The 102,507-nt window shown below is 43.9% G+C and overlaps 1 protein-coding gene across 12 annotated transcripts; it reads left to right on the plus strand.

Annotated features, from left to right (window-relative positions):
* Positions 1-15,645: 15,645 nt before the first annotated feature.
* On the plus strand, positions 15,646-100,959 carry camk2d1 (calcium/calmodulin-dependent protein kinase (CaM kinase) II delta 1). 12 transcript variants are annotated; one of them, XM_041984540.1, is made up of 20 exons: positions 15,646-16,017; positions 17,701-17,795; positions 45,562-45,621; positions 52,185-52,239; positions 58,205-58,270; positions 61,200-61,272; positions 69,087-69,189; positions 70,936-71,019; positions 74,683-74,777; positions 76,383-76,505; positions 76,586-76,669; positions 76,774-76,816; positions 79,585-79,625; positions 82,612-82,671; positions 84,478-84,522; positions 86,830-86,878; positions 98,559-98,634; positions 98,737-98,831; positions 99,503-99,731; positions 99,808-100,959. In XM_041984540.1, exons 1-20 carry the CDS (start codon positions 15,956-15,958, stop codon positions 99,809-99,811), a joined length of 1,542 nt encoding a protein of 513 aa, XP_041840474.1. In that variant the 5' UTR covers positions 15,646-15,955; the 3' UTR covers positions 99,812-100,959. The 12 variants fall into 12 exon arrangements, with proteins under 12 accessions (XP_041840474.1, XP_041840475.1, XP_041840473.1 ...); XM_041984541.1 differs by having other exon boundaries at positions 79,588-79,625; XM_041984539.1 differs by lacking the exon at positions 61,200-61,272 and adding an exon at positions 62,633-62,705.
* The last annotated feature ends 1,548 nt before the right edge of the window (positions 100,960-102,507 follow it).

Consider the following 102,507-nt stretch of genomic DNA (forward strand, 5'->3'; position numbering starts at 1 on the left):
AAGAGATGGGATGAAGACGACGCAGAATTAGCCGTTGTTAGGGGAGATGTCGGAGAAGAAATGGGACGAAGACGATGCCGGATTAGGGGGCACCACAGTGCGACTGTTAAAGTTCAGTAATGTTGGTTCAAAGCAGCGCTATGTATAACAGAGTAAATGTGAATTATTGTTTCCTAAATCATTTTATTTACATAGAGATGTTGGTTTTCGGTCTGGTCTCTGAGCTGACTAAATATGCATCTTTCCAACCTTAAATCTGCGTTCCTACTCACCTGAAAACACAGTGACATTTTCTATGTGCATTTCTGGAGCCGCTGGCCAGCAGCATCCTGAGGCTGAGAAAACACTTGACTACTTTTTTTTCTGGGATGCTGCAGACGTTGCAGCTGAGTTTTACTTTACGCAATGTGTCACACACTAGCAACACGCTGGCAAGCGGATATAAACACACCGGCTTTGTTTATCATGCACGTTGCCAACTCAAGATTTAAGATGACGTCTACTAGCTGGAGAGATCTCAGAGTACAGGTAGGATAAAGATGGATGCTGGATTAGCCGTCAATGGGGCACATTACTGAGAAAGCCTGCTAAAGCTCCACAGTGCATCTTCGTGACTATGTTATGTAGATGCTGTGTAGTGTTGATCATTAATTTTAGCAGAATGGGTTGCTGTTGAAATGGATGCAATGCTGATTTTCCTGATGGAAGAAGGAACCTGAAGCTGTATACATCTAATTGTCAGAAGTAAAATGTCATATGCCTGATCAGTAGGAGCGTTTTGTGGTACATATACAGTTCCACTAAGATGGGAGAATTCTTTCTGTAGGCAATGTGGATGGCAATAGTGGACAAGTGGTTTAAATTTATTTTTTCTCTGTGTTTTGATCCATACATCCACAACATTTCTTCTTTAACTCATCAAAAATTCATGATCTGACACTTATCCTAACAAATGTCAAAGTAGTGCCTGACGTACTGGCAAAAATCTCTCAAGAATCATAAGAATTTCTCAAAAATCTGCATCATATTGGAAAAACAGTACGCAGAAAATCTGAAGAAAATACAGATAAAAACACAATAGGGCCCAGGTTACTGCAACAGTATGCTACTACTGTGGCACCATTTATCTAGCTCCTCGGCTTATTTATCTGAATTCTAGTTTAAATAAATATGGTCAGCTAAAGACTGTAATGATCCACTATCATCCTCATGGTGGGATCTCAGGTAATCATTCATCACTTCAGCCTGTAAACAAGTTGATGTAGGCACATGGATATGATGTGGTGACTGCACCACAAGTTAGCTTAGCCAGCAAGCTAACCTAAATAGAGATCATGTACGTGTCATTTCTGTTGATCATCATTAAAATCTCAGACTTTCATGGAGGTGGTTTTCAGTTTCTACAAAGAACTTACAGTATCTTTCTCACTCTCCCATTCAAACAAACTTAACACCCTCTACGTATGGAGATGTCACACAGCAATAGATCTGCCTTTAGCTGCAGATCTGACCATGAAGCTGCATTAGTTTCACACTCCAGTCCAAACAGAACCTTGTTTTATCAAATATAAGTCACAGATATTTCACAAATATTTGCATCACAGGCAAGTGCACCTTCCATCAACATCAATATTGCAAAGATAACTCAGCAAGCAAACAACAAAAAGTTGCTTTTTTCTCATCGCAGCTTCATTATGGTTCCAGGTGAAGGACCTGTCTTGGTTTGACAACAAGTTGTGTAGCCAGGTGGTGTAATGTTCAGGGGCCTCATGTCTAAACCTGAGTGTAGTGAAACAGATTACAGGTGGCGTACGCAGGGAAAACAGGAAATGCAGAGCACAAAAACTTCCAGATTTATAAAAGTGTGCCACGTCTGTTTCCTTTTATAAATCAGAATCAACTCTGAAGTTGGTTCACGTGAGGGATCGCCTTGCCCTGCCCACATGGTGGCTATAAAAGGTCAGGTGATCACCTATAATAAATATTCATCATATCATTTACATGATGGCTCAGGAGGGAAAAGAGGGAAGATGAGGATTTCTTCAAAATGTGAGACTGAGATTCTGATGGACCACATTGGAAAACTAGAACAGGTTTTATCTGGTGGGGACGGTGGGGTCATCACCAGGGTCAGAAAGGCAGAGGAGGGCAGCATATGGAGATGCTATCAACACCATGTCAGAGGGAATACACGCCAGAGAGGATGATGTAGCTAATTTATTTCTTTGTTTTCATCTAGAAAATGAACATGTACAGATACATCTGAGACTGGTAGCAGTTTATTTAGTGTTAAATAATATTTCTTTCTAGTTCCTGGTGTTCCAGCTGGGTGGGCGGGGCTGCAGCTGTGGTTGGAGAGGGTGAGGCCAGAGACTCCACCCTAACCGCAGTAGCTTTGTCCTCAGAGGAAGTCCTGCCGGTGCAGAGGGACACCATCATTGCTATTAACCAAGTGAACAAGGAGCTGCAGGTGATAAAGATAGTCTGGAAGGAAACTGGGACAACACTAAAAAAGCTTTGTGGATAAATAAAACCTCCTCCTCTAAGTGTTTCCTAAGCGCTGCATCACTTCTAGATCTCCAGCCTCCAGTCTGGTCCCGCTCTGCTGGGTCTTAGAATGAAGGACTGAAGCTACTTTCCACCTGTTCTTTCACTGGGTGCTGCATGCTGGGACGACTTCTTCAGAAAGACGTCTGCAGACACCAGAACGTAGAGTGGTTCCAATATGTCCATTAGCTGCCTAAAGCCTTGTTTCCAGCAATGGATTATGGAGGAGATCCTGCAAATGAAGCCTATTACGCGAAGGTACTCCCCTGTGATTGGTCTGTTTGGGATCACGTGTTGCCGGATCCATCTGGATCCATCCATCCATTGACTGCCGCTGCCGGAGTACCCCCCACAGGAGTCCCCGGGGGACATGGTCGAACACCTTCTCCAAGTCCACAAGCACATGTAGACTGGTCAAGCAAACTTCCATGCCCCCTCCAAGACCACCCACTGTATGCAGTGTTGATGGAGCACTGCTTTCCCCTCCTGAGCCACCAGATGGTGGACCAGAATCTCCTGGAAGTCATTCCCCATGGCCTCTCCAAACTTCTCCCATGCCCGAGTTTTTGCCATAGTGACCACCGAAGCCACATTCTGCTTAGCCTGCTAATACCCACCAGCTGTCTCCGGAGTCCCACAGGCCAAAAAGGCCCGATAGGACTCCTTCTTCATCTTGACAGCATCCCGTACTGCTGGTTTCCACCAAAGAGTTCAGGGGGTACCGCCACGACAGGCACCAACTACCTTGGGGCCACAGCTGCGGCTGGCCGCCTCAGCAATAGAGGCATGGATCACAGCCCACTCTGACTCAATGTCCCCCGCCTCACCTGGAACATGGTTGAAGCTCTGCTGGAAATGGGAGTTTCTGATAGGGGACTCTGCCAGACGTTCCCAGCAGACCCTCACAACCTGCTTGGGTCTGTCAGGCCTGACCGGCATCCTCCCCCACCACCTCGCTCACCTCCGTGCCCCACCTCCAGGCCTGGCTCCAGAGGGGGTCCCCGGTGACCCATGTCCAGGCAAGGAAAACCTGGGTTCATGGTTTGTCTTCATCATAGGGGTGTTTTGAGCCGCGCTTTGCCTGGTCCCTCCCTTAGACACCTGTTTGCCATGGGTGACCCTAACAGGGACATAAAGCCCCCGACAACATAGCCACCAGGATCGTCAGGACACGCAAACTCCTCCACCACGGTAAGGTGGCGGCTCAGGGATATCTGGATCCTCTTGCTGAATTTGCGTGATAATCACGTGATAATGTTTTTAAAAACAATAGCTAGTGGATTAAGTTGATGAGAGGTTGATTAAATTATTTCTTCGTTATCTTCCACAAGCTAATAAAGACACTGAACCATACTGGACGCCACTGTTGTTTTTAAACAGAAAATACCTACCGAACTGAAGTGATCCATCAAAAGAACTCTGACCTGGTGAGTTTACCAGCCGATACCACCCCCGCTGCCACCTTCAGGTTAGAGAAACTGCAACACCAAAACGACGTGCACCCCCTACGCTCGAGTGTGAGAGCAAACTCACCAGCATCAGCTACGCCACAGCCAAACGCACGAAGACGCCGTGCGAGCATAAATCTGCCTTTACACAAGCACAGACATGTTCGCACAAGCACAAAACAATGGCCACTCACATGCTGATGCTTCATTCCAACTTCTATATATAGAAGTTATAAAAACGTTTTAAAGGGACAAATTAAAAATCAGAAAATTGGAACATCTGTGGTATAAAATCCAGGAAGCTGGATCCGCCGCATCCACCTTCATCCACCAAAAAGCACACCTGAAGAGGTTAGTCACTAATATGAAGCTAATGTTAGCATCTATGTTAGCAGCTATGTTAGCTTAGAGCCACAGCAGCATAAACGTTACTAACGTTTATGTTGCTGTGCAGCAACAAGCTAACATTACGTAAGCTTGTTGCTGACTTTGTGCTAAAATAATGGTAACTCCATCAGACCTGCCCCGGAGAGCGTTAAACAGGGACCAGTAAAGCATCAAACCTACTGGGTGTGTTTATTACAGCTGTTTTTGGAACATCATGTAATATTTACCTGGAAGTTATAGTTCTAATAGAATAAAACAGTATGGACATGTCAACATGGTTTAAATGTAATATTCCTACAATTCCCGCACTATGTCTACTAGGTGACTTGGGTGACATTAATATGGCAATTAACTCTGCACACATGATACGCACAGCATTATGCATTGCAAAGAAAACCATCCTTGTGAACTGGAAAAACAAAAATAATCTGTGTATTCAGCAGTTTAGGAATCTCTTAGTTGACCACATCAGTAGTGAGACAATGTCTGCCTCATCAAAGAACTATTTAGCTGAATCTCATTCCCTCTGGTCCCCTGTGCTTAGTTCCATCACTTAGTGTAGGTGGAGGACTGTGACCTCGTTGCTATGGGGGTTTGGGAAATGGCGGGGAGTGACTGGTGGTTGCGGGTTCTTTGTGGTTGCCCGTGGTGCGGGACCGGGCTGCTCTGCGATGGGGGTGGCTCTGGGTCTGGCCTCGTCGGGGGCTGTGGGGGCCAGCGGTTGGAGTCGCCTCATGGCAGGGGGTAAGGCCACTGGTGGCGCCTGGGTTGGTGGGCGTCGGTCCTGGGCCGGGCGGCAGGGCTTTTCCGGGGCGGGCTGGGCGGGGGTTCTGGGCTCTGGTGCCCGGGGGTGGTCCTGCTCCCTCCGGGCTGGTGGGGTCCGTATGTGCCGGGTGTCTGGGCCTGCCCGGATGTGCTGCCGTGGTGTGGGTTGGTGCATGCCCTGGTGTCTGGTTGACGCCCTGGGACCCAGGGTATGGCCCGGGGGCAGGGAGGGTGTAGGGGTTTGAAGGAGGGCTAAGTGGGATTTGGGGGATTATAAGGGGAGGTGCTGGGGTGTGAGACAGGGATGCTTATATGTTGTGTGTGTGTGTCTGTACTTTGGATGATGTTTGTATGGATGTGGGGGTATGTTTGTGTGCGTGTGTATGCATGTGTTAGGATGAGTGGGGGTGTGTCTGGGGAGTGAGAGTGGGAGGGTTGGATGCTGTGTGAGTGTTTATATTTTGTGGGTGGGGCTGAGAGGACATATATGAGTTAGGATGAGTGGGAGTGTGCAAGGAAATAGGTGTGTGCATGTGTTTCTGTGTGTGGTTGGGACGGGATTAAGTGCACTTGTGGGGGGGTACTGGGCGGGCCTGGGGGTGGTGGGCTGTGGGTCTGCCGCTGTCCCCATCCTCTCATTCCCCTTTAGGGGTGTGGGAGGGTGGGTACTTTCTAGGGTTGGTGACAGCTCACTGGCTGTGGTCCCTGAATGGCCCGGTCGTGGGGGGTGGCCTCTCCTGGCCTGTCTTGCCCTGGGGGGCCTCCTGGGGAGCGGGGGTGACTAATGCCATTAGAGGCTCATCATCCAGAGGGAAGTTTGCTTCCCTCTGGACGTACATCCCCGGACCCCTCTTACTTCCCCCTCTCTCTGTCTCACACACACACACACATACACGTAGGGAGTTGGGAGGCGTGGAGCCATGCGGGGTGGAACGGAGGAGACCATTCAGTGGTCTCCTTGGATGCACCCCCCGGCGAATCGCCTCTCAGTTTTAATTGCATCAAGACACCAAAACACAAGAAACACAACACACAAACAACACCTGGGGGGCATGGCATGCGGTGCATGTCGGGCGGGGCCACTTAGATGGCCCGGCTCCCAGCTCATTGCGGTCACTGCCCCTTAATTTTAATTGCACACAACACACACTACATAAACAGTCAGGAGCGGGGAGGGAGAGGCTATTGGGGATCTCTCACACCCCTGTTCCCCCTGTGTATGGCTGGGGTGGGCAGGGGGAGGTGGTTGCCCCGGGGCCGGGTCCTGGGGAGGCGGCACCGGTGAGCTGCTGGCTCTGTGGGTGTTGGGTCAAGGTGGGGTGCTTGGGGCTCGCTGTGCTGTGGTCCGCCTGGGGTGTCCCCCACGGGGCATGGTGGGTGGGTTGTGTGTGGCGTGACTGTGTGGTGGTGAGTGATTGTGGGTGCGGCGCGGGGGAGGGTGTGATTGGATTGGAGTAGGTGGGGAGTGGGGGGAGGGGGGCCGATAGCACCCTGGTTCCGGGGGTGTGCGGCTGGAACATCGGGGTGTGTGCTGGCCTACGCCGAGTGGCTGTCTGGGGGGGCCTGGTCCTCCTAGGCATTTTGCGGGCCCTCTGCCTTTGGGGGGGGGGGTCGCCTCTGGGCTCCTGGGGCCCTGGGCCCTTCGCTTGGGCTGCCCTGGGTGGCCGGTCCCGCTGATCTTGGCCCACTGGGACCTGTGCCCCGGGACCGTGGGGGGCTCTTGCTGGGGCTCTCCTCTGCCGCCCTTCGGGTGGGGCTGAAGTCGTCTTCGTGGTGGGGTGGCTTGGGTTGGCGCTCCGGGTCTGCTGCTGAGGGCCCGGGCCTCTGGCCCTGGTCTGCCTCTGGCCTCCGTGGAGGCGTGGTCGCATTTGCATGATCTCACTCACCACTCTTCATCACTGATCACTCCTTGTCTCTAATGCTCTGCATGCTGACACAGTCATTGAGTTGTCCAGTGGGTTTTAATACTAAGCGATAATTTTTTTTTTTTTGTTTTTCCTGTGAGTTAGTATCTGGTCGCTGTTATGTCTTTTTGATTTGGTTATTATTTAAAAACTCTTAATGACTAGTCTTTTCTGTGTGTGTGTTTTTGCTTTTGTAAAAGTTGTAGGAAATTTTCTGGTGTGTTCATGTACAGGTGTAACAGTTTGTTGTCTGGTGATGGTGTGGATTGAAGGGTCATGCCTTCTGTCTGTGATCTTTTTGTCTCCTTTCTTCTTTTGCTCTTTTTACTATTTTCCATCTTTTTCTGTCCCCTCCGGTCAGGTCCAGCAAGATTACATAGATTCGGTGATTCAAAGTAAATAAATCAATTAATTAATCACATTATCAAGAGGAGCCTTACCCATAGGCCTCCCCTTGGCACATCAAATTTGTTCAGCATGATACAGCAACCGGATTATCATTTTGCTTGCTATGATGCTGGACAGGACAAGTTAAAAAAAAAAAAAAAAAAAAAAAAAAAGAATAAACCATTATATTTTATTTTGAAAAGTTTAACATTCATCTTTTCTGTATTACAGTTTTTGCCTGTTGCTTGAACCCTTTTTGCAAACCTTCAGCTCATTGTGTCAAAACTTTACACACAAGACACAACATCAGGAAATAAACCATTAACATTTATGCTGAATTGAAACTCTGCTATCAAAACCTAACAATCCTTTAATGTCACTCTGATGGCAAAATAATACAGACTTGTATAATATGAATACAATTTCAGATTAGAAGCAACACACTAGTGTACTTTATATAAAACACTGCAGTCTTTCATTTTCACTGTTTCTATTCAGTTCACCGGCATTCTGTGAAGCTCAATGCAAAACTTCATTTCCAAAAAATGTTTTCACAACAGCCAAAAATGAAAGGGCTGAAAGGTTACAGATGATATCAGCTCCATACTGCACATCACAGTACTATATTTTACAGTACAGTCAATGCAGTAATGCAAAAATAATACAAAAATAAAACACAAAATACACAAATATAAATACAGAAAAACAGGCCAGTAATGCATGGGAGGAATTACAGATCCTGCTGTCTGTTTGGGTCTGGCTACAGGAATCTCATCAACGTCACAAGCAATACTTTCTCCCACTAAGTAACACGGAAAATAACACCTTGTGTGCAGCATCCATCCATTGATTGCCGTTACCTCAGTGCCTGTAGGAGAGGCATGCGGGCATGTGGTTGGCGGTCATATATGCACCATCTTTAGAAATGGTGAGTAAGGGGGCAAGTATATTAATATCAATAAATAAAATATATTAATATTACATATTATAATGTAGTGTTGAAAGTGGACTAAACGCATGGCAGATTACTCATTACAACTAAAACAGACTTGCAAAACACCACTCATGAACATGTGTGAACTCTACAAAATTAAAAAAGGAAGTGAAAACTAACTAGAACATGAAGTAAACCAGAATGAACCAAACGGAACATAAACCACAGTGATGAATATCTTTTAATACACAGAATCCAAATAAGGAAAAACAGACGTGATGTAGAGAAGGCAGCTTTGGCTAACTCGTCAGTACTTACCCCCTGCAGCAAAGTGACCATCTCATTAAACTCAACTCAGACACATTTTCAGTAGCAGCACAAGCACAGTTCTTGGTAAGCCGAGGGTGCGATGGGAAACAGCTTGAGAGCAGATAAAAGAACAAAGGAAGAAGGGAAAGATGGAGGGAAAGAGAGGAAACTATGTGGCAGCCCTCCTAAGCTCCTCACAGAGAGTTCAGAGAGGTCAGACAGGAGAGGAGAAGGAAGGAGCCGCCTCCTCCCAGTTCCTCCCGTGTGGCGTGGTGCCGGACCACTCAGCTGGACTGGCAGAAAGCCAGTCCTCCACTGGCCTAGTCCTTCTTTACCGGAGAGAAAGCCCTCACTCAGCCCTCCACCTGCCTCATACCAGGCTGTGGAGGAAAAATCGCAGGCTGATGGTCTGATGTCAGGAGCTTCTTTTCATTCTTTAGGAATGTGCACGTGGGTTCATGTGAAGGTACAGAATCAGGCTGGAGCTAGGCAGCAGCTTATGAGGTCATACAACATCTGCACAGTTATTATTTTATTTTCTATTCATCTGTATATATATATATATACATTTTCTTTCTTTCTCAACTTGCACTCACCAGCTACCGTTTAGCTCCTTGCTGGTACCAGGTTGGACCAACTTGCTGCCTTCAGAGCTAATTCTTGGTGGAATAGATGAGTCTTGTCTTCTGATGTTGACTAGAGGCCCCTTTACAGGAGGCAGCACGATACAGTCCTGCAGATGTTAGCAGACACCAGGAAGCAACAATGCTAACATGTAGCATAGCAACATGATGGGGAGAAACTCAGCTAAATGACTCTACCAAAGTGGTCAGCAACTGGCGGCGCGCGGGCCAAAACTGACCCACCGCTGGACCAAATTATACTGATTTAAAAAAAACAGAACAACAGATCACAAAAGTTACGCATCAGTGTGCAGACACATGCTGCAGTTAACTTTGATGCATTAAAAGAACAGCATTGCCCCTTCAAGAGCTGGATTGGAGGAGGGTCTCACAGCAGGGGTCAGAACGGGGGGTAAGGGAAGGGGGGTGTCAGAGCAGAGGAAATCACTGTGAAGAACTTCTTGTTTAGCGGTGAATGTTTTGCCACCAGCTTTAGCCATAAACACCACACAGCTCTGCTAGTTCCAGCAGAGTCCCATGTCTGCTTCACCACTCCTGAGTAAAGTGAAGGGAGCTAACCCTGAAGCTAGCTGCTGCTAGCTGCTTGGTAAAGTGAAGGGAGCTAACCCCAATGCTAGCTGCTGGGTAAAGTGAATGGAGCTAACACTGAAGCTAACTGCTGCTAACTGCTGGGTGAAGTGACGGGAGCTAACCCTGAAGCTAGCTACTGCTAGCTGCTGGGTAAATTGAAGAGAGCTAACTCTGAAGCTGGCTACTGTTAGCTGCTGGGTAAAGTAAAGGAAGCTAACTCTGAAGCTAGCTGCTGCTAGCTACTGGGTAAAATTAAGGGAGATAACTCTTAAGCTAGCTGCTGCTAGCTGCTGAGTAAAGTGAAGGGAGCTAACCCTGAAGCTAGCCGCTGCTAGCTGCTGGGTAAAGTGAAGGGAGCTAACTCTGAAGCTAGCTACTGCTAGCTGCTGGGTGAAGTGAAGGGAGCTAACCCTTAAGCTAGCTACTGCTAGTAGCTGGGTAAAGTGAAGGGAGCTAAATCTGAAGCTAGCTACTGCTAGCTGCTGGGTAAAGTGAAGGGAGCTTACTCTGAAGCTAGCTACTGCTAGCTGCTGGGTAAAGTGAAGGGAGCTTACTCTGAAGCTAGTGGAGGCTATCCCTAGATTCTCCTTACTCTACTAGCTATTACACCAGGACACATCCTGATGCATTCAAGGACCAGAGATGCTGGAGGAATTAATGACCCATTGCTACATAACGCTGCTTGTATATGATCTGACTCTCACTGTGTGATTATTTACAACCAAGCTATCACTTTAAAAATGAGGACAAACAGGTTTCAGAGCACTTTTTTTTATCATTTATTTTCATTCATTCTTTTGGCTTTTTCTTTAAATCTTACCTGGTCTCTGTGTCTTTTAGCTCCATGACCCAGAACCAGCTGATCTGTCTGTTCATTTTATACAAAAACCTTCTTAAGAACAAGTTTAAGAAGCTTTATTGGTGAATGAGACCCTTGTCCTGCTGCATGAGACAGTTCCAGCTTCAGCTGTCGGACAGATGGACTCATCTGACTCCAGCAGACTTTGGTATCCACAGGAGTTCATGGTCCATCAATGACTGCAGATAACCAGACCATCATCCCTCCACCACTGTGCTGACAGCTGCTATGAGGCGTAAAGGACCAAACATGTCCACTTTGGGCTTGTACCCTGCACATAATCATTTAGTAATCATATCAGTGTACAAATAATTCCTATAATAGGGACAGTCTGTAGTTTCACTGTCACTGGAAAAGAAAATGAACTTAAATTTCCACCAAAGTAAAGTAACCACTATCAAGCACGTGTGTTATATAACACGGCTCACCAGCCTCCTGAGTCTTCACATGACCTTTCCCTCCATACCTACCCCACCACCAGGTTCATGTCTTTACATGAATGCCACATGCTGTGCATCTATCTATCTATCTATCTATCTATCTATCTATCTATCTATCTATCTATCTATCTATCTATCTATCTATCTATCTATCTATCTATCTATCTATCTATCTGTCTGTCTGTCTGTCTATCTATCCATCTAGCCCAGTGTATTGAACCTGGAACAACACCGCCCTCTACCTGCCTCCCACTGCAAGTGTCTTCAGGGCTATGCTTGTAGTATAAAATGCAGTATATCATGTTCATCTTTTGGACATGTCGGGAAATGTGTTTACCAGGTTATTATTTAGCTCCAGAGTCAGGAGGAAGTCAGTTTATCTGTGCTGGCAGGAGCTGATTCACAAACAACTCATTTCTACTGGAATATGAAGATGTTTGTTACAGTAGGTTTTAGATCTTTAAGTAAAAGAAGAAATCTTTACTTGTTGGTAAATAAATGAAGGAAAACACACAGTACTGAGTTTTCTGCTTTTGACACAAGGAGCAACAGCTAAGTCCAGCATCTGGGGAGTCTGGCTCTGATGACGTCTAAATGTGATGAGTATGATGAAGAGGACAGTTTAGACCCACACTGTTACTGAACCAGAACATTCAGTGGTCACACAGCCAGTCAGCACCGCCCTTCTTCATACATTCATCTTCTTCCAGTACTCACTCAGTGTCTTCCAGTCTGCATACTGGATGCAGGCTGATGCAGGAACAGGGGCTGGACTGAGCTGGAACAGGTCTCTATAGCAGATCCAACTTATAACTAAAAAAGTGTCTCTATACTTAATTTCAGGCCTGAGTAAGAAAAGGAGTCTAGTGATATCAGCTACAGCTTTAACAAACAAAATACGCATGAAGCAAAATAATTAAAAATCCTTTTCTGTGATGTTAAATATCAACATGCTCTTCAGAAAAGCTCCTACCAGCAGGGAAAGCCCTGGGTGGCATTACAACGTCTCACCACTAGAGGGCAGCAGATAGCAGGTGAATCCCTCCTTTGGGGTCTGTTTTACTGCCTCTAAAAATAGCTGATTGTCATGGTGATGGTGCTGATGTAGACAGAAGCAGAAGGCCTGGTAAATATTTTCTTTCCTCTACAGTGAGATGCAGGAAGTTGTCGCTGAGTGAGGAGGAGGATCACGTGAATGCCACTGCTGATGTTACCTCAGCGTGATGGTGAACGCTGAAATCCAGACCAGGAAGCAGCCAGTGGTTTGTTTTACAACATCACTTCTCCACGAGTACATCAGAGCAGATTACAGAATGAAAGGGGGAGTAGTAGAGATCCATCCAGCAGTAGGTGAAGCTGTAGAGGGAGGGTGGAGGATTTCTTCAGGGTTGTTTTAAAACTGGGTTTTAATAAAGATTTGTCTGATTAATTTGTGTTTGCCCAAAGATATAAGAATTAATAGCAGCTTTAGAAATACCATGACCTAATTACTTTAATGAGCCGGTGGCTGCCTGCTAATGACTGACCCAGTACTGAGAAGGATGTCATTAGCCCAGAATGATGGCTCACTTTGCGCTCTGACAGGCCCCGCCCCATCTGATGACAAATACCATCCACGATCTGCAGAGATTTTAATAAACTTCTCACAACATGGCTCAACTCCTTATGTTCAAACTCATGTCAGATAAACTCTTCTCTAAACTCATCAGGGCAGCGGATTAGCTGCTTATAGGAGCAGCAGCGAGACCATGTCTAGTTCTGGTCCTGATCTGGTTCAGATCTAGACCAGGCATGTCCAGTTCTGGTCCTGATCTGGTCCAGATCTAGACCAGGCATGTCCAGTTCTGGTCCTGATCTACACCAGACATGTCCAATTCTGGTCCTGATCTAGACCAGACTGCAGGTTTTACATGTTTTTCCTGCTTCAACCCCCCTGGTCTAAGGAAATAAACACAACTTCTGATGATGCACAGCTTTATGCTACCATGTCTCCTGGTCCAGAATCATTAGGAGACATGGCAACACACACACATACACACACACACGCACACACACGCACACACACCCACAAATAAATATATAAACATGTGTATATATTCTTTTATTCTCTGTACAGCTTCGTCCATTAAAGGTCACAGGGAAGCTGGAGCCTAACCCAGCATTAGGGTTAGGGGTGAAGATCCGTACCTCCATCAGACCTGTTCGGGTCTAGGTTTTGGGGACCATCCATCCCTCTATCAGACTTGTCAAGGTCTGGGTTCTGGGGAGGATCTGTCCCTCTATTGGACCCATAAAGGTCCAGATTCTGGGGAGGGATCCGTCCCTCTATCGGACCTGTGGAGGTCTGGGTTCTGGGAAGTGTCCATCTCTCCATCAGACCCATCAAGGTCTGGGTTCTGGGGAGAATCCGTTCCTCTATCGGACCCGTTAAAGTTTGGGTTCTGGGGGAGGATCTGTCCCTCTATCAGACCTGTCAAAGTCTGGGTTCTGAGGAGGATCCATCACTCCATCGAACCTGTGAAGGTCTGGGTTCTGGGGAGGATCCGCCCCTTCATCTGACCCATCAAGGTTTGTGTTCTGAGGAGGATCCGTCCCTCCATCGGACCTGTGGAGGTCTGGGTTCTGGGGAGGATCCAGTTCTTGTGTCATGTGACATAACTTAGCCTTTTTTCCCCATTTTCCTTCCTGAAGAATGGCTTCCTGACACCCCGTTTCCATGGAGACCATTTCTGATGAGACTTTGACCACCAGTAGATGGATCAACTGAAGGTCCAGGTGCATCTCTCAGGTCCTGGTTCAGGTCTTTGCTGGATTTGATCCTGTTCATCTGCTGTAGACAGTTTTTAGTCCTGACTCTTCTTCTTTTGTCCTCCACGTGTCCAGTTCTAGTAAGCTATACGGTGCAACACTGCCCCTGTGGTTTCTGGTGGTACTGCTTAGTTTGCTGCACCTGCAAGCTCTCTGAAAATGGACATAAATACAAATGTAGGTGAGCAGAAAGCTCTGTATTTAGGTGTAGATCTTTAAAGATGTACTAGTGAACTTTTCCAGATTTTCTATGTGATGTGCTCCCTATCAACAGCTAATCCAGCATCCATCTTGTATCCTGTCTCTCCTCTGAGATCTCTCCAGCCAGTAAAAATCGGTCTAATGTTGACTCCTCTTATCTGTTGCTCTGTCCCTTTTCCTCTTTCGTTTTCTCTCATCTTCCGATGACGTCTTCTTTGCTTAATCAGCATGATGCATGCATGAGGGTAGTTGTTTATAGCTGCTAGCTGCTGCTAGCGTGTGACGTGATGCCTAAAGCAAAACTCAGCTACATCACGCGGTGCCCTGTAAGAAAAAGTAGTGAAGTGGTTTTCAGCCTGAAGGCGCTGCTGGACTGCATTGACTCCAGACATGTAGAAAATAGACGTCACTATGCCATCAAATGACTGAAAATGAGTTTAAAAACGATGGTAAGGACTGTCAGAAAAACTGGAAAATCATCGGTGAAGATCACATTAAAACGTCTGGCTGCTTAGAAGCAGAACATGAAGAAGGAGTCTCAATCAAGACTTTTACCAAGTACTGGAAATGGTGGTTTGATGAGATTCTGGAGCAACACACACACACACACACACACACACACACACACACACACACACACACACACACACACACACACACACACACACACACACACAGCAATAACAACCCTCCTCCGTAAAGCAGGGCTTCCCTCCCGCCTCCAGGTAGAGCCTGCGTGCAGTGGTTTAAACAAGGAAGCGCTGAAAAAAAGCTGCTTAGTCAAGTCAGACCAGGCAACACCGGAAACACAAACACATAGTGAAACGATTCCTGTTAAATCTGATATTTAGGTTATACTGATTTAAATGTATTGAAACACCATGAACTGCAGGTGCGTAATGTTAAAACCAACAGATAAAACTGAGGATATTAACCCTTTAACTTCCTCCTCTGTCGTTTAGAAGAGCTAATTTATCAGTGACCGTGATTAATTTATTAAAAACGTGTGGAACAAACCTTTCTGACCAATCTCTACCACTTGGTTTGGGCATGTCATTCCAAAACTATGTGTTTGTTATTTCATTACTGTTTTAAATTTGGGATATTTCACTTTTGTTACTGAATTATTTTCATTCCAACCATTTTTTTTAAAAAAAATATCTTAAAATCAAACTGTTCAAAGGAAAAGAAAAAGAAATGTAAAGAGGGGTTTCCTCTCGTTTTTTTAATAATTAAAATTTTTAAGAAATTGCTTTTAAAGCTATATAATTAATTTAAATACATACTTCCTAAAAGGCTTTAATGGTTAAAAATGGTTCGTGAATCTTTATTTCTGCGTCAAACTAAGCGTTTTAGTAACTTTTAATTTCGCATTAAGGTGCTTTGATTTTGAAGCGTAATAACCGGAAGTGCAATGCGGTCTGTCAATTTTGACTTGACCACCTTCAACTAATCCAAGTGTCAGCCCGGGGACAGACATAACAGCAGGTCGCGACGTCCGCGTCAAGTCCATTTCGAACTGGGATCCGCAAACCTGTGCGGGAGAGTCGACGCTGCGAATTTTCCGCTTCCAGGACTCATTTAGCGCCAATTCCACACTTTGCATCCCTGTTTTTCTTTACTGCTGCTCACCGAAAGACGACCAGTGAGACTTTGGGACGAGGACCGGGGAAAGGACCGTGGACCGTGATTAAAGCGGCTGAGCTATCAGTCCCCCTCTCCACCTCAGGTCGGACCCGCGCGCACCTGAACATGGCTACAACTACCTGCACCAGGTTCACCGATGAGTACCAGCTGTACGAGGAGCTGGGGAAGTAAGTTGTCTTTGATTTAGACACTTTTTCTTCAAATTCCAGAGAAAACGTGCACGCGGGCTTTCCTGGATTTACACAAACCTCCGCCTACCTGCGCTCACCTTGATGGCGCGTGCGTGCGGGGCGTCAAACGGACATTCCTTTCTCTTGGCCGATAATGAAAAAACAAACAAACAAAACAAACCCAAAACATGAGACTTTCCATTTATCAGGCTGGGTTTGGTTCTTGTAGACGCACGGTGTGAATCAGGAATCTTTTGATTGGCTCTCCCAGCGCATTAACCGCCATTAGCGTCAGTTTGGCGACATTAATACCAGGTACACAGAATGAAAGTAAAAAAAAATCGTAGAGAACAATGTTTAGTTCGTTTAAGTTAGCGCCGAATATTAAAATAGCTCATGATAGTTTAATGAAAGCTTGAAGTTTGACCCCATTTAAACAAACTACCAGCGACATCAGTGAGGAGATTAAAATGAAAGAAATTTGTATTAAGTTCTGTTCGCATGATCAGCTGATTGATGCCGAGAAACCCTGGTGGGAAACCATGTGTCTGTGGCAGAAACTTAGAAGTTTCCCACTAAAAAAGGGTAATTTTTTAGAATATTTTTTAAATTATTGTGATCTTTATTTTTAGGGTAATTTTTTAGCCCCCCCTCCCTGTTTCCTTTAGTTGAATCCAGTCTGCACATGGAAAAGTTTTCAGTTTTCATGCTAAACCAGGATGTTTTTACTAGAGAGCAGAGCAGGGTGTGGCTCCACAAACCTCAGCTTCACTTCTCCAGTTTGTTTTTATATCAAACTAAGATAAATCACCTGGTAAATACAGACTGAACTGTCACGCTGAGCTGAGAAATGATCAAACTGATTGAAGCAGAAACTGATATGAAGTGTTGATCCAGCGGGGCTCCCGTAGTTTCACATAGGAATGATAGATGTGAAGAAGTGAGGCGTTAAAGGACGTTTACTGGTGTTACTGGTGCACTAGAACCAGTTTTTATACTAACACATGTTACTTTTATCCATGACTGGGCTGAAAGAAGTCTCAGAGCTGCTTCACTGACCTCACCTGAGAGGGAGTTTCATCAGGAATGTGGGCTGTCTGACTCGCATGTCCCTCTGTCCCGGTAGTCTGTCTGCACATGTCGGGGGAGGAATGCTTCACTTGGTCCAGGTATATGTGACCTGAAAGCCACCTGTTCACCTGCTTGTTAACTCTGCTGTAGGTTGTTGTTAAATTCAACTTTTCCTCATGTGGATGTTTCCTGATAATTTTCCTGGGTTTTCAGGCCATTTCCGTCCTACCAGACTCAAACAACTCTGTCCAAGCTACACTCCACCTGCCTCATGTTGTTCAACCCCTGGATTCATGTACACTACATAAATACAGGAAAAAATAACTAAAAGAATAAAATGGCATAAAATAAAACAATATAACAAATAATTATATTTTAAATTTATAATAGGTCTATGACAATTAAAAATAAACTAATAATATAGAAATAAGTAACATAAAACGAGAAGTGTCTCTAGTTTGTGACAGCAGACGTTCGGAGGTTAACTGCTGTTTCCAGGTCTGATGGTAAACTCTTCCCCCTTCATGATGGGAAGTCCTATTTATGAACATGCAGCTCAGCCCAGGCCGAACACTTTGAGGCTAACCTGCAACTCTGGCTGTTTTGCAGGGGTGCTTTCTCTGTGGTGAGGAGGTGCATGAAGATTTCCATGGGACAGGAATACGCTGCCAAAATAATCAACACCAAGAAGCTGTCTGCAAGAGGTGAGTCCAGAGCTTAGGCTAGGTGTCTGTGGGAGGGGAGTCCAGAGCTTAGGCTAGGTGTCTGCGGGAGGGGAGTCCAGAGCTTAGGCTAGGTGTCTGCAGGAGGGGAGTCTAGAGCTTAGGCTATGTGTCTGCAGGAGGGGAGTCCAGAGCTTAGGCTAGGTGTCTGCAGGAGGGGAGTGTAGAGCTTAGGCTATGTGTCTGCAGGAGGGGAGTCTAGAGCTTAGGCTAGGTGTCTGCGGGAGGGGAGTCCAGAGCTTAGGCTAGGTGTCTGCGGGAGGGGAGTCCAGAGCTTAGGCTAGGTGTCTGCGGGAGGGGAGTCCAGAGCTTAGGCTAGGTGTCTGCAGGAGGGGAGTTTAGAGCTTAGGCTATGTGTCTGCAGGAGGGGAGTCCAGAGCTTAGGCTAGGTGTCTGCAGGAGAGGAGTCCAGAGCTTAGGCTATGTGTCTGCAGGAGGGGAGTCCAGAGCTTAGGCTATGTGTCTGCAGGAGGGGAGTTTAGAGCTTAGGCTATGTGTCTGCAGGAGGGGAGTCCAGAGCTTAGGCTATGTGTCTGCAGGAGGGGAGTCCAGAGCTTAGGAGTCTAGAGCTTAGGCTATGTGTCTGCAGGAGGGGAGTCCAGAGCTTAGGAGTCTAGAGCTTAGGCTGTGTGTAGCTGTGGTGCAGCCGGGTCTTCATCCAGCATGACAGTGCTTTAGACCGGCTTCCTGTGTGACTGGACTTGGTCCGGGTCTGTCTCTTCCTGGCAACTCATGGTCACCCCAACTCTTCCTGCCTTTTCTGACTCATTCTGGGAAAAGAAGTGCCACATGACTCAGAGCTGTGTTTTCCAGCAGAACAAATGCCAGTGAAGGCAACGTTATGGCAGAATTGCAAAAAAAAAAAAGCTTCTCTTTTTAATCAGAGCTTCTGTCCAGACATGGATTTTGTTATTTCCCTCCCCTGACCTTTTCGCTTGTTCCCTTCATGGTTTTCCATGCAGTGTGGGTTGAGGCTTGGCCGTCTGCGCCGTGCGCTGCTCGATCCCAGCTCCAGATCCCATTGGCTGACAGACCACAAAGAGAAGGAGATGCTTAAGTAGCTGGGGATGGTTGTGTAGTCGGCAGCTGATGCAGGGATTTCCTCCCAGTGTTGGCAGCTGCATGAAGAAAAGCAGAATGGCTAATAGAGGTGGTTGAAAATAAAACTAAGGAGACTTTATTTACTCTGCTGGATTCTTTGGATTATTTGGAGAAGATTCTGAGATGATGGAGGGCCAATGTGTCCTGGAGTCTGAGCCTCCTTCATCTGTTAGTAGAAAGGAAAATAAAGATAATTTACTCGATTTATTGCAGCTTTGCTAGTTGACCTACTGTACTTATTACTCTACTTTTTGATGACTGTGAGGTTGCCAGGCAACCAGCGGAGCTGTGGAGATGTGCAGCAGCATGTCTGACAGCTTTTACAAAAACACAAAGGAGCCTGATCATTGATGCGGTCGTACACCTCCACCTACTCAGAATAAATCAGAGCATGTGTCCTACATCATCACTGGTGGGCCGCCAGCCCCTCAGATAGTCCCCAGTAAAGCCCGGCTTTATTCACACACTGAAAGCTTTAGACCCCAGCTCTCTGCTACCAAAGCTGGACATATGTAGGCGTAAACAGGAGAAAGATGTGCTTTCTGTTCGTTGCTGGCAGCAGACGGATCCTCCTGGGTCTACCACCAAAGCCTCCTTTTCATTCAGACATGATGCATCCAGACTTAAAAACCTGAGTTTGTCATCATCCAGAGAGATTAGCTGCAGTTCCAGACACTGCACAACAACGGTGTGCTTGGTGGACAAGGGGATGGATTTGTTCACCAGAGACCGTCTCTGCTTCTCCACAGTTCTGGTGTCAGATCCTCAGACATGGAGCAAAGCCTCTGAAGTCATTGTGATTAAATCCTTAGAAAATATTCCACAGATAAACAAAAAGAGCAGACACAGATGTGCAGACACGTTGTTCTTCACCTTTTTGATTTCTCTTTTCTTTTTTCTCAATCCCAGTCAGCATCAGACATGATGTTTCCAGCCTCAGCTGTCAGATTATGAGCCTAAAATGATGTAAAATGAATGTATCAATAGATATAGCAGCATAAAGGCCGACCAGAAGAAGAAAGCAGAATTTATTACTAACAGAACTTTGTAGGAATAACACACAGATCAACAGTGACCAAGCCTTTTCTCATCTGCATCATTCTCTCAAGTCTTTGCTTTCAAGAGAAAAGAAATCGGCATTGAAACAAACACACAACAGGAACTATTTCCATGTTTCCACTTTTTCCTCATTTCCAGTTATTCCTGCTACTATTTACCTGCTATCCTCACTAAACCAACTCCAGCTCAGCTGCTTTGTGGTGCCACTGTGCATCAGAAACGTCTTCTTGGCTTTATTCCAGCCATAGAGGAGCTTTATTTTTCTTCTTTTCAGACACACATAGAACTTTCTGCTCACTGATTGATCTTTGGCTGCACCTGATTGGACATTACCGTCAATCTAAGCTCTCTAATTGGTGGAAAGTCTGACAGGAAGTGGCTTCATCATCATGTCCAGGTCTTGAGATCTGCTTAAGGTTTAAGGGTTAAAGTGGTTTCTCATTTTTCCATCATTGACTTTTTAAAAGAATTTCTACAGTTCAGGCTTTCTGAGCGAAACTGAGGGGACTGATTTGAAATCAGCTGATCATCTCTGAACTGTGGTGATTCCAATATTTACTTAAGTTAACAATCGATTGGTTCAGCAGCAGAAAATCAATGAGCTGTGAAATGACTCCTGGTTTGCTAATAATAACCATAACAGTCAGTTTTATCATTAATGCTCCTGCTGGGACTCTGGACGCAGAAGGGACTTTGTTTTCATCAATAACCCTTCAGGTTAAATCAGTACGGTTCACTGAGGCTGAAGCTGCTTGCCTTTTCTGGAAAATTCCCTGAGATTACTTTGGTTGTGAGGAGGAATTAACCTGAATGATGCCGTCCTTCCAAGCTTTATCTCACTAGAACTCTTGTCGCTGTTATTGACTGATGGATTTTGAGGTGAATGGTTCTCTGGCTCTGAAAGGAGGCGAACCAGATACCACCAGCAGACTGCTTATCATAGTTTATCTGTTTTCATCCAGCATGTTCAAGTTCTTAAGAATTCCAGCCTGATTTGACCTACAGAAGCTTCAAGTGATGTTTGAGGTGAAACCTCAGACCCAACAGCACCTCTATGTGATGAGAAATCCTAAACAGGAAGTCCCATCTCAAGGCAAGGCTTTGTTTCCGAAGCCTTTCTCTCCTTTTCCAGGGAATACTTTGTAGTACAATGTCAGGAAGTCACTCTGACCGACTGGCTGTGAACAACACGAGCTGTTGGAAGGAACCGTCAGAGGACTCAGGAAGTGGACCAGCTGGATCCTGGATTGAAACACCTTCGTTTAGGAGTCATTGTTACTGTAGATAAGTGTAGTCGGTAATCTGGGTCTTCCCACTCACCCTGTGTCTCCATTCCACCTCCAACCCAGCAGGCCCTTCCTGCAGGATGATCCATGCTCTGTGGACCTGGAGCCAAGACGGGGAAATGGGACTGTTTAGCAAAAGGAAGTTTCCTTTTTTCATGAGGGGATCAAGTCCCAGTGGTCATTCTTAACATGGGTTAACATGACAGTTTGGATGAGAAGACTTCCACCACGACCCGTCTTCTTAATGGAAGCTAGCCTACCTGCCGTGGCCTAACCCATGGTTTTCGTCAATGGCTCCTTTTTTTTGTTCTGACGAAAGCTGAATAAAAACGAACATACAGGGACCCAAACTATTATGAAATGTGTTGAGACTTTCTTCAAGATCCAACCAGACCGAGGGGAAGGGTTAGGGTTAGCGAGTTGGGAAGACATCCGGTCAGACTTGACCTCCACGTATGGTGGGAGGAAGCTCATGTCCGGCCTGCTAACGGGAGACGGTACCGTTGGCTCTGATGTGTAGTGAAGACAATAAATATGGAGAGCAGATGTAAACTGTGCGGAGCGACTGCTGCTAACGTCTTGTCTACTCGTGCAGAGACCGCAGCTGCCACGCTGGCGTCAATGATCAGAGAAGTAAGTGAACCATTGACCTGAGGGGACGAAGAACCCAGGACCGCCTGCTGGACGGAGTTCAGCCCGTAACGAGCCGATGGATGGCGGATTTCACCTCGATGTTAAAGCTTTTTATAACATCGTCTCTTACTGTCTGTTCTAGTCGAGTAAATCTAAGATTTTTATTTGGTTGACTAAAATCTATAGGTTCAGGTGATTAACTCTTTCAGAATTGGAATTGGACTGTAATGTTTAGTCTATATGTAGGGTGTCCCAGTACGCCCACTGGAGCCTTCACACTGTCTGGTGCTCTGCCTTCCCCGTTCTGGTGGACCCAGAGGTCAGAGCTTAACCATCACAGAGCCGTAAATCTGGGTAATTTATTCCTCTTAGCTCATGCTGAGGAGCTTGTGGCCCAGCTACCTCCATGTTGAACTGGAAACTGTCTGACTCCTCATCGGCCAGAAGGATGCATCTCACGACCCTACCTAACCTGAGATTAAACGAACAACTAAAGGCAAATCAGGCTGACTCGTTTGGCAGGTTTTTCATTTAAATGTCAATTCCTAGTTTGGTTACATGCGGTGTAATGTGAGGCGGTTAACACTGTCATTTCCATCCATATCAAACCACAGAAACAAACTAGAATATTAAAATCTCAGACATTTAAATGAAAACTTTCTGTTCTTGTGTATTTAGCTTCAACATTTCATATGAGGCCTGATTTTGGGACCAATCACAACATTTTCCAGATGTCTTGAAGTGGAGGCACGGGCCGGTGTGAAGGAAAAACTGGGACAGTGGTTAAACTCAGACCTAGTGATGCTTGCAGTCAGCCGAGTGGAAATGATCACTTGACAAACCCACTAGGCTGTGGAAAAGCTAGCTCTAGTTCAGGAGCCAGGCATTCTGGAAAACACCCGAGGCCCCAGCTGTGCTCGCTGAACTCTTCATTCCCATGGAAACAAAAAAGATGGAGAGCTAAAAATAGTCTGTGGGGTGATAATGGAGCTGAAGTATACGGCGTTACAGGCTTTGTGCTGTTCATTGTGCCAGTGAGACACATTCAGAGAATGAAGGTATTATTTAGTTGGGTGAGCTTCATCTGACAGCCCCTGAACGCCCCGTCACAGCGAGCATCCGCACATCTAAACACAGAAAATGAGTGAAGGTAAAGCGCAGCACCCTCATCCCGTTGTGCATGCCAGTGGCTAATGTCAGCGGCTCAACACGCCATTTACACGGTAGCCTGCTCAAACTGGACATGAAAGAGATGTGCTGTGTGTGTGCACGTTTGCGTGTGTTATAAAGGGAAGAAAGACTGTACGCTCTGCTCACAGTCTAAGTGGCGTTTGAGTGTCTGGTCTTTGTATCCACAGCTCATCCCTCAGGTCCCGGCTGACCCATATGCTCTGAGACCTGGATGTCCAGTGAGCTGTTCATGCAGACTCTGGGACACAAGCATAAGTGATGACTGTATCCCTGAAGACATTGTCCCTGTGTCTCTGTCTCCAATTCAGACTCACTTTCAAGCCTAAAGTGTGTCCACTGAGCCTAATCGATCCAGTCAAAGGCCATAAAGTGAATAATCTTCACATTCAACACCGAATTATCCTCATTAGTTCTGGAAGTAAAAGACAGATTCTCGGTTGTCCAGGAATATGTTGGTACTGTTCAGAATGACCAGAATTACACCAGGTTTAGGGTATTTAATGGTTTATAGTGGATTATTTTAAGTTGTAAAACAACTCAGAAAATCCTGCAATAACAGTTGAAATTTTAGATGCGTCCACCCTGGAAAACATGAATTCTAGATTTCACTCAGAGAAACAGATGAAAGGCTACAGGACCTCTACCTGGACTTGGAGGCTTCTTTCTGATACTACATAATAAAAACATTTCTTTAGAAAGCAGGAAAACATCCAGCTAGCTCTGACTTCCAGCTGCTGGAACATTGGAAATAAAGAACCTGGACCACATCTGGAACTAAATACACTACAGACCTGCAACAGAGTCTGCTACAGACCATCAAACCTGACCAGTAAAGACCTCCCGCCCAGTCGCTAATGCTGGAACAGAGAAACTATCTGTCATCTGTAGAATTTAACCTCCAGTAAATGAATCGCTTATGTTACTGGAAGTCTAACCAGAGTCGGTGAGTGAGTTACGGAACGTGTCCTTCACTTTGTGGTACAGGCTGCTGGTTCCCCTGCAAGAGGTGAAACATGCAACACAAGCAGCAACACATTGATGCAACTTTGTTTTCATTCTGTGCATTTCATTCACTGCCCGTGGAGCAATGGTACTGGTGCAGCAACGGAGCAGTCAAAACTCATTTCCTGTCCGCTCTGAAAGGATTTTACAGGGTTGTGAAAGTCTGACACAGAATAGCTGAATGTTTTAATGCACCTGTGTTTGAGTGGTCTTTTCTCTAAGTGAAGACCAACTAAAAATGGTAAAAGGATGGCACTTATACAGCACTTTTCTAGTCATGTTGACCATTCAAAGCTCTTTTACACCACACGTCACATTCACACATTCATACAGCACTTTGTTGTTACATGATAAGTGCTTTCTACAAGCACACATACCCCGATAAGCACATCCTAAGGCAACGTGGGCTTCAGTGTCTAGCCCAAGGAGAATTTGGCATGGAGTCAGGAGAAGCTGGGAATCGATCGACTGACTTTCCAGTTGATATGGCAGCTCTTCTGAGCTACAGCTGTAGTGTGTTTGTATGCTGGCCATAATTTAGCCCAGACTTCTCTTTTTGTAAGAGATGCACAGCTGCTCACAGCCGGCTAGAAATATCTCTAAAGACCTACGCAAGGGAGCATGAAAAGCAGAAATCAGGCTGGTGTGTCGGTTGGAGGGAGGACCCCTCCGTCCATGATGAGGACTACTTTTCATCTGTCTGCCTGCTTCCCATCAGCCAGCTGGCTTGGCTGATGGCTCGTCATTTTAACCTTTAAACTAACAACAACACACTTATTGGCTCGATAAATCTAAAGAAAACGTGATAAGTGGAAAAGCTGCATGAAATATAAGATAAACACGAGCAGTTTTATTGCTGACTTAATAAATTATAAATGAATGTACCAGCAGATGCTAAGCTGGTGTTTTACTCAGAAGCACCTGATCAATACTGATCAGCTTCTTTATCTTTACGCTGGATGGATTTCTGCAGATCAGGGCTGGTCTTTCTGAACATGAACTCAGCCTGGGGAGAGAGAGAAAAAGGTTTTTACTTCTTTCTGTTTGCTGAATAAACAGAGAAAGTAGATGAGATTTTATACTGGGAGGCTGTAACATGTGCTGAGTTTACAACTCGTACAAATATTGATGGATCCTGATCAGACTTTCATTTACTTTGAGTGTGTCGGGTTTGGAGTTTGGACAAAGTGCAGGAGACCGTTTTGAGACTCAATTATTCCATTAAAAAATAAAAGGTAGTTGTTGGACAACATGTCCACCAGAGGGCAGCGTTCACACCTGAGTTCAGATGTCAGTTTCAGACAATGGTAACCATGGCAACGCTGGAGGAGACCATGATGTACCGTCTCAGAAAGCAGAGCAGTAGTTGGTGATGTGTGGCCACTGTTATCACAGCTTCTTCTTCTTTGTTCCTTTCACTGATCATACGTGAGCTATACTGCTCAACACTGCCCCCAATGGTTTCTGCTGGTACTGCCTTGTTTTCCCTGTCTGGATATAGATCTGCAAGCTCTCTGAAAACCGACTGAAAAGCGTTGCAGAGGATGAGCAGAAGGCTCTGTCTGGATGTGGATTTAATGTACAGCATAAATGAGACTTTAATGACCTGCTGTCTAACTCACCAGGTGTGGAGACATTGGACAGATCAGAGAAACCCACTGTCCTCCATGTCTTCCATCTGGATGCTTTCCATTCTTCTGCTGAGATTCTGAGGCTTTCTTTAACCAGATGGAACGGATAATCTCCTCAGTACACAGACCAAATGCTAGGTGGATATCTCAGAATTGCTTTAACAGCAAGGATTCAGGAGACTGTCTGAGCTGCAGCCTTTTGTCTGGTTCTACGTCCCTGTGGACGTCTGAGTTAGTTCTGGGCGGTATGACCAAAGTTACACTACCAGCCAAAAGTTTGGACACACTTTCCCATTAAATCCAGTGGGAATGTATGTATTAGCTTCCTGCTGCAGGGTTACTGGTGTAGTAGTAAAAAAGGTCCCCCTCAGTTTCCTGCTGCAGGGTTACTGGTGCAACAGTAAAAAAAAAAAGGTCCCTTTTAGCTTCCTGCTGCAGGTTTGCCGGTGTAGTAGTAAAAAAGGTCCCCCAGCGCTACGTTCCCGATGTAATTTAGGCTGTTTCAGAATGGTGTTTGTAGTATAAGACAAATTAGTATAACAAAATAAAGAATGAATACCTTCCAGCATTATACTGAGTGCCGCAGCCTGTCTCTAAAGGTTTGTTGACCCACTTTAAAAGTGGAAGTGATCTATATCTGCTCAAGTGTTTAATTTGAAGGTTTTTCTTCATGCTCAGCTGCCTTTTTATTGTGTTTTCTTGCACATCTCTGCAGCTGTCTGTATTTTGTATTGAGCTGAGCCAATTATCAGTGGACTAGTAGAGTTGCTGGTGCAGAATATCTAGTGATGCTTCCCACTCTGTGATTCTGAGGTGTGAAGTGCTTCTGCTTGTGTTGCCTCAGGATTTTGTTTTGGGGATTTTGTCCTGCTGGTGTTAATGGACCGTGATGCATTCTGCAGCTCTGCATGGGAAGCTAGTATTCGTCTGAAACCATTGCTCTCCAGCTTCTGACCCTCCCAACTTCATCCACTCAGGTTCCCTGTCTCACTTCCTCCTCTAGAACAAGGATAAATTAGAGTTTTCCCTGTGGGCTTCATTCTCAGTCCTCATTTAGCCAAGTAGGCCAGTCACTTGAGGGACAGGCCGCCTACTTTAATTAGAGCTTCTGTCTGTCAGACTCTAATCTGGAGACGCCGCCTTTTAGAGGTGTTCTCTTCCGCCTTAATAAACCACTGAGAAGACGAGGTCGGGTCCTCTCTGCTCCTCTGAGGCTCTTTGGAAATGTATTCCTCGACTCATTTTCCCACCACGGTTCTTCCTGGTTCCGTGATCGGGTAGAGGGCACCTCTGGTGCTAACTCCTCGCTGTCTGAGGAGATGGAGGCAGAGTAAATGAGCAGGTCTCCTTGTAGACTTCCTCCTGGTTGTTTAACATGTTTTGTGTTACGTTGCTTCAGGCTATAAGTCTGGGGACTTTGAGTTTCCCTTTTCTGCAGGTTTTGCCCTTGAAAGGAAGTGAAGGGGAGAAAGATGGAAAAGTAGGTCTTTCCTTTATGTTTAGTCCTCATCAGTTTCACAAAGAGAAGAGAAATAAGAGGAACAGCTTGTTAAACGATACACCGATCTCCATTGATTCGATCATAAAATAGCCTGATTACATGGCCATCAACAATATATGGTATTAATCAGATTATTGTAATAATCGAAGCTTCTACACACACACTTCGCTACATTTCTACATTTTCCATTATCAGATTTTTTTTATATTACACATGATGTAACTTCCTGTTGTTTTTAAAACATCCGGTCTTTGTTGACCATAACGGTGTCACGGTGCTAGCTGCTAATTAGCTACAGCATAAACTACAGGTGAATGTTTCACTTCCTTTGTACTCCGTCTTCCTGCTGCTGCACGCCATCGTGTTTCTCTACCACCAAATACTAACATGTGAGTTTAAGGTCTGAACCCTGAACCTTTCAGTCATGACCATATCATTTACACTCACCCACACTTCATCAGCTCCACCTGTTCTACTTCCTGTTACCACTAATATCCAACCAGCCAATCAGATGGCAGCATGTAGTCATGTAGACGTGGTGAAGACGACTTGCTAAAGTTCAAACTGAGCAACAGAATGAGGAAGAAAGCGGATTTAAGAGACTTTGAACGTGGCATGGTTGTTGATCTGAGTATTTATTGGGATTTCCACCCACAACCATCTCTAGGGTTTCCAGAGAATGGTCTGAAGAAGAGAAAATATCCAGCGAGCAGCAGTTGTCTGGACCAGGATGCAGCAGAAGACCACACCGGGTGGCTCTCAGCTAAGAACAGGAAACTGAGGCTACAATTCACACACACTCACCAACACTGGACAATAGAAGATGGAGAAACGTTGCTGGTCTAATGAGTCTCCATTCAGCTTCACATTCAGATGCTAGGCTCAGAATCTGCTGGAAACATCATGAAAACATGGATTCATCTAGCCTTGGATCAACTCTTCAGGCTGCTGTGGGGGTAAAGATTTTCTTGTCTTTGACATCCACTCAGCAGGCTTTTCTTCCTGCATATGTGTGGATCAGAGTGCTGAATCTGAGCCTGATTCTGGTGTATCTGTGTCAACATCAGGTAGCTTTTAGCTTCAGTTCTGTTTCAAATCACCCTTCAAGCCCAAACTGGAGGAACAACAGTCAAAGGACAAAGTCATGGTTTAAAAGCAGCCTCTGGTTCAGAATCCATCTGTGTGTTTAACTGAAGCAGAATGCACTGAGATGCTGACTGCGTTGCTATGGTGAATGATTTTGCCATGACAATGGTAACGTTCAACTTCACCTCTTCATTAAAAGTTCAGAATAACATCAGAGCTTAAATCCTTTCTGGGCAACAGCTCCTTCCATTTGTTTCAGTGTTTCCCAGGTTTCCCATCAGACTGTAGCCATTATATGTTGAAGAAAGAGAGAAGATGTTATAAAATCAAGAGACTCCCTCTTGTAAGGAGGGACGGTTCATTGGGAGCAGAAATGGAGGAGAGTTCATGGCTTAGAGAAGGGAAATGTGGATGTGACCACAGGTTAACCTCAGGTTAGCCACGTCTTTGTGTGGCAGAGTTTCCTGAGATGTGTTAGCAAAGGGCTGAAAGGTTTAAAGAACACAGAGGGAGACAGGAAATCTGGAGAGAGAAAGGGAGGGTGCTGGAGGAGAAGCAGAAATTTTTGTGTAGGCGACATACAGTGGAAGTAAAGTTGCTCTGAATATGTTGCCAGGAGGGAGTCGGTTTACTTGTAGTCGGTTGGTGCGACTGTCTTCAGGAAACTGTGGACTTGATGTTTCTGGACACGAAGCACTGATTGGTTTTTATTGATCCTGGACCTCAGCTTATCTTTAACCTACTTTGGTTCAAACTGGGTCACTTTGAGTTGGGATAGTCTCTCTGGTTCTTTTCTTTCTAACACATCTTATGGATGTTTGCTCACCATGAACATCTGGTCAGGTTTCATCAGACTGCAGGATCACCTGAGCCAGGATTTTTATTCTTACCTTACATCCTAGGGCTGGGCAATATATTGAGATTTTCAAATATATCGAGACTTTATTAGATGCAATATAGAAGGAGGGAATATCGTTTATATCGAGATGGCTTGTTTTGAGTTAAAAGCATTTTTTATTTTGCACAGCTGTATTTTTGTTATGGTCATTGAAAAGTATTTTTAATTTATTTTGTTCTAGGAGCATTTAAGTTAATATAAAGGTACTGTAGTTTCAGTCAGCTGTTTTAATGCACATGTGCTGCTGATCCTTAATAAAAGTATATTTAGCACTGGAGACTGTAAATTAGAACTGTCTCTTTGGTTACTTGACAAAAAAATTAAATATCAAGATATATATCGTATATCGTGATTCAGGTAAAATATATCGAGATATAATATTTGGTTCATATCGCCCAGCCCTATTACATCCGAAGGTTAAACTCTAACACCCGCGGTGGAACTCTGCAGGTCAGATCTGAGTCTGGGAGCGTGCACGGTGGTCTCAGTGAAGGATTATTGAGGTTGTGGCATGTCGCTTTCCATCCAGCGGCTCCACCTGAGGGTGACTCTTAGAAATGAACTCAACAAGCTTCAGGAGGAAGATGAGTATGGATGAGTGTTTTCTGTTTAACCCCATCAAATGAAAATAAGTGAAACGGTTTTAGAACAAGAAGAGCTTCTGTGGAAGAACTGCTGTTCAGCTTGAATATAAATCTTTGTCTCCACATCCAGGAATGAGGAAATAAGTCAGAGATGACAGTCTCAGAATAAATCTGACACCAAACTCTATATTAACTAAGCTCATATAAGACTAACATAGCTCGGCCATTGCTGGCTAATGACATCGTTTCCTAAACAAACACAGTCAGAGGTCCGTACATCATGTCCTTGTTGAGACGGGTCATGATTTTCAACCATTGAAGCACTTCATTTAAGTGTAAGAAGTCAAGTAATATATGTGATGATGGTCGCTAACCAGCACAGGAGGCGTCAGTTTACCGATTAACCTCCTGATTGGCCTCCTTTTCCTCCTCACATCCGTAAAAAAGCAGAGCTAAAAGCCTTTCCCATCGATCAGCAGGCGTGAGGCAGGGTTCAGCCTGGACTGGTCGCCAGTCCAGCTCTGGCCCAGTACAGTAGAGTATTTTATTATATATGACATCTAGTATGTTATAATATATGATATCTAGTATAGTATATCGTATATCTTTTCCTACATGGTAGAGCTTATAAAGGGACTTAAATGGATCTGAGGCCTGAACGGTATCGCTGTGATATGTAATGAAGATCAAGCTGAGCCTCTGAACAGGGATGATTCAGGCCAAAGTGAGTTAAATCAGAACCTGGGCCAAATCCAAAAGAGGATTAGTGTTTTTGTGGACTTGCATGTGTAATCCAGGTTTTATAATCCCAGTCTCGTGCTGCCACAGGGACACACACACCTCCTCCACCGTGAACCTGTGGATTATGTCCTCTCCTGGCTTTGTTGTCCCTCTCAGTCCTACATCTGTCTGAAAGCCCCTGCACCATCAGTAATGGCCTATATTCTCTTTATGTCTGCAGGAAAAGAGGGACTGGTTTTCATGCACATATCCCCATGTTAAAACTCCAGAGTCCTGGGACAACGTACGGTCCCAGTTCAGTCTTTTATTCCCAGTCAGACAGAATCCACTTCCTGGATTTCTCCTCCATATGTCTGCAGCACACTGGAACTTTCTCCCAGGTTAGGGTGTGATGACTTTCCTCCGTAATCCCCCTGAATGGATCAGATTAGAGCAAGTCTGGCTGCAGCGCCACTTTCTGCTTTGTATGCTGTGCAGTCTGCATCAGCCTCTCCAAACGCAGAGCTGCAGCTAAGTCTTTTTGTCTTTGGATTCTTCCTTGAAGGCTTAACTGTAATCCATTGTTGAGGAGTGATGATAGTTTAGAGGATGTGGGTAAATCCCAACAAATGTCTGAGCACCAGGTAAACGAGCTACCTGTAAATACTCCGTAATGACTCGTAAGCTTCAGCATGTCGGCAGGGTTAAACGGTGGTGAAACGGTAGGCTTCGAGCCAAAAATTGAGCTCATTAAATAGAGTTTCCCCAACCGACTGTGACTCATCTGTGGAGAACAACCTCCGGAGCCGATAAGCGAGAACATAGAAAAACATGCTGATCAGAGCCGGTTGAGATCAGTTCTTTTTGCTGCCTTTGAGTCACTTTTTTTACCCTTAGAGATCCATAATAAATGGACATAAATCCTGGATGTACCTCATACTTCATAGCAGATTATAAGTCTTAAAAGTACAAAACATTTGTCCCTCATTTTACATGTTTACTTGAAAACCAATCAGATCTCTAATCGCTATCCAATCAGAATTCTGACCAAAGTTTCGCTGTGTCAGCCTCCATCGGGTCTCCCCGAAGTCTAACTCCTCCACAAGGAGTGGTGGTGTGTAGCTCTGTGGGGTAAACTGTGATGTATAACTACACTTTCACTACTATTCACTATCACTACTATGTTGCTAAGAGACCTCTATTTAGACCTGCACATGATGATGAGGTCACTTCCTGTCAAACTTTCCACCAACCAGAGAACTTAGATTGACAGTAATGTTCAATCAGGAGCAGCCAAAGTGAGCAGAAAGTTCTATGTGTGTCTGAAAAGAAGAAAAATAAAGCTCCTCTATGGCTGGAATAAAGCCAAGAAGACGTTTCTGATGCCGGTGGCGCAACAAAGCAGCTGAGCTGCAGTTGGTTTAGTGAGGAAGTAGCAGAAATAACTGGAAATGAGGAAAAAGTGGAAATATGAAAATAGTTTCTGTTGTTTGTTTCAGTGCCAATATTTTTTCTCCTGAAAGCCAAGACTTGAGAGAATGATGTGCAGATGAGAAAAGGTTTGGTCACTGTTGATCTGTGTGTTGTTTCTACAAAGTTCTGTTAGTAATAAATTCTGCTTTCTTCTTCTAGTCGAACTTTATGCTGCTATATCTATTGATACATTCATTTTAGGCTCATAATCTGACAGCTGAGGCTGGAAACATCATGTCTGATGCTGACTGGTTTATACTGGGATTCAAAGCTCCAGCTTCTACAGACTGGTTTATACTGGGATTCAAAGCTCCAGCTGCTACAGACTGATTTATACTGGGATTCAAAGCTCCAGTTGCTACAGGCTGGTTTATACTGGGATTAAAAGTTTCAGCTGCTACAGACTGGTTTGTACTCGGATTAAAAAATCCAGCTGCTACAGACTGGTTTATACTGGGATTCAAAGCTCCTGCTGCTACAGACTGATTTATACTGGGATTCAAAGCTCCAGCTGCTACAGACTGATTTATACTGGGATTCAAAGCTCCAGTTGCTACAGGCTGGTTTATACTGGGATTAAAAGTTTCAGCTGCTACAGACTGGTTTGTACTCGGATTAAAAAATCCAGCTGCTACAGACTGGTTTATACTGGGATTCAAAGCTCCTGCTGCTACAGACTGATTTATACTGGGATTCAAAGCTCCAGCTTCTACAGGCTGGTTTATACTGGGATTCAATGCTCCAGCTGCTACAGGCTGGTTTATACTGGGATTCAAAGCTCCAGCCACTACAGACTGGTTCATACTGGGATTAAAACATCCAGCTGCTACAGACTGGTTTATCCTGGGATTAAAAAATCCAGCTGCTACAGACTGGTTTATACTGGGATTAAAACCTCCAGACTGGTTTGTAGAAGAAGTGACAAAATGACATAAATACTGGTTTGAATGAACACAGTGGGAACGTGGTGTAGCAGGAAAGTGTTTGAGGGGACCTATTTCACTGCTGCACCACTAAACAGCAGGAGACTGTTTATTTGGAGATGTATCTGTTTTCTGGAGGTTCTTTGGTTTTTTTTTAGACTACTTGTTACTGACCAGACTACTAGTCATCATGACCAGACTCCAAGTTCCTGAGCAGACTACTAGTTATTATTACCAGACTACTTGTTACTGACCAGACTACTAGTCATCGTGACCAGACTACAAGTTCCTGAGCAGACTACTAGTTACCAACTGTACTACTAGTTACTGACTAAACTACAAGTCATCTAGGGCTGCAACTAATGACTATTCTGATGGTCTGTTAGTCACCGACTATTAAAACAACTAGTCGACCAATCGGATTATGTATCTCATGATTATTAAATGGCTCTTATTTCACTTTCAGCTTTTAAATCTTGCATGGGGTTATTGACCAGACTGCTAGTTAGACTAGACTACTAGTCATCATGACCAGACTACAAGTTACTGAGCAGACTACTAGTTATTGTGATCAGAATACTAGTTATTGTGATTAGACTACTAGTTACTGTGACCAGACTACTAGTAACTGAGCAGGGGGAGCAGAAGGATGAAGGAGAGAAGTGAGAGTGTGGGTGGTGTTAAATAAAGGTTGCTGGTGGGGGATGTTCTTAGAGCTCTATGAGTGACAGGTCATGTCCTGTTTTTCAGTATTCAGCTTGTTAGCACTGTATGTGTGCGCGTGTGTGAGTGTGAGCACACAAAACCTCACGTACTGATGGTAGCAGGTAGATGTGATTCCTTCAGATGGATTTCTATACGTGCAGATGTCAACACGTGTTTAAAGCTTCTAGATTCCATTTCTGTTGCAGGACAAGCGGCTTGGGTCCAGCTTTAATCCTTTAAACCCTGTCTGATTGCAGCTGGAGCTCTGATTCCATTATGTTTGTGTGCACAGGCGCATGTTTTCCAGTGAATTTGTTTTCCCTGGAATAACCTGGAATGTGGAGTCACACCCAGTTGTTAGCATTTTTTTTTTAGAAATAATCTTCTTCATACAGGTTTGGGCTTGCAGAGACCCAAGGAAAATATTTGTAGCTGGGGACCAACAGTCCGCTGCACACACTCCTACAGCACATGGAGGAGAGAAAAACCAATCCGAAATCTCTGAAGTGGAACGCACATGCAGCCGGAGTGTGAAGCACTCAGTCTTATGATCTGAGATGCTGTCTGTTTGTTTGGCTCAAGGTGCTAAATTTAGTTAAACCTGCAACATGATAAAAGCCTGTTAGGCTAAAACTTAGATTATTTAGTTGGTTTGCAAACCTGCATCAGATTACCGGCTGGTCTCAAAGTCGGGGAGATGGGCAGCAGCGGCGTCGCAACAAGCTGCAGGAAAACGGTTGAATTGTGATTAAAATGAGAGCCTAGCTTCTCCACTGAAGGGCTTGTTTGTGGTGCGTGGGCACGAAAACCATCGCTGCATGAAGTTTGCATACGAGGCAGGTGCAGGCTCCTCATGCTCTGGGGAAACAGGCTCTGTTCTTGCTTCACGCATGAATTAACCACATGGCCTGAAATTGTAGGCTCTGCGTCATCCTGCTTCATGCTGAGGAACTTGGACTGGATTATTTGGCAAAACTGAATCGGATGCATTGTGTCAATGTGATTAAATAGATTTTCATCCTGTTCACTTTGCTGTCTGTCAGACTTCCTTCTGGGCTTTAGGTGTTGGGTGAGGACCCCTCTTTACAGTTTCTCTCATCTGTTTTATCTCATGGGCGAGGCTTTCATGGCTTCTTCCCCCAGATTAATGAGGGGATTTAAGGGTGGGCCCTTTCAGTAGGCGCTCAGCCGGAGAGGAAGGACAGGGACTTTCATTCTCTGCTCTTACCACATAAGCTGCATTCAGGACTTCAGTGGATTGACCCTCCGCTGCATTTATGTTGCTCCTGAACAGTTAATATTTCTTTGGTGCAGGAGGTCCAGGTTGAGCTTGTTTAAACAGACGTTAGGCTCATTTTAACAAGCTGTCTTAGTTCCCGTAAAGTCAAAAGTATTCAATGAAGCTCATGCTTTAAGTTTGATTTAAACATGTTTTTTCTGCTTAACATTTGTGCTTCAAAGATCATCATGTTCCTAAAGCGGCCCTGCGATGGACTGGCGACCTGTCCAGGTGTACCTTGCCTTTCACCTGTTAAATGCAGGACAGGCTCCAGCCTCCCCGCAGCTGGATGGATGTCCCTAAAACTTGTTACTTCTAAACAACCATCAGTGGGTAGGAGTGATGAACAGCAGTCTGAAAATGAGCGGCTGCCCCCAAGTTAATAGTTAAATGCACCAGTGTAACCAGTCAGAAAGCTAGTCTGAATCCTGCTAGCTGACGATGACATCAGGCTACAGGATTATACTGGGAAAGTGGAAAAGTAAAGATTCTGTCCCTTGTAATGAATGATGGTGAAAGATGGTTATAAGTACATGATAAAATGTATTATAGAAAAATGGACCCTTGTATAAATATTCTTTAAAAAACTGAATTTGGATAACGGTGGAGAACAGTCTGTTCGGTTGACTCATTCTCAGTATGAAAAGATGCTCTTAAAATTTAACGAGATAAATATGAGTGCCAGTAAATGTTTCTGTTTATGGGCTGCATGACGCCGTTGGTTGAGCATTATCTGCTCATTTTTTTTAAGTTTAACAAACTGTAACTGAAGCGAAAGAGTTCTAATTTCCTACTTTCCAGATGCGGTGAATGTAGCATGGAGATGGAGGTGAATATATCTACTGATGCCGCTTCACATCTGAACGGCTCAGTGAACAAGACGTTTTCGAATGTTATCACAGTTTAGACTTGGACATGAAAGACACTGAAATGTATGTTCTGTCAGAATTTTTCCCTCTTCAAGGTTCAGTCTGGAAAATCAAATGATAGAAAAGCTTTAAACAGTTTGTTTTCTCGAGACCTCACATGAATTAGTATGATACCTCTATGAATGTTGTAATGTCAGCTGTTCTGTAGCTGTGACATCTCCATCTTTCTGTACTTTCAACCGTCCATCACAACTTCCACATAAACACGCTGTCTTGTGTTTCACTTCTTTCTGCAGCTAAGCAACATATTTTATGTGTTTTAGTCTCTTTCAGGCTCACTTCGTGTTTGTGACGGTGCAGGCCAGGGCTAATTTGACTGCCTGGTGTTGGCTAAACTAATTTGAATGAGCAGATGAGGGAGAGGGAGACGGCTAAAAATAGATTAACCACAAACCAAAGCCATGCTACATGCTAGCTTTGACACATGCAAGGAAGCAGCCAAGCACAGAAAAATAAAGGATATAGGTCTATCGATATGTTGAAGTTATGTTTAATTTTATTGTATGATTCAAAGATTCTTCAATATTTTGTTTGTATTGACATGACATGAATCCATCTTATTAGTTGCTTCGAGCATGAAGTAGTAGTCATTGTATCTGATGGCAGACCTCCGGATGTGTGGTTAAAGGGTTTCCTGATTGCTAAAGACTCATGTTTGTGTTGTTTGGTTGTTTCAATCATGAAGGCGATCGAAGTGTCTTTCTTCAGGAATTCATCAAATCAGACTTTAAAGCACTTTTTATGCATAGGAGCAGCACAAAGTGCTTTACATGATGAGAACAACTGTTTACATTATAAAAATATAAGTACACCCAAAGTTTATGACAAAACAAGTCAAAGCACATACACTTAATCATCTTCTCTCACACACAAGCTAACGGACATGGAGTTCCTACTCTAAAATAAACTGTCTCTAACTAAAAAATAACTGTATAAACAAACGTCTTGGCACCAGGTGAGGGAACAATATCCTAGGGGTCCATCCACACCAAGAGCCAACCAAGCCCATTACCATGAAGACTATCACCATCAAAACAACCAAGATCAGGGCAGACCGGGCCCACACCACAGCCCATACGGCTGCAGTGCAGGGCCCCGACTACCCCGACAAATACAATCCCCAAGGCAATAACCATGCGGCCAGAGCAGGTATCGCTGCCAGTGCAAAGAAGATGAGGAAACACTGGAGTGGATAAAATAAATAAAGCTCAAATCAATCTAAAACTGTAACAACAAATTATACCAATAAAAGCAGAATTAAAATAAGTAAATAAATAAAATGCAAAGTTTAATAATTAAGTAAAAGGTAAAGATAGATTAATTTAAAAGTAAATAAATAAAAATGAGTTAAAAGCTAAACTTAAATGGTCTAAAGCCTCATTTTAAAATGTCAGTAGTCTCTGCAGCCTTGAGGCCCTCATGCAGGCTTTTCCATTGACAACTGTAATGATGGAACATATATACACATATGTATATATATGTGTGTTGTATATGTATATATATATATATATATATATATATATATATATACACATATATATATATGTGTGTGTGTGTGTGTGTATATATATATATATATATGTGTGTGTATGAAATCTGGCCTTTTGTGTAAACTTTGCCAGCCGGGTGTCAAGAAGCAAGGTACGTGGACTAAATGTCCCTAAAAACAATTCAAAGACGTGGCAATGGCGGCTAAAGCATATCCTCCACCAGCCAGAACTAAATAATGGCGTACAGCAGCAGCACCGTTGGCTTTATCTCCAGCTGCAGCTGGAAAACCTCCTGCAGGATATTGCCAGAGACCTGCAGCCTTGGAGTAAAGAGGAACCCTCAGCTTTCAGAAACGGTCTGCATGTCTTCCTTTGTTTTGTTTTTACTTTTTCATTGGGGTTGAATGTTGCACTTTTATGACCCAAGTTCTAGAACTTTTCTTTGGTCAAACAATTCAGAAAAAATATATTCATATAAAAAAATAAAGTGACTTAATGAAAAGATAAATAATGTTTAAATGTTTTGCACGTTGAGGTCCGTCCTTTGGTTCCTACCTCAGATAGTTTAATAATTCCTCAGTAAAAAAGACCATTCCAGCTAGTTTTCCTCATTTTTTTGTCCTGTAGGAGTGAAAGCTGCAGCTGGCTTCGAGCGTGGACTGAATGGGTGGAACAACCGGAAAAAGCTGTATTCTGAGGGAAATGGCTCGCAGCAACATATCGGCGGAAAAAAGAACTTTGAACTAGTTCATGTAGGAATTGAACTTTCCCAACACTGGATATATATGTATATGTAGCATTTTAGTTAGACCTCTTGGTTCACCTGGCAGACGGACGTACCTGTTAATGAAACCTTTGCATTGTGTCTTAGGGGGAGAAGCATTACAGCTGAACCGCTCACACAGGTTCAGGAACCGGTTCTGCGGCTTATTGATTACATATGAATGTCTTACAGGGAACATCCTGATAACGAAGCCCTGTAGTTTGTCACCACATTAAAACAGCATGAAAAGGCAGAAATCAGGAATAAAATCATGCACAATAACTGAAATTACAACAATTAAAAGCAGCAACAGTCTGGACTCTGGTCTAGACTCTAGCCTGATCTCTGGCCTGGACTCTGATCTAGACTCTGGCCTGGCCTGTGGTCTGGACTCTGGTCTGGACTCTGAAATAGACTCTGGCCTGGGCTGTGGTCTGGACTCTGATCTGATCTCTGGCCTGGACTCTGATCTAGACTCCAACCTGGCCTGTGGTCTGGACTCTGGTTTGGACTCTGAATTAGACTTTGGCCTGGGCTGTGGTCTGGACTCTGGACTCTGATCTGATCTCTGGCCTGGACTCTGATCTAGACTCCAACCTGGCCTGTGGTCTGGACTCTGGTCTGGACTCTAAAATAGACTCTGGCCTGGGCTGTGGTCTGGACTCTGATCTGATCTCTGGCCCGGACTCTGATCTAGACTCCGACCTGGCCTGTGGTCTGGACTCTGAAATAGACTCTGGCTTGGGCTGTGGTCTGGACTCTGTTCTGGACTCTGGACTGAGTTCTGGTCTTGTCTCTGGGCTGGACTGTGATCTGGACCAGCTGATCTGGGTCCTTGGACCTAAGAGCCCTGCCAGGTTTATATTGTATGAAACCGGTCTGAACTGGAAACCGGGATAAACTGGGAACCGCTTTGAACTGGGAACCAGGATAAACTGGAAACCGGTATGAACTGGGAACCAGTATGAAGCAGATTGCTGCGCCCTCTACCTCAGCTGACAGTTTTCCAGCTTTCATGTGAAATGCAGTTTGGTGGAAGAATGAAACTAGACCAAGCTTTATTTAACCGTCTCTGATTTGCATGTTGTTTGGCCAGATAGTTGTCATGGCAACGCTGACGCCCTAATGTTTGACTGGAAGGTTATCCAGGCTTTCTGAAAGTCGATCACAGTTCCCAGAGGCAGATGGTTTAACTCCTGTCCCTTTATCAGCGTGATCAGTGACGGTTATTAATGCTAGTAATGGGTGGGCTGACTGGACAGCAGTCCTCTTGTCATCGTGGATTTACATGATGACGAGCTTCGACGTCTGTGGATGGCTCATGGTTTCAGCTGATGGTAGCTTCTTCTGCCTCTACTCACCACTAAAATGACACACAGAGGTGCGACCATCCAAACTGGATGAAAACTGCATTACAGGTTGTAACAGCTTGTAGCAGATTTAACCATGTCGTGATGGGAGCAGCAGCGTTGGCCATGCAGTGAGAACTCAAGTAAAACCACATGAGCAGGATGCAGTTAGAACAGTGGGGGTGCTTTTAGCCAAATCATTACTTCTGCTCTGCCATGATTGTGTTTTAGACCACCCGCATGCAGAAATGTGTGAAGCTGGTGCAGTGCAGCAGCTGACTGCAGAGCTGTGAAAACAGTTTGCCACCTGGTTTCAGTCAGACCCGCTCTGTTTAAAGCTTAGTCTGAGCAGTTCCTACTGAAACACGCACTTCATTCACTCACTGCTTATTTCACAGGAGGAAAATAATCATCACCCAAGAGGTCGACGGTGCAGTGATGAATATCATTGTGATTGTATTTTGCCAATCACACAGCAGCATGTAGTCATGTAGACGTGGTGAAGACGACTTGCTGAAGTTCAAACTTCATCAGAATGAGGAAGAAAGGGGATTTAAGAGACTCTGAACATGGCATGGTTGTTGGTCTGAGTATTTACTGGGATTTCCACCCACAACCATCTCTAGGGTTTCCAGAGAATGGTCTGAAGAAGAGAAAATATCCAGCGAGCAGCAGTTGTCTGGACCAGGATGCAGCAGAAGACCACACCGGGTGCCTCCTGTCAGCTAAGAACAGGAAACTGAGGCTACAATTCACACACACTCACCAACACTGGACAATAGAAGATGGAGAAATGTTGCTGGTCTGATGAGTCTCCATTTCAGCTCCACATTCAGATGCTAGGCTCAGAATCTGCTGGAAACATCATGAAAACATGGATCCATCCATCTTCTTGGCCCACTTTGTTCCCCTTAGTACCAACATGGCCTGGTTTAACCAGCACAGCCTACCTGAGTATTGTTGCTGACCATGTCCATCCCTTTATGACCACAGTGTAGCATCTTCTGGTGCTACTTCCAGCAGAATAATGCACCATGTCACAAAGCTCAGATCATCTCATGGATGTTGCAGCGACCGTTTATGAAGGTGTCTGAACATCTGGCTGGTGCTGATGGCAGGAAGCAGCCTGGCTGGTTGGTTCTCTGTCATTGCCACATGCTGCCCTGCATCACCTCCCACTGCTAAGCGAGCGGTGGAAATGGTCCCTGCAGTGGCATACATTGGACCATGAAGCTTAGCTTGCTGCAGGATCTGTGTCCACTGATGAAGCCTCTCGCTTCACTGAAGTGCTGTCAGTTTGGAGCTCCCACACAGTAAAAGCAACAGTTGCTATGGTTACATGATGTCTTTATTCTGGAATTACTTATTTGGAATTCAGTCATTCGGAATTAAAGTATTTCCCTTCGCGTTTCCATGGAAATAGTCATTCTGAGTTGAGGTTTACATGGAAAACACATTTAATTGCCTTTATTTAATTTGGCTTTAGATCTGGGGGATGGGAAGGGTTCTGATTGGATGGGTGGACGTGACGTATTTATGTATTCCGGAAGAAAACAAACTCCACTTCTTGCTTCTTTTCTTTTCGTCTACAACATGGAAGATCACATGATAAAATGTTCACTCTGATGGTGATTCTAGTTGTGAAGCAGCAGCTCGACACCAGCATCCTGCTTCACTGTGGTCAGCCGAGGAGGAGGGAGGTAGAGTACCTGCTGCTGCGTGTCTGCTGTGAGTAATGGCGGCTGAGGATGATTGACAGCTGTGGAGCTGAAAGACGGGCTGAGCATCCCTCTGCGAGGCTGCACACTGATGATGGTCTGCCGGTGGAAAGCTGGCTTCTGCTGTCTGCTCATCCGGCTTTTTAAAACAGTTTGAATGAAGCTCGCCTCCATGCAGCTCTGGTTCCTTACCAGGGAAAGAAATCCGTTAGTTAGATGCTGTTATTAGTTATTATAAGACGTCGTTATGTTTACAGGTTAGGGGTCTGTACCGGTATTGTAGAGGAGCTGAAGAAGCCTCTGACTGAACACACTGTTTGATCACAGCGGGATATAAAGTTTACTGCTGGGTGGGAAACTGCTTCATACCCAAAATATGACCAAAATTGGAGGAGACTGGCTAAGAATACTCTGTTATGCTGTCATGAGAATTGTCAATTAGACCATAAATAAGTAAATATATAATGAAAAAAACTTTATTCATCCTCTGAGATATTTTTTTCGCATTTTATTACATAATTATGCAGAAGTCCGTTCATCCTCTCAGCCCAAACATTTCTCACCTTCTCTTCGTTTCTTTCCTGTTTTCACTCTTCTGTCCTTCCCGCTGACGCTCGTCTTCCCCTGTTGGCTGTTAAAGGTGAAATCCAGGAAATTGAAGGAGAGTGTTGCTGGAGGGACAGGAAAAAACTGGGTGGTGTACCAGGGGTGTTAATGTGCTCCATGTTTCAGTCTCTGGGCACCAAACTCCATTACTCACCTGTTAATTTAACAGCAGCAGGTGGAAATGGTGAAGAAATGACAGATCTTTTCATCCTGGCTGCAAAGAACGATGTGAATTAGTCTCATTTCCAGCAGAACAGAGTAGCTGCATGTTGAGGGATTGCTGTACATGACCGAACCTTCAGGCCTCTGATGAGAAGCCAGATGTGCTGCTTCACAGTTCTGGAGGCAGATCATTTGATCAGCATTGAAAATAGCTGCTGCCCTGGTTTCCCACGATGATGACGTTCTGAGCTCATCTGGGTTTTCTAAATGGGCCAGTTCCAGATCGGATCACACCGAGGACCTGGACTCATGAATTAGAGATGAGCAGGAGTTGATGGGATGTCTGTTGTGTCCCTGCGGCGTGGTCTGGGAGCTTTGGCTGCTGTTAAACAACTCAGAGCAAAAATAGAGCAACTGGGTGAAATTTTAATGCTGATGTGTTTTCTGGAGAAAGGAGCAAAATATTCTGTCAACAAGCCTGAGCATCACACTTAAAGGTGAAGGATTTTAACTTATGAGAGCATAAAATGATTTGTCGTAGCAGCAGGAAGTAGACTTTAAAGGATCGAAATAAAACTACAGGTGCTGGTGTCACTGTAAGACCTATTTTATTAAACTTCAGTCAGCTAATACTAAAAGTAATGAGTCCAAATCCAGGCCGCATCACACAACCGTAAACCTCACATTACACATCCAGCTTGCTATACTTTCACAAACATAACATATTACCCTCCTCGCCAGAGGGGGCGCTGCATCAAGAATTACTGGAGAAGAAGAAAAAGAAAACTTGCTATTAGTAACGGGAATCGACTACTGGGATTACGACTACTTTCTGGGTGGAAACGTGGAACTCATATTTGTGGAGACAACCAATGAAGAAGAAAACTGGTTCATCTATTGGCTAATGCAGGACAACTTGTGTTTCCACCAGAGTAAAACTTGGAGCTGCATCAGGTCCAGACCTGGAAGACTGTGTCCCTGGAGGACAGTGGTTTTCCATCCCTGCTCTCACACATTTCCCTAACGCTGATGTGAAAGTTGGATATTCGGCGTTCCTCATGAGGATTAAATGGGTTCAACACGGGTCTGGACATAAAATCTAAAATAGGAATAGGGAATACCTTTCGGGTCATGTGACGTCTCAGAGATGGAAACCATGGCCTGGTTTTGGTTTGTTAAATGGGAAAAGAAGTGGTTTTAGGTCTGAAAGGACAAACCAGAGTGTTTTATGTGTGTGTGTTGGAGCCACCTTTGATCTGCCAGGATGAATAAAAACCACTCATGAAATATTCAGCTGTCTTTGTGGGAACTTGTTCTCCATTAATTCAACATCCTCAAAGCTTTTTTTCATCATCTGAATTGGAATCGACCCTGATGACTCGGTATCCATGCCTCAGCAGCCGAACCGGCTCGGTTTTCCTGGTTTCTCCTGGACAATCAATCATCTGCTCTGCTCATTTGTAAATACCTCATGCTGCCATTCCTTCCTTTCAATCTAAAGAAAACTCAGTTAATTTCATCTGGTGTGAAGCAGCAAACCCTGCAGAGGCACCTCAGAGCGCTGCAGCAGCAGCATCATTGCCTCTGGCCTGCTGTAATCAGCAGCATGTTGATGACATGCTGCCAAAGCAGAGGAAGCAGCTGCAAACCGCCCTGCAGACCGTCCTGCAGCTGCTTCCTCAGCTTCTTCTCTGGTGCCCCACATCTGCAGAGAAAGTAGAGAGTAAAAATCTGACAAATTCTGCCACCACTCCCTTTCATTTAAGATCACTGACAGCACGTCACAGATGGTTTAACTTCCATATCTTTATCAGGTGTGGAACTTTATCACAGCTTTGCTTCCTCTTGTTTATCATCCGATTATCATCAGACATTTAGAAAATACAAATAATTCAACATAAAGAACGTCTGACAGGTGATTCCTGGATCAATGATTTTAGTTTGGATCAATACTTTTCATTCCTATAGATGTGGATCGATCTGTTATTATAGCAATAATAATAACAATAACAGTAATAATTAGGGTTAAAATGATGACTCAAATAATTTGAATCATTCGATAACTAAACTTACTGGAGGCAAATGATCTTCATCAGTGTAGCTTCAGCTTCTAGTGTAGCTTCAGTTTCTAGCGTAGCTAAAATGCTGAAGGATGGCTGATAGAAATGAAAACATTGAGTAACGTAAAGAATGTACCGGCAGAAACGACAAAAACTGCCAAACCTCTGGGACCATTACAAGCTAAAGTGTGTTTATGGTAAAAGTAAATTAGCGTGTAGTACGTCCTTGATGTCGTAGCATCTCAACAGGAAGCATCCACTGTGTTGTAGATTTGATGTTTTAGGTCTTAGAATGAATTTGATCCTTTTTGGTGAAGCACAGTCAGACTTGGTTTCGTACAGAGGACTTCACCATGTTCACAGACTGTCCATGCTGGAAAATGGATTCCACAAAATGATCTTTCAATTTAAAATGTCAGCTTCCTTCCAGGTCCTTCTTCACCAAAAGATGGAAAAAATGTGAGGAAAGCAAATCAAAGTTAAAAACCGTCCTGAAAGCGTTGCTCTGCCAGCAGATGGACAAGCGCGAGATGCCACTCTGTTGGGGAAGTTTGGAAAATGGAGTCTCAGCCTGACAAGCATGCCTCTAGAAGAGACACACAGCTACAATTATGGCAGAGTGGGTTGAAAATGTTCTTGCAAGGTTCCACAGAAGGTCACAGCTGTTGTTCAGCAGTGCAGATGCGGTAGCAGCCATACAGATTTTAGCCCAGAAGCTAACCTGTGGGCATCCGTGAGGCGTTCAAGGCTCACTCTGAACTTAGCTGTCCAGAGTGCTTCAAATAAAATCAGACTCAGAGTCCAGCACCAGGAATGAAGGGGGTCAGAGTCTAGCACCAGGGACGAAGAGGGTCAGAGTCTAGCACCAGGGTCGAAGAGAGTCAGAGTCCAGCACGAGGGACGAAGGGGGTCAGAATCCAGCACCAGGAATGAAGGGGGTCAGTCCAGCACCAGGGACGAAGAGGGTCAGAGTCCAGCACCAGGGATGTGGGGGGTCATACCCGCGAGTAATTAAAACTCCTGCAATCAGAGCAAAGCGCTCTCTCGATTAAGAAACGCTCTGTTGAACTGATAAATACGCTCCTCATGGTATTTGACTGAGATGTGATGCCATAGGTGTGCTCTTCTGATGAGTGCAGGCATTACCTGAGAGGAGGAGTTGATCGCAGCTTCGATCTGCTGAAAACGCTGAGTCATGTTTCTGCAGCCATCCACGCAGATGGAGATCTATGGTGAAAAGGAAGCCATTGCTTCAGTCGCGATTCACGATGTTTTATCTGAATATAGGTGGCTTGAAAAGGTTTAATTAGACATTCAGTGTTGCGTCTCTCCGTGCAGCCTTTTAGAGGAACTGTGCAGATATATTTTCATTTTTACGAATTGCTTGTTCTGCTGTTACTAACATGAGACCATCATTTTTCCCCTCGGGCATCCTTTAAAACAATCCAGTGTTCCTTAGACGAGGAGAAAATGGGGAGTATCCTGTTTAAACTGTTTAAATGAGCAGGAGATGTGGCAGATATTCTGCAGCTCATTTGTTCTCAGCAGGAGGAAACCTGGAAAATCTGTAGAAATATCTGACATGTGCTGTCTCCACAGATCACCAGAAGCTGGAGCGGGAGGCCCGGATCTGCCGTCTGCTCAAACACCCCAACATCGGTGAGTTAGTTTTCTGTGCTAGTAGCTTTATTTATGACCAGGTGAGTCAGCTGACACCTGTTCTCATTCACACTGACGACCCGGCCAAGAGGCCAGAAACAACGGAGACAGGAAAACCAGCAAAACACATTATACGGTAACAAATAATAAATTAACAACTAAAACAAAAGCAAAACATCCAATAACTATAACTATAACAATAACTAATATCCAAGTACTGATTGTTGTCCATCTGATGATGCTTCATCAGAGTTGATGTTCCATGTTCGAAGGTCTGTAGTGAGGAGAGATGAATCCTTTTCTTTGTTGGCTTTTAACAACAAATATCTAATCAGCCAATCACATTTAGTTGTGTAGACATTACATCATCAGATGCTAATTAATACTAAAATGTAGTTTCCAGTGAGAAACTAATGAGCAGACTCTGCTGGTTCACAGGGAGGACCGGCTGTCTCTGCACATTTACAGCAGGCGCTGCAGCTGACAGCCCCACCCTGCAGCAGCTACCTGGAGGACCCACTGTTTAGCAACTTGGTGCTATACTTAGCAAGTTTTCAGACCCTCTAGTGACATTTTCTGGTCATATTGGAAACTTTTGGAGACTGATGTGAAAGAACATATCGTTTACTTCTTCTCAATGAGCAGCTTGTGCTGCTGGAAGCCCCTCCCCATTGAGAGGCCCCGCCCCTGTCCAGAAGCAGAGGGGTTGCACGACGGGCTTGGTCTGTTTTTCAGCCTGACATTTAAAGTTTTTGTGTAGAAAGGAAAGGTATTACTATAACGTGGAACACACGTTAAGGAAATATTGTAAGGAAGGAAATCTGAACTTTAGAGAAAAGAACTGATGCTTCTAGCTGTGCAACACACACTCTCACACACTTAGCATAAAGCTGCACAGCTCCAGAGGCCAAACGTCTGTAATTAACACCTCAGGAAAGACCGAAACTGGCTTTAATTTGCTGTTTGGTCCCTGGCTGCTTCTCGCTCTGCCTCATGGGGAAAATTAGAGACGTGTGAGGGTGCCGGGGTATTTACTCTGTTAATGCAGCGTTATATGACAGGCTGGTTATTTTATGCCCATCACCAGAACTGAAACGAGGCTTGGCTTCAGTGCTACGCGGTGGTTTCATTTCCAGCTCAGGCAGCTTAATTTGTGGTTAGTTACCAGTCAGCATGACAGAGCTCTTTAAACCAGCACTGATGCAGCCCAGCTGTTCATGGCACGTAAACAAGAGCCGCTTGAAAACGTGCTGAAAATCTGGCAGCTTGTTCACTTTTCCGGGCTGGCCTGGAAGGGGAGGTGCAGTGGCTTGTTTAGGAAAGCAGAAATGCACCAACTGAGATGTGACAGGAAACATTTTGTCTCCAGGGGTTACTAACTCATTATATTTAGACTTTTTCTGTTTCTCTTATTTCTGTAAAGCAACTGCACGAAAAGTGCTTTATAAATAACCCTTTGATAACCAGCCCAAAGCTGGCATGATGCTTTCATTTCCAACAGTTTTTCTTAAGTCCCTGAACGATGCATCTCCTCCTCACCACCCCCACAGATCTCAGAATGTCGTCATTTTTTCCCTTTTTCCAGCATGGTAGGAGCAGGAGGATGGTCTGCCATGTGGTGTCCAGCAAAGTTAACTTTACCAACGGGTAGCTAAATGGTGCCCGCAAGTTGCCTCGTAATTCTGAGTGGTTGAGAGTAGGTGACGTCATCAACAGGTAGTTCCCGTTGCACCAACTTGAAAATGATGGATGCCTCCAAAACGTGCCAGTTTGTTTATGTCGTATAAAACTAGAAGATAATGATCAATAAAACCAAATACTATTCTATTCTACAGTCATTTAGCAGACGCTTTTATCCAAAGCAACTTACATTTAAGAGTAAGAACAACACAAGCATGAATTCAAACAAGATGGGACGTCATAATTAAGTGATAGTCAGACTGCTTTTGAGTCCAGTTGGACCCAGGTGCTGTCTATGAGGCCAGATCAGTCTCAATAAGAATGAACTCACGCCAGGTGTTTCACAAATGCACACGCTCTGGTTTGCATTCGTATTTCAGAATCGGAAATGCACACGCTCTGGTTTGCATTCGTATTTCAGAATCGGAAATGCACACAATCTGTTTCACAAATGCACACGCTCTGGTTTGCATTTGTATTTCAGAATCGGAAATGCACACAATCTGTTTCACAAATGCACACGCTGTGGTTCACAAATATAATTTTGAGGCACACTTGTAAGATTATACGAATTGCTGAACGTGCATTTACGAACTGCTTCTCATTTGTGAACATCTCTGCATTCGTGAGAGAATTCTCTGCGGTGGATTTTGAGACTCCCCTGACGCCGCAGTGTAACGAATCTCACCATTGGTTGACTAATCTGTCAATCAAATTTCCGAGTGTGATTGACAGATTCATCAGTCAATCAGGTGTGTTTGCATTCAGCCAATCATACTGCTCCTTACATTTTCTCCACACTTTTAGACCTGTCGCAGAGCTAATACTGCTATTTGAGCATGGTAGTTAAAGTCCAACTAGCGGGCAGACATGGAGGAGACGCAACAATCACAACCTGTAAGTAACGCATTTATCTTACATTCCCTCGTTGTAGATCATGTAATGTTATCGAATTAACTGATTGACTGATGAATCTGTCAATCACACTCGGAAATTTGATTGACAGATTAGTCAACCAATGGTGAGATTCGTTACACTGCGACGTCAGGGGAGTCTCAAAATCCACCGCAGAGAATTCTCTCACGAATGCAGAGATGTTCACAAATGAGAAGCAGTTCGTAAATGCACGTTCAGCAATTCGTATAATCTTACAAGTGTGCCTCAAAATTATATTTGTGAACCACAGCGTGTGCATTTGTGAAACAGATTGTGTGCATTTCCGATTCTGAAATACGAATGCAAACCAGATTGTGTGCATTTCCGATTCTGAAATACGAATGCAAACCAGAGCGTGTGCATTTCCGATTCTGAAATACGAATGCAAACCAGAGCGTGTGCATTTGTGAAACACCTGGCGTGAGTTCATTCTTATTGAGACTGATCTGGCCTCATAGCTGTCATGTAGTGCTAGTGCAATGCATATAATTTTTTTTTTTTTTTTTTTTTTTTTTGTCATTTTATTTAAATACAAGATCACGATTTCATCACACAATATCAACTTGGTCATAAGTGCATGATTTCATCACACAATATCATCTTGGGCATAAGTGCACACAGCTTCTTCAGTACTTGGTTGAGCCAAAAAGCTGGACAAATCTTTCTAACTCATTTAGTTAAGCTAAATGTGGAAATGCTCCTTAAACAACTGAGTCTTTAGCTTGGTCTTAAAAGTGGATACGGACTCTGTGGATCGGACAGAGTTTGGTAGATCGTTCCACCACCGGGGAACCACAGAGGAGAAGAGTCCAGCTACTGATTTTGCGCCACGTTGTGGTGGGAGCACTAGGCGTCTTTCACTGATAGAGCGTAACTGTGAAGAGGGAGTGTAGCTCTGGATTAAGGAGTGAAGGTAGACCGGAGCCGTTTGGGTTATTCTTTTGTAAGCCAGAAGCAGAGCTTTGAATTTGATGCGTGCTGCAACTGGAAGCCAGTGAAGAGCAATTAGCAGCGGAGTGACATGAGCTCTTTTGGGCTGGTTGAAGACCAGACGTGCTGCTGCATTCTGGATCATCTGCAGAGGTTTAACTGAGCATGCAGACAGGCCAGCCAGTAAGGAGTTGCAGTAGTCAATGCGTGAAATGACCAGAGCCTGGACCAGGAGCTGGGTCGTGTGTTCAGTCAGGTAGGGTCTGATCCTCCTGATGTTGTAGAGAGCAAATCGGCAAGACCGGGAAACCGAGGCAACATGGTCCTTAAAGGTCAGCTGGTTGTCTACCATGACACCAAGATTCCTGGTAGAAGATGTAGGCACTAGTGTGATTAAGTCAAGCTGCACACTTATCTGTGGCGGTAAAGAAGGACTGGCTGGAAAGACAATAAGCTCAGTCTTGGACAGATTTAGCTGAAGGTGGCGATCCTTCATCCATGCGGAGATATCAGCAAGGCATGTTGATATTCTCATTGAGACCGTTGTGTTGTCAGGTGGGAAAGAAAGGAAAAGCTGAGTGTCATCTGCGTAGCAGTGGTAGGAGAAACCATGAGAGCTAATGACTGCATCGAGTGTGGAGGTGTATAGTGAAAAGAGAAGAGGGCCGAGCCCTGAGGCACCCCTGTCGTCAGCCCATGTGATCTGGACACGCCCCCTCGCCAAGATACTTTGAATGATCTCCCTGTGAGGTAGGACGTAAACCACGAGAGGACAGATCCTGAGATGCCAAGCTCCAAGAGTTTGGAGAACAGTATATGATGGTTGACCGTGTCAAAGGCAGCCGACAGGTCCAGCAGTATAAGGACTGAGGATTGACCAGTGGATCTGGCAAGCCGTAGGGAATCAGTAACTGACAGGAGAGCAGTTTCAGTAGAGTGACCTTGCCTATATCCAGATTGATATGGATCAAAGAGGTTGTTGTCTTGGAGGAACTGTGAGACCTGACTGAAGACGGCACGCTCTAGTAATTTAGACATGAATGGAAGCAATGAGACCGGCCGGTAGTTTTCAACCTACTGAAACGACTTTTGACAGGCAAGCCCGTCTTAGAACCGTAATTATTGATACTCACTGCTGTTCACACCAAAACGTTTAGAAAGAAATTTAATAAAGATGAGTGGAGTGCAGGAGGCAGCCATCTTTAAATCTGGAATCTCCGGGTTCTCGAGTTCGTGCGAGTTCTCAGTTTGGAAAACTGGAGCTGGACAGCTGGAATGCACAATAAACCACTGGTACCTGCTATCCCGTCAGGGCATGACGAATAAACGTACGTTTTTAATTAAATGCTGTTTCAGAGCTAAAAGATGCTTATGGCCGTGATTCTGCTCAATCTCATCTTTAAATATGTTTACATCAGATCTGTGCTCTTTCATTCCCCAAAGTTGCTTCTCATCATCCACTCTCACAGCTGGGGAGATTCCAGTATGTCCTTATTGATGACGTCACAACCAATCGACTAATCGACTTTGAAAGCTTTGACATAGGGCTGGGCAATATGGCCTAAAAATAAAATCTCAGATTTTTTATAACCAAATCCGATTTCCGATTTTAATAGATTTTTTTTCTTTTCTTTTACAATACATAAACTTATTAAAAACATTTATTTGTCATAATTTTTCCACCATATAAATGACTTCATATCTTACATAGAAATATGCAACACAACTGCATCTGTGATCTCTTTCCATCTGGATCCTTATCATACAGGATCCACTGCAGAAATAATTCCCCTGATGAAGGTTGTCTCTTAATGAGAGTTTGTGGGCTAAAGTTGGCATTTCTTACTGCAGTTATACGCACAGCTAAATCCCAGGCGTGAGTGAAGGGTCCCTTCACTGAAAATCAGTCAGACAAACAACATTCTGGTGTGGAGGGAGGGCTAAGTCTGCTGCTAACTATGGAAAAAAATCCAGATTTTCATAAAAATAAATCGCTAGAAATGGAAAATTCGATTTATCAATTAATCGCCCAGCCCTACTTTGACATGTCCATGGTTCCCAAACTGCACTGCCAGCAAAATATGGAGAAATCTGTGAAAGTACAATGAACAAATGATGGATCAATAACTTGCTCCACCACTGATACGTTTTTAACTGAGAAAGCAAATACCAGACAATTTCTTTGCTAACTCATATCATTGGTTTAACCATGTATTATCCTCACTGTGTCTTCCTATGTTTCACTGTAAGGGTTGGGGTGCATGTGGTAGTGGCCCTTGTCGACCACAAAAATCCCTACAATGCTTCTCCCAACATCTTAGTGTTTCCTTCTGATCACTCCAGCATTTAGCACAAAGAAGTAATGGAGTTTAACTTAGCTGACCTAAAGCAAGAGAATTTTAGTCTGATTTAAAGTTTTCTGCAAAATATGCGCATTTCTGGCTTCAGCTGTTCAGAATTCAGTTTTTAAGCTAAAAATCTCATCAAGCTTCTCCGTTTTTTTTATCTGACTAACATCTGACTGAATGTACAGTCGGGCATAAGGGGGCCATGCAGGTTGTGGTTGGTTACGTGGGAAAACTGTTGGTCTGCATGGAAACTCTGGGAGCTAACTGGGCCTCAGGTGGTCCAGAGGAAGATCAATCATCCATCTATCAGGAGTCTGGTTGGATGGGACAGAACATTGGGGCTCCATTTATATTCTAATGTGGTGGAATGACACTTTATTAGTCAATGAAAGGGAATGGCGTTGAAGGTTTATCGAAGTAGACATGAATACACATATAAACAGCACCTCCTTCTAATCATCAGAATATTTTTAACCATGAAACCATGAAATCTGGAGGGAATTTAAACCAAAGCAAGTGAAGAATCTGTATCCTGTTTGTTAAACGATAAGTGTGTGTTTGCATGAAAAATGTGGGCCATAGTTCAGATGAAGCTGCTGCTATCAGTGTTGTTGCTTGTCTTTATGAATGGAATGAAACCTGAACCTTTTCTGTCCTCTTCCCCCACAGTCCGCCTCCATGACAGCATATCCGAGGAGGGATTCCACTATCTGGTCTTTGACTTGTAAGTGTTGGATTTAGACTGGATTTACATGATGAAGCACGTTTACTTGCTATTTGTCTATCATGTCAGAACAAAGATGACTTACAGCTGAGTTTGATTACATGATGCGGGATCATATACGCACCACGCAGCCCTGTAAACATTAGTTGAACACAGATGGAAGGTTAGATGATTTAATTCATCCATTTCTACTGAAAAGCCATCTGCTGGGTCTGTGTCTGACTCATCTGTTCATTAGAAGCCCAGAAAAAGACTAAATATCACCCTGAATAGGCTGGATAATGGTTACATCACTATCAAATGTTTAATCAGTAATTTACCTGCCGCAGCTGAGTTTTAGCTTAGTCCTTGGTGTGTAAAACTGGAGAAACGACGACCTGAAATCAGAGAAAAGCTTCCAGTACTTTTCCCAGATTCGGCCGTTTTTACAGTTTCTTCCTGCACCGAACATGGGTCACTTGAAAAGTCTGTCGTACATTTTTTATCATAACTCTGGTTATACCGGTCTAGCAACACAATTTAAAACTGGTTTATAGTATCAAGTTTGCAATTTTGACAGTAGTTGAAATGGAGTCTTGTTGCTATCTCCTCTGAAATCGGTCATTTGACTTGGGGGACCTTTTTCACTGCTGCACCACTAAACCTGCAGAAGGAAATGGTTTGAGAGGGGGACCTTTTTCACTGTTGCACCACTAAACCTGTGAAGGACATTGAAGAGCTAACAAAGTCTTTTTCCACATTTGGGTGACCAAAGGTCAAGCAAACACGGTACAGTTTTCTGCAAGTGAATCCACACTGAATGTTAAACATGCTGTTTCCAGTGCAAATAAGCAAGAGTCCTACGTTCGCTGGAATGTGGCATCAAAACCTTAAATCCATGCTGCTATATCAGTGTTTGGAAAGTTGACAAAGTTGGGATGAGGGGATCCTTTTTGTCGTATTTGCTGGTCTTGAAGCCGTTCCAGCCATTCCAGTTCCGAGGACAACTAGAAGGCACAACACGTTTATACCATAAAGTGATACCATAAAAGGCCTCAGAAACTGTGTGTATCTAGTGGCACATACGGTATTAAAGGGTTAAACGTGGCATGGCATGATGTAGCGTGGCATGATGTGGTTTGGCGTGGCATGGTGTAGTGTGACATGATGTGATGTGGTGGGATGTGATGTGATGTTGCGTGACGTGACGTGGCATGATGTGACGTGATGTAGCGTGGCATGATGTGATGTGGTGAGACGTGATGTGTGACGTGACATGATGTGGCGTGGCATGACATGATGTGATGTGGTGGGACGTGATGTGATGTTGCATGACTTTCCAGTACAGGAACTGTGGTGTGTTCAATCTCCATCAATTTCTTGGTTTATTTTCTTTTTAGATTTTACTGAATAGCTGGTATTTCTCTGCCTGGGAAATACTTGCATTCCCAGCAACACATCCCAGCTTGTGACAAATTTATTTAGTTTGTTTTTAACATGATTCATCTGTGAACCTCAACTACCCAGATGACGTCACTATGAGGAGGATTTTCTCAGGCTTTTCCACAGCAGGTTAACAGAGTTTTTCTCCTCATAATGAATAAACTGATTCTTATAAAATGTTGAACATTAATATTGTGTACATGAAGTTTGAAGGCTCATTTGCAGCCTGACGTACACTTTGTTGCTCCATTATTACTGTGCCTCCTTTCCATTATAGATATCCCATCTGTGTTTCTTGGAAAAGCTCTTTGGAATTAAATCATGGAAAGATGCAGAACTCCTTCCAGTTGAATAAATAATGTGCATGTTGAGTATGACCACGTCTGATTGCAGCATTTTCACTATTTAAGCACTAAAGCAAAACATCCGTCTGTTTTATCAGCTGGTCTGAGAGAAAAAGGAAAGAAACAAGCTTCCTCCAGATGTGATTATCTGGCTCTTTTCCTGTGTACACTCAGGAATGGTAATCTGATTTTACAGTTTTCTTCTTTATTATCATTATAAAAGTAACTGAGATTTATATGGTACGCTGTACAACAAGAGCAACATCGAATAAAACTCAAGAGACTCAGAGAAGGTCTTTTTGAAGAGGTGAGTCAGGGCATGGTGGAGCTCAGATAGTAGACATATGGGTGGGGATGGCAGCATAGAGGTCGTGCATGGGTGGAGGAGGTCGGACAGGTGCTGAGGGACCACATCAGAGACAGATTTACAGGTGAGGAGAAGGATCTCACAGGTGATGCCAGATGTGAGCAGGAGCCAGGGGAGATTTATGAGGGTGGTGCTGACATGCTGCTGGTGCTTGGGTTGACTAAGGCGACGTTCACACTGCAGGTCTTAATGCTCACATCCGATCTTTTAATTAAATCAGATTTTTTTTTGTGTGTGTGTGTGTGTGTGTGTGTGTGTTGTCGTTAACGTCATCATTTCAAAGTGACCATCCCACTGAAGTGTGACGGTACGCGGTCCTGAAGTCACACGCATGCACAGAGGAGAAGACCATGCCACGTAGTGTTTACGGATGTACTGGATGCTTCACGTCTGTTTATCAATGTGGAAGTATTTGTCCACTCTGAACAGATAGAACTAGGTCCAGAAAGGAGAGCACAGAGCAAAGACAATGGCCTTTTCTGGAGCACAGGCTCCTACTTCAGTACAATGCAGCCGAGTTCGTCTGCAGAGTCCTGCACGGGTGCAGTTTTACCAACCAGGACCTGGTAAGATTATCAACAAACCTGACCCCTGCGGTAACTAATTTATGTAATTAATTGTGTTAATATTTTTAACGCATGCATGACGAGCCCCATACATCCGTCATTTCTCTGTTATGACAGCGGATGTGGAGAGGCACGATGGAGAAAATGAGACACACCTACACTTTTTCTTAAACTCATCTTGCGTTCTGCACCAACGTGGCTGCTCTAGAGGATCTCTGATCGTCTCTGTTTGTGCAACAGCTGCTTCCTCTATCGCCTCTCATGTTGCTCCGTGAATCATTGCGACTGTCTGTGATCAGCTGAGAAGGAGGTAACTAGCAGTTCATGGTTCATACCGTCACATATTTACCACAAAGTGTTGCTGTTGGCAGGACTTTCTCTAACACAGTAGCTGGCTGGTGGTAGACAGGGTTTATACTTCAGCAATGCAGGGGCGGGTCTAGAAAAGTTCTGATTGGGGGCCAGGCAGGAGCACTGACCAGGAAAAGGGGGGCACAGATGAGGTGTTTTTAAGAAATCTCTGACCATTCCTCCAGATGTACGTGTGAGACTAATGCTGGACCAGAAGGCCTGGCTCTCAGCCTCCGCTCTAATTCACCCTAAAGATGTTCTGTTGGGTTGAGGTCTGGACTGGACTCTGGCCTGGACTTTAGCCCGAACTCTGGTCTGGACTCTGGCCTAGACTCTGGACTGGACTCTGGATTGAAATCTGGCCTGAACTCTGGTCTGAACTCTGGCCTGGACTCTAGTCTGAACTCTGCCCTGGACTCTAGTCTGAACTCTGGACTGGACTCTGGGCTGAACTCTGGTCTGGACTCTGGTCTGGATTCTGACTTGGACTCTAGTCTGAACACTGGCCTGGACTCTGGACTGGACTCTGGTCTGGATTCTAGTTTGAACTCTGGACTCTGGACTGGACTCTGGTCTGGACTAGTGGACCAGAGTCTGTGGATCTCAGAGACCCTGCTAGGTTTATATTTTCTGAACAGTATCACAGATGGAATCTGGGCCTAAACCATTCTGGGATGTAAACTATCAGAAGGCTTTAAATCTGTTCTGTGACTGGAAACCAGTATAAACTGGAAACCAGTGTAAAGATGTTATAACTGGTGTGATGTGTTCAGATCTCTTAGTCCTGGTTAAAACTCCAGCAGCAGCATCTGGATGAGCTGCAGATGTTTACTGGTCTTACTGGGAAGTCCTGTTAAAGACCATTACAGTAATCCAGCCTATTGGAGATGGATACATGGATGAGTTTCTCTTGGTCTTTCTGGGAGACTAAACTTTTAACTCTGTTGATATTTCTGAGCTGGTAAAGTCAGGTCTGAGTCTATCATCACTTAAAAGTTACGAACTTGGTCGGTGATTTTAAGAGCCCGAGTCTCCAGGTGATTACCAATGTTGATCCGCTTCTCTTTGCTACCAAACAGAATAATCTCAGTTTTGTCTTCATTTAGTTGTAGAAAATTCTCCCTCATCCAGGTGTTTATTTGCTCTAGACTCTGACACAATAAGTCTATGGGGCTGCAGTCGTCTGGTGACAGAGACACATAACGTTGTGTATCATCAGCATAACTGTGATAATTAATAGTAAAAGTTCTGTAATATATGACCAAAAGAGGGAGCATACACAAATTGATCAGAAGAGGTCCAAGGACTGACCCCTGGGGGACTCCACAAGTCATGACCACTCACTCAGATTCATAGCTCGTAACAAAATAACTCCGGCCTTCTAAATAGAACTATAGTTGTTCATTATAGAGGTGTCTAGGGGAGGGGCTTAATGGCAGCCATCTTTAGAATCTGATGCCAGCGAGCTGTTAACTATGAGTTGGAGATCACTTTCTACTGAGGTAAAAACTGGTTTAAAAAGTCAGATGGGATCATGTCCAGAGTGCATGTTGTTGATTTCAGATGCCAAACTATTTCCTGTAGGATTTTTAAATCCAGCATATTAAACTGACATAACATCAGAAATATTTCCAGATTTTAAACACAGACTAGTTTTCTTGTTTGACTGGGTGGCATTAATATTTTGCCTAATGGTTTTAATGTTTTGGCTAAAATGTTGGTAAACTGGTTATATTTCTCAGTGGAAAGGAGCTCTGGGCTGAACTGGAAGTTTTCCATCATAGCAAATAGAGAGAATTGTTGACGTTCTTGTGGCTCATTCCAGAAAAATGCAGCTCTCTGACCTTGCACAGCTCATTGTTATAGTTACACAGGCTTTGTTTCTACAGCTCAGAGTCAGTCTGAAGTAAATTTTTCGCCACTTCCACTCAGTTTTCCTGCTTTCTCTCTATAGGCTGGTGACCACAGTGGTGTTTCTCCATGGTGTTTTCTGTTTGCTCAAGGTGCTCCTGGTTCTTATCGGTGCAGCAGCATCCATTACATTCAAGGTTTCCAGACTGAAATAATCCAGGAATCCATCAACTAACTCTGCTCTGGTTGTTGTAACATAGCTATGCCCTCTACACACTGAGCTCTTGTTCTTTTATTAATGTTCCTCTTCCAGAGGAGCAGAGAAGCAGCTGGTTGGACGTTCTGAGTGATCAGTAAATAACACTAAATACAGAAATGCTCAGACAAGGCTGAGTCAGCGACCGCAGCAGAGGGAATATCACCACCTTTAGAGATAACCAGGTCCAGAATGTGGACTGGAATGTGGTCTGTTACATGTTGCCACAAACCAAACATGTCCAGTATAGATGACACTTCCTTCACATTACCATCCATCATGTTACAATCCCAGTTTTAATCCCAGAGTAGTTTTAGTGGCAGGACTTCTAGCAGGGATGCTCCCGATCCTGTTGTGTGCGACAACAGTGCTCTGTATGCACTAGATTCTGCAGGACTTTGCGGGAACCCCGCTGCAGTAATCCAGCCGGTAGTGATGAGGGCCTCAACTTCAGTCTGGGAGTGAATCAAATTCTGGTGTTTTTCTTTTTTGGTGGAAACTTTGCTGACAGACTTGAATTAAGCCTGAAATAAAAGTGTGGAGTCCAGAACAACACAATATTAGCCCAGTCTTTAAGCAAGTTTATGTGGATGGAGGAGATCCCAGTTCAAATTTTGCCACAGAAGTTCGACCAGGGATTGTGGGTGATCTGGGTAGAGGGTTTGGTGCTGAGGCGGTGAATGATCCGACCAATGGGGCCGAGCAAAGAGCCCTGGCCCGTTCCATGGTTAACAGCAGCTTACAGCCGAAACAAACTTCTTTTCCCCCTTCCTTTTTGACCGTTTGTCCCTTTTTCTCTCCGCCTCAGAGTTACAGGTGGCGAGCTGTTCGAGGACATCGTTGCCAGGGAGTACTACAGCGAAGCTGATGCCAGGTCTGTATCAATCTGATATAGTAGTTTTGTGTTTTATGGATTCGTTTTTAAAAAAGAGATGTTATTTTTGTCTTATTTGGTCTTAAAGACATATTTAAACACATACCTGTAATACAGAAATGACCACATCATTAAAATGCTAACCTCCCATTCACCTACAGATAATTAAACTTTTATTTCTCAGCCTTTTTTATGTCTTTAAGATCAAAGATGTCCCATCTTTCTTTGATTATGGGTCCAGCTTCCTCATTTTCTGCTTCCCTTTTTTTTTTTCTTCAATAAATCCACTCAAAACAGACTCTTTTTGCTCAAATAATACAGACCTCCTATCAAAGGATGTCACTTCCGTCCAAAGCCTCTTCATTTTATTTCAGGTTTAACTTTAATGATGTAAGGTTGCTGTTTTTCCTTCCAGCTGCTCAGACGTTTGACTTGATGAAAAAAAACTGCGACTCTTTAAGTTCTTAATGCAAACTGATTATATCAGCTTGTAGACTCTGTTTTGCTGTGGATTTAGATAAATGGTAAAAAAAAAAAAAGCCTTTAAATCTGTGTGTGTGTATATATGTGTCTGTGTGTATATATATATATATGTGTGTATATATATATATATATATATATATATATATATATATATATATATATATATATTAAAGGTCCCATATTATACACTTTATTCCCAATCTGAGACCATTCATTAATATCTAAATGAAATATTTCCGCCATGGTATGGACAAATCGACCCTCAGTTTGAGTGCAGCGGCTTCTCTTCACCTCCCTCTTTTTAGCAGCTTCAGAAATGTGCCGTTTATGGTGGGCGGAACCCTGGTGGAGCAGCTCAGCTGTTGGCTCTGCCCATCGCATCGCCCGTCATGAGGTGATTGACAGGTTAATATATTTTCAAGCTATCAGACTAATAAGGCCGAAACGATAAAATAACTGCCAGCTCTTACCTCTCCAGCTGTGTCACGGACAGTTGGTATTGAACCTGGCTTCAGCTTCAAACGGTTGGCGAAGCCTGCTTTCCATGCCCCCATGTTGTGGAAACAGTCCTCTTTGAAATGCTGGCCACAGACATGCAAAACCTTTGGAAGTCTCCGGGTACATTTCCTCCAAAAATAAAATTAATCCACTCAGTCCTCGTGGGTTCAGTGGATGGAAGTAAAAAAACGTTTTCGTGTTCATTTATGCAGCCACAAACAGAACAGTGCTTCTGTCGCTTAGCCATGTCCGCTAACGAGGGTTGCCGAAGAGGGAAAAACACTGGGCGCTAGGTGATTTTTAGAGGGCGGGCTTTGAGAGCCGGTAGACGAGTCCATCGCTCTGTGGGGAGTGGTTATTGTCCCTTATGACGTCATAACGTAGACGCTTTCAAACAAGCTCATTTCAGCGCTTACTTCCCTAGAGGTGGAGCAGGGGGGAGAGAGAGTGCCTGAAAGAGTTTCACACTTACGGGTCTCCTACACATGCGGGGGGACCAGTATGACTGTTCCAAAACCATTAAAAAGTGAATTTTGCATAATATGGGACCTTTAAGGCTGCTCGATTATGGGGAAAAATACAAACTAGTTTCTTTCCACCCAGGTCCCACTTAGACCAGCAGTTATGTTCTGCCTGGTGTGATCTGAACAAAAATGAGTCTGGAGACATTTAGTTTTTACATTGAAATCAGCATCATATACGGCTCTATTGTGCGGCTTGACCACAGGTCTGTAGCAGTGGCGAAACATTGAACTGTAGCCATGTCCTTCACAACACCCTCACGAAACTCATCATCCAGGGCATAGAGAGAGACTAACATTTTGACCTCATCACGGAAGTTCTATAGGAAATGATGGAGAAGGAGCGACGTCGCCTCTCATATGTCTAGCCCTTAACTTGAGAGATGTTTGCAACATGAGTTAAATAAAACCAAAGCGGTTGTGGGAGGAGTCTGTAGCAGAGCGCTGCAAGTGTTACTCGATTTTCAACTGAAAACAGCACAAGAGGAAACTGAGAGGGAGCAAATAATCGGACCATTTCATTTTTATGATCGTTAAAAACCCATATCGTAATTGAGATAAAAATTCGATTAATCGCCCAGCCCTAATATATATGTGTGTGTGTGTGTGTATATATATATATATATATATATATATATATATATATATATATATATATATATATATATATATATATATATATATGTGTGTGTGTGTGTGTGTGTGTGTGTGTGTGTGTGTGTGTGTATGAAAAACATAAAGTGCATGTTATCAAAGTGTTGTGTGTTAAATAACTTGAAGGAACAGTTAGCTTTCTGACCAAGATTTACTCACTTCTACTTGTGTTATTGTCTATGTTACTCCTAAGTATTTTAGGTTTGGAGGCGGTTAGCTTAGCAATAAAACCCCAACATGTGGACTTAAAGACACAGTACGGTTTTTATTGTATTTAGTGTATTTGGTAATACTACAAGTCCCACAATGCACTGCCATTACATTGGCTCGTTCTCTAGCAGCCTGACGGGGCTGCTCACCAAACAACATATCAGCACAAAACGCCTCAAAGCATCTGTCAGCACGGTGGTGGAGGGATGATGATCTGGACACCTGCAGTCACTGATGGACCATGAGCTCCTCCAGATACCAAAGTATTCTAGAGTCCATCTGTCCGACAGATGAAGCTTGGCTGAAGTGAAGTTTGGGTGGTGGTTTTCTCCTGCATCCAAGCATTATGCAGCAGAAGAGGGCCACATCCTTGATGTAGTTCTGTCCTTGATGTCCTTGATCTGCAAGTAGTTGTATTCCACAGAAAGCGGAACTGTTCCTCAAAGACTTTTATCAATCAAGTGTTATTTCATGTATTGGTGTTCTGTTGTTCCCGTGTTTCCTGACGTTTCTCCCTCTTCCTCTCCTTTTTGCTACTGGCCTGCTGTCTCTCTCCTCCACAGTCACTGCATACAGCAGATTCTAGAAAGTGTAAATCATTGCCATATAAACGGCATAGTGCACAGGGACCTAAAGGTTAGTAAGTGACCACAGTAACAGTAAAAACGAAATAGGCCGGCCCACCTGAGGCACCTTGGCACGCTTCTCCACTGCCTGATCTATCGGCCAATTAACCTTCCACCATGTGTCACCTCCTCCTAAACCACACCCCCATCCTTCTCCAGCAGTCACCCTGCATACACTGCCACCAGACGGGAGAGTTGTAGCATCCACCTGCGGCAGGGCGGTGTGGGCAGGGTGACTGGAGAGGAGGTGGTAGGTGGTGTAGTGCCGGTGGGGCTGGTAGATGTCATCATTGCCTGCCTCTCCTGTATGCCAGGGCACAAAGCGCATGTAGCATATGTCAAACGCCACACTGTGGCAGGCTGAGACGTGAGAGAGGACGGGGGACGGCGAATGGAGGATGTCATGTGGTTCAAGTATGACAATATGGATGCCAGGTTTTGACTCCATTTGAGTTTAGTATGACCTGGTGGTAAAGAATGTGAATGAATCCAGTGGTAATCCTGATCCTGTGCTTGGTGGGTGCCACTACCTTTAGCAGGATACAGAACGCTACTCTGTCTCTGCCATCTTACAGGTCTGAAGGCCCTAAAAAATGGACCAGATTATCCATGTAAGAAGACAGAGGAAACGCTCTGTCTGTTGCTTAGAACGTAAATGGACTGTAAGGTTTGCATACAGATTGAGTACTATAGTCACCTACTGACCTTTCTTGGTATTACACTCAATTTTCCCCTTTTAGGATCAATAAAATTCAGTTCTTTTACTGTTTGACATTGCTTTGCTATGTGTGGTCTGACCAACTCCTTATTGAAAACTTAGGCATGCCCCCAGGGGTTGTGTTCCCATCAGTGCCCATCAGAGCTTAACGCCTGTGAGCGGTATGGCAGTGGACTAGCTTTGCCACATATTTAGCTAGTTTTGCTCAACTTTAACTTCAGCAAATGTGTTTGTGACGTACCATGTTGTAATCTAGTAGAGTTAGGGCAGGAAATGAGTAAAACTGACTGATAATGGCAGAAAAGAGCCAGAAACAGATCTGAACCATTTCCTCCTCCAGCTCCGCCCTCCCCACTCCGTCCTGCCTACAGCTGGTCAGGATCTAACACCACTTTGTTTTGAGACTTGAGCAGAGATTTGGCCGTGTGCACACGAGTAGAAAACAGCATCGCTGCTAATGTTACTGAGTATGAGATTAAAAATGCTGTTATTTAGCCAAATACCCTGTAATCTGGAGCATTTTTGGGACAATGCTGCGCTCGCTGCTCGCTAACACGGCCAGCAGCTGCCCAGGTGTCAAATCAAGCTCACTGCCGCAGATAGCAAGTGTTAGCTTGTCACTAACCCATGGCCCCTTGGTGTTTGCATGCAGTCATTGCATTCAGCAGATCCTAGAAGCTGTGCTCCACTGCCACCAGATGGGCGTGGTCCACCGTGACCTCAAGGTAAGTAGACACAGTAAAGAACAAAGACTTGTCCTCCTTTTACCTCTTTGTCCTGCAACTGTCTTCTCCATCTGTTTTCTTTCTTAACTTTTCTACTTGGGGAATAGGATTTTGTCCTTTTATTAATAGAGTAGTTTCTTTGTAATTAGACCATATATTTCTTTAGCTGTTTTGAAAGTTCAGTGTTCAGGATGTTGATTTTTGTTACACCAACAACCTTTTCTCACTGTGGTTTGTTCCCAGCTCCTCTAATTTGACAATCAAATGAAGCAGGTGTGTGTGCGGTTTGCTTAATCTGCTGTAGTAGTACACCCGCGTTTTGCATTTGATGGCTGCTTGTTCCCTGCGCTCTGATAGGCTGTTGCCAGGCAGCTTGCAGGGCTTAAAACTTGGCAGACAAACAAATTCGTTGAAAACAAACAAGCAGGGTTGCTGTGTGGAAAGCAGCCATACTGGTGTGTGCGCAGTGCTCATGTGGTGACATACAGCATCCTGAAAATAAGTTACAGGCTGTCTTAATGAAATTCTTGATAAGATTTAAACTTTATGTGGAAAGTCTAGACTCTTGGATTTATTGCTTGCTGCCGTGCAGCTTAATAAGTTTTTGTGGAGCTTTTCAAATGAAAAACCTGGCTGTCCTCTGGCCCTTTTTAAGCTTCGCAGTTCATTTTTAATAGTTAAAAAACATTAATCTCCATGTTGCAATACTTCCACGTCTCCAGCACTGCAGGTCTCATTGTAAAAAGGAACCATTTAAGCTGCTAGCCTCCATCACAGATCTTTAATGTTCCGTGTTTCTCCAGGCCCATGACCGATGCAAGTAAAGCCTGAGAAAAGCTCCCCTGGGCAGGAAGCTCCCAAACATACATGCAGCTGCGTCTCTGGTCCTTTAAGATTCCCCTCTACAGACACCATCCTGCTTTGTTTCCACTTTTACCCGATTTCTGTGCTAATTGAAATACTCCACATATACCGAGTCAGTAGCGTCCATCAGAACTGAAATCCTGCACGGATGTGTTCACACAGACGCCGTTCGGTCCGGATAGTACGGTTTGTTTGGAGTTCACACCATAATGCGGACTCCAGTGGTATCGCTTCATTTACAAGTAAAACCTGATGCAGTTCACGTTCAGTGTGAAAGCAAGCGGAGCATTCAGTGAAATGAAGAGAGGTCATGTCGTAGGTCAACATGGTGGATGTCTGGCTCCCTCTGCTGCTGGACTGATCTGGTGAAAACCAGATCAGGTTTGAACCAAAGTAAAACCGGACTGCAGACATGTTAACCTGCTGTAACCGAGCCAGCTGAAGGGCAAGGACAGTCAAAGAGTCGGTTGTTTTCTCTGTTTGGTCCATGATTGTTTGGTAACATGTCCCCTGTCACTGTATGACGTCCAGGCGGTCTGGTCTGCTCGGTAGAAACTGCAGTGTGAAAGCAAACCTCCCACTCGAACCGAGTCCCCCGGACTATCACTTGTGGATGAAGATGTGGATTCATTTTCATTTACTGTGCTCTAACCACCACGTTTAAACTGCGTCTCCAACTTGTGTTATTCAGCCCATTGATGAATGACATGAATCAGAATCTTCACCAGATTCTGGAGCAAATAAAACTGAAGTAAGAGAATAATCATGGAGGAAGACGTTGCCGCCCTTTATACAGACGATCTGTGGCTCAGTTCCAGGTCCGGGTAACATCAAGAGACCCAGAAATGAAGCCGTTCTGGTTTCCAAGATTAAAAAGGGGAACCAGGATCCACCGCACCAGACAGGACCTCAGCTTGGCTCTTCAAAGAGGCCTCTGAGACAAAGTACTGAATCACCGTTTAGATTTCCTGTCATCTTGTCTCCACTTTAACTTCCTTCCTTTGGTTTCCTTTAGTTCTTGTGGAAAATTCCAGTAGAGTGAATGTGAAGGTGATTTGTGTGATAAGTGTGTTCCTCCAGACTGAAGTGGAGCCCTGAGAACCAGCTGGTGTAGCAGGACAGTCATTCTGTCTGCTTAATGCCTCGCTGTATCAGACTCAATCCACTTCCAGCTACTACACAGCAGCAGTCGGAATAAATCTGGATCAGCGGGACACGATGTGGCCTGTCAGGGAAACTGACCACGACCTGCATGCTGCTGTGGGTCAGATCTTTCTGGATCATGTGACTGCGGCTGCTGCTGCAACCTTCCACAAGTTGTCAGAGCAAACGAATAAGGAAGTCCAGCAAATCCACATAGAGGACTCACTTCCAGCCTGGGCTGCTGGCGGCAACGATATTCTCACTGATCCAAAGCTGAGGCAAATTCACAGTCTCCACCAGTTAACCAGTTCAAACCAGTTTACCCAGTTCAAACTGGGTTAACTAGGGTTTTCCTGAATGTTCCTACTAAGATGTGCTGTAGCTGTTATCTCATCCTGGAGGAGGAGTTACCAGGATGGAGACCAGCATGAGGAGGAGGAACCAGGCTGGAGACCAGCACAAGGAATTGGACCCAGACTGGAGACCAGCATGAGGAATAGGAACTAGACTGGAGACCAGCATGAGGAAGAGGAACCAGACTGGAGGCCAGTATGAGGAGGAGGAACCAGACTGGAGACCAGTATGAGGAGGAGGAACCAGACTGGAGGCCAGTATGAGGAGGAGGAACCAGACTGGAGACCAGTATGAGGAGGAGGAACCAGACTGGAGACCAGTATGAGGAGGAGGAACCAGACTGGAGACTAGTATGAGGAGGAGGAACCAAACTGGAGACCAGTATGAGGACCTGGTTTCTGCTGTTCTACCAGGTTGAACTGGGCCACATTCAGTCTACATGCGTTTCTAGTAATGTGTATATAATGGGTAAAGGGAGAATTTCACCTGGAGGAGAAATGGAGCATATCCAGTCAGTCCAGTGTTGGAAGAAACTGTGAACTGGGAGAAAATGGAAGCAGAAAGGTTTTAGATCATCGGTAGTTCTGCAGGGAGAAGCAGAAGGAGAAGATGGACGGATACAGGATCATCATTACAAATGGAAGCAAAGGTTAGAGTAGTCTGTTAGTTATAGTAGACTTAGAGCATGAGCAATGTGGACAGGTTTTAATAAGAATTTACAGACAAGTCTATAAGTGGGGTTCACCTGTTGCTGGGTGGTGAACTGGTGAAAGACTTCCTGTTTGACAGCAGAGGTGGAGAGTCAGATTGAGGATGGGCTCTGGATGGAGTAGGCTGATGGACTTTCCCAGAGGGAGGACAGCTGGCAGCCTTCTGTCCACCGCTGACTCACGTCTCCACGTTTCCAGCTTTATGAAGGAGTTTGTTGGCAGCTCTGGTGCTGATGCTGTTTGACCAGCTCCCATCATCTTTACCACCAAACTGGGAGAAGATCTCCAGCATCTCACAGGACTGTAAAGAATCCAGCCTTCAAGAGAAAATAATCTACTAATCTCCTTTTACCTAGTCGTCCTCTTCACCAGAACCACCTTCTAGTACCGGATGGTCCTCTTCACCAGGTCCACCTTCTACCTTTTTAATCCTGGTGTGATAGATGGAAGCAGGTGGTGGAAACCTTCCTCAGAGGTTTTGCTCCATATTGACATGACAGCATCACACAGTTGCTGCATTGTCGGCTGCTCTACTGGACTGAGATCTGATGGCTGTGGAGGCCGTTGGAGTCCAGTGAACTCATTGTCATGTTCTAGCAAGCAGGTGGAGATGATCTGAGCTTTGTGACATGGTGCATTATGCTGTGGAAGTAGCATCAGAAGATGCTACACACAGATTTACTGGCTGTAAAATCTTTAGCGTGTAAGATGGTTTTAGGTCTGAGGACCAGGGACAAATGGAAAACCATTATGATGCTTCAATAATGTGAGGAGCAGCTATAGGTGGTTAAACAGCCTGTAATTGCATGTAATCAGATTACCTGAAGAAGAATAAATGGAGGTAAATGTTGTCATTTCAGTGTAAGGAAACTGGGATGCACACAAAACAACTCAGTCACAACAGCCGGTTTATCTGCAGCACAATCCAACATCAGGCTGCTGCAGCTTTATAGAACACAAGAAGCATCATTTAACTTAAGAACAAAAGATAAAGGAAAAAAAATTACATTGGAAAACAACAGTCTTCACCTTGTCCCGTTGGCTTCCTTTGCCTAATGTTGCTGGTTTACTTGGTTAGTTGGAAGAATTAAGTCCTCTGGTGCTGACATCACAGGGCTGAAACTGCAGCCTGATGTTGATCCTTCCAAGAGTGCTTCTTTTCTGCCTTCCTACCAGGTTATTTTTTCCAGACTGGAATTGGGGCGGTTACATTTTCCCCAGACTGTTTGCAATGACTTCATGATGCCAAAGGTTCCATTGTTCCAAGCTCCACCCTGCTCCAGTGTCCAAACCTCCCTCCTCCCCTTCCCACTGCATGCCCTCCTGATCCGCTTGCTTCAGAAACCTGGAAATATGAACACACTGTATGAAAAAGGTCTCACTTGGTTTTGGTGAATCAGTAAGATGAGGAAGAGGAGGACCAGTGTTAAAGTTTGATGTCCAGCCAGTGAGGATAGATGCTGGTGTGTACTGTATGTGAGGGGGGTTTTTGTGAGAACTGGTGAGGCTTCTCATCGTGGACGAGGCTGTGGAGCCACGTCAGACAGGATGCGGCTGCGGCTTTATGAGGAAGTTGTGGTTGTGCTTCATGTTCAGTATTGACAGTAAGAAGCCTCATTGTGTAACTGGTCTGCCTCGGGTCTGCTTTCACAATCCCTGAGCTGCAGAGGAAGACCTCTTCTTAACAGTCCAGTGTGGGAACAACTTCCCTTCCTTTTTTAGGTCTGTAGTACAGAAACTAATAATCTTTTTAAGACCTCTAACCCAGTGTCAGGGTGTAAATCCAACGTTGAACCACCAGATATTACAACCATAAATCACCCAAAAAGTTGGGGCTCTGTGTGAAATGTAAATACAACCAGAATACAAAGATTTATAAACCTCATCAGGTCATATTTTACTCCCAGTAGCAGATAAACATGAAACTGAAACATTTTACCATGTGTTGGAAAATATGAGCTGATAGTGAATCTGATGCAGCGTTTCATCATCTGAGATGTTGTTTATCTGCTACTGGGAATGAAATGTGTTGAGGGGATTCCGGTTTTATTTATATTTCACTATTTATATTTCATATTTCATTGGCTAGCGGTCCGATTCAATCCAACTATTCAGTTGATGTTTGACCAAAACAAATGTAGACAACTCCACATGTTCCTTCTTCAGGAAGCATTGCACATGATCCAGGTGTTTACCCGTCAGAGCAGCTTCTCCTCTTTAAATTTCTCCAACAGTTCCAGGATGCAGCAGTGCATCTGCAAACCTAATCCAGTCTTAATCCAGTCAGGGACCTCAAGCTTGAAAAATACACAATTCTTGTGTAAATGTAGAAGAAATCTATTCTATTGCAGGTTTACTTGTAAATAATATTTGATTGTTTTTATGATAACATGCAGCTCAGTCATCTGTAGGTAGACAAGACAGGTGTAAACTATTTAAGGGCTGTGGTAACATGTGGTACAGAGGTGGGCTTGGTTCTGGAGAACCTGGGTTCAAGTCCCTGGGTTGGAAACTGAGGTAAGCCACTGTGGGCCCCTGAGCAAGGCCTTCAACCCCTGACTGCTCACCGGGTGCTGGAATCTGGCAGCACACTGCTCCTAGCAACTAGACTGGGTTAAATGCATAAATAATAAGGTAGAATAAGTTAAAAATTTTAATTAAAATTAAATTTACATTTCTAAGGAAAGTATTGCTCAGATTTTGCTTATCGACCAACTGAAGGCCCGACTGACTGGAAATGAATTCCTCATTGTGGAAAGTACATGTTTTCATGTAAAAGTGTAAATTTAGGTTATTTACGAGTGATTGAAGCCTGTACTAGAGCAGGTCATGGTTTGCAGGATGCTGTTGAGCCAGATGTGTGGAGTTGATGCAGGAAACACATCAGCTGGCTTAGATCAACAGCTTCCCCTGTTTTTGCTGTTAGGGTTAGGGTTAGAGGTATCTCTGCAGCTCAGTCATTTCGGCTCATTTTCTACGTTGCTGTGAAGGCGGCTTTGAGAACTAGCCTCTTGGAAGCCTTTCCTGGTGACTGTCTCCTCTCTGAACATATCCCAACTTTCTTCCAGCGTCTAACAGATGCAGCTTGGCTCATGTCGTCGTGGCCCTTGTCCTGGACCAGAATGTGAACAGGGGTGGGTGGCTGGGCTCAGACATGTCTCCTTCCTTACGTTTGGCCTCTAGCTGATGCTGACATCAGTCCATGTTTTTCTAACAACCACTCCCGTCTTTACCTCATCATGTTTTCACTGTGAATTGGTTTCCGTTGTGAGACACTGACGGGCTGCTGTCTGTGTTTCTTCCATCCAAGCCGGAGAACTTGCTTCTAGCCAGCAAGCTGAAGGGAGCAGCAGTGAAGCTGGCAGACTTCGGCCTGGCTATAGAAGTGCAAGGAGACCAGCAGGCATGGTTCGGTGAGTCCACTCAGCTTTTATTTTAGGTTTTAATGAACAAGACTGATGCTTAGTAAATAACTTTTACATCTGAACCAAGTTTGCTCATGATGAGCTCCTCGCCGTCTCCATGGTTACTGTTGTCTGAAGCTGATGTCAAAACTCTGACATGAACTCTGACCTCTGCACTGCCCTCTAGTGGATGTGTTGGCTAACAACCATGCTAACATAAAGACCATATGAGAGTGTGAAGGCAGTCAGTGTAGCTATTCACATACGTAAAGGGGACATAAATTAGGGTTAAGTCGAGCTTTGGTCTGTCAGGTTCCCGTTACACATATTGAAGCATTATGGTGCAGAATAGCAAGAATGTGACGTCTACATATGTTTACGCCAGGTTTTAGGAGGTTAAACCAAGGTTTCTGGTGTATGAGCTCCAGTTTTTTTCTATCTTCCTTCCAGTGCAAGTCTAGGCCTGTCACGATAACAAATTTAGCTGTACGATAAATTTTCTCAGAAATTATCGGGATAAACGATAATATTGCGCAAAGCGCTAATGTGTCATTTTGAGACCATTCTCAACTAATATAATGACATATGCCATAATAATGCAAGTACACATTTTTAAAGATCAATAAACTAAATAAATAAAAGCGCCTTTTTCACATACGCCGGGACGCCGGCCCAAAAGTAATGCGGCCCACTGGGAATCCTCCCAAACCTCTCGATTAGCCGGCATTGCTCTTAATATGTATTTTGTCAAATACGCTAGTATATAGGCTGACTCTATTTGCGTAATGTGCCTGCGGATTACAGGGGTTATTACGGTAGACCAGGAAGTGGGGGCTTTGTACTGACGTCGTAAGCTAGAATGTGTGTGTTCTGCTTACATGTGGGGAGCAGCGAAATGATAAAAGAGGAGGTGCTTGCATCTATTATTTCTCCATTCGACTTATTTACATATTTCAGCATGAGAATCGGAGGTTTAGCGCAAGAGCGTGAGAAGCCACTTAAATACGCAAGTCTCACGGCCATTGCGTGTTGGCAGCCCTGCAAAACAAATGCGGCATACCGGCTCGTGCTGCAACATGCTGCTGTCAAGTATGACACCAGAGAGATCACTCCGCAAGAAACCAGAGCGTTTAGTCGAAATACTCCATAGTGAAACCTATTGTCATACACAGTCTATGGTAAAGGGGGGACTAATAAAAATTATCGCGGCCGGCAAACTTATCGTGCTCTTATTTTCTTATCGTTCAATTAATTGACTTATTGCTTATCACGACAGGCCTATGCAAGTCTTAATGGACTAATAAACTATATTTTTACCCTGGATTTGAGCTTTTTTAAGGTCTACTTCTACTGAAAATGTGCAGCTATGCCTTTGAGTAATCAGGTCGTTATGTGCTTATCTAAAGGGTGTACCACTGCTCTTGGCTCTTATCTCAGGTTTGATTTGGCTCAATATCTATTTCTCCCTCTCTACTCCTGGTAGAACAGAGAAATAATTAGTATATTCCCTGAGCATCGGCCTCTTTCTGCTCATATTCCACCTCGCTGCCTGCAGGGTCTGCTGCCATATTGAGGCTGGTATGAAAGTAGGCGAGCCAGGCGGCGCACCAGCTTCCTTTAATGGAGCTTGTTAACCTCGGCTCATAAACAGAACTTTACGGGACCGCAGATCTGCAGCTACTGTGAAATATTAGGTCCTAACCAGCTTGTAATAGACTACCTTATGCAGGACTGCAATGTTTGTGTCTGTTTCAGGTTTTGCTGGTACACCAGGGTACTTGTCCCCAGAGGTGCTGAGGAAAGATCCATATGGCAAGCCGGTGGATATGTGGGCCTGCGGTAAGACTCTCCACTCAACCATGTCTCATGAATCCAGCGCTCTTAGATATTTCACTTTTTCTGCAGTCATATTTTTCAACCCATTTTAAACAGAAGCTTCTCATGACAGAAGTATTCAGGTTTTTGTAGTAAACACCAGCAACTATTATTTCAACATGGGTTTTCATTTGTATTTAGTTTCTGCAGAGCCAGTCTTTGTTGTAATCCTTTAAGGTGGTCTTGATGATCAATTCTTCAGCATTTTGAAGGTCTCACAGTTTTTCTTTGGACTGTTCTTCCTTCTCCCCCTTATTTTCAGTCCAGTCCTTATACCTGAGCGTTTCCAGAGAAACCTGTTTGTTTAAGGCACCAGCATTAAAACGGCTCATAAGTCAAGGGATGAAACAGAGTTGTGTTGACACGCAACAGACAACCTATGAAAAGGTCTGAAATCTTCTAAAAGGTAAACCTGCTTGGCCAACATCTGCACAGCACCAATAATTTAGAGAAAACATCCTCTTGTTTAATCTTGACACTCGCTAGAAATTTGAATCTGATCCATCTGCTGTATCAGGACCAGCAGGTTTTACAACTGATCCACCAGCAAACCTCAGCTAGTTATAAATATATAATAAATATAAAATAAAAAGGCTCAAGTGTAGCAGGAGCTATACCAAAACCACAGAAGAAGACTTTTATACATTATAACTGTAAAATAAAACAAAAACCTGCTGAGAAATAATCCTTTTAAAAGCCGATATTAATATGTGAACATCTCGCACCAAAATGCAATAATTCTTCCATTTTTTAAAGAAAAGGAGCATCTCACTTTCCACACTAGTGCTGTGGACTGAGAAACTGGGGGGACTGGTACATGGGCTGAGAGAACCAGGGGGGGGGGATGGTAATGGGGGGCCGAGAGAAACTGGGGGGACTGGTACTGGGACTGAGAGAACCTGGGGGGAATGGTAATAGGGGGCCGAGAGAAACTGGGGGGAATGGTACTGGGGCAGAGAGAAACTGGGGTGGCTGGTACAGGGGCTGAGAGAACCTGGGGGGGCTGGTACTGGGGGCCGAGAGAAACCGAGGGGACTGGTACAGGGGCTGAGAAAAACCGGGGGGACTGGGACAGGGGCCGAGAGAAACTGAGGGGACTGGTGCTGGGGTCCGTAAGAAAACTTGGGGACTGGTGCTGGGGTCGAGAGAAACTGGGGAGACTGGTACTGGGGCTGAGAGAACCTGAGGGGAATGGTAATGGGGGGCCAAGAGAAACTGGGGGGACTGGTACAGGGGCTGAAAGAAACTGGGGGGACTGGTACTGGTATGGGCCATCCGACCGTGGAACCATTGTCTCTGACCGTCTGAAGTTGGACAGATGTGGCGGTGCAGCTTGGCCCGTGGGGTTTCCTGGTATGGACTCTGGTTCTTCAGCTATGGTGGTCTCTTTCCATCTGGCCAGCATCCCCTAAACTGCTTCGTCTATTTCCTTTCCTGACTGAGATCCACGAATCTTATTAGCATGTAGCACAGAGGAGCGTAATGCACGTCCACCCAGTCTGCCGTCAAACTCAATAAAGACTTCGGTGACACATTTGGCTGGTGCGATTTTCTAACAAGAAATAACACCAAATTGTTGACATAATGCTAATGCTAATTGTTAGCAACAGTGACTCACATGCAGCTGCTTTTCTGCCTACCAGGCCAAAACAGGTTTCCATGTTATCAGATGGTGTTTAGACAGAAATACCCGCCAATACGATACCCTTTTGGCAGAAGTTTTTCTGATGCTAGTACCGGTATAAGTTCACCTCTAGCTGCAGCATCACACTGTGTCCTGGAAGAAAAAGTAGTGAAGTGGTTTGTCAGGACGCTGCTGGACAGACGTCACTATGGCATCATATGAGTCACGAACGCAGAATTTTAAGGTCAGAAAGTTACGTAGTGCGTCTTCAGTAGTCCTGAATAATCAAATCCAACAGGAATAAATTGCTGGAAGTACCATTTTTCCTGCATCATGCAAACATATTTAAAAAAACAAAACAAGAAAACAACCAGGGTCTGAATACAGCTCTGTCTCTAATAATCCTCAAATTTATTAAAACATTGTACTAATTTTTTTTTTTTTTTAACCTTTATTTACACATAGTCTTATTGAGATGCAGTCTCGTTTACAGGAGGGACCTGTTATTGTCAGGTTGTCATAGCAGTCACTCAGCTGCATGCACTATGTGTTCTTTAACTGTTTAGATGTGAAACTCAATGCAGATTACAGACCAAAACAAAACCAAACATGTGCGGCCTGTCGATTTTATACTTTCTTATCAGGCATTAAGTAGCTAACTAGCCACTTTCTCTATGTGAGAACTAACTGAAAGGAGCAGTTCACAGCTTCATTTATCATAAATGAGATGTTGGCCATGAACATACTTTCAGCATTATGTGTAGCATGAAGTCCGCGGTGCGAGCTACTTCCTGTAATCAGTTAAATGTTCAAATGGTTGTTGAGGATGAGCTATTTCAGTTAAAACAGAAAATGGTGGGTTCCCCAGCACAGAACCTGAACCAGAGTTATCCCCAGCTCAGAACCAGGACTAGTTATCCCCAGCACAGAACCTGAACCAGAGTTATCCCCAGCACAAAACCAGGACTAGTTATCCCCAGCACAGAACCTGAACCAGAGTTATCCCCAGCTCAGAACCAGGACTAGTTATTCCCAGCACAGAGCCTGAACCACAGTTATCCCCAGCACAGAACCAGGAGTAGTTATCCCCAGCACAGAACCTGAACCAGAGTTATCCCCAGCTCAGAACCAGGACTAGTTATTCCCAGCACAGAGCCTGAACCACAGTTATCCCCAGCACAGAACCAGGAGTAGTTATCCCCAGCACAGAATCTAACCCAGAGTTATCCCCAGCTCACAACCTGAACCAGATTTATCCCCAGCTCAGAACCTGAACTAGAGTTATTCCCAGCACAGAACCAGCCTTCTGGATTAGTTTGTTCAGTCTCTTTAAATCTCTAAGTGTCACAACAGACTGCTAGAAGATCCAACATGTTGGTTCAGACACTGAAGGATGTGAGGTTCCTCCAGCAGCAGAGTCTGCTCAGTTCTTTCTTCTAGATGCTTCTGTGTTGCATTTCCAGTCCAGTCTGTTCTCCAGCTGAACTCAGAGGTTCTTGAATTCCTCCACCATCTCCACCTCTTTACCCTGAATGTAAGAGTGTTTTGTTGACTCCTCCTCCCCCTGAAGTCAACAGTTATCTCTTTTTTTCTGTTCAAGATGAGGTGATTGTTTCTGTATCTCACAAATTGACTGACCAGTTCTCTGTACCTGGCTTCTGCTGGGATCTGTTGGGTTAATTGACACATATAGCTGGGTGTCATAGGCAAAGAAACAGTCACTTACACCTGAGTCGGCAGCCAGGAGCTAGCATGTAAATAGAGAATGGCAGAGGACCGTGGGCTTAATCCTGTGTTAAACCTAGAAATTAATTAGCAATCTAAGGTGAGGTGGAGTGCCCCATCTATCTCACATAAGACAAAATACTGTATTGATGAAGTAATTGTCACACGACAGTGGACTAAAATAGTCCAGAAATCATTTGCATGTTATTACAGATTTTTTTTAAATGCTACGTACTTTGTACAAGATTAACTTTCTACCACATCATTTGTGTGTATAGGTGTGATCCTCTACATCCTGCTGGTGGGATATCCTCCGTTCTGGGACGAGGACCAGCATCGACTCTACCAGCAGATTAAAGCCGGTGCTTATGATGTGAGTTTTCACACTAAAACATTTTCTCTTTTTGTTGCCTGATCTGGGCTTACTGACCCTAAACTGCATCAAGGTTTTTCTTCACTTTTTGTCAGCATGGGTTGTTTTTGCAAAGCTGCACTTCTAGGCCAGCTGATGTTATTGAGAGTGTTAAGTCACAGAGTCTATTCATGAAGCCATCTTGTCTCCTGTCTTCCTGTCTTTTTATGCTTTTTTTCCCCTCAGTATTTCTTTAAAACTGCAGTGAGGAGACAAGCTCAAGCTCAGTAAACAGCACCCTTTCTCTAGTGCTCAAACAATCAGAAGGGTGGAAGCAAACCGATGGTTAGAAATATATCACAAATAAAGCTTCGTGTTTCAGTTCATTGCTCGTAGAGCTTGAATTGGATCATAAACTACAGCACATGCCACATGTGCTGTAGTTGTTTTTTAGATGTGAATCTGTAGCTGTTTTTCTTTAACCTTTTGAGCCTGATTGGCCCTTATAAGGGCTGATCAGATATAATCACCTGCTATAAAAACAGCAATAAAACAGGACAATGTTTGTTTTCAACCGTTGCTCCGAGTATAGACCAAGTATCAGCAACTCCGGACCTCATGGGCCGGGTCTTGAGGTTTTAGATGTTTCCCTTGTTTAGAACCTAATTTTTATGCATTTTTTGTATGGTATCATTGTTTGCATGGCGTTATCTTTTGTCAAACAGGAAAGAAATGTCATGTCTGTGTCAGTTTACTCAGGCCTGACAATGTTCTCTGGAAAAGCCTCATCTGAGGTCCTTAGTAAGGCTGTGCATGACTGATTGAGCAGGATTAGAGTTAGGCATGTTTCCCTACGCAGAGATCCTACGCAGCTCATCAATTTTAATTAACCTAATTACTCGACTTAAAAAAATACTTAAAATGCCCATCCCTGGTCTCTAGAGGTCCCTAGACAACAAGAATATGAAAGTAAACATTATTGGGGATCAATTCTTCATCTTACTTTAGGTATGTCTTTTAGGGGGTTTTCTGAAAACATAGGCAGCGCTTACGGGGTTAAAAAAAAAAAGGACAAAAAGAAGCTTTAATAGAAATGTCATGATGATTGGGGCTTGTTATCCAGCTACAGGACCTGAACATCAACTCCTCTGAATGTATTTTAGAGTCAAATGTGACGCTGCTTGGTCTTTATCTCGAGATTACAAGGATTATTTTGTTAACATAATGGAATATTTAGCGGTTTTATAAACACTTAACTGTGATAAAACGGCTTTCTGTCTTTGTTTAAGTTTAGGAAAGCCGTTGCGAGGAAGGGATTAGAATACCACATGCTAGCCTCAACTTGCTTATACACATTCTGACCACTTGTGATGGTTAAATTTCTAAGTTTAAGTGTTAATCTTGACCATCTGGCGATTTCAAGTAATCAAAGCTCATTATTTCATAATAACCACGTAAAGTAAATGGTTATCTGGAGAAATGGTAAATTTTTTGAGATAATGAGAAGATTTAACCTGTCAACAAACTCCTTTTATTTTTGATACATAAAACCTTTCAATTGTATATATGATGAGGAAAAGGTTCGGTTGTTCCTGGTATGTATGTATCATTTTACTCCACCAACAGTTCCCGTCTCCAGAGTGGGACACAGTGACCCCAGAGGCCAAAGACCTGATCAACAAGATGCTGACCATCAACCCAGCCAAACGAGTCACTGCCACAGATGCCCTCAAACACCCCTGGATCTGCGTACGTGTCACACCAAACCACTGTGAAGACAGTTTCTTCTTCTGTTAAGGCCTCATGACATCATGTCTTCATGTCCACAGCAACGCTCCACTGTGGCGTCCATGATGCACAGACAGGAGACGGTGGAGTGCCTCAAGAAATTTAATGCCAGAAGGAAACTGAAGGTAAGAAAGGACTGAAGTCCGATTCAGTGCTGCTGCAGGCAGCAGAAGATGTAATGATTAACCTGCAGCAGCGTCAACACAGCAGCTGGTTTTTCTCTCCGTAGGGTGCTATCCTGACCACCATGCTCGCCACTCGCAACTTCTCAGGTAAGACTGAGCCATCTTCATGAAGCTGGCACATAACGGTCCTTTCAGTCCCCTCTGAAATGTGGATTCCCATGTTTTCACTGGTTTTGTTTTACACGTCTTTACCTCCGGCTATTTCAAAGTACTGGATGGTCGTCGGGTGTTTGACATGCTGGCCTGTAGAGGCCACCGAGCCCAACCTGAAATCAATAATGTCTCATCTACAGCTCCCTGTAAAGGCCAAACTATTACTATACTATTACTCTGATATTACTGAGTGCATTTTTTCCCTGTTATTATTTACTACTACTTCTTTGGGTTGCCAGTGTTGCATCCATATCAGTGCAACGTCTTCAGCATTTGTTTCTGTTTTTCTTCCCTTCCTGTCTCGCCTGGTAACGTCTGGAAGGTAAGAGTCCTGAGCTGAGCTGAGTTACACTGTCAGCTCTGCTTCGGAGGCATGCCATGTCCATTAAACACCAGTTTAGAGCTTTCAGTTGACACACTCAGTCTTATGGTTGCCAGTTCACAAGGGACTTAAATGAACTTTAATGAAGAATTGAACCATATCCGTTAGAGGGGAATAGTATAACCATTACAGACTACAAACTGCTTTGTTATATGAACAGTTCATACAGAAGATACATGTGAATTATTTGCCCTGCTCCAAACCAGTTGGGAAGCTGTGAGAAATGGAAATAAAATGCAGTCATCTTGTGAACCCATTTTTATTCATAATGAAATATGAAAAATCAAATGTTTTATTCAGTAAATCTTCCTGCATCTGGTGGACTAAAGGTTAGCACTGATGTAACATGGCTGGGCATAAAGAGCACCTCAGAGAGGTAGAGTCTCTGAGAAGTAAAGATGGTCAGAGGTTCATCTACATGCTGGAGCAGTTTTAGAATTTATTATTATTATTTACCCAGAATTTCAACAAACCTTGCCACATTTCCACCAAAATTAACTGGGTAAAAACTTTCCCACGAAAAAGCACCCAGTGGAGGGACAGGATTTTCTATAATTCCTGGAATTCTTAAGGGGCAGGGCTTTGCTGTGAAGAACTCTGATTGGTGGAGCACCGTCTGTTTAAGCTGAGCTGCAGTTCACACACATTCATTTACTACAAACTTAACTACAAGTTTGATCATTTAAAAAGAGGCTCTGTGAGAGGTGGGTGGGCAACGAGGTCCAGACTCTTTTTAGACTTTGAGTCGGTAGCAGGAAACGATCAAGACTCTGGAAGAATAACCAAGAAGTTGTCAGAACGGCAACTTTATTTATAATGCACTTTAAAAACAACAAAGTGATACAATGTGCACATGACATTAAATCTGTCAAACTAAAAAGCACATTAAAGACATTTAACATTTTGATACATTTAAATAAAATAATTCAACTAAAATCATATGAACATGTGACCAGAGCTGAATGTAGGACACAGAAACAAATTCAGGAAAAGTTAAAGAAACTGAACCATAAGAGGCCAAAAAACCACAAGCGAGCAACCCGACCCCTGGACCAACAGGTGGTGTCAGCCTGACTAGAATACATTTTCCTGAACTTAGCACTGTGATGGAAATGCAGAACATGCAGGTTACCAGGATTCTTTTACTCCACAAAATAAATTTCAGGCAATAAAAATACTGTAAAATGTTGGTGGAAAATCCCATGAACGGATGTGAACCGGATCCAGAAGCAGCGCCATCATCTCTGGACCAAAGCTCAGTTAAGATGGTCTGACAGAAAAACTCTTCTGCTGTCTAACAAATGAAATCTTTATGTAAATTATGGACGCTGTATCATCCGGACTAAAGAGCAATGGGACCCATCGGATACGATCAGCACTGAATCCCTGATGTTTTGAGGCTGCAGTAATGTGCATGCACCTGCCTCATCCCTGAAGCATCCAGACAACGTCTCTTTCAGGGAAGGCCTTGCAGATTTCAGCAAGACAATGCTGAACTACATCCTGCATCTATTACAACAGCATGGCTTCACAGGAGAAGAGTCCTGCTGAACTGGCCTGCCTGCAGTCCAGACCTTTCACCAGTGCACAACATCTGGATGTCATTTTTCACCCTTCATGTTTATTATCTTCTATTATGAATAGAATCTGGGTTTATGAGGTTGGCAGATCATTTATTCTCAACTTTCTTGGAGTTGGGGTTGTAGCTGTGGACATGTTTCCTCCTGGCTACAGATTCTACAACATTAAATATAAAGAAATCCCTCCTGATTCAGAATGAAAGACTTGTTTAGTGAAATGTCTTCCTCTGATCCGGCTGCCAGAAGGTGTCTGATGTCACTGAAAAGCTTATGGATTGTTAAACATGCATGTTGCCTTTTGAAGAAACCAATGAAAAGGATGCAGAACCCCATTTCCCCCCTTTCCCCTCCCTTCACCCACTGTCTCTGTCTGTCTGCATGGTGACTAAAGTGTAGGTCGCCCTTAGTTGGCCACAAAATCATGAAGAAACAGTCATGGCTTCCTCTTCCTTCTCAGTCCTTCTGCTTCTGAGATGAACCGTGTTATTCCTTGAATGAGAGCAGGTAAAGAAACGGAGGCAGCTCTGTGATTCTGCAGGATGAATCTCTGCATGTTCTACACTATGTTTTACCTCCTTGCTGAATCGGTTTCCCTCCCTGCTTGCAGCTCTGGCAGGGCCCACCCTGAGGCACCTGTTAATTGGCTGGCCTTGAATAGACCTGGCGTGTGTGTATGTGTGTGTTTTTGTTATTTCCAACTGGCCGCTGATTTTCTTGCATTTTTATCTTTGTCTCTGCAGCAGCCAAGAGCCTGCTGAACAAAAAACCAGATGGTGTCAAAGTAAGTACCCCTCCCTCATCTGCGTTCCCTTCCTGTACAGAATGAGTCATATTGTTTTACACGTTACTGCGCTGCATGTCCTGGAGGGTCTAACCATGTCCTTTTACACTGTTGTCGGTGTAATGGATATGTAGGCATAAAGGAGAAACTAAGGGTGTAAATTGTGAGTTTGATTACGATACGATAAATCGATTAAGCCGATGTATTGATGTATGAAATGATCACGAGTTCTGCCACGATACCATGTTTAGATATTGAGATCTAATTTTATTCCAGACCTCAGACATTTAAATAAAAACAACTTGCTCTTTTAACAGCAGCTGCAAATAAACTGATACAGAAAAAGATCAAACCTTTAAGACACCGTTGATCCCACTGGCTTTGCTCAAATGGGATTTTTATTTTCTAAGCGAGTTGATTGGACTGCAGGCAGAGCTTTCACCTGTGATGATCTCAAACCAAAACCTGCCATGGAGCAGGTGAGGTTTTCAGCATATGTTGCTATGGTGATAGTAAGACATTAACCAGCTTCATTTTCCTGCTCTCACGTCTTCAACTGGTCATTAACCGTTGCAGATCTAAAAAAATGATCCAATCTTAAAAAGTGGGCTCATCGTACTTATTTTCTGAATTTGGCAAGTGTGTATGGTAAATATTAAGGATGTAAATGAGGATCCAGTTTTATCACCATATAATGGTACATCATACATCGTGGGCTGATATCAAAAATCCTGCCACAATACAATACTTCCATATTAACATGTCATTTTATTCCTGACCTCAGATATTTAAATGAAAACCCTGTGATGATCTTTAAGGACCAAACATCCTGTGATTCGGTTAGATTTCCAGCATCTGTTGCCATGGTGATACATGCTGGCACAGGCCAAGTGTCTGGGAGGATCACATTTATTCACCTTTCTGGGACTAAAATTACTAAATCTTAGAAAGTTGACTCGTCTTGCTTATTTTGTGAATTTGGCAAATGTATACGGTTAATATAAATTATGTACATCACAATTTTGATTTTAATACAATTTTATCAAATTAGGCGATATATCGATATCGATGTTAGCCAACGATGCTTAAGTATCAAGAAATCCTTTTATTTCTGAGCTCAGACATTTCAATGTATAAATGTTAAGGATGTAAATCCCAATTTTAATCACAATAGGGTATATTGATTTCGTGGATAACAATTCTGTGATTGCACTAATTGTGCTGAGATACCATTTCAGTTAACATCCAAGACATCCTGATCAGAACAAAGTAAATGGAAACAACTCCAAGTCTAAAAGTGATCAGTGTATTGATATAGATTGATGTGTAGTTTAACTGCTGGCTTAGTGGCTGATGGATTTCCCTCTAACAGTTGATGTTCCTCCTCTCAGCTGTCGGAGCCGAGGAGACGGATGGAAATGAATAAGTGATGATTGCAGTGTGATTCAGGCTGAGCCGCTTCATATCTGTCCATCTCCAGTCGGGGAAAACCTCCGCTGACACCTTGAACTGGTTCATGTCTGCATCTAACCCTTTTTCCCCCTACTGCTTTACAATAAGACATTTAATTTCATCCTTGTTTGGGACGTTAATGAACTAGACTGGTTCTTTTTTTTCTTCATGATCATCTGATTATTTTCCTCCACGGATTCGCCAACACAATTTACAGAAAATACGTTTTTTAGTTCATACATACATTTAGTGGGAAGGATGGTTTCAGTCCTACAGCAGAATATTAAATGATTATTTAAAGCTAATTTACCTGCCATGGGGAAAACCATATGAATGAAATTGAAGCATGGTATATGTAGGTAAATGACATGTGTATATATAGTATAATAATGTACGGGTAATGAAAAGGGTTTTATGACATAGTGTAATAATGTGAACATGAAGAAGTGAGGAAGTGTGGAGCTCACCTGGCTACATGTGAAGGCTATAAATACATGGCTTTTATCATCTTTTCTATTTCTTCGTGTATATATAATGCTGTTGGACCCCAGGAGAATATCTGGGGCTCGTCTGCAGCTGATCAGGATTTTACTGAAGTAAACTAAAGTCAAACATGCTGTCATGTGATTGGCTGCTTAGATGAACAGGTGGCTGGTGAGTGTACGTTTTAATCATCAGGGCATGATGATGTATGAGCATGAGACGGAGCTGCAGAGTCAGACATCTGATGTATTTCATGGCAGAAGCCAGATGGTGCAGGGCTGCTGGGGAAGCTCTGATCTCTGTGGCTTGTCAGAGCTCTAAAAGCAGCTGTTGGCCACATCTGGACTTTCTATGAACACCTATCTTTTCAACTGTCAGCGTAGTTGGCCTCTATTGAGACTCTTTGTTCTTCTTTTTGCCCCCCAGCCATGAACATGAGCTCGTCCAGTGAGAGATCTTCTCTCTGATTGGCTGTCTTTAGTTAGTTATCCAGGAAAGCTGTGAAGTCTTGCTTTGCTTTGCTTTAACTAGAAACCAGCAGCGTGTCCCTGGATCATATCGGCCTGTGTGGGAACACTGATGCGTCGCTCTTATTCTAAATATGTGATTCAAGTTAGATTCTGAAGAAGGAAGAAGCAGAAAATGACGCTTATTTAGGACTTCTGGGTAATGTATTATTAGTCGGAGAGTAAGATGGTCTTGTCAGATGTTGGGTTAAAAGGTCGAACTCGGGCGTGGTGGTCCTGCTGTGTTTCAGCCAATCATCTTGCAAAATAACTGGCTTGTTTTGCTCCATGCTGATGATGTTTCTTATTGTGGCTCGCCGAGCTCCTGGTTTCTTTCTTCTAGCCTTTGCAGCATTACCTCTGGAGCTTCTGTGTTAAGACTGAATATCTGGTTTTATTCCCCGGCTTTTATCTCTTCTGTGGTAACAGCTGCTCCAGCACAACGTCCCACGTTTCCATCCACAGCAGCTGCTTGAGGACCGAATGTGTGGACACTAAGCCTCCTGTCCTGTCTGTCTACCTGTCTGTCCACTGTGTCCCTGCAGATCAACAACAAGGCTAATGTGGTGACCAGCCCCAAAGAGCCTGTCCCCACTCCTTCTCTGGTACACTGTCTGCCTGCTCGCTGCCTGTCTGTCTGCATGGCCGTCTGTCCATTAAATACCTCTACCCTTCCTACTTACTGTAGATTTGTTTTTGTCTCTGCTTCTTGAACCTGTGTGTGGCATTGCTGTACATGGGCTACATTCTCCTTTGTTGTTGATGATGGCTGTAATGGCGCCCGGGCCATTCCAGGCCAGCTTTAGCTGCAGGTTCTGAACCGTTCCTGTAGACCACCAAGGTTTCTGTTAGAAACACCACTGCTCTGGAATGGTTTTGTCCACCTCTGCTTCCAATGGAGACCGTTGCTACTGGACACTAAACATCCCAGCATACTTGTTGAATTCTTCAATACTTCAATGCCAAACAAAATTCCTTTCTGGCCTCCACAGAAAAAGCTGAAATTAGACAAAATTTTAAGTCTAATGGGAAGTTTTTAAGTGAAAAAAAACTGTGACCGCTTTCTTTGATAATTATTATTCCAGCTGGTTATTGTGGTTTAACATCAGCTTCATGCTTGCTGACAAACGGAGCAGAATGTAAGAGAATTACCAGAAATGTACTCGCCTGCTGCTGGAAATTGGACTGATTTAACAGACAGAGGATTTATAAGCCATAATTACTTCCACCTCTGACTTTTCACCATTATGTTAATTTACCCTTTATGGTGTGAAGTAATAATTTTTCCCTTTAACAACATGTAGAGAGATTTAAAAATAATTTGTATATATGTACATTTATCATCGTGTGATGTCAGAATTGTTGTAGTACAAAAGGTCTCCAGCAGTGGGCGGAAGAATCGTATCAGCTTGGATTCCATGACGTGATGCAGTAGGTCTCAGAAATGTTACAATGTTATCAAATCCGAACAGTTTTAGAGGTTTAAAGATGTCAGATGTGTCTGAGGCAACAAGGAGCTGGCTGAGTGGTGAGCTGTTTTCCTCTTCACTTGTCTTTATGCTAGGCTAACAAGACTCACGCAGATTACAGGAATTGGTTTGGTTTGGTTGGATGAGTTAATAAAGCACAAAGCCAGATGTTTTGGCGTGAGCGCCAAACTTTTTCATTCAACTCTGCAGTTAAAGTTTGGGATAAACTGAACTAGTAGAAAATGAGAGTAAATATCAGTGTGTAGCGATTTTAACTGTGGACGGACCTTCATCAAACAGGATCAAAGATAAAGGAAAAAAATATATTTTATGTTCAATACGTAACTTGAGAAAGGCTGAAGCCTAGTTTTTTATCTTAATACCCAAACATTTGATTGCTTCATTGATTTCTAACGTCTCATTTCTGAGGACCATCGAGGCTCTGCAGACCAGACCAAACCGTTCATGACTTTATTAGGCTCCATTATACATCAGTAATTAATAGAAATACCTGTAATGGATATTTTATTACATAGAAACATATGAAATTGTTGCTGGAAGATGGTCATAACCCATGTGGGGCTGGGTGGGGGGCAACACCGATGTACAGCAAAGAGTTCTGTAGCATGAACTGTACATGTAACGTGCCCTGAGTATGTACTTGTGCTTATCATGTTTGTGCGGTTTGTCCTCGGTGTGTTTATGTACTACAGCTGATTGAGTCACGTCTGTTAAGGCGTGGTTAGTGTGTGTTTATAGAGCTCCGTTAAACCCAAACGTGTGAAGATGTCGTTATGGTGCTGCAGTTGTTGTTTCTTCCATAGCAACGCCCTGTTGTTCTCACATAGCAGTTTCTAGTTTCCTTTGTGTTCATTTTGCCTGATGTTTCCTCTGCTTGCCTCCTAACACTTTCATTTTGCCCCACTTTCTTCTTCAAATCAGGAGCCTCAAACCACTGTTATCCACAACCCAGCTGATGGAAACAAGGTATACAGCTGGCCAGATACAGTCTGGAGCTGTAGTTAGCTGCTGCCATGTAGTCTAGAGCCTTAATGTTGCTTCTAACCACCGTGTTTCTGTTCCGTTTGGTTGTTTCTTCTACTGAAAAGGAGGGACTGTGGATTCTGCATGTTATCAGCTGTGGCATGTGTTTTTCCACTTTACGTTGGTACGTTGAACTCATAAATGCCTCTGCTCTATCTTGAATGTTTATGCAACCATGTATAATATTCAAATATTCAAAAGTTTGTGTCATATTACGTGAGTCTGAGAAGCAACATGACTTTTCCAGTAGTTGAACCAAAAGGTTATCCATGCTGCTGCAACACAGACCAGGCAGAGACATGGATACCGAAGCTCTTCATCAGGACAGTCCCCGTCCATCTTCCATGTTCCACATGGAACTATGTTGTCCTGTTCACTCCATACAGTGATGTGGGAACATGCATGCTTGTATCAGTGCTTGGTGCTTCTCTGTGCTGAGTGATGGTGTTGTAGGTCATAGTGTAGCGTGCAGTAAGCCTACCTGTGCATAGTGAGTCTAGTACTGAGATTAATATGAAACGGACCCAAAGCTGCTGAAGTCATCGCTTGTCCTGCTTAAATATTCAGCTTCTGTCTGTTAAACCAACCAGCGATGAGCTCCATTGTACAGGCAGTGCGTCACCAACCATCAATGAACTCCATCGTAGAGGCGGCGCGTCACCAACCAGCAATGAGCTCCATCGTACAGGCGGCGCGTTACCAACCAGCAATGAGCTCCATCGTACAGGCGGCACGTGACCAACCAGCAATGAGCTACACCGTAGAGGCGGCGCGTCACCAACCAGCAATGAGCTCCATCGTACAGGCGACGCGTCACTCTGGCTGTTGTCAAAACCACCTATTACATACTGCACATACTAGGTAGTTCGCAAAAGGTAGTACGCAGTAGGTAGTACACAGAAGGTAGTACGCAGAAGGTAGTACGCGGAAGGTAGTATGCAGTAGGTAGTTCACAGAAGGTAGTACGCAGTAGGTAGTACGTAGTATGCAGTAGGTAGGTAGTGCGCAGTAGATAGTATGCAGTAGGTAGTACACAGTAGGCAGTACGCAGTACATACTGTGTACTATGTTCAGTGCTAGCTTGTAGTGTGAGCAGGTATTTTAGTTATCTGCAGCATTTTTAGCCGTTTAACTTCTTTATTGCTCTTAGATGAAATTTTGGAAATTTGCATCATTATGATGCAGCTGTTTGCTCACCTGATGGAGGTGTGTCACCTGCCTCAACTTGAACATCAGGGCTACTCCGTTTTTCTCTGCTCCAACACACCAGACTTGAATGAATGTGTGCAGAGCTTCATAAGCTGTTGGATCCATTTAATTTCACTCAGCTGCGTTGGAGCGGGGAAACATTGAAAACCTGCAGGACTGCAGCTCTCAGTGTAGAAGAGAAAGCAGTGGTCAGATAAAAGCAGCAGCAACACTAACATAAATCCACTTTTCCAGTTTTGAGATGGCTGCTGTGTTTTCCATCAGATACAGCGTGCAGACTGGGTGGATGCATACTTGTACTCAAGTTTTGGTTTAATTGGTATGCACTGCAGGTGTAGTACACAGTTTTGAAAACAGCCAAAAGGAACGAAAAGGGGCCGTGTATAAAAGGTAATTCAAGACTAAATGTGTGTGTATTTAAGATTAGCATGTTCCTTTACCACGTGGTCTGAAAACGAACGGTTTTGGTTCAGCTTTGTTTTTGTTGACGTCTGAAGCAGAAATTCAGCAATCATTCCGTGATCAAAGATGACCAATCAGAATTCACAGTAACGTTGCTGCAGAATTATTAACAAACTGAAGTTTGTAGCAAATGAAAATGATTTAATCTGATTTAATTGAATCAGATTTTATTAATCCTACAGGAAAATGTAATTATTGCAGTTTAAATTAATAAAAATCTGACTGATCATTATAAAGAGCTGTCAGACAGCTGAAGTAGCCTCTGACTGAAGGCTTGTTTGTGACGTTCTATATTTCATTATCAAATATAAAATTTATATTTTTATAATGATCCTGAGCCACACAATGATGCGATGATTGATCAATCCCAGACTTGTGATTAGTAGAAAACATTAGAAAACCGTTACGTCGTCCTCATTGCCCCTCGCCATCTGTCTGGTGATGTCTGTATGTTATGAACTCGACTAGAAAATGATAAAATGATCCATTGTGGGAGAAGATGCAGCATCTCTGTGGGCTTCTGCCCATCTTTTGGTGGTTCTGGATCCACTCACAGATCCTGTATTTGTTCTCTCACAGGAGTCCAGCGAGAGTGCCAACACAACCATCGAGGATGAGGATGTGAGAGGTAGGGAGCTGCAGACTAACACATCTCTCTGTTGCCAGGGCGACTCCCTCATTACATCGCTGTTTAAGCTCTTTTCTTTTAACTTTCTACAGTTTGTTTGCTGCATGATTCTGTTTTATTGTCTAACGTTTTTCTAGTTCCATGTAACTGAAGCAGATGTGACGAAATTGGGGAATAAAAATATGCTGATGCAAATATTGATTCACTTTAACTTTCTGTGTGTTTTATGTAAGTTTACTTCAGCATCATAATGCTAAATTCAGGTTTAGATTTCACAGCCAAGGGCTGGAAAAGACAACGATAACCCCTCTCCCCAAAGGAGCCAATTATTGCAACAAAGTCAATTTATCTCTTTTAAACTACGTCATCTGAGACTTACAGACAAGGGGATCGCAGTATGTCGATATCGACTTGTGTTGTTAGAGAGTATTGATCAGGATGAAAACAAATATTCAGTATAATTGGATCTGTGTGTTTGTTTCTTACCTCCTGTAATTAAAAACTAGGATAATTTCATTGATTGAGGATATTGTGGATATTATCATTGTATGTTTTTATCACAAATCAAATATTGTATCAGACCTAACTGGGTTCAACTGGTTAAACAGAAAATCTTCATGGGCCCTCAGTTTAATTCAGCTTTATTTATACAGCTCAAATTCACAACAAATTCATCTTAAGACACTTTTACAGATTCAGTTAAGTTAAAACCAAACCGTCCACATTAGTCCAGTTTATAATACCTGTGTTCATAAACCAGTTCCTAAAGTGATGACCTAGTCAAGGAAACCACCATTAGAACCAGAACCAGGAAGGAAAACCTCTATCAGGACCAGAACCCAGAAAGACGACCCCCTTCCTGGACCTTAACAATGAGATTTATCAGCAAGGAAAGTTGGAAGATGATCTGAGGGTGGAGAGGGGGTCTGCTTCATGAAGTTAAACTGTGAGCTGGTTCCACAGAGGGGGATCCGATACCTGGAGCTTCTGCCTCCAGTTCTACTTGTTAGGGCTGCACAATTAATCGGATTTTGATCGTGATCACGATTTTGGTGGCTACAATTAAATGAACCTGATCGTCAACGATATTTACATTCACAATGCGACTCTGCTGCATGCATCTCTGATCACATACATTCTCAACCTGTACTCTGCCAACCACCAGGGGGCGAACGCAAGGCCAAGGCTTCATTAAGCTGCCTAAATAACGAGGGCGCAGTGGCGCACCCCTTTTACAGTTGACAGCTAGTTGTACTCAGTGTTGCCAACGTAGCAACTTCGTCGCTATATTTAGCGAGTTGTCAATCGCCTCTAGCAACTTATTTTTTAAAAAAACAACGAGCGACAAATCTAGCGACTTTTTCTGGTGATATTGGAGACTTTTGGAGACTGACGTGAAAGAGCGTATAGTTTACTCTTCAATGAGGACTGGGTGCTGCGCAAACCCCTCCCCCGTCCAAAAGCACTCAGTAGAGGCTTGTTCCTCACGCAGCAGCAGCTGCATTCAGAGCAGGAGATGATCGCGTCTGTTTCATGAGCAGGCTGAAAATTAAACGTACATAGCTGCTGCTGGCTGATCCCACACTGGCTTACTGTCAGATATTAATGTTTATTAATGAAAAGTGTGGACATAAACATTAAAAAAGTTAAGTGTTGTGACATGTTGCAGACTCCTAATTAAAAACAATTACACTTGAAAAATTTAAACTTAAAAAATAAAGAAAATTGAATTGAATTAAATTTTATAATTTTCTTGCTGTTCAAAACATTCTAGGTTGTCTTTTCTTCAATTTTTGCCTTTCTCACAACATCCCTCTCCATGGTAGCATCCCTTAAAACTGTATATACTAGTGATGGGATGTTTGGCTCTTTTCAGAGAGCCGGATTTTTTGGCTCCCAAAAGGCTCTTGATTTAGCATCTTTTGTAGCCCCATAATTTACATTAACTTCTCAAAAATGAATGGTAAATGTATTATATTTTTTTATCATCTATTCTAATTTAAAGTTTAATTTTTCACAAAAAATTGTTGCCATATAGTTTGTTTATAAATAAAAATACATGTTTTTCCAAACACGGTGAATAATCGTGATTAATAATCGTGATTACAATATTGATCAAAATAATCGTGATTATTATTTTGGTCATAATTGTGCAGCCCTACTACTTGTAGAACCTCCAGTAAACCTGCAGTCTGAGAGTGAAGCGCTAATGGGAAAATCTGAAACATATCTTTAAGATCCAATGGATCTTGGTCACTAGGAGTTTTACATGTGAGGACAAGAATTTTCTATTCTATTCTGGATTTAAAAGGAAGTCTATGGAGAGAAGATAAAACTGGGGAAACGTGATCTCTGATGATAGTTCCCATCAGAACCCTGGCTGCAGCATTTTGGATCAGATGGAGGATTGTATTTAGAATTATCAGGAATTCTGGAGGTTGTAAGGGTTTGGAGGAAAGACTTGTTTACAGGTGGGTGCAGGGTGAGGAAGCAGCTTTTCTGCCGATATGTAAACAATGAAAGTTGGGCAATGTTAATATTCTGAACATCTCCTGCTGAATCTAGTCATGTCTAGGTTGTGTTGTAAGATATTCAAGTTCAAGAAATGATGGGGACCCTTTACCTGGCGGGGATTTCTCATAGTCTGTAGGCAACAAAGGTACACCAGACCTCCTCAGTTTATCAGCTGTAGGATAAGAGATGTGAAACAGAGAATGAGATCTGAGACCTCATCCCCTGCAGGAGGGGTCATAGGGGTTGGGTACAGTGTGAGCTGGGCGGCGGCCAAAGGCAGGGACCCTGGTGGTCTGATCCTCGGCTGCAGAAGCTAGCTCTAGGGACATGGAATGTCACCTATCTGGTGGGGAAGGAGCCTGATCTGGTGCGCGAGTTTGAGCAGTTGTGGCTAGATATAGTTGGACTCACCTCGACACACGGCTTGGACTCTGGAAACACTGTCCTTGAGAAGGCTGGACCCACTTCCGTTCTGGAGCTGCTCCTGTAAGAGGCGCCGAGCAGGTGTGGGCATGCTCATTGTCCCCCAACTTGGCTCCTGTATGTTGGGGTTTACCCCGGTGGACGAGAGGGTAGCCTCCCTCTGCCTTCAGGTGGGAGGACGGTTCCTGACTGTTGTTTATACTTATGCACTGAACAGCAGTCCAGAGTACCCACCCTTTTTTGGAGTCCTTGGAAGGGGTGTTGGAGAGCACTCCTTCTGGGGCCTCCCTCATTCTGCTGGGGGACTTCAATGCTCACGTGGGCAATGACAGCGATTCCTGGAGGGTGTGATTGGGAGGAACGACCCCCCTGATCTGAATCCGAGTGGTGTTTTGTTATTGGACTTCTAGCTCGTTGTGGATTGTCCATAACGAACACCGTGTTTAGGTATAAAAGTGTCCATATGTGCACTTGGCACCAGCACACTTTAGGCTGCAGTTCGAGGATCGACTTTGTAGTCATATCGTCTACGGGTGAGGGACTCACCCTCACCTAGGGGAGGCGGGGGATATTGAGTCTGAGTGGGCTGTGTTCTGTGCCTCTATTGTTGAGGCGGCCAACTGGCGCTGCGGCCGTAAGGTCGTCGGTGCCTGTCGTGGCAGCAATCCCCGTACTTGTTGGTGGACACCAGCAGTGAGGGATGCCGTCAAGCAGAAGAAGGAGTCCTATCGAGCCTTTTTGGCCTTCGGGACTCCAGAGGCAGCTGATGGGTATTGACAGGCTAAGCAGAATGCAGCTTCGGTGGTCGCTGAAGCAAAAACTCAGGCGTGGGAGGAGTTTGGAGAGGCCATGGAGAATTACTTCCGGACGGCTTCGAGGAGATTCTGGTCCACCATCCGGTGGCTCAGGAGGGGAAAGCAGTGCTCCATCAACACTGTGTACAGTGGGGATGGGGGGCTGCTGACCTCTACTTGGGAGGTTGTGGGTTGGTGAAGGGAATACTTCAAAGACCACCTCAATCCCACCAACACGTCTTCCGATGAGGAAGCAGAGTCTGGGGAAATTGGTGTTGGTTTCTTCTATCTCTGGGGCTGAGATCACTGAGGTGGTTAAAAAGCTCCTCGGTTGCCAGGTTCTCCAAGAATTCCTTACGGCTCTGGATGCTGTAGGGCTGTCTTGGTTGACACGCCTCTGCAGTATCACGTGGACATCAGGGACAGTTCCCCTGGACTGGCAGACCGGGGTGGCGATCCCCCTCTTCAAAATGAGGGACCGGAGGCTGTGCTCCAACTACAGGGGGTCACACTCCTCAGACTCCCTGATAAGGTCTATTCATGAGTCCTGGAGAGGAGGGTCCGTCTGGTAATCGAACCGCGGATTGAGGAGGAGCAGTGTAGTCCTGGTCGTGGAACAGTGGACCAGCTCTACACCCTCTTTGGGGTCTTGGAGAGTGCATGTGAGTTTGCTCAACCAATCTACATGACCTTTGTGGTCGTCCTCTTCATCAGGACCACCTTCTAGTACCGGGTTGTCCTCTTCATCTGGACCACCTTCTAGTACCGGGTTGTCCTCTTCATCAGGACCACCTTCTAGTACCGGGTCGTGCTCTCCACCAGGGCCGCCTTCTACTACTGGGTCGTCCTCTTTAAGCCTGGTGTGATAGATGGAAGCAGGTGGTGGAAACCTTCCTCAGAGGTTTTGCTCCATATTGACATGACAGCATCACACAGTTGCTGCAGGTTTGTCAGCTGCATCCATGATGAGAATCTCCCGTTCCACCACATCCCAAAGCTGCTCTACTGGACTGAGATTCTGTTGGCTGTGGAGGCCGTTGGAGTCCAGTGAACTCATTGTCATGTTCTAGAAAGCAGGTGGAGATGATCTGAGCTTTGTGACATGGTGCATTATTCTGCTGGAAGTAGCATCAGAAGATGCTACACTGTGGTCATAAAGGGATGGACATGGTCAGCAACAATACTCAGGTAGGCTGTGCTGGTTAAACCAGGCCACGTTGGTACTAAGGGGCCCAAAGTGGGCCAAGAAGATGGATGGATCCATGTTTTCATGATGTTTCCAGCAGATTCTGAGCCCAGCATCTGAATGTGGAGCTGAAATAGAGACTCACCAGACCAGCAAGGTTTCTCCTTCTATTGTCCAGTGTTGGTGAGTCTGTGTGAATTGTAGCCTCAGTTTCCTGTTCTTAGCTGACAACTGCTGCTCGCTGGACATTTTCTCTTCTTCAGACCACTCTCTGGAAACCCTAGAGATGGTTGTGGGTTGAAATCCTAGTGAATACTCAGACCAACAACCATGCCACGTTCAAAGTCTCTTAAATCCCCTTTCTTCCTCAGTCTGATGCTCAGTTTGAACTTCAGCAAGTTGTCTACACCATGTCCACATGACTACATGCTGCCCTGTGATTGGCTGCTTAGATATTAGTGTTAACGGGAATTTGGACAGGTGTACCTGATAATGTAGAGGTGAGTGTACATCGTACTGTATAAAAGGCTATGAGTAGTAATGACACAGCTTTATTTGTGGTAATATGGGTTATAACCAAACATAACTACCACATGTAGCACCTCTGTGTGCACAAGGATCCTAGGAAGACTAAATCTACCTGTAGGATTGTCCTTAAATAAAGAAAAAACATCTTTCATTACTCATCCGTCCTCTGCATGTACTGGTCATGTGATTTGTTCTCAGCTGATTGAAGAGTGAAGAGCTTCCTGTTCACTTTGCATGTTTTCTTCATCTCATGTTTTTCTTTTGTCCATTTTCTTGTCCTTCCTACTGCGCGTCCACATCATCCCCTCCACTCGTTTCCTTCCACCTCTTCATTCAGCACCAACTCCCTTCTCTGCTCACCACATTTATCACCTTAAGCACCTAAACCAGTCAGCCCCTCAGCCGTCTTCCTCACCTTTACTCTCCTCCTCCTCCTCATCCTCTTCCTCCTCCTCCTGCTGGTATTCCCCAAGTGTTTGGCCCAGCGGTGAGGAGTGCAGCCAGTACATCCCGAGGGCACTGATGGTTGCCTACCTGCTCTTCTTCTTCACATCTACCTACATGGTTTTTTTCTCTGACCATCCCACCACATGCCAGTGCAGCCCCCATTACCCCCCCACGCAGGGTGCTGAGCACGAGCCCACCCAGGGCCCCACTGACTCCATGTGTAAGTCTCATTTCCAAAATGCTGTGAGGAGCTGCAAGCTCCCACCGCTCAAGATGTTCACAGTAGCAACAAAATTATTAAAACTGAAAAAATCTGCTATAAAATGAGAAAGTGACATTTTAACCGCAGGAGCTTTTTCTTCTTGTCCAGTCCAGCATCGTAGCAGCTGAATGATGATCTGGCTGTTGTGTGAGCAGCTTTAATAATCTGTTTTTTTATAATTGTTTATTACTGAATTTACATAAAATTGCTGGGCATGACGGAGAAAACACTAAAGACACAGCATACAGAAAGCATCACTAACAACCATCTGCTCCACCAGCATGGCAGAGAACATCCTACTGCCTCTGCAAGAAATCAAATTTGACAGTCCTCAGGAGCACCTGTAAGAGACGAACAAGCTGAGAAAACATGGATCCCAACAAAAACCAACAACCAGGAGCAAATCAGAAACGAAACAGAAGTAACTATGGGCGTTAACCCTTAGGACAACATGGTGACTGTCGGCTGCATAACATCATTGTCTAAGTTTCATCTCTACATTATGACGTGAAACTAATATCAAGCTGTTCACCAACCAACGACAAAGTTTCAGGATTGCAATAATCTGTTCAGACTTCAAACCACTTTGGTATTGCTGACATAATAGCAGCTACTGGGTTCAGTTTCAGACTCATCCCTGCTTTCCTGGACTTCGTTGGCTGTACTCAAACCACGTTTACATGTTTCCATGCATATATGTACAGAAAAGTAGCTACTTTTCCTTTTGCATTTTCAGAAAGAACCAGCATTTACACAACAGCGGAATGCAAACGACCTCCATCCAGAAAGAAAATGCTCACAGGACTGGAAATGATGTAGCGTGCATGTCAGGCCTATAGGGGGCAGTGAAACTTTGCCAGGTCTTATCCGGAGGCATAAGCTTCCCCTTGTATAGAGGTGTGTTGATTTTGTGGTGCATGTGATCCACCTGTCTTTGCTGACGGCATTAATGTTGCACCAGAAGCAGGTTTTGCTTTAAGAGGTTTAGATAAGGTAAAAAGGTTCAGCTGGACAAATGGAACACGGAGGTCCGCCTTGGTCGTCATGCTTTTTCGCAGGTATACACGGGGCCTGAGTGCAGACAGAAACATCATCACCAAAAGAGTCCAGTTCACCTTTACATGGTCAGGAGTCGCCTTTTGTTTAAGAAAGGTTCACTCTAAACCAAGGGGTCCAGAGTCAGTTCTTGAGGACAGCTGCCCTGCAGGTTTTAGAGGTTTCAGATTAATGGGTCAACATGTTTAGGTAGAATTTGACAACACTTTGTTGAGGAGAGACTTTTAATTAGAATCAGGTGTGTTGGAGCAGGAAACATATAAAAGCTGCAGGACGTAGTCCAGTTCCAGCTGAGCATTCCTCACATGTTCACTGTCCCAGAACTCAAACAGCTGTTTTAATAATTTCTGATCCAAATCACCTACCAGATTGTTTGTGTTTAGTCTTTATTTACCACATCTTTAGTTGCCTCATATTGTACTTTTAGGGCATATGTTGTACTGTTGGTCATATGCAGCAGGTTTTAAATTATCAGTGTAAAAGTAATTAAAACATTTTGTTGGGAAAATGTCTTAACCACATATTGAAAATAGATCACTGATATTGGATTATGGGAGCTGTCAGTCAAAGCTGACCCCGCCTCCAACCCAAGCTAAAGCTGCTGTCTGATAGCACCTCCCACTGCTTCGAAACAGGCATGGCAGCCGGGTTCAGGGATTCTTCTGCATTCGTCTATACGCAGAGAAAGGCACCACTCTTTATGCCAGTTTCATTTATTCATTTTTTTTTTATCTATTTTTTTATTTTAAAGAGACAAAATATAACAGCTAATCCATTTTGTGAAAGGGTTTAATGGCTTAAAGGTCATGATAGGTACTTCCTAAACTTTTATTTAATATTTGTGCAGAGTCCAGAAGGAGGGGTGGTTGAGAGTAGACCAGCAAGCCGCTAGGTCCGTGTGCAGCCAGAGTGAGAGCTTGTCTGCATTGCTGGTTAGTTTAGTTTCCTCAGCACTGATGACCCTAACCGCTGTAACTTACTACCCGTTCAGGTCGTTACAGGCCGAAAACATTACACATTCACATTATTTCCACTTCTGGCTCAATCCTTTTAATAAATTCAGTCCTAATCAAAATTTCTTTACGCGCTTTTCCACCCAGTTATTTTGATCCCGTGATGTTACGGTTTTTATTAAAAGAAAAAAGTTATTTTACATATAATAGATTATGGATCGCTGTGGACTTTAATGCAAATTGGTAGCAATTGATTTTTAAGTGTTGTTAGATTTTTCTCTTCTTTCCTTCCGTTAGATTTTTATGAATTATTGCTCCTCTCATCAGTAAAATCCCTGTCCTAAAAACATTTTTTTCCTTTTATTGACATCTTCCAGTCATCTTCAGGCCTAGTAAAAACTATCAAATTATTTTAACCTTTAAAATGCCAGTTTGATGACACGATGTGACTGTTTAATGAAAAAAGGAAAAGAAGCTGTTTTCTATATAATAGATTACAATTTGAATAATTACATATTTGGCCATTTTAATTAGGACTGAAGTTGATTTAGCAATTTATGCTATAAATAAATAAATAAAAGTGGAAAACCACATTAATCTGCAATTGTTTTATAGTAGTTTTTTAAAGGTTGGCTTTTTTTTGACCACTGAAAGGGTAGTAAATCTGTACCCAGGGTCCTGTTGACCTTTAAGAAAAACTGAAATGGGAATTATAGGTCTTCAAGAGAAACATTTTCTAACAAAGAAAAAGTCATCCTGCACGGGGAAACACAACCAGAATAGGGGCCAGAAACTGAGGGAAAAAGATCTGAAAGGCCAAAAGAAATCCAAAAATCCCCTTCAGAGCAAGCATGACCGACTGCTGCAGTGATCCTACATAAAAAAGAGTTGATTCCCACTTCAGGTTGTGAATGACTCAGCGGGAAGCGTCTAAGGGGATGTGGACAGTATATGGAGATGTGGTGAAGCTGCTGATCTACTAGTTACCCTATGGTCAGAAACCGGGGATGTTAATACAGGAGGCTGGGCTTGCCTCATATGGGAGGAGATCACTGCTTCTTCACACTGGAAGGAGCCAATTGACTTGGTTTGGACATTTTCTGGACGTCTTCTGGAGGAGGGATTTCGGACATGTCCAGCCAGAAGGAAACTTAAGGAAAGACCCAGGACTCACTGGAGAGATGATCTCGTTGTCTTGAAAATGCATTAGTGTCCCTCTGGGAGAGTTTGCTGGAGAGAAGGCATGGGGGTATCCACTGAGATTGTTGCCCCGGTAACCCAGTCCTAGCTAAGACATGGATGGAAGAATGGATTATTGTGCCTTATACTGGAGATAAAGCTAGCGTTAAAAGGCCTAACACGGGGCACCATTTATGTTGGTGATAAAGCAAGAGCTAGCTTCGTCATTAGCAACATGTTCCAGAGACAATTGATTGGATTATATTTAACAATCATTAATTCAATCTGACTAATCAGAGAATAAAAACTAGTTTACGTGTCTGTCTGGTCTTTACATGTCAATCAGATACATCTGTGACAAATACAAAACTGATAACATGCAGTTTTATCCTGGTGCATAGAAAATCTGAGGCCAGACAGCAAAGGTGAGACATTTTCTGACCATGTTTTTCAAACGTCAAGCATAAATTGGGCCACCTTCTGTCTCTGGTTTGGTGAATCTTGGTCATAGCGAGATGAAACTTCCAGCTGTGGAATCTGTGAGATGTGAGCTTTCAGAAGAGGAGCCATTTGTCCGTGTTCATGCTGTCGTGTGGACACGGGGAGACATCATCTGGGTTTCATATGCGTTCGGACTTTGTGTACCTGGTCTTTTAATTGTTTGTTGTCTTAACTGTGTTTGGTGGTCATAGAAATTGTTTTACTGAGCTGTAAGCTGAGATTCTGGACTTTCAGTGGATACCACGTGTACAGTTACATTTACAGACCTGACGTTAAACCCGTAATTCCAGATGTTAACCCCTTAACTCCCGGTAGCGGAGGGTGCAGGTGCAAGAGGTGAAGTTAAACAGTCAAGCTAGCAATGCAAAGTTAGAGAATTTATAGGCCAGAAATCTGGATAATGAAGCAGTAAAGGTGCATGGATGGAAGTTATTGTGCATATTGTGAATATTTCTCTCTCCTCACCATCTAGAAGGTGTGAGATTCTAATCCTGCTTTCTGACCTGATGGCTGATATTCATCAGATATTGTTCCTTCTGTGTTTAGAAGGAAGCAACTTCACAGCTTTAAATTCATCCTGTCATAAATATGTAATTTTATTACATTAATATACAAGATAAGATTTACAACTGTCACTGTGTAAAGAGAAAACTTCTGGTAAAAGATGTTAATTTGTTTAGTGTTGGTAAACCAAAAGTTACTGCATTTTCCTCATATAGCAGTACTTTTAAAGGGAATAGGATATTTTTCACATAATATGATTATTCGCAAACATTTCATGCGATTAATCACGATTAAAATTTTTAATTGTTGCTCAGTGCTAAAAAAAAACTATACAAGACCCTACACCACAATACAGAAACCAATACTATCAAGAGGCATGTATGGCTGTACTGGTCCCAAAAGAAAAGAGAAGAATGGAACAACTGGCAGTGTTGGTCAACATGTGTGATTTTACATGCTTCAATACACTTGGGTAAACAAGAAAATTTTATCTTATGAAAGTGAAATCTTTAAATCTCACTGTATCCACTTCTGATGAAAAGACTGTTCAAGAGTGTATGCAAAGTTATATTTAAACACACTAGGCTAGTTAGCCAACTGTGATCAGGTTAGCTGTTGGTGCTCAGTTAGCCGTCTGTGATCAGGTTAACTGTTGGTGCTCAGTTACCCGTCTGTGATCAGGTTAGCTGTTGGTGCTCAGTTAGCTGTCTGTGGGCAGGTTAGCTGTTAGTGCTCAGTTACCCGTCTGAGGTCAGGTTAGCTGTTAGTGCTCACTTAGGCATCTGTGGTCAGGTTAGCTGGGAACATCACTGGGCTGGAAGCTTTTGAAGTGTGGATCTACAGAATTGGTGTGAATGAAGAAGCATTTTACTTTGACATCCTGTTATTTGCAAACTGCAATTTGCTGCATGAACAACAGCACTTATTCTTTGCATTCGTTTCTTCCTAGCTTACGTACTTAGCATGAAAGGTAATCTTGATGTCATCATGTTGAACTATGCGGACTAACTTCCAACCAGACCTTCCTTCATTCATCTCCTTGTGACTCTATTATTTGTGGTTTTGATACTGATGTGAAATTCAGTCCCTGAACATTTCGTGCTGTGACGGTGGATCAGTTTTCTCCTCAAGTTTCACATTTTATGACTTGATTTGTGCTTGTGTTCATTATGCAGATATAGCCACTAAGTATCACCGACGGCTTAATGCTCATGGTCATTTACCACTAGTCACATTTCCAAGTGGCTGCTTCTGTAGCAAATTATTGTTTTTTTAATTCGAAGGCAAAGTAAAATTCTTGTTTGTTTTTTTTTTTCTTTCCTCTGTCTTGCAGCCCGGAAACAAGAGATCATTAAAGTGACTGAGCAGCTGATTGAGGCCATAAACAACGGAGACTTTGAGGCCTACACGTTAGTTCGACCTGTTGTTTTCTGTGATGGACTTGAACCTGTACAATCACCTGCCCGTATCTTTGTACAACCCCTTAATGGCTGTGCGGTGTTCTGTTGCAGGAAGATCTGTGATCCTGGACTCACATCCTTTGAGCCTGAGGCTTTAGGCAACTTGGTTGAGGGAACAGATTTCCATCGCTTCTACTTTGAGAACGGTAAAGATGGTGGGACGAAGCACAGAGAATAAATATGTCAATATGTTTGCAAACATTCAGGATAAAACAGACCTTACATAAATGGAATGGCAGTGTGCTTGTAGACACAATCGTACACATAATAGACATCTTTCACACTGTTTTTGCCCTTTGTTCTTTTTTAACTCAAGTGTTGTAGGAGATTGTGGATAAAACCTCAGACTCAGTAACAGACAGCTGGTGCACCATCATTGCCAAATTATTTTCATTATTTATTCTTTTATTTGTTTTCTGTTATTGAAGTGAGTGTGAGTAATGGTGAAACTCAGCTCAGTCCAGACTGAAAGGTAGAAGTAAATTAGACCTGATTGGATGGTAGGGGTACCTTTAAAGGTGTTTTAGTGTAAACAGAATAAATCTACACACACAGATTTTGTTGCTATTTATTTTATTTTACAATTAACTTTTTTAAAAGGCAGAAAGTAGGTAAAGCAGGTCTAAAACAGGTCTTTCAAGCCTCAAAAATTAAGTACATTGTACACCGGACATCAGCACTGACTCCAGCTTGACCTGCATCCTGGTGAAGTCTGACATCAGCTGTTCTATGACTCTGGTTACAGACAGGACCAAAGCTTTGATTGGCTGCAGGCAACAGTGTAGACAATGCTTTTATACGTCTTCTTTCTCTGCAGGTCTCTCTAAAGGGAAGCTACCCATCCACACCATCCTGCTCAACCCCCATGTCCACCTGATGGGAGACGAGGCGGCCTGCATCGCCTACATCCGCCTCACGCAGTACATGGACGGCAACGGCATGCCTCGCACCATGCAGTCAGAGGAGAGCCGCATCTGGCATCGCCGTGATGGCAAGTGGCAGAACATCCACTTCCACCGCTCCGGCTCGCCCACTGTTCCCAGCAAGTATGAGCCCAGAGCTCCACCTCGCATGCTCCATGTCTGACAAGAGCTCTGATCAAACATGTGGTTTCTGCTGCAGGTGAGACGGCGCTCTTCCACGACCGACACCCTCCAGCCTACAGCAGTCAGCTGACCAGACCCCACCTACCACGTGGCCATGAAACCTCCTAAGCCAATCCCTGCCCTTGTTTGTTAGAGCTCCACCCCTCTCAGTGTGTTGTTTACATATCGCTGCTGTTGCTGGATGGATTATTGTACATGTTGAAAATCCAACAAATGAGGGAGAGAAGTCTTGATCTTTAGTAGTGAGGATGTTCTTTCAGCAGCGTGTTTTATTACTCGGAGCTTTTGGGTTTTTAGATCAGTTTGTTTTAAATAGACTCAGACGAGCCACTCAATCATCTTCTGGGCTGGTTTGATCTGTGAACAGGACATATATTGAGCTATAGTACTGCCTTCAGGCTCAACGAGCAACATATCTGCTTTTTACTGGCGTATCTTCTCAAACCAGCTTGCTTTGCTGTGGTGATGTTTAGGCTTCGGTTATTGATGTGAACTCTTATTGGCTTACTAGCCATTTTTACTCCGTTTAAAAGAGAAAAATCAGCTGAGAGCTTTTATTGTGTGTCTGAGCTCCATCATGGTAGAGAAATCTAGTTATTAAAGGCCATCCTGTGACTCTGACATATTTTCATACAGTAAGGAGCTAAAGATGTGAATTAATCAGCTGGATTCTGTTTACGTTTTATATGGTGATATTGATGCCTGTCTCTTCTCTTCCTTCTCCTCACATCATGCTTCCGTTTATTTTTGCTCTTTTAAGCCAGTGGTGGACTGGTGTGCGCCAGCGTTTCCCTGCACCATGTCATGCACCAGTCTGCAGACTCATGTGGTTCATGTCTCAGATGACCAGCTCAGCTGTTTGTGGCTTTCTGGGTTATTATCAGAATAACTGAGCGACGTACCACCTCCGTTCTCATCGTCTGATTTTAGTGTCACCTTCTGATCAAAGTATTGTTGAAAACTTATAAGTTTGGATGTGAAACACAGATTAGGTGTTAAATATTTTGCTGGGGAAACTTTTCTCTTCTTTTATATATCAAGTAATGACATCACTGAATATTAGTGAAAGCTTTGTTTTTACGGTCTGTTGATGGGAAGCAGGTTTTTAATGGAACAATGAGCCTGGTGTGTGTTAACCGAACTAATAAAATCTCATTTACGCCAAAACAACAAACGTGTTTGTGTTTTCCTCATTCGTAAGATTTTAACCTACCTTATCGGGCACACCTTCTAGTACCGGGTCCTCCTCTTCACCAGGACCACCTTCTAGTACTGGGTCCTCCTCTTCACCAGGACCACCTTCTAGTACCGGGTCATCCTCTTCACCAGGACCACCTTCTAGTACTGGGTCATCCTCTTCACCAGGACCACCTTCTAGTACTGGGTCATCCTCTTCACCAGGACCACCTTCTAGTACCGGGTCGTCCTCTTTATTGGGTCCACATTCTAGTACCAGGTCGCCCTTTTCATCGGGACCACCTTCTAGTACCGAGTCTGACCTTTTTAATCCTGGTGTGATAGATGGAAGCAGGTGGTGGAAACCTTCCTCAAAGGTTTTTTCCATATTGACATGACAGCATCACACAGTTGCTGCAGGTTTGTCGGCTGCATCCATGATGAGAATCTCCCGTTCCACCACATCCCAAAGCTGCTCTACTGGACTGAGGTCTGGTGACATGGTGCATTATCCTGCTGGAAGTAGCATCAGAAGATCCTCCACTGTGGTCAGAAAGGGATGGACATAGTCAGCAACAATACTCAGGTAGGCTGTGCTGGTTAAACCAGACCTTGTTGGTACTAAGGGGCCCAAAGTGGACCAAGAAGATGGATGGATCCATGTTTTCATTTTCGTTATTAAGTCAGTTTTATTGAATAGCATGCTGCTTCCTAAGAGTGTTTTCACCACTGATTGAAGATCAACAAACTTATTTGGAGCATGCTTATTTGCAAACTAAAGTCCAGGGGTCTCATTTATAAAACTGTGCGTAGGATTCTTACTAAAAGTGTACTTACGCCCAAAACCGGAAGTTGGCGTACGCCATAAAATATTCTGATTTATAAAACCGTGCGTACGCACAGGTGCAAGCAATTTCCCCTTTATAAATCACACTCGTCCTTGAAGTTTGCGCAGGTGAATTTGGCTCATGTTCCGCCCACTACACACCCACTTTCCACCATAAATGGTCAATGCAAAGTACCTCAGCGTGTATTAAAATGAGCCAGCTGATCCATGTTGTGATCCATGAACAATGGCAACCGCAGGGAAGCGAACCAAAAAACGCAACTTCACAGAGGCAGAAATCGATGCATTAGTGAGTGAGGTGGAGAGTCGAAAAATTATTTTGTTTGGTAGCCACAGTAGTGGCGTGACAAATTAGAGTAAGTGTCGTGAGTGGCAACACATAGTTACCTCAGTTAACTCTGTGAGCGGGACAGAGCGGACCATGGCGAGATCAAAAAGAAACCATCAATGAACTGAAGGAAATCAGAACAACACTGCATAATTTGTGTGACATTATGTTCGACATTTCAAACACATTAAAAGAGCTTGTGAAAAAGTGAACCTTATTGTCTGCTTAATCGCTGCATGACCTCCTCACGGAGCCGTGCCCCGTGTTGGAACTCCCTGTGTCTGGGAGGGGGCTGTGGGTGAGGGTCGGCATTCCGAGGAGGGGGGAGGCCAGGAGGTAGTTGGATGCCGTGCCTCAGTGCCAGG

Source organism: Melanotaenia boesemani, chromosome 5 (assembly GCF_017639745.1).
Source record: "Melanotaenia boesemani isolate fMelBoe1 chromosome 5, fMelBoe1.pri, whole genome shotgun sequence".
NCBI lineage: Eukaryota > Metazoa > Chordata > Actinopteri > Atheriniformes > Melanotaeniidae > Melanotaenia > Melanotaenia boesemani.

Coding starts and splice junctions, on each gene's coding strand:
- camk2d1 (XM_041984540.1), top strand. CDS start 15,956: ATGGCTACAACTACCTGCACCAGGTTCACCGATGAGTACCAGCTGTAC. Junction 61,273..69,086: donor TAGTGCACAGGGACCTAAAG/GTTAGTAAGTGA, acceptor CTTCCATCCAAG/CCGGAGAACTTGCTTCTAGC. Junction 71,020..74,682: donor GGTGGATATGTGGGCCTGCG/GTAAGACTCTCC, acceptor TTGTGTGTATAG/GTGTGATCCTCTACATCCTG.